Raw genomic sequence first — 144,179 nt, 5'->3', positions numbered from 1 at the left:
GATAAAGGAAATAGTGTCATCCTGACATAGTCCTTGGAAACATTCGCATAATTGTAAGTGTCCGTAATTTCCAAGAAGTTCTGAATATGCCTCTGCGGGTCCTCATGAGATAGACCCACATATTGTCCTGTGGACTGAATCAGCTGTACCATGTACTGTTTGAGTTCAAAATGCCCGGTGATATCAGGCTTCACAATAGCCTGAGTCATATTCTCAAGATTGGGCCTTGCGGCTTCAATCACCGGACGCTCTTCATTGCCTGCCATCTCTATTGGCTGTGGTTGAACTACGATGTCCAACTCTCTTTCTATTCTCGTTCTAGCTTCGAGTTCCCTTCTCACTCTATGTAGTGTTCGTTCGATTTCTGGATCAAGAGGAATGAGTTTGTTTGCACTTCTACTCCTCTGCATCCGAGAGAAGATCCTGGGTTGATACAAACAAGGCAAACTGAAAATTAAAACTTGAACAAATATCTAATAAAAGCTTAACTTAGTCACGTAGCTAATTTCTAAGTCCCCGGCAACGGCGCCAAAAACTTGTCGGTTCCAAACACACTCACGCAAGTATACGTGGTCGTCAAGTAATAAAGTAGTGAATAAAGTATCATTCCCACGAAGACTTATGATTAACTTTTGACTAATTCAAACTCGAATAGCTTATTGATTCAAGATATTTCTAACAAAATATATAATTTTCTAAATTACTACCTAAAGACTATCAAATAATGAATTGCTAAGAATTAAACACAACACTTAAATAGTTTTGAATAACAATCAATAGGATATAATATTCCAGGGTCACGGGTCATCTAACATTCATGTTGCATTCTTAGTTTAAAATAACTAAATGATTTATCTGAATTGTTGATTCACAGGGTTAATTTCACTCGTAAGAATCTGTCGAGTTCTTACTCGCCTATTCAAGTTAACTTAATACCTATATGTCTATGGAATTAAGTTTAACAAGAACGCATTTACAATTCCTGTATTGCAACCGAGTAAGGCAATTAGGTATATGTCTATCCTAATCGCGAATCCGTTCCCCGATGCCCGGGTTTGAGAACTTACTCTATTTACTTCTATATGCAATCTAGGGTTCCCACTTTCGAGTTCAACTCTAGATTCGTAGATAGTATTTCACTGTTAGCTACTCAGCAAAATAATTAAAAACAGAATTAAATAAACAACCCAATATGATAAACCCAACGTCGTCAAATTAAACTTCAAACATCAACATTCATGTATACCCATGACCCTAGAACAATAGGGTTCTTAGCCACTCATATTCAGGCAATCATCCAAAAATTTCATAAAACTGCATAAGAATCAATAAAAGAAAGAGAGAATAAGAACTCAAGACGAATTCCGTGCTTTTTTGAACTTGGCTGTAGCTTCTTTTTCTTCTCCAATCTATCCGCCTCTAAAAAAAGCGTTTTTAAGCTTTATATATTGCGTCCAAAAGTCGTGGGCTAGAGTTCTCCTAACCCTAGTCCAAATCGGCTTCAGGGGTTGATGCTAAGGTGGATACGACGCATCCACCTCGTCCTCCATTTCTTAACTTTGCATGTGAGGGTGGACGCGACGCATCCACCTTCTCTTCTACTTCCCAGTTTTGCATGCGAGGGTGGATGCGATGCATCCACCCTTCTCTTCTACTTCCCAGTCTCGGATGCTATGGCGGACGCTATGGGCCGACTTCACTGCTAAGGGTGCACGAAAGATGATATTTTTCTAGGTTGGATGCGACGCATCCAACCCTTCTTCCTCTAGCTAGACCACCTTTTCTTCATATTTTGCACTCCAAACACCTTAAATCGTCACACATAACTTAATTAGTCATAAAACCAATAATTAAATCATGTTGGGAATTTTAAAGATCAAATAACATCAAAAAGTGGTTAAAACATGGGTAAAGTAACATCAACACATATCGAAATATGCCAAACATCACCAGGTCAAATCGACTCATTGTTTCTGATTTTACAGAGGACTAGAAAATACTTTGAAGATGAGAAAACATGAAGTACAAGTGATTTTATTAAGATTTTTTTCTTTCTTCTTCATGTTTTTTATTTTTAGATTTTAGTTTTGATGTTTAGAAAAGGGATTGTAGGTTTCCAATGGGAAAGATGGTGGTAGTGTTAGCTGTGGTATTGCTGCTGAAATGCCGGATCCGAGTTCTGAAAACAAAGAAGAGAAGCGGCAGGTGGTATATTGTTGCAGTGGAGATGGTAGAACCCGTTGAGGATGGAGTATTTTGAGGAGCATTTGGTAAATTGGTTTATTAAAAAAGGTAAGACCCACCAATTACACATGTCAAACTATAAAAGGTTGATTACGTGACGTGGCGATTATGTCATCGCGACTGAGAAACACGTTTAATTGGAGGTGTCTATTATGTGCAAATAGTTGACTTGGGGTGTTTTAATGGGAAAGCCCAAAGTTTCTGTACCGGGTTGACAAATGGGTTCAAGTTTAAGTGGCTAACATGCTATTTTGCCTTTAATGATAGTATTATGTTCACATCTGCCCAAGTTTTGATGTGCAGAGTTACTCGATATCTCAGTTGTTGAGATATGCGATAAAATAATCGACACATGCACAAGCTATCCCAAACACTACAGTGAAAAACAAGTTGCCGAAAAATATAGCTACAATTGGAACTATGATCAGTGATCACATCTCGTCGAAACATGTTTCATATGTGACCACGTGAAATGGCCAGTCCAGTGTAGTAAGACTGGGTTCTGCTGCAGAAGTGCAGAAGGGGCTTTGGGTGTGCATTTGTATATGGAAACCATCCAAAATCTAACCAAAAATCTGAACACAGAGCTTCATAGAAGCTGTGGGTTCGGGGGCAAATGGCTTGAGAAATACTGACTAGGCCTAACACGAACAAATCCGTAATAAATGTTTTTGGGGGATATTGGGAAAAAAAAAAAAAACAAGTCCATTTCTTAATATCTTTCATAAGCTACATGGCTTTAAATCAATCGGGAGAATAAATTCCATTTCTTTTAGCGCATCTTCCCAGATTAACAAATCTTCTTCTTTGAGCTGTCATGTCTTCGACAAAGCAGAACATAAATTTAATACCTAAATGCAGAAGAATAAGAAAGGCAAAATATGGGAATTAAGAAGCATAAACGATTGAACAGCCAGAGATTTCAATTTCGCTCTTTCCTTCTCCAATTTCCCATTGCTGCTCACACTTTCCCGTTCTTGTTGAGGGCAATTGTGTAGGTGATTATTAAATTCATGTAATATGTTTTGATAGGTTTTATGAGTTTTATATTTGTGCGTGTGTGTGTGTGTTGAAAGTAGGTTTTTGTTGCCAAATCCAATTATTGCTGGTAATTTTAGAATTCGCTGTGTCTCACCAACTTCCTGCTACTCAAATTTAATTTTTGCAGGTAATTTCTTTTATTACAGAGTATAAATTGGAGTGTTTGATTTGTTCATTGTGGTGCTGTTTTTGTAATTTTCTCCACCAAGACCTGTTTTGCTTAGTAAACTGTCAATGTGAAGATGGCTAGTAGTTTGGGAAAATACATTTCATAGTTGAAATAGAAAGGAGAGTTCATTCCATTTCGTAACTGTTATATTCAGCTTTTAGTCCATCCTTGCCTAAGTAGCGGAATTGGATTCTGTTTGATTGGATTCACCATACATAATCTTAATAGGTTTAGAAAGAGAACTTCTTTTTATTATTGGAACGTACCAACTAGTTATGAACTCGGATTTGATTTGATCCATAACCTAATGTTGGATAGAAGAGGTGTAAATGTTATGTGATGTGAGTATTTTGAACTTAAGACTCGTAAAACTGTCTTGCCTCTTCTTCACTCTATCTAAGATTGATCTTTCATTAATTTGACATGATAAGTTAATAAGTACTCAAACCCAGGCTAGCAAGTATCAGGAGCAGCGTTTGATTTATAGGGGAAAATAGCTCATTTTATTGCTCAGTCATCTTTAGATACAAAAAAGAAAAAGAAACAAAGCAAGAGAAAATTGCAAGAATAAGTAATTCCAGAATAACCATGTAAATACATTTTCTGTATTAGGGACAACGACAGTTGACAGTATCACAATTAAGACTCGAAGAGCCTAGAGAGGCATGTTGGATTTTTTTTTTTTTTTTTTTTTAATAATTGTGGTGTCTGTATCCAATAGAATTACAAAGGATATCTACAACATCCCACTAGTACAAATATTAACTCTGTCCACCACAGATTTAGAGCCCGTTTGGATTGGTTTTATTTTAAGTGTTTTTAAGTCAAAATAGCTTTTAAGTCATTTTATAATATTTGGATAAAGCAAAAAAATAATTTTAAGCACTTATTTTTAAGTTAAAATAAAAAAAATAAGTTAAAAGCCAAAAGTTAGAATTCCTAACTTATCGGCTTATGCTTAAATGTCACTTTAAAAAAATTCATCCAAACGGGCTCTTAGACATATAAAGAAATCACCTAGTGGCTTATTTGCCTCAAAGGCAAGTTGGAGGTTTTTGCCCCAGATTAATTTGTTTTCTCCAAAAGCATGGCTCTTCCAAATTTTCCTGCGCAGAAAAATGAGTTAGTTACTCCAGAATACGACAGACTTGTCTCGAACGCCAGAGCAAGTAGAACACGAACAACAATAAATCATTGGAAGATAACAAAGATATAAAGAGAATTGGACTATAATTAATGAATGTCTTAGATCTTTACCTTTATCGCACCAATTTTAACAGAAAATGGAAGGATCAGTAACGTTAGTGCTGCTTAACTATGATTAACGCCATATACAAGTACAAAAAAAAAAGAATGAAACGTAATGAAGAAAAATGCATATCAGTGCCAATCTATTTAATTTCTACACCTTTGAAAGCTACAAAAGGAACTTACTTACATTAGTTTTACCTAATATATTAAGTATGAATATATAAGGAGGAGCTCCCTTCAGTCCAATAAGTGGGGCAAGTTAACGGAAGTAGTTGCTCCCCTGTCATGCAACTGGTTATTCTTAACGATTTTGCTAGTAATTTGTTAAGCTTAACCAATATGCATGACATGGCAGCTCTTGCCATTCCTCGACCCTCGGTCTTGGCCTGAAAGGAGCTCCTTAGCTACATCTACACACTTAGAAACTTTCTCAATTCTCAGTTGTGTTTTTTGTGGGATGGACTAAAATTTAAGCTTCCTCCCTACTATTTATAGCAGTAACTTTTAAATGAGAAAAAAAAAAATCCACATCCAACTCTTAGTTAAAGTGGTGGTAGCTAGGTGTGGAATCTTTCAACTCCCTAATACATGATTCATGGGAGATGCTTCTGTCTATTGCCTGATAGATACTTTGACTGAAGAAACTGCTCAAATCATGCCTTGCCAAATCACTACATGAGACAATTCATCACACATGTGGACAAATATTAAACTATTAACTCTATTTCGTGTGACGTCAGGATTTAAATTTGACGTATTCGACTTTAAAATTTTTAATAATGAATTCATTGCGCCATTAAAATTTTACTCCCTCCATTCCATTCCAGTTTATGTGAGTTTTTTAACTTTTCGAGAGTCAAGTTGAATAATCTTTGAAGCTAAATTGAAATAGATTAGCTCAATATTTTAAAATTAATAATTTATATGTTAAAAAACAATACGAAAAGTTGCAATTCTTCTCATGTCAATATGATAAAAAATATATTTTAAAATGTTAGTCAAAGTGATATAGTTTGAATTTCAAAAAGTGACAATATGTTCACATAAACCGGAACAAAGAGTAGTCATTTTTCACATGTATACATGTTAAAAATACCAGTTCAATTGAACCTGTAATCAGAATACTATTTCTATTGGATATTGGTTGGACTCTAATCTACATGACTCTTTAGGCTGATTGAAAAGCAGGCCCGTGAACGATAAGTTAGAAGCCCAGGGAAGAATCACCAAACAAGCTTCTCATGGAAAGGTAAATTACAAATGGAACAGACAAAAAGGAGACCAATTAGTAAGAAATTAAATTAAACCAAACTTCTGGATGTGACATGATGATATGACTAAAGGGAAAAAAGCTGCTGTAATCTATCTGAGAAATCTTCTACTAAATCTAGCCGTACCAATAGTAATATTGCTCTAGTACTGTTTTGGATGAGCATATGCAACATTCAAACATACCTCGGTGAAATATTTCTATATCAGTTTCATTTGTTCAGAATATTTTTGGATATTATAGCGAATTATTGTTATAGAGAATATATATTATAACAAAACATGATATTTGGTTTCGAAAAGACGTGACTTTTATAGTGAAGTACTGTTATATATATATATTATTAAAAAAGATAGTATCTCATATAAATGAATCGAGAAAGGAATACTACCGTGAAAGGAGTAGGAATGTTTCAGAATCTGTACGATGGTGATATCATCAAAGCAATGCAAGGGACTTTTGTATTTGTCTTGCATCAAACGACTCAGGATTCGGATTCTCCCCTTTTTATGAGATTGTGACTTTAGCTTATATTGGTAAATCTCTTCTCCCTTTATACTTCCCAACGTGACCCGCCTTCTTGGATTTTTTAATCTTTGCTTGATAGGATTCAATCTCCTAAATTACCATGTACCATGATTCTATTATGTTTCTTTGTGGTTGTCTCGTCTCATTTCATAACCCTGCGTACAGAAACAGAAAATTGGTACCTTTTCCTTTGTTTATATTGGTTCAGATAATGAATAGTAGTTATATTTTTATATGGTTTTGAATAATTCTCACGAGTTATAGGTCCGAACGGGCATAAAAAAAGTGTTCAATATTGGTTGATGTGGCAGAGCCATATTGAACCGAGGGGTATCAAGTGACATCCTTTCGCCGGAAAATTACACTATATTGCTAGATAAATTTTTTTATTTTATGTATATTTATTATACGTTGATTCCCTTTGATTTTTCTATATATTTAATTATTTATATTTTGACACCCCTTGATGATATGTTTGAGATTCTTCTTGGTTTACGGTCCATATATATATATATATATATATATATATATATATATATATATAGCTTTAGAGTACGCGTTTTGCGCGTGTACCCTATTTATGTATTCCTTCGAGCTTGTATTTGTCACACCCCTTTTCTACCCCCAAAAGATAAATGTGTTATTGATTGTGGATGGTGGGTTAAAGAGTTTCTCCAATTAAAATGACAAACTTGAATAGAGATTATTTTATTTACAGAGTCGCCACTTGAAATTGATTTTTTGGGTGTTCCAAGTCACATTTTGTTTGAATCCCTAGTCAAAGGAAGATTTGACTCTTTTATTATTGGTCTGCAAAACAAAGTCCGGGTAAGGAATTCCGTTGACCGGGGAGAAGGTGTAAGGCATTCCCCGAGTCCCGTGGTTCTAGCACGGTCGCTTTATTGACTAAAATTGGCTTGAATTAATTTTGAACAAACTGTGATTTATTGATTTTCATGTTTTATCTATGTACGCTTTTATTTCTTGATTAGATTTATGAGCCAACATTTACCCCATTTAAAAACAAATAAGCAGATACTTAAGACTTAAAATTTGAAGATGCCAAAATTTTAAAGCACTACGCATTTCACTTCTTACTCACTTGAATTTCAATTATCACGCTAGCCATCAATTAGTTAATTATATCAAATAGATAATTAATCACACTAAAACGAAGCCAACATGCTAATATTCTTCAAGGAACGATTCAAAGCCAACTAAAATAGGATGCTCAAAACTTAAAATATATAAAGATCATTCATGGTGTATATATTAAAAATAGTGATGCAATTAAGAGATGAACCTTAAGAAGAATCTAACTTTGAGAGGTTTACAGCAGGGGAGTCCAAAAGTAAATAATAACTCCAAACAGGACCTTGACGAACTAGAAATTTCGTCAGACAACGCGCAGACCTCGACCTCACAACAAACTTTGAACCCAACCTCTTCGAACTCAGCCAACAATGAACGGACGAGGTCAACACCTGCCGGGTTTTAAACGGTGGTTCAAGGTGATTCCAATGGAGGTTTCAGAACTGTTTAGTGCTAATTTCGAGGGTCAAAACGGGCAGCAATTTTGGTGGTTTCTCACTACTATTGCTGCTGCGTTTTTGTTGCGGTTTTTTGTGTGAAATAAGAGCTGTTTTGGGGTCATTTTCGCAGCTGTTTTGGGGGTAATTTCGGGCTGGAATTTGAACTGGTTTTACAGCCGAACTGCTCCTGCATTTTTGTACATGTTGCAGCTGATTTTCAATTGATTAAAGGAGCTTTAGGGACTCACTTTCATAGTTAAAATATGGGTTCTTTGGGGGGTGTTGAGGGTGGTTTAATGGAGGTAATGTTTAAGAAGAAGATGAATACGTGATGAGGAAGAAGAAGAAGTGGAAGGTAGCTGATTTTTCTCCTACTCTTATAGCTTTTTGGGTTCCTCCTTTTTTGTGTGTTATGTGTGTGTTTTATAGCTGAAAATGGGGTATGAGATTTGTGATAGGAGACAAGCATGGGGGACAAGGAGTGGGGAACAATTGAGAGAGTAGGGAGCAAAGTGTGGGGGGACAAGCATGGGGGACAAGTATGAAAGTGGAGTGGGAAACAAGCATGTGGGATAAGCATGGGGAACAAAGCATGGGGGACAAGTATGTGGGACAAGCATGGGGGACAAAGAAAAGTTGAGTGGGGACACGTTTAGAAAGCGATAAATATTCAAGCACGGTAAAAAACGAGGTGCTCACAGTATTTTAATCATTTTAACTCCTAATATCATAGTATAAGTGATTTTGCAAAATTTAATAATTTCTTTCACTACAGTGCTATTATTTTAGAAATAAATTTATATATTCTGAATCGTGCTTACTTAAAAATAATTTTACTTATATGATGAATTTAGAAAACTAATAAATTAAATTTTTTGCTAATTAGTTAATTCAAATACTTAATTATTTATTCTCAATATTAAAGAAAATTATTTGTTTTTATTGAATCAAATTCTTAATACTGGGCCATCCCAAATTTTAAGTGTTTACGTAATTATAATTTTATCTAGTAAGAATTCTATTTTTAAAGGATAAGATATCAATGAATATTTCAGTTTCAAATATTTGTATGCGAGACTATTAGTGTAATGACCCAACCATTTTCTCAAATGTAGTAATTTCTTAAAAGTATTACAAATAATTGATTGTTATGATTTCAGATTCGCTAGCGAGGCGCAATTATGATAAGTTAATTAATTTTGTTATTCGATCACGCATTCGCTTGCGTAGCATGGTTATGACAACGTAATATTATCCAAATCATTTTGTTTAATAATTCTAATAATCAAGAGATAAAAGTGGATAAGTAAAATATGAAAATCATATAAATCATAGTTTATCCAAAATTAATTCAAGCCAAGTTTTAAGTCAATAAAGTGACCGTGCTAGAATCACGGGACTCGGAAAATGCACCTTCTCCCCGGTCAACAGAATTCCTTACCTGAACTTTGTTTTCGCAGACCAATAATAATAGGGTCAAACTTTCCTTTGACTAGGGATTCAAATAAAAGGTGACTTGGAACACCCAAAAATCAATTCCAAGTGGCGACTCTAAACAATAAAATAATCCCTACTCAAGTTTGTCACTTTAATTGAAAAAACTCTTTAACCCACAATCAATAACATACATTATCTTTTTGGGGTAAAAAAAGGGTGTGACAGCTCTGGCGACTCTGCTGGGGAATGTCAAGAATTCGAGCTTGTACATTGACTTTATTTGGCTTTATTAATTTTTGTATATATTGTGATTTATTTGGGCTTAATGTGTTACTTGTCGAGTTTTTACTGTTTTGATATTGTTGAACTATACATATAAATTGTATCCTTTGTCGCACCCTTCTAAGTCTTCTTATAGTTATTTATGTTGTGTTTGCCTACCAGCATCACAAAATATCTGTCTTGAGATAAAGCCAGTTAGCCTACCAGCTTCTGGTGAAGGATTTAGTCACACATGCTTAGGCGTGAGAGCCGTTAGCTAGCCAGTGTTGTTCTACTACTGGTGACGCTTGACGCTCCTCGGCTCGGGTTGTCCGCCCGGGTAAGCCAGGTCTAGATACCATCTCCTTTAGGATTTGGAAACTTATAAGAACAAGCCACAAGCAATGAATATCCCTAGTAGGCTACGCTTTATTTGCATCATGTGCATTTGACTTAGCAGCGCTCGACACATGGGTCGAGTTCTATTTTAGGACAGGCACCTTGTTGAGACCATTATGTCATATTATGTGCTATTTGTTGCATTATTTGGGAGGTTTGCATGTCGACCGACTTTAGCATAAATTAGTTGAACGAACATAGAAAAAATGATGTGCTCTATTGTATATGGTTTTTAAAGATTAATTTTCATAAAAATCAAAAAAAAGAAGAAGAACATAGTCGGTTTTATCACCGAACTACGCATGTTTGATTCTCACCGGATGTGAGATACATAGGCAACCTCCATCGGGCTCAGCCCACATTTTTTTTAAAATAAAGCATAAATATTATGCATGTGCATAAAACTTTCAATAAACAATTTTTCTATTTTTGGTCACCTTTTACTATTTGGCCCTCGTGTCTGGCCGTTTTACTGTGACAACCTTAAAACTTTCCACAGAAGTACCGTAGGGCCATTTTTTTTAAAAAATAGTCATTTTCTTTATTTTTGTCTACCTTTTATTGTTTTGTCCCTATGGTCGTCGTATTTGCTGAGATAACCTTTAGGCCTCTCTCGGGAGTATTGAAGGCCTGTTTTCGTAAAAATAGCCATTTTATTTATTTTGTCGACTTTTTTATTATTTTGTCCTTATGTTCGGCTATTTTGCTATGACTGCCCCCAAAAGATTCTTTGGAAGTGCGAAAGGTTCGTTTTCCTAAGAAGGCTTTGTAGTCCAGTTTTGTCTCTTGTACGAACTACGCGCACTCGATTCCTGACCCTATACAAGATACCTAGGCAACCCTTTTATGGTTCGGTGCCCCATCCAAATCGGTCAAGTCTTACCGTTATGGTAACAATTGCCTGATCTTTCGAAATTGTATCATCTCTCAACGAGAGTGTCCGATCAATTTCAGTAAACCCTCACTTCAAAATACGGTTAGGGTCGGTTACTTGAGTCCCACATTGCCATTTCTAACTTTCATGAGCCGAACCCCAAGGTATCAGAGATTTTTATATTATGTAAGCTTGCATCGGTCCTAACCTCATGTTCTACTACTTAGGTGTGGTATGGATGCAATGAAAATAAGATATGACAAAAGACCGAACGATGACGAGCCCCCACAGATTTGGCTTGTGCATAAAACACCCCGGTTGTTGAGACAATGGTGGAAAAATATGGGCATTTGTGATCAGGAAAAGATAAAGGACCATCCGGGTCACTTTATGAACATTATGGAGATCAACCGAATGAGGGACTTAATCGAGGCATTGGTGCATTTCTAGGATCCTAATTACAACATATTCCATTTTAATGGTTTTGAAATGACTCCCACTTTGGAGGACTTAGCTGGATACACAGTGTTAGGTGACGAGCTTCGGAAAAAGAGACCCTTGGCCCCAAGGGATGTCACTGGCAGTGAGTTCCTTGAGCAGATGACAATCAACGAAAATAAAATAGCAAGTGTGGAACGAGGGCACGTTCGATTGGATTTCTTGTACGACAAGTATGAGTGTCCAGGTGGATTTGCAAAGCACGAAAAGGAGCTTGATAATAAAGTTGGATACAAAGCTTGGCAAAGCCATGGGCGGAATGAATTCCTAGTGGCATTTCTAGGGACAATGGTTTTCCTAAGGCATGACAAAAATATTGATATTCGATTATCTGGCATAGTCATCACTTTATTACATGGAACGAACGTCACTATCATTCCTATGGTATTGTCCGATATTTACCGTGCCTTGACCAAGGGTCGGGAAGGAAAGGATTTCTTTGAGGGCTGTAACATCATACTCCAAATATGATTTTTAGAGCACCTTCTCAGTCATCCCACACGGGTAAAGTTTAGTATTCATTGGAGCCACAATGAGCTTGGAGATGAGTTTAAAGATTTGATTGAAGATAGTAGCATCCCCAAGGGAGTCGAAGCATGGAGAGGGCATCTTCAAAAGTTGACCGCTACTGAAATCACATGGAACTACAACTGGTTCTCACCAAAAGAAGTCATATACAGGTCTTACCACCATTCATTTTTTATTTTGATGGGTCTTCGGGGTTTTCAACCGTATGTGCCTATGAGAGCCCTACGTAGTTAGGTCGAAAGCAGGTAGTGCCCACAATGGAGCACATGTAAAGATTCGCGTGGGAGGTAACATCAGAGGATCCTGTTCGTGAGGCTTATGCTCAACAGGTTTTGGATGAAATTAAGGTGCTTGAATTTTACACTATGGTGGAAGATCAGGATCGAGGAGAGTTAGACCCGTCATATTTTGAGTGGTTCTATGACCAAGTTATTGTTGGATCCAGGCAAGAGACAGTTCTGAAGAGCACGACAGAATGGGAGACTAAAATCAGAACAAGAGTAGGGCATGTGAAGGAAGAAATAACAAGAGATTATGAATCCATCATCCGGGCTCTACGTAGGGATATAAGTATCGTCAATGTGAATATAGATTTGTAGTGCATTGAGTTTGAAGAGGAGAAAATCATACTGACACATGAGGTTAAAGCGCTTCAAGCACAACTTCGGCAAGCAAGAATAAGGGTTGCTGCTCAACAATATGCAGCCATTCCAAAGCACGAAGAAATGCATTACAGCCTTATCATCCATGATCTAAGGGCTCGGGCCAGGGATGCAGAATCAGGTAAGAACTAGGTAGAGAATGAGCTAGCAGAGGTCCAAAACCAGCTGAATCTAGCGTTACAACGCGAGGCAGATATATCATACATAGCCAATAACCATGAGTGACAGATCTAGTTTTTAAGTATGAGCCAGGAGCATGTTAGAAGAAGGGTCTATGAAGTGGCTACTTATACCGCTCGAGGGTGTGTGACTTGCCAGGGTTTGACCCGAGAGCAATTTGCTACGGTAGCACCCAACTTTGCATGCCGCATTGCCACAGACTTGAAGCGCATATACCATGATATGGGAGGTCAGCCGCAGGAATAAGCACTTTGACTACAATGGTGTCGGTGGATTCTCCTGCAGAGATTAGAGTATTATTTTAGTTGGAAGTCCACTTTGATTGTTCATTTGTAGTCATTGAAACTGTAAGAGTCTTGTGGTATTTTGAGTCTTGTTGTTTTGCCTTTTATTTATAAAAAAAAAAATTATTTGAGTCAAGTCTGGTCTTATTTAAATATTTGTCTTTTAGGTTGTATCTTTATGTAATTTTTCTTTGTCTTGTATCAAAAAGAAAAAAAAAAGAAAAATTGAAAATCAATGAAAATGATTTTGTTTTAGAAAAATTCGAAAATGAAACAAAAAGATGTTGTTTTTGTACATTAAAAAAAAAGAAAAGGAAAACTTTGTTTTGTAAAAAAAAAACAAATCGTCATGTATCTGAACTACGTAATGATCTGATTCATGCGGCGACATGCTACGTAGGCAACCCCCAAAAGGTTCGATCAAAATATTTCTTAATAATTCCAAAATAAAGGGATGAAGATAAAAAGGTGTAAAAAAAAAAAGAAGAAGAAGAAGAAGAAGAAAAGAGAAGAAAGAGAGAAAACAATATGCAGCAACCTTATTAGTCGGAATGAAACATGAAGCCTTCCAAAAGCATGTTAGAAGTGATGATATTGTTAGGATCATGGCATATTACGTGTGATTCATATCTGTAAAATGCTTAACCCTAACACGTTTGTTGTCTCTTATCTAGTAAGTTTAAGGTGGTTCGTTTGTGGTGAAACTGACAACACATCATTACTTTACCTGATCTAAGAGGAAGGTAGCAATGGCTAACAATGATGAAATCGAGGTGGTCAGTGACAACCCTCAGGGTCAATCAGTTGAGCAAGAGTCGGAGGAAGTAAGAAGATTGAAATGACAACTGTCTGATATGTATCAGGCTTGGGTCTCCGATCAGCCTCCGCCTCAGGGTCCCTTAGAGGAAACTTACACTGTACCCAAGGATACTCAACCACCACTCCCCACAACGAGTGATCACATTCTACCTCCGGGGTATGTGCCAAACTACAATTTCCCTACCGCCCCTGGTACCTCCAATGTGCGACCTTCTGCCGCACCGGTTAGGAACACCCCTCTCGTTATGTCTGGCGTACCAGTATATACAATCCCGCCACCAAATCCTGTGATGAGGCCAAACATCGAGCCATTATATCATGCTTATGATGGCCAGTGTTACTCTCCAGATATGGCTTTTAAGGTTTCGACTACAAACAATCAAACCCTACAGTATGAGTCATCTACAAAAAATGAAAAGGCTCTCAAGACAGGAGAGCCAGATGAGATAGTCAGGAAAATAAAAAGTTTTGAGCAGAAAATAAAGAACATACAAGGACTAGGTGGTCATAAAAGTGTCTCATTTAGTAATTTATGCTTGTTTTCTCACATCCATTTGCCACCAGGGTTCAAGACCCAAAAATTTGAGAAATATGATGGACACGTTAACCTTATCGCCCACTTGAAAGAGTACTGCAACCAGCTGAGGGGCGCAGGAGGAAAAGAAGAGTTGTTGATGGCTTATTTCGAGGAGAGTCTTGTGAGGGTAGCCTCTGAATGGTTCATTGACCAAGATGTCTCTCACTGGCACATTTGGGATGATATGGCCCAAGCCTTCATCAAACAATTTCAGTACAACATTGATATTGTGCTAGATCGCAATTCCCTGTCCAATATAAAGAAAACGTCGACTGAAAGATTTAGGGAGTATGCTGTTAGGTAGAGAGAGAAAGCATCTAGAGTTAAGCCACACATGGATGACCATGAGTTAATCATTGCCTTCCTTCAGGCTCAGGATCCTGATTATTTTCAAAATATGATGTCCTCAATAGGCAGACCTTTTGTTGATGCCATCAAGATAGGAGAAATGGTCGAGAATGGCCTCAATACTGGCCGAAATATAAGTCAAGCAGCTCTTAAATCTGCCACCCATTAAATCCAGAATAGTCCGGACAGCCTTGTTAACCAAAAGAATAAAGATGAGGAGGCCATGATGGCATCACGGGCAAAAAGAGGACAAAGGGGAACATCTCAACCCGCGGATCCACGATACTCAGTTGCTCCACTGTATGCAACATTCAATGCTCAGTCTTATGCCAAGCCATCCAATCGCCAACATATGCAAACCCCAGATTTAACATACCTTCGTCCGCAATAACAGAACTCTCAATCATCCTACAACCCTCGTCCAAAATAATAGTGCGAAAGGGAATATAAGCAGAGGGACAATTTCACGCCAATCGTAGAATCCTAAACAAGTTTGTTTGAAAGGTTAAAACGTTGTGGCATGATTGAGCCGCTTCAAGGGTATGTTCCTGATCCATATGCAAAAGGTTTTTGACCCTGATGTACGGTGCATATACCATTCTAATGTCAAGGGGCATAGCATTGAGGATTGTCGGGATTTGAAAAAGGAAATAGAAATGATGATTCAAGAAAGAATGATCGTGGTCCAAGATAATGGCATCCTAAACGTCATTACCAAGAACGCATTGTTCAGATGATTTACAATGATAAAGAATATAGGGACGGTTTGGTGAAAAATGTCAAGAACTTGTTCGTTGAATGCAAGGCAATCAAAATTGTTGAAGGTCATGTTTGATGCTGATGCGCAAATTCGTAGCTAAGATGTTGATCTTGATAATTGGAAAGCCACTCCCCACCTTGCCGGGAAGGAGTCTTGGTAACTTATTTTGTCATAATTTCTATCATCCGGATTATTTCGAGGTTGTGATCCAGATGTTGTTTGATTGTCCTGTCATCAAACCTCTTTATCCTTTAATCAATAAAATATAACTTTTCGCTTTGTCTCATTTTAATCCATTGTGTATGGTTCTTTTGCATATATAGTTCTTTTCACGCCAATTTTAGTGACATGACATGCATGCAGAGTTTTCGGCTAGATTTTAGAAAGCCTGTCTAATCTTGAATTGAATCGAGAAAAAACACTCAAAGGATAAATAATAGGTTGAAGAACTTTGATGATAAGCCTGTGTCACATGGAACCACTATAGTCATATCCGTAGAGGTTAAAGATGTTTATCTCAAACCTATCATGAATACCGGCTTAAGGATAATTGAATGTTTTGAAGCCTAGTTGGACTAATCGATGAAGGGCTCTTTGGCCACGGCCTGCCATAATCTAATCATATCAAGGAAGATGACCCAAAATCTCCAAAGAAGGTGCATTCCAGGGAATTTAGAATGGATTAGTTGGTACTAAAATGTATCATTTCACATCAAGACAAAGACCAAGAAAATGTGTCTCTAATTTGTCAAAGGATAAGATATTGACTACGGAGCTGTACAACTGGCAAAAGCAAGAAGACAGTCATATCTATCAATGCCAAACCTGAGAAGAGATAGTATGCGTGGCATTCTTGAGGCTGGGAGGCCATTTTTCTGCTACCTAAATACTTTATACCCTTCGTCAACCTGAGAAGAGATAGTATGTGTCCAAAAAAAAAAAAAATGCCACCAGAAAATAGGAGCTAGGTCAATTTTTTTATTTTTTTTTAAAAGAGAAGAGAAGAAAGGGAAAGGAGAAAAGAAAAATAAAAAATGAAAAAAAAAAACAACAAAGAAATCTTTCGTGTTAGTTTGAACTATGTTTGACTTGATTCCTTTAAAGGATACGTAGGCAGCTCTAAACTAGGGGTCAGTCCAACCAAATCAAAAATAAAAATTCCCTAGTATCTGAAACTGGGGCAGGAGTTTTTTTTTTATGTTTTTATGAAGAGTCGATTCCAAGAGTTGTAAGTATACAACCCCATCATCTTGAGTCTATTTTGAGCGTTCATACAACCCATTCTTTCTAACCCTATCCAAAATCCACCCAAATAAAGACCTCCCAATTAATCTCTAAGAATGCTAAGTAAAGCACGTAATAAGCCACAATTGTCACACGACATAGAACAATGTCAAGTTGCTCACACAAGAAAGCAAAAAATAAATAAATAAGAGAGTCTTACTAGTGAAAACCCTCATGGGCATTGTAAGGTGATGGTAACTAAAGATAAATAAATGAGAGAGATCGATTGGTGAAAACCTTCCGGGGCACTCCCGGTCGAAGGTTAGCTATGAGTTTATACAAATGATTGGCACAAAGTGTCACGACCCAAACCGATGCGCTGCGACGGGCATCCAGTACCTTACTCAACTGAGTACCAACATGACATATCTTTTTGTATCATACTATCATAGATAACTGAGCCGGAGAGGCTGCCGTGAGATAAGTAGAATACAACGTGTAATACCAACTTATACATATGACGTACTGGCCTATAAGGCCATACCAGTATCCGTATACATGACATTTTTCTACAAGCCTTTAAGAGTACATAAATATCATAAAGGTCGGGACAGAGCCCTACCATACCAAATTATACATATTCAAATCATACTGACCAAATAGGCAACTCCGGAGCAAGTAGAGTGCACAAACACCTTCTGATGAACTGATAGCCTACTAGGAGAACTCTCAACCTGTCTATCGGGACCTGCGGGCATAAAACGCAATGTCCCCAGGCAAAAGGAACGTCGGTACAAATAAAGTACCGAGTATGTAAGGCATGTCAGTAGTATATAAAAGACATGAAAGAAACACAGAGTAAAAAACTTAACCTGTAATTCTGAATAGCTCTGTGAATCATGAAATTTTATAATGTCATGCATGTGCATATAAATTCCATACCATGCATAGGTATATGCGTACATAACATCATCAGCCTCTGAGGGCATCCCATCATATCATCTCAGCCACTGTGGGCAAAATCATCAACGTATACCAGCTGATCAGGTGGTGGTGCGTATATAACGTCGTAACCTTTTCCCATATCCCATATACATATAATATATGCGTATATAACATCTTTCGGTCATGGGTCAATATATATGTATAAATGCATGAAATGCATAAGAAATACGTTGATAATATTTCTCGAATATCATAAAATCAATATGCCTTTCGGATAAACTTTATCAAATACGTATTTTTCTTAGACCCATTAATAGAGAAAATAATATTAATTCACATGGAGAATCAAAAATATAGAAACCCCTAGTATTTCTTTGAATAGAGTCATTTATGAAAGTTGCGTATTTTGCTCATTTCGTTTGAATAATTTGGATCATGCCAAAAGAAAGAAGGAATAGCCTTAACATACCTTTAGTGACGATTTTATCGAAGGCGATGAACTTGGCCTTCTTCACACATAATCTCAATAAGTGAAAAAGAATCAGATTCTTCAATTAGTTACACTAGTAGATAATTTCACTCTTTAAACAGCAAGGATGCCTTCGTTGTTGCCATTCTTGGTTCATTGAAAAATATATCTTCTAAGGAAACATTTCTAGTTACAGAAGATTATCACTTTCAAGTTGTTTCCCTTCTTAGCATATCTGTACATTATTTGTGTCTTAGTAATAGTGTAAAACACATGTAAGGCCCATTTTTCCACCTAATTTAATAATCTTTGGAGGGATGAGTCATAGAAAGTGATTCCAATATCACACATGTATATAGAACCTTTAACAAATATCTTTTCTTTATCCCAATATTGATAAGAATGTCTCTTTATTAGGTGGGACCTATTTAGAAAGACAAATTAGATTTTCTATCCCCTTAATCCTCTTTAAAAGCATCACGGTAAGTGCAAATAAATAACAAATTCATGTATAGTAATATAATTGAAAACTAAAAGTCTTTGTCTTATACTTTCAAAATTATTTAATAATCAACTCATCATATTTCTATTAAAAAAAATCATAAGTGCTTTATAAATTTAAATTATACTAATATATCATAAACATTATGACATCTAGAAAACATATGTTATAAAATTATAATAATAATTTTTTTTTCATCCAAATATCAAGAGTATAAATTTTTGTACTACTAATTCTCAAAATGGGTAAGGATAACTTTTATTATGAGACAAAAGTTTTCTAAAAAGGATATAAACATAACTTTTCTTATGAAGAAGAAATTTCTTTTCTTATAATATATAAAATATTATTTAAAAATTTCTTTATATCATGTGCTTAACTATAACTTATAAAATAATATTATACTAGTAACTTTTGATAATCATATTTATCCAACATTTACAAAAGAATGTTTCTCTTAAAAGAAAGTACAATATCAAGGCAATATATAACGTTTTCGAATTTCAATAAACTTACGTGGTCTTACATCTATAACTTCATGTACGACCTTAATCTCTTCAAGCTCATATAGATTACTACGACTCATCCTAATATTAAAGTACGGGATGTAACAGACGAAACTCATTTTCTTTGATTTGCTTATCATTTCACCTTCACGAAATTACTTATCACTCGTTTGAAATAGCATAATACTTATAATTCCAAAAAAATCTCATTCCCGAACTTACGTCGATTAACTTACGACGAAACTTTTACGTATAAAAATGCGGGATGTAACATCTCATTTTCGAGTTTTCACCAATTTATTCATGGCGTACTTTCACATACAAAAAAATATGGGGTGTAACATAAAGAGGCCAACTACAAAGACGAAAGGGAACAACAAGTAGAAAGGGTAGATTGACTGGATAGATTTGGCCGCTCAATCCAAAATGCATGTCATGATCATTAAAGTTTGGTTACCATATTAAAAAGAGCCCATTCTATGTTTCTCTCCTCGTAAAGTGGCATTTTCAGTTAAATACTTTTCTTTCTCGTTTTTACATCGCGTCATTTTATTCATTTGCATTATTATTTTGAGTCTGTTTTTGTAAAAACAAAAGAGAAATAATTTCAAAATTTGTTACCAGCTTTCTAATTATACAAAACGATTTCTATCCTAGCACATCAAAGAGGACAATTCCAGAAGGCAACATGCACAATAAGTTGTTGAGATTAAACAAGATCTGAGGTTTCATGCAGACGAAAGTTCCAAAGAGAAAATTTTGCTGGTCTATTTTCTTAGAAGCAACAAAGAAAGGGCCACAAAATTGGTCATTGTTCCCCGGAAGTACAACACAAATAATGTGGGGCATACACGACATTGACAAAGACACAAATCCAAGTCTGATTTCCTCTGATAAACCAAACAAAGTGTTTCGAAGAAATCAAAAAGGTCACTAAGCACGACTTGTTTCATGAGCAAAGCTAATAGCACCACAGACAAACTGATATCGAGTACAAGATAATCAAGTTTGATTTTTAAAGGAAAAAACCTCCAAAGTGAAGATTTGATTTATAGACAAGGTTCAACATCACCTTAGACCCCAAATGCACACCATATAATCTCCACAGCCTCCTCTTTCCATATCTCCAAACCAAATCCTTCAAAAATCCCTCAAATTCCTTGAATTTTAGATCTAGGAAACTTTAGCCGCCATTTTTTTGCCCAAATTCATGAAGCTCCGGCCATTACCACCCCCACAATACCTACATCAACGGATAGAGCTCATCAAGACCTACCTATAGATGTCCATTCTATCCCGAAAATCTGGCAACTAAAAATCCGGCCAAATTTCGGCGACTACCCCGAACGCCCTCGTTTGGTATACCCCTATTCTCGTTTCCTTTGTCTATTTTTACTAATTGTATTATAGTTTGTTTATGTTTAGCATAATTTATGATTTTTGTTTTTATTTTTATTATTATTATTTATATTTTTATTATTAGTTGTGTTTAATCTATGTTAGCTTAGTCGTTCATTGTTATTAATTACTGATAATTAGTTATTCATTAGCTTTAAAATAGCTATTCGCTTAGTCATGTTAGTTGATAATAAAATTTTTAAGCGCTTAGTGAATTTATTTATATTGGATTTGAGTATTTGAATTTTATGTTGATAAAAGATGAAATTAAAGAAGGAATAGTACAAGTTTGGTTGTTTTTGCTGTGCAAAGACTTTGAAGTACAAAACTCAAAAGTCATTATGTGGTGACAAATACAATACTTTTTTTTACAGCTTTTGAATAGTGTTTAGCACACAAAGTTAGACTTTTGGTGAACCAAAATCTGTCCAAAAATCTGACTTTATTTGCCTATTTAAAGGGCTACTCTTCTCCTATAAAAGGACTCACACTCTATCTTACACCAGGACTTTTTTAGAGTTATTTGAACACACATATCTTTAAACAAAAAATCAGCAACTGAATATTTTAGTAAGTTAAAATTTGTGAGCTTTGTGAGTGTCTCCTAGACTGCAAAATCATTAAGAAAATAGAGCAATCGTTTGGCTAAGTTCTGAGATTGTTAGTTACTAGTTTCAAGTGTCTTCGCGGGATTTTCTGGGTTGTTTCTCATACTGATTGGTTGTTGTTTCTGTTGCTGAAATTTCTGTTCATTAATCACTGATCTTTGTTTTTCTGTTATCCAGGTATTCCCTCATATGGTACTGTAATTTTTTGGGGTCAACAATGAATGAAAATGAAGCTATTTGAGTTCTTTTCAATTTATTATAAGCTTAACAATATTTTGTTTCTTGTATAGTTTTGTATGTAAGCATGCGTAATAAATTCACTATAACCTTGTATTAATGAGAAAATGCTTCGCTAATCCAAGGAGGATTTTCATGTTCTTTAAGTGATGTGTTTGTGTTATGTAATATTCTTTAAATAAGGCCAAATATCTGAAGATGGCAATAGTAATGCATTTTAAAGTGTTAAACTTAGTAGAATCAAGTTCATTCTATATGCTATTATATTCTCCAAGTGCCATGCGTTCAAAGTGTATAGTAGTCAGATGAAAGGTTTAACTTACTTCCCCTTTTAGATCTGTTATCTTCTTTAAGATGTCGATAAAATGAATAAAATAATCAGGAACAAGGTTGGTTATTTTTGCAAAAAAAAAAAGACCTAATTTTATTTGTCAATAAGCATAAGCTAGCCAAAGTAAGTTTTTTAGGAATATTTTGCAGCAGGTTAGCCAAAGTAAGCATAAGCTACTCAAGTTTGTCACTTTAATTGGAAAAATTCTTTAACCCACAATCAATAACATACATTATCTTTTGGGGGGTAAAAAAGGGTGTGACATAATTCAAGCAATCTTTTACCATCGTTGGCCAATAATATTCTATCATTTTTATATCGAAGTGGAGCTTTGGTCTAGACTGGTGTGATCCACATACCCGAGAATGTGCCTCTTTCAAAGCTTGGAGTGCTTCTTCATCCCCTAAGCATCGCAAGAGTACTCCCTCGAATGACCTTCTGTATAGAGTATCTTTGTAGTAAAGGAAGCGAGGTGCACGACGATGGATTTCAGTCCTTCTCCTCAGATTTTCTGGAATTATCCCGTAGCTTAAGTAGTCGATAATGGGTTGTCGTCATTCTTCTTTCTCAGCTTCAGAAACAGTGACAAGATGCTTGAGTTCATTTTCTTCACCTTCAGCCTCATTTGGCGGCGGTACTACCTATTTTTGGCAGACAGTAACTTGCGCTTGATTAGGCAGGGTTAACGATGAGGCTATGGCAACTAAATCATCAGCCTTCTTGTTTTCTTTCCTTGACACATGTTGAATAGTCACGTCACTGACCCACCCTATTAAGTTTTAGCATAATCATGATATGGGCGTAGTTCAGGTTTCTTGACTTCGTAACTACCTAAAAGTTGGTTGATCGCCAACTAAGAAGTCACCAAAGACTTGCAATTGCAACCGCTTCATTTCGACAACCATTTCAAGCCCAAGTATTAGTGCTTGATACTCATCAACGTTCTTAGAGCAGAGTTATGTCAACGTAAAAGAGTAGGGCAGAACTTCACCTTGAGAAGTGACAAATACTACAGCAGCACAAACTCCTCCGTGATGTGTAGCACCATCAAAGTACATCTTCCATGGAGGTTGAACTTCAATGACCATTGTGTCCTCATCAGGTAGTTTGTTAGTTAGCTCTCAATCATCAGGTATAGGGTGATCTGCCAAGAAGTTCGCTAACGCTTGTCCTTTTATAGCCTTTTGAGGGATGTACACAATTTCAAATTGTTGAAACTAGAGGTACCACCTTGCTAGTCGATCACTAAGGACATGTTTTAACATTACAAACTTGATGGGATTTGCTCTAGAAACAAGGCGAAGGACATAAGCTTGAAAGTAGTGCTTCAACTTTTGAATTGAGAAGACTAGGGCCAAACATAACGTTTCGATTGGCGAATAATTTAGCTCATTTGGTGTCATCATCCTGCTCAGGTAGTAAAGGGAGTTTTCTTTTCCCTCACTATTTTCTTGGGCGAACAGTGCTCCAACAGACCTTTCTTGTATTGAAATATATAGTATCAATGGCTTTCCAGGTATAGGGGCTGCCAAAACCGGGGGCTTCATCAAGTAAGTTTTGATGCTTTCAAAGGCATTGCTACAAGCTCGGTCCCACTTAAAAGGAACGCCTTTCTTCATGAGGTGACTGAATAGTTGGCACCTCCCAGCTAGGTTTGAGATGAATCTCCTAAGGTATGCTAGCTTTCCTTACAGACTTTTCAATTCATGAATATCGTGAGGCTCAGGCATCTTCAAAATGGCATCCACTTTGGCTTGATCAATTTCGATCCCTCAATGTCGGACAATGAAACCAAGAAACTTTTCAGAAGTAACTCCAAAGGCACATTTCAATGGATTCATCCTAAGTTGGTACCTCTAGAGCAACTCAAACATCATTCTCAAGTTTTTCAAGTGGTCGCTCTTCTATCTTGATTTTATAACTATCAGAAAATACTTTTTTTCCGACTACAAAATGTCAGTCGTAAATTTCCAACTACTGTAGTCGGAAATCTCATATTTATTTTTTTATTTATTTCTAAGAATTATTTCGAGTACGTTTTCGACTAATATAATCGTAAAGCTTCACGGAAAATTCCGCGTATAGAATTTTCCGACTACTATAGTCGGAATATTATATAGGAATGTCAAACAACTTTTGACCAAATGGTCCTGACAGTGGTAGTCGAAATTTTAAAAAACAAATAATTAAATAATATATATTTTCCGTTTACAGTAGTCGAAATATTGTGAGACCTTATTTTATGACTACTGTAGTCGGAAAATTAAGTTATTTTCTACCTAATTCCATTAAATACTTTTTTTCCCACACACGCTCTCTCTTACTCTCTGTCTCTTTCTCTCTTCACGCTCTCTTCGGCTCTCCAAATCAACGGCGCCGACGAAATCAATTCCAATGGTACCGACAATATCAGCGATTGTTCTTCATCAGATAGGCTCTCTCTCTCTCTCTCTCTCTCTCTCCCTGTCTAATCTTCTATGACGACTTAGGATTTTATTTTTAGTGTGAAAAATCAGCGGCGGTACTATTTTAGTGTTAAAAACTTAGTTTGAAAAATAATTGACTGGGTTTGTTCTCTCATGGTCAAACAGCCGATTGTTGTTTACTGGGTTTGTGATATTTTGAATGCTATGTGATTGTTCTTAAAATTTAAGTATATCTTAGAAAGAATATTATGATGGAATAATTAAATGATAATGAGGTTTGCACTTTACATTTGGTGCGAAAATTAAGAGTGCCTAACAAAATATCACAAACCGACCCATTTGATTTATTCATAGTGCGTTGATTTCTGAAAATTTGGTGTTCCTTTCTGTATATCATTCAACATCACATGGTATTTTATATTATAATTTATAAGTTTAGTATAAATTGAGTAGTTTTATCCGTTAATACATTTTTTGAGGAATTGAGAAATTATTTATTATTTTTTAGATTGTCCCCTAAATTTTTGACCAATCGGGTATGTTTACTGGGGCTGATTGCTGAGCTATTTTAGGTTCGCGAATGGAATTCTTGTTTGATTTTGGGATCATTTTGACTGCAGTGGGCAGCCTCCTTGGAATGAAATTAGAAGTTGACTGTATAGGAATTTGTCTCCAACAAGAGAAAGTTGCAGGCTGCAAGGTAGAGGAGAGATAATATTTCGGTTAGCAATTTGTTATAAGGTACAAAATCTTTACCAGTTTGCAATTCTAACTAATCTTGAACTAGAACTACGAATATCCATTATGAAACTTTTTGCCTAGCTTACTTATGATGCGAGGTGTAATTTTTGTAATCTCTTGATGTTAACTCTCTTGATGAAGAAGAATCCGGAACTTCACCTCTTTAAAAGCTCGTTTATTTTTCTAAAAAAAATTATCTGGGTTAAGATAGATCAGTAGTAGTGTAGTACCATAACATAAAAAGAAGAAGATAGATCGGTAAAATATGGTAAAGGAGATGGTAGAGATACACAGATGGATTGGAATTTGAAACCTTTTACTCAAGGAGATCTATTAGTAGTATAATTATAATAATAACACCAATTTTTAGTTTCATCTCTTGAACGTTGCTCTCAGGAGAGACAAAATTCCTCTACTTTAAGTTCTATATTTTCTTTTAGTTAAGTCACATTGAAACTTTGGTGCAAAAGCAATTGCACTATGTTGATCCATACTTTTTCATTATATTGTAGTAATTCATATATAAAGATGCATATTCATATGATGTCTAGAAAAATAAAAGAAAAATATTCATACTTAACTGCTTAGTTGATACCACTACTGTTGCAACTTGTAATTCAAAGGGGAAAAAGAAAATAAAAGTAGAATCAGAAAAACATGGAGGAGAAGAAAAGTCCTAGAAGCTAGCTAATAAACATGCAGACCTATATTTTGTTTTTTCAAAACAATTAAGCATACCTCAAAAACTCTGATGTTGTTAGAAAGATCTTGGAAAAGTAATTAATAGAGAATGCTAGTGTGAGAGAATTCATGTAATCAACCTAACTTTTATTGTGAAATTTTAAATTTATAGAGTCATTCATAGTTAAAATTGTTACACCCCATATTTTCGTACGTGGAAGTACGCCATAAATAAATTGATATAAGCTCAGAAATGAGATGTTACCTTCCTCATTTTCATACGTTAAAGTTTCTTCGTAAACTAATCACATAAGTTCGGGAATGAGATTATTTTGAGATTATAAGCATTATGCTATTTCAAACAAGTGATAAGTAAATTCGTGAAGGTGAAAGGGTAAGCGAATCGAAGAAAACGAGTTTCGTCGAAGTTTGACATGTTGGGATAAAGTATGGCCCGAGCTAAAATACCCGATACTTATGAACTAGTACCATACAAGGTACCACATAACCATGATAGTAGGATGTATAAGGTATGTGAGAAGTGAGTAGTATTTTAAGTAAGTGAAAATAATTCTTAATTATATGGGTAATTAATTAATTATTGGGTAATGGGACATTACCTAATTAATTAATAATTAGTGGTTGATTAATTGAAGTCTTTGGATAAAGATTGGACACAAAACGTGGCAGCCACATAAAACTACATTAAGTGACTCATGTATTATGTAGCAGGGTATCAATTAAGTAATTTGTGACTCGTGTATTATGTAGCAAGGTGTCCATTAAGTGATTCACCCCTCTTTAATCTTATGAATGAGATTTGCATACAAATCTTCACTTTAGCACATGCAAGCTAATGCTTGCTTACCTCCCTTGAGATTAGGAGCTACAAGCATCATTTTAGCACAAAGTTAAGCCAAATTTGACAATGGTTGGAGTTGGTCTATTGTCAAAACCGTGTATAATTTCATACAAATTGTATATGTGATTTTCTACAATCAAATCTCATACAAGACTACTTAATATTTAGCAACGTGAGATTTTGCGATTCTAAGGAAGTACAGTGCAATCGTTTTCAAGAATATCATACAGATTTTTCTCTACTTCGATCCGCAGTTATGTGCTCTTCGCAAAAGACGTGTGTTAGAGATTGTCAAGAGAATCGGCTCAGGTATGTTAAGGCTATCCCTTCTTTCCTTTTGCCATGATCTATACGATACAAACAAAACGAGTAAATGCACAACTTTCATAAATAACTCTATTCATAAAGTATTAGAGGTGTCTATGTTCTTGAATTCCCATATGTCTTATTATTCTATCGTCTATTCATGGGTCTTAGAAAATACATAAGTTGATAAAGTTTATTTCATGATATTAATCAGAGGTATAATGGTCTTATGACGTTCCGAGAGATTTTATTGACGTACTTCTCATGCACTGCATTCATTTATACATATACATTGACCCATGACCAGACGGCGTTATATACGCGTATATATATGTATGTGTGTGTATATATATAGGATATGGGAAAAGGTTACGGTATTATATACGCACCACCACCTGATCAGCTAGTATACGTTGATGATTTGCCCACATTGGCCGAGATGATATGATGGGATGCCCTCAGAGGCTTGATGATATTATGAACACATGTACCTATGCATGACATGCCATTCGTACGCATATGCATGACACTCTAAGTATTTCATGATTTACATAGTTATTCAGACTTATATTTCTTCCATGTATTTTGTATACTTATTTATGTTCTTACATACTCGGTACATTATTCGTACTGACGTCCCTTTACCCGGGGACGCTGCATTTTATGCCTGCAGGTTCCGATAGACAGGTCGAGCGTCCTCCAAGTAGGCTATCAACTCAGCGGAAGATGTTGGTGCACTCCATTTGCTCCGAAGTTGGTTATTTGGTTAGTATCATTTAAACATGTATTGATTAGTATGTCGGGGCCCTGTCTCGGCCTTATGACATTTATGTACTCTTAGAGGCTTGTAGACATATGTCATGTATATGAAAGATTGTATGGCCTTGTCGGCCTATGTTCAATATACGAATGATTATTTTCTCCATATAGGCCCGTACGCCATACGTATAAGTTTGGATTACTTATTGGGTCGTCCAATGTCGAGTATTTCCCCATATTTTATTCTACTTATTTCACGATAGCCTCTCTGGCTCATTTACCTATGATATTATGATACGAAGATACGTTACGTAGGTACTCGATTGAGTAAGGTATCGGGTGCCCGTTGCGGCCCATCGGTTTGGGTCGTGAAAGTGGTATCAGAGCAGTTCTGTCCTAAGGAGTCTACAAGTCGTGTCTAGTAGAGTCTTGTTTATGGGTGTGTCATGCACCACACTTATAAGCAGGAGGCTACAGGGCATTTAGGATTGTCACTCTTTCTTCTTGTTCTAGATCGTGTGGTAGAGCTCACTTATAAGAATTCACATTCCTAAATTATATTCTATTCGTAATACAATAATGCCTACATCTAGAAAGACGGTTGGTAAGTGATTGAATGCGGTTGTGGAAGAGTTGAGTCAAAGGAACTCGATTTTTGCATCATGCTTATGATGAGTAAATATGAGGGCTTCAGCAGATCTTGTGGGTATTAAGACGTGTAAGCTTCTTGATAAGGAGACTTAAGGCAAGAATATCGATCCACCCCTATGGTGAAGGGCAATGAGAGATTTAGAAGATAGATACAAGTTTCAAGAAGTAAAAAAAGCAAGGTGAGGAAGGGTACGAGGCGCCCAGTTAATGAAGATTATCAGTATTTACAATTCAGGCAGAGAAATATAAGCATTTTGAGTTACCTTCAATAGTAACATAGGTATGTACAATTGGTCACACCCATTCCAGTATGCCCTATGGGGGTCAACAAAAGTAGTATAAGAGAAGGACGAGATATCAAGATCTGGCTGGGGTTAGAGTAACCCAAAATGATGAATGAATCCTTTTTGAGTTAGTTGACATTTCTGAAGGGTATTACAAAGGTGCTAACAGATCTCCTTGTGAGACACCCAGATGGTGCACTCTAAAATAGTACAGCTAGATATGAGCACTACAAAGATAGGCACTGGAAGCCTTGAAGGGAAAAATATTACCTTAGTGTGGCTCCCGTCCCTAGTAGAGGGATAACGTTAAGCAACCTGAAGAGCCATTGGATGGAGCAAAGGCGAGCAAAAAGCAAAAGAATATCTTGTTGAAGTTTTTACAATAAAGTGATAGACATAAATGTTAGCGGAAAATAAGAAGAGAGTCAATAAAGTATTATGAGTAAGATATGATACATGGATGACAACGGTAGATAAAAAAAATGACAGTATTACATAGTCTATAATCAAGTGAAGGAAAAGACGGGACGTGACAGGCCTTGAGACAACAAAAGAACATAGTCCATAAAATCATGTCCTCATTTAGAAAAAAATAAGTTTGTGACTCTAACGTGATTACCAAAAGGAAAAGTTAGACCCGGAGTAATAGAAATCAGTATGGACTGGTGAACAAGGTAAACTAAACATGAATTAGGGATTGAGTGATTTGATAATGATTGACATCATGAGAATTTCAGATTTCGTTTCGGCAATAACAGAATAGACAACAAAAGAAGATTCATGAGAAATTCAGAGAATGGTCATTTAGGAAGACGCTTCCCTAAAGCAAGCATTATGAGCAAAGTTAAGCTTAAGGGACTGTATGTGCCAGTTATACTAAGTGTCACACTCGCGGGTAAGAAATTTTATTATCCTTGGTACAGAAGGATTACCGCAAGGCGAGTAAGGGTCATCAACGATGTGAAAAGACGCCAAAAATGAAGAGGTAATCTTAGTACGTAGATCATCGTAGCATTAAATCTTAGTACTCCCCTAAATGAGGGAATATGGAGTGATGTAGCATTAAGTCAGAATTAAGTGGTTCTAGTAACTATGGACTGGTAAAGGAAGAATACGATAAAAATGAGAAAAGGGATGAGATTGCACTTACTCAAATCCTACTGATATGCTACGATTCCATAACATTATGCAAACACGACGTCAAGGAGAGGAAGTAAGGGTTCATGACCGAGATGTGATTGATAGATAAAGAGCCAGTGCAGGACGTAAGTTAAGACAAAGGAAATGACCCAAGAAAGATTATGCAGAATATTGATATGAATGAGTCAACGATTAGTTAGTAATTGATTCAGGAAGAGCCTAGTTATTGTTAGATAAGAGGATACAGAAAAATCAATAGATCGTGCAAGATAAACAAGAGTGACCCCCCCCCAACATGGGGAATTCAATCTCGCAGATATGACATCATGAATCCTTGAGAAATATTCAGATAGGAGTTGGGGTAGTTAAAGGTACCGTATGAGTATTACGAAAATAAAAGAGAATGCCACTAGGAAGACTGTCAAAATATCAAGCAACCCTACAAGCACAAGGGCGTGGAGGTATGTAACTACGAATAATTATAGGCAAAGCAGGATATCAAAAATTCTATCGGGAATGCAATGTAATAAGCTCGCAGCTTTACAAGAGCCAGAAGGTCTCCCTAAGTACTACAACGAAAGACTAGCTGAGGAAATAAGGTAGAAGGCTTCAATCTAAGCACAACGACCTAAGAGGAAATGGTCATGTAACAATAGTCTCACAACAAAATTGTATGCACTCCAAAAGAAAGTGACACCAACTGTGGCTAATGAATGGGGAGAAAATCAAAGGTAATATTCGAGACCATATGAGTTGCACAAAATTCTGATAGGCATGGGAACTAGGATAAGTTAAGTGTGCACGCAACAAGGGGGCGGAAAGACCAGGAAAAGTAATTGCATACGTTTAAAGAAAGCTGAGATGGAACGAAAGGAATTATTCGATCAATGATCCAGAGTTAGTACATTATGAATACACTCAAGATTTTGGAGTATTATCCATGCAAGATATATGTTTACAATCATACAGTCGTAGAAGATTTCGGTATAAGCTAAAAGAAAAGAAAATTGAGTCTCGGTCATAGACAAATGATTGAATTGTTAGAAGGTTGTATCATGAATATTTCATAGCACCCATGAAAGGCTAAAGTAATAACTAATACCATGAGCTGTAAATCGGGAAATAGCTTAAGCCTACATAAAGGCTGATCAGAAGTAGGAGGAAACTAAAGAGCTATATCAACAAAGTAAATCAGGAATCTGATCATTGGACCCAGAAAATTATAGACCTCGTGATTGAGAACATTGCAGGATTACCTCTTAGATATCAGAGGTACAAGAGAGATAGTATAGTATCCATATTCTATAATAGCTCTACGATAAAACTAGTTAGAAGAAGTACCAGCCTCATAAGAAGTCAGCATGAAGCTCCCACCGAATTGTGTATGCCCCAGAGGTGCACGTATTATAATAGAGCTTCAAGTTGTGGACGTGAATTATACCTATGTGGAAGGGAGGTCATGAAAGAGATAGAAGATACGATGCCAGATTTTAAGGTAAGAAAGGTAAAGGTGAACAACGTACGAAATACTCAAATGTAGAAGGTTGTGAGTAGTCCACACTGCGGATAAAAGGCTAAAAATGCATGGATTCAGTATCCAGGAATGATAGCAGCATCGTCAGTGGCATACCTTCCAGCCTATGGTTTCTAAGTACCGAAAGGTCTAATTAAGAGAGTAAAGAAGAGTTAGAGACTATGTAATGTCTCACTTGATGTTCCAAAAAAGCATAAGAAAATCGGTTGCAAGCTAATTATGGTATAGCGACAAAGGTTTACAAGACATGAGCAAGGATAAGGAAAGGCGAGTAAGAAGGTAACGAAAATGAATAAGTCATCAGGATTAAGACCATGAAAACAAGAAGAGCAGATGGTTTCTCTAAGTTATAAAAAGCTCAGTATAGCCTGAATGAAATTAAAGGAGTCTAAGATTAGTAACATTTAGAAGATATGGACTGCTGCCCTGGTAGCAGAATGAGGGCGTAATTGTGATAAATAAAGATGACGTTTGGGCCTCCGCTTGAGTAAGGATTTGAAGAACAAAAATAAAGGAAGGGGATCTCATGAATTGTATAGGATTAAAATACCCATGTAAGATGAATCACATTGGGATGATATGAAATACAGTTATGAAAGCTTGGTATTGCCCTAGGTGGATTAGTCTAATCATTTCAAATATTCCTTGATGCAATGTAAGCCCTAGTGGCAAGGTATGACGTAAGAAGTTTCAAGTTATCAGTGGTATATTGTAGATTAACATTGAGGTGAATCAACAATGGATGGTTAAAAGTTACAAAGTATGAGATGAGATTAGGCAATCATTCTTAAGATGAATGGTAAGGAAGAAGCATTAAAGGACTTGGATTTATTCACAGAACAGTTGCCAAGATGGCAAGAAGAGTACTAAAGTATTCGGAAGGTATAGGTTACAAAAATGATAAGTACATCAGTCAACATTCGAGGACGAATGTTCCAAAGGGGGGAATGATGTTACACCCCATGTTTTCGTACATGGAAGTACGCCATAAGTAAATTGATATAAGCTCGAAAATGAGATGTTACCTTCTGCATTTTCGTACGTTAAAGTTTCGTTGTAAGCTAATCACGTCAGTTCGGGAATAAGATTATTTTGAGATTATAAGCATTATGCTATTTCAAACAAGTGATAAGTAAATTCATGAAGGTGAAAGGGTAAGAGAATCGAAGAAAACGAGTTTCGTCGAAGTTTGACATGTTGGGATAAAATATGGCCCGAGCTAAAATACCCGGTATTTATGGACTAGTGCCATACAAGGTACCACATGACCATGATAGTGGGATGTATAAGGTATGTGAGAAGTGAGTAGTATTTTAAGTAAGTGGAAATAATTATTAATTATGTGGGTAATTGGTTAATTATTGAATAATGGGATATTATCTAGTTAATTAATAATTAGTGGTTGAATAATTGAAGTCTTTGGATAAAGATTGGACACAAAACGTGGCAGACACATAAAACTACAGAAAGTGACTCATGTATTATGTAGCAAGGTGTCCATTAAGTGATTCACCCCTCTATAATCTTCTGAATGAGATTTGCATACAAATCTTCACTTTAGCACATGCAAGCTAATGCTTGCTTTCCCCCCTTGAGATTAGGAGCTACAAGCATCATTTTAGCACAACGTTAAGCCAAATTTGACAATGGTTGGAGTTGGTCTATTGTCAAAACCGTGTATAATTTCATACAAATTGTATATGTGATATGCTACAATCAAATCTCATACAAGACTACTTAATATTTAGCGACGTGGGATTTTGCGATTCTAAGAAAGTACGGTGCAAACTTTTTCAATAATATCATACGAATTTTTCCCTACTTCGATCCACCGTTATGTGTTCTTCGCAAAAGACGTGTGTTAGAGAGACTGTCAAGAGAATCGGCTAAGGTATGTTAAGGCTATCCCCTCTTTCCTTTTGGCATGATCTATACGATACAAACGAAACGAGTAAATGCACAACTTCCATAAATTACTCTATTCATAGAAGTATTAGAGGTGTCTATGTTCTTGAATTCCCATATGTCTTATTATTCTATCGCTTGTTAATGGGTCTCAGAAAATACGTAAGGTTATAAAGTTTGTTTCATGATATTAATCAGAGGTATAATGGTCTTATGACATTTCGAGAGATTTTATTGACGTACTTCTCATGCACTGCATTCATTTATACATGTAGATTGACCTATGACCAAACGGTGTTATATATATATATATATATGGGATATGGGAAAAGGTTACGGCGTTATATATGCACCACACCTGATCAACTGGTATACGTTGATGATTTGCTTACAGTGGCCGAGATGATATGATGGGATGCCCTTAGAGGCTTGATGATGTTATGAACACATGTACCTATGCACGACATGACATTCATACGCATATGCATGACACTATAAGTATTTCATGATTTACAGAGTTATTCAGACTTACAAGTTGAGTCAGTTACTCTATATTTCTTCCATATATTTTGTATACTTATTTATGTGTCTTACATACTCGGTACATTATTCGTACTGGCGTCCCTTTGCCTGGGGACGCTGCGTTTCATGCCCGCAGGTCCCGATAGACAGGTCGAGCGTCCTCCAAGTAGGCTATCAGCTAAGCGAAAGATGTTGGTGCGTTCCATTTGCTCCGGAGTTACTTGTTTGGTTAGTATGATTTAGACATGTATTGATTGGTATGTCGGGGCCCTGTCTCGGCCTTATGACGTGTATGTACTCTTAGAGGTTTGTAGACATATGTCATGTATATGAAAGATTGTATGGCCTTGTCGGCCTATGTTCAGTGTACGAATGATTATTTTAGCCATAAAGGCCCGTACACCATACGTATAAGTTCGGATTACATTTTGGGTCGTCCAATGTCGAGTATTTCCCTATATTTTATTCTACTTATCTCACGATATCCTCTCTGGCTCATTTACCTATGATATTATAATACGAAGATACGTTACGTAGGTGCTCGGTTGAGTAAGGTACCGGGTGCTCGTTGCATCCAATCGATTTGGGTTGTAACAAAAATGTTGAAAGTATTACAATTATTCAAAGTGGGAACCTATAGAAGAATATCTCAATTTGTATTACTTTCTCATATTTGGTGGTGAGGGTAGTAAAAAGAGCAGAGAATAATTTTGAAAATTCTTGACTCAATGAAATGATAAGAGATGCTTTTGAGATATTTCCCAGGGGCTCAATTCGAACCAAATGATGAGGCTAAGCGCTTTTATGGACAACTAGAGGAAGCTAGTCTCCTACTGTATGAAGTCTCAATGCATTCCACCAAAAGTTATTGTCAGAACGGTGTGAAACAGCCGAAGTTCACATTGCTAGAGTGAAAATATTTATGAAAAAGCACATGTCACACTCTTATGATGATGAAGAGACTGAATCTGATGTCTAGTAGTGTGTTTTGGTTGATTAATGTTCTTGGATGTTTAGAATTTATATTTAGACTTTATTTGTAAGTTTAGATGTTGTGGTATACATGTTTAGACTTTATTATATTATAGTCGATGTATATTAGCTACTTAGACTTGATATTGAATATTTATATTTTAATTAATGTTTTAGTTTGATATTATGGGGTTTGAATCTTTGAATTGTTTGGTTAAATTGGTTGAATTGATTGGTTAGATTAGTTGTTTATTGTTGTGGTATGCTAATAAAATGGCAGTATTCTGCCAAAAGGCAACCCAGATTTCCGACTACTGTAGTCGAAAAATGTGCCCAGAAATTATGATTTTCCGACTACCGTAGTCGAAAACCTCACTGAAAATTTCCACAATATTCAAAATTCCGACTACTGTGATCGGAAAATAAAATAAATATAAATAATAAATAATTATTATTTATATAATATTTCGACTACAATAGTCAGAACTATTTTTTAAAAATAAATATTATTTTATTAAGTTTTCGACTACTGTAGTCGGAAAATAGCTCCCTTTTCGAATTTTTGGCGGAACAAACTTTCAGACTACAGTAGTCGGAAAATTCTGACTACTGTAGTCTGAAATTTTTTTCGACTACTGTAAATCAGTCGGAAAGTAGTCGAAATAAGTACTTTTTCGACTATTTTGGTAGTCGAAAATAGCGAATTTCTAGTAGTGTTACCACCAAGTCGTCAACATAGCATTCGACATTCTTGTGGAGAAGATCATAAAAAATATTCTGCATAGCCCTTTGGTAAGTAGCACCAGCGTTCTTCAAGCCAAAAGGCATTACCTTGTAGCAATAAATACCATTAGGGGTACGGAATGTAGTAAGCTCTTCATCTTTTGGCGCCATTCGAATTTGGTTATAGCCCGATGAACCGTCCATAAATGACATTGCCTCCTACCCAGCAGTAGCATCGATCATCAGCTCTGGAATAGGAAGCAAGAATTCATCTTTGGGACACGCATTGTTGAGATCTCTGAAGTCAACGCACACCCAAATCTGGCCATTCTTCTTCCTTACTATGACAATACTTGAGACTCATGTTGGGTATTTAACTTCGCGAATAAAGCCAACTTCAATGAGTTTGTTAACTTCACTTTCGATCAAGGGAACCTAGTCTGGCCTAAAGCGCCTTTGGGCTTGCTTAACAGGACGAGAGCCATTCTTGACTGCAAGGTGATGGACTGCTACTTTAGGGTCGAATCCAGGCATCTCTTTGTAACTCCAAGCAAAGATATCCTTTAACTCCTTAAGTAACTCGATATAAGTTCTTTCTTCATTAATTGCTAGTAAAGCACTTAGATATGTGGGCCTTGGTTCTTCATTTGTTCCAAGGTTAACTTCTTTTAAGGCATCAATCGTTGTCTTTACCCTTCTTTAAGTTCTGGGGGAGCATCTTTCGCATCTTCATATTCTTGAGGGTCCCCATCATTTTGAAGGATATGTGATAACACGGTGAAACATCCTTCAATTTCTCGTTATCCTCCATTAGAGATGAAACTCCGTGCTCTCCTTGTGCAGTGACATGATATGAAGAACCCACACTTTCTTTGTATTCATCACATTCTTTAGTGTAGACCACAATGTATGGCTTCACCTTTAGTACCTCATCACACGAAACCATGACTTTTGGTTGTCGCCTCATTCTGGAAGCAACCAGACTTTGGAAATCCTTAGATATCTTCTGAATTTTGGGTGAAGCGGGTGTTCTTGTATTTCGATAATTTCTCCGGAACTTATTCCTTTTCTTTAATGGACCCAATCTCTCAAACACGGAAGTCCTCGCAGTTGATTTTCCAAGCCGATCAAAGACAAAAGGCTTGTTAGAAGTGGCGGATTCATCTTCTACAGTGACATAATTGATGCTCGCTCTTCTTATGGAGATATGCATTGATGACAGTTGCTTGTATCCCAAACCTTCACGTGGTTGCCTCGCCGCAGCTTCTGATGGGAGCTTCCCTAACTTTGACGGTTCATTGGGATTGTATCCAGCTTTTGCAAATAGCGTATAAGCGTTAGGGTAAAAACCTTCATCTGTTCGCTTTGTAGGGAGTGCCACATTCTACAAACGATTTTGGGCCACAAACTCTACAAGTGGCTTTGAGAGAAACTTTACTTCCTCAATTCATTTTACCGGAAGAGTTAACTCCTTTAGCATGTTAGTTTGGAAATTAGATGATTCACCTTCATCTTTCTTCCTTTTAGGGACATATTGTTACTTTCTTGCCATAAGACGCAATATCCCCTCTATAAGGTTTATTCGAGTTAGGTTGTACCTCCTCAGTAACATCTTTGTCTTTACCAGCAGTCACCTCAGCTCTTTTAGTTGTGGGCTCATCATTCTTGCTTTTCATGACATCATCAGTATTTAGCTCCTTCACAATGCGGTTCTTCAAGTAGAAATTTGCATTGACGAAATGTGACTCAGCCTCGGTGAATGGCTCATCATCAGCAACTATCTTCTTCTCGACTTCACCCTCGTAGTATTTTAAACATTGATGGTAGGTAGATGGAACTACTTTATTTCTCATGTATCCAAGGGCTTCCAAGCAAGACGTTGTATGAAGTCTTTGCATTGATCACATGAAGCCATGCACTTGATTGCATATCTTCGATGGTGATTACCAACTTGATCGCACCTATGGATCTTTGCCCCCCTTGGTTGAATCCTTAGATCATCACACGACTTTCTGAGAGTTCGTTCATGGGTATACCAAGTTCTTTCATAGTGCGAATTGGCAACATGTTCACTGAGGATCCTCCATCAACCAAAATTCGATTTATCCTTTCATCACGCATATAGTCAACCAGGTACAATGGGAGGTTATGAAGAGTGTCACCTAGTAGAAGATCGTCATTTGTGAATGCAACATTTTCCTCGCACGCGTTAACTTCTTGAGAAATAGACTTGATGGGCTTTTTGAATGATGGTGCCAATGGTAGGTCATCACTCTTTTCTTCCCCTTTATCAGCATTGCAATAAGAGGCCTTAATACCGTCGTGGGAAATCTTCATGAGGAACCAACATGGCAAGAAATCCTCCAAGGTCACTCGATGTCGGGGCTTTTGAGGGTGGCGCACCTCCACATTTGCTTTCTTCAAATGCCTAACTGGATTATGTTTCATTGGTCTTTTTACCATCATCTTCCTTGTTGGTTGTTCTATTGATTCTTTTCGTGGGCTCCTTTTGTGGCGCCTATGATGAGTCACCAATGTCCAACCTTCATCATCATCAGGTTGATCGACTTCAACTTTGTTGTTCTCCAGTAATTCTTCATCTTTACTTTCTTTAAAACCACATAATTCATCCGGACTGAATGAGCCAAAGGTGATAGAGACTTGGTTTACGCTTGCTTTCTCATCTTCAAGAATGATCTTCTTTTCACGAGCCAAGTCCATAACTTTATCCTTGAAAATAAAGCACTTCTCCAGAGGGTGGCTCACGAGTCGATGGTATTTGCAGTAATTTGGGTCATTCGTTTTACCAGCTTCATTTGGCCGCTTCATCTCCGGAAGCTCAATGAGATTTAACTCGATGAGTTCTTCAAAATTTGCTGGCACATCAGAATCCAGAAATGGGTACTCCTTCTCTTGCATTTCTTTTAGAGTCAACTTTCCACTTGGTTTATCTTGAAAAGAAGTGGATTTCGTACTCTGCTTCTTACTCACCTTCGTTGTGAACTTCACAACTGATGTGTTGACATTCATAACTTCTTTATTTTCAGACTTGGGTGAAAACTTGATCCATTTCCCGACTTCTTGCTTGTCGTTCCCTTTGTGAGGCTCATAGATAGGCAGCCTTTCGTTTCCAGCGAAGGCCATGCTTAACTCCATGTCATGGGCACAAGTCGCAAGTTCTTCAAATGTGCTAGGCTTGATACCTTGCAAGATGTAGCGGAGTCCCTAATGCATGCCTTGGATGCACATATCAATGCTAGAAGCTTCACTAAGCATGTCTTTGCAGTTGAGGCTTGAATTCCTCCAACGATTGATAAAGTCGATAACCGGTTCACCCTTCCGTTGACGAGTATTTTTAAGTTCCACCATGCTCATAGTGTGCCTTGTGCTATAAAAGCGATCGAGGAACTCTTGATCTAGTTGATCCCAGCTATCAATAGATCTCGCCTCGAGGTCTGTATACCAGTCAAAAGCATTTACTTTTAGCGAGCGGACGAACTACTTGACGAGGTATTCTCCATAACTCCCAGCGTTGTTGCATGTCTCAATGAAGTGTGCCACATGTTTCTTTGGGTTGCCTTTTCTATCAAACTGTTGAAACTTTGGAGGTTGATAGCCAACAAGCATCTTCAACATATCGATCCTCGCAGTATATGGCTTTGCGTATGTGAGAGAGGACGTGGTAACAACTTCATACTTGTTTTTAATTGTTCCTTCAATGAACTCCTTCAGATGATCGATTGTAATCATCCCTTCAGATGAGACAGGGATAGCCTTAGCGGATGCAACTTGTCTCGGGGGAGAATTACTCTCTGGAACCTCTGGGAGTTTTCCATATGCATGGGTGGGTTCTTCTTCCATCAAGATTCCCACTCTATATGTTAACTTATCAATTCTAGCATCTTGATTTTACATTCACCTGGTCAAGCCGGCGATTGCTTCCGTCAATTTTTTCAACTGCTCCTCCACAGATGAATTGTTTGTCACCATGGCTGGCATGATTGTCGTGGACGATTGAGAATAGCATGGATTGTCACACATATTGATCTTCGATTGGATCACGCTATGTGGTGTAAGTGGGGAGGATCCATCACTTGAATCATCACCATCTTCCTTCACAGCAGAGTACTTGGATCTGGAGAGGTCAAGCAGAGCAAGAGTTTTCTTGATCTTTTCAGCAGCATCACTTCCTCCTTCGGGTGCATTTGTGGAAGATCTTGCTCCTTTTGAGGATGAAGATCCGAAAACAGGGGTTGATGCGGACGACACTTGGGGTGCTTGTTGTCCTAACGAACTTGCTTTGCTCCTCGTAACTGGTCTAAAGCTTCCAAAGGTAATATCGAGGATGCTTTCCCCATCAACATAGAACCTGGAATTGGCAGCCTTGGTGGAACCGTGGAAGTTGAACTGGAGTTAATTTTCTTTGAAGCTATTTCAATGTTCTTGAACTTTGGTGATTGAAAAGTTGAGATGAGAGGTAGAGATTGTCCCACTAGGCGTGCCAGAATTTGTAGACAATAAATTTGCGTCGAGAAAATAAAATCAAGATCGAAAAATATTGCAACAATCGTAGTATTTTATTTCAAATATTTGAGTGTTACAATCTCTATGGTTCCTCTTATTCTACTTTTTCAATATAAATTCAAGGGCCTTTGAGCTTGATCTTGATTTGTTCTTCGTCCTTGAGTTTGAACTTGATTTGTTCTTCATTCTTGAGGTTGAACTTGATTGCTTGAAGCTTGAAACTTGTGGAGGAATTTGCAGCGTTTGATCCGCGAGCTCTTTCTTACTTCTTGTTATCACTTATGGTATTTTTTTCTAGGTTATGAAGACCTCTATTTATAGTTGTTGGAGGGAAGAGTTATGATAAGAATAAACTCTTTCTAGCCAATCAAATTGAAGTGTGACAAGGCCGAATTTGATTGGCCAGAACATGTCACTTGCACACGTGGTGCGATTTTATTGGTTTTTTAATGTGACTTGGCATGCCTCGTCATTTTAACACGTGGCACCAAATTGGACCTCTAGGAAGATGACATCTTGGGCCTAATGAATTCGGCGCATTACTTGTAGCCCAATTAAATAGGCTAGCCCAATGGATTAAGACTTATTTATTTAACACATATAAATTGGACATATAGAATTGATCCAATTATATTAGCCCATAATATTTATTTGGACCAAAATGTATTTAATTTAAATTATAGTCCAAATTATTTTATTGAATTTAAATCCAATAAATTTTGTATGCCTACATCGGTTTTTGTCAGTTTTCGAATTTTTCTTAAATATGAGACATGCACTACACAACACATATTCCAGCGACTACATTTTGAATGTAACACTATCAAACTAATTACTCAATGAAAAAATAATTATTTTTAACATGAAATAAAATCTCGTACTTAGCAAAATAAAACTATCAATCAAACTATAATGTAAATACAAAAAGTTAGATTATTATAATAGCAAAGAATTAAACTAAAAATACAAACGACTAATATGTACCATAAAATTTTAGAAACTTTATATAAAACTATACATATATATAGGCGTAATAATAAATTAAAATAGTTACTTTTATAATCGGTTTGGTTCAGATTTTTTCAGTTATTTTTTGATTAAAACCAAAACAAAACTAAATTTGATCGGTTTTTAATTCAAAACCAAACCTAAAAAGTATCGGTTTGTTTGATTTGATTTTTCGGATTTTATATGAACACCCCTAACTACTTCTTTTTGCATGATACAAAAGGTGAAAAGATTGATCAGATAATATTTTGTGAGGTCTTTAATTAATTAATAAACTACTAACCAAGAAAATGGAAGCTAGCTCTTGGTGACGCACCAAAACATTATTCTAATTTCTTATGTATTACGAAGATAAGAAACACCAAAAATATTAAGTATCTATCTATACTATATTAAAAATACGAAACTCTTATCGAAATGTCGTTCGTTTATTTTAACCTTCGTAAATATATTTTATTTTGGATATAATTGTAATTGTAATCGCTACTAATTTTTTTATTTTGTTTTTGGGGATAAAACAAAAACTCTTGTGTATCACCGTTTTTATTGGAGATGAGTTTATTTAAGTTTAGGATTCTTTAGGCTTTATTTGTTTAGGATTAGCATTCTTTAGTCTTTACTAACATGTTACTTTCTTTTAGGTTTAGGCTTCTTTAGGTTTGACTTCGTTGGAATATTTCATCCTATTTTTAGTTCCCATCAACATGAGTTCAAGGTGCAAAACAAGCCAAATCTTTTCTACTTTTTCCCTTACCTAATGTTCTATGGATGCTGGTGTTCTTTTTCTACTTATTTCCTTATCAATATTTGTTATTTTTGTAAAGTTATTAGACTTCTCACTTTCTTCAAACAATATATATTTAACAAATTATGTAAGTCATTCTTGATCTAGTCTTTAATATTATTGTACATATGAAGGAAGATTCATGTGGAACGTGTTATTGAGACTTAGAGCCGACTAAGACGAGATTTTAAAGGCAAGTTTTTTTTTCAAATTTTATTTCATATTTATATTGTTAAAGTTTTATTACATATTTTTACATATTATATGTTCAAATAAACACTTCTTTGCGAGAACCATATTTATAAGGAGAAAATAGAGATTTGTTTGCAAAATTAGCTATTGTACGTTTTGATTTAAATTTTTTCTCTTATCTAATGTTCTATGGATACTGCTATTCTTTTTCTACTTATTTCCTTATCAATATTTGTTATTTTTGTAAAGTTATTAGACTTTTTCTTCAAACAATATATATTTAACAAATTTATGTAAGCAATTCTTGATCGAGTCTTTAATATTATTGTGCAGATGAAGGAAGATTTATGTGGAGCGTGTGATTGAAACTCAGAGCCGACTAGGACGGAATTTTAAAGGCAAGTTTTTTTTTTCAAATTTTTTTCTCATTTATATTGTTAAGGTTTTATTACATGTTTTTACATATTATATGTTCAAATAAATATTTCTTTGCGAGAACCATATTTATAAGGAAAAAAATAGAGATTTGTTTGCAAAATTAGCTATTATACGTTTTGATTTAATTTTTGATAAATATCTATAATAATTTTCAATTATATGGAATGATAGAGTCTACTAATATGATGCGTGGTTACAAAACTACAAAGACGGGCTTCAAAGTCCAAAACTTATAGGAAAAAATGTTTAGGGTTTGAATTTAACTAATACTAAAAGAATTTTCTAAATATAAATCCCACTTGAACAAGCACACTGTAGAGATAATTAGTATATATATCCAATTCGGACTTCAAATCATTCTCTTAGAAAAATAAAATATTCTGACAAAAAATAAGTTACTAAATAATTTGAATTGAGGCTATGAGGACTTATGTGGAATAATATTGTTTACGTTATTGAGTTTGGTCAGTAGAATCAATATCCATTATTTCAAGGAATTTAAATTACTTTTTATAACTCAGTAGGTAATTCTTAATAATTTTTACTTTTATTTTATAACTCAATAGATAATTTTGATGTAATTTTTTAAAATCTATTACCCATCGGACATAAGTTACACGCGCAACACGGACTAGTATATGTGAAAAGATGCTAACCACTTAATAATGGCCCAATTATTTTTCTATTACATACATCTTGGCTTCACATCTACCTGAGTTTATTCGTAATATTATCTTGAATACAAGGTCATCCCTACTTAAATAAACAAGTAATATCACAAGAATAGAAACATCCAAAACCCCAAAATTATGCAACTTAAAACATGTAATTAAAATAAGTAGGTCGAAACATGAAAGGGCAGTTAACTTCGGATATATGTATATTAATTTCTCTATATCTAACATTCACATTCCACATGCCGCACAAAGAATTTTAAAGAAATAGAAACCTACTAATCTAATCATCTTTTTAAAGCAGCCAATCAAAACAAGCTCGAGCTGATCTACCGTTATATTGTATACGTGTCTTAATCCAGACCATTAATTTCTTCATCAACTTCTGGTGGACCCACATTCTGGCGACTTCATCAACGGCTGCAACCCCAGTGTCAGTTCCAATCCAACATCACTCTCATCTAACTTAGCCAACGAGGCTTCAACAGTCTCCACCGAGCCGCTGTCAGCGTCGCCGCTCTCTCCTTCCCGTTGTTGACTCAGACCCGAGTCTCGGCTCGGCGACCCGATTACTTCCTCCTCCTTATGAGACCAACTCCACATGACCCGAGCCGCATAGTCAACCTCAGGCGACTGATTCCTCTGCTGCGGCTTAGCCGACACGCGCTTAAACTTAGTTCGCATCTTCACTTTGTGCAGATCGGGAGTTAAATCGTTTTCCTTGGACACGTGGCGGATGTCACATACTTTGAGCGACGGGCAAACGGTATTTGCAGCCGAGTCGGGAGAAAGTTTTTCAATCGACGCGCCGCTTAGAACGGCATCAACAGCAGCTTGACAAAGTTGCCAGTTACCGGAGGTTAACAAACCAGTGGAACCGTAAATGGGATTTACAATACGGCCACATGCTTCATACAACAAAGAACTGAAAATAGCAGGACGCAAATGGTCAGGCCCAGAATTGATGAGATTGAGTAGACCAGCACGGCCGTAGAACTTAGCGAGAAAAAGGGTAGCGTTGGATTGTGCTTCAGGGGATTTAATCCATTGAAGACAGGGTTTAATGGAGCATTTTTCGTTGCAGCCTTTTCGGAGAACCCGGCATCCATTACAGCTTAAACGCATAGTTTAATATCACTCTCTGTTTATGTCTTTTGCTATAGGATTTGAATGGAGTTGTATTGTGGTTTTTGGGAATTGAAAGAGAAAGAGTTTTTATATGGGAAGGAGAAGAATGAATTGAGTTTTCCATGTAAGAGGGAGTTGTAGTTTATAAGGGGCGCTGCAAGTGGTTTCACAAATAGTGGTATCCTGGGAAATCTCAAGTCTCTTTGGCTGTTTCAAGACTTTGGGAAAAGCTCATTCACCTACTTTTGTAATCTCCGATTTACCCTCATATCCAGACATTACTATTTAAATTATCTTTACGTTGATTGCCCATTTATCATACTCCCCCATCACATTTTATATCTTCCCTTTTTAACCAATAGAAAAGAAAATATTAGCTTTCTATATTTAATAATATTTTAATTTAAAATAATAATTGTATTCTTAATGAAACGATTTACAGTGCATAAATTTATGATTTATTTTAGATTATAAATTTAAAAATTTATTTTTTTAATCTTATACAAAATCCCACCACATATACTGATACGGGGAATACTTCTTTTTTTTTTATTTGAGCTTGAAACTGACTATGCTTTACTTAAATAACAAATTTTAATTTTTTTTTTCATACTGTTCATAATCTTTTTATAAATAGGATACTTATATGTTGTTATGTTGGTTTATTCGGTGATCCATGATTAGAATTGTATTCTATCTTTTTTGAATAGACCAAAAAAAAAAATAGGTTCGTATAAATTGGAACGGGGAGAGAGTATGTAATCTTCTAAAGTTAACTTATATTGAAATCTTGATTTTGTTGTTGTCTAATGCAAAATTTTGTACTCCATATCTATACACAAAGTATTAAAAAAACTAAAAATTAGAAGTTTCAACTTTTAAAAAGAATTTCTTAAAGTTTGTGCAAGACAAATTCGATCATTTAAATTGGGAATGAAGGTATAGAACAACCTAAAAGAAAAACAGACTCGTGAGGGTACTATAGTCATTTCATAACTTATGGCGAACAATATTCTTCCAAAATGAAAAAGGATAAGGCGGGACATGCAAGTTGGTCCAAAACCAGGGATTGTATCAAAGCAACACGTGTAAAGCCTGCTTTCACAGTCCCAGACTCATGGCGGCTCGCCACATACTTCTTCATTATAAGCGTGTTCATTGCACGCGCTCCACAAAGATTACTGCTAGGGGGTGAATGCGTAGTGTATTTCTCTGTATTGTTCACTTGTCACACTAACGATAAAAGAGATTTCCTTTTAACAAAATGTAGAAATTTATGATCCCATATTTACTAATTCAGTCTTTGGGAAAAAGGTGACGGTAAGAAACTAAGTATCCATTATTAAGGTCAAGCATATAATAGTTCAATAATATCTTATTTACCCTAAAAATCGGATAACAATTGAATTTATAAATAGTTTTAATGATACGTGATATAACTTGATACAAAATGATAAATCAGATTGCAATTAAAATAAGTAATGAAAAAGTAAATACAAACCACACAAGTTAAACAGTCTTAGCCTTGGAAGGTTAGCCACCCTCGAGCCAGAAGGGAATTTGTTGATATCAGAACAGAACAACAAGAGAATAATAGGAACTTAAATAGAATAATATATTGCTTTGGGATGCGTGTTACAATGTATCCAATGAATAATCAGACCACCATTTATATAGTAGAGGAGTCCTACTTTAGGTACAATTATATAAAAGGTAAAAGATCTCTTGATTCGCTGATTGCTGGTTCATAATTGTTTCGTGCCGAGATTCCCGCCGTAATATCCGACCGGTCACGGATATTTCGGTCTTATGTTGGTTATGCTGACAATGTTTCTCCGAGCTCGATCGGGGCTAAGGTCGACTCCGAGATTACTAACTTAATGTTCTCGAAGACAGGCGTTCTGGCCTCGGGTGTAGCTCGGTGGGATTCGGAGTCGATCTTTAGTATTTGGTTGTCATGTTCCGAGCCTAACCTGCCATGTCGTAGGCGAGCTCAATTCTGACCATATACAGATAGTTCCCTCGTTTTTCGAATAGTAGACGACGAGAAACGAAGTGACCTTTTGATTCTTTCTTCGGTACCACATGGCAGAAACGACAAAACAGTTGAAACGTCTTGTCGTTTGATTCCTTGGTAGCATATCGGAACCTGAGACTTGGTTCTCCGACTTCGACCAGTACTATATCTTCGGTGCCGTAGATCAGTGAGAACGGGGTGGCCCCGGTATTGGACTTCGAGGTCGCTTAGTATACCCATAAGACTTCGGGTAGGATTTCCTTCCATTTTCCTTTGGCATCAACTAACCTCTTTTTGAGGTTTTGTAGTATTGTTTTGTTGGTCGATTCTGCCTGTCCATTCCCACTAGGGTGGTAGGGTGTCGACAGGATCCTTTTGATCCTATAATCTTCGAGAAACTTACTTACTTTGCTACCGATGAATTATTTTCTGTTGTCACACACGATCACGGCCGGCATTCTGGAGCGGCATATGATATGGTCTTAAATGAAATCGATGACTTCTTTCTCCCAGACCTTCTCGTATGCCTGGGCTTCCACCCACTTAGAAAAATAGTCGGTCATAAACAATATAAATTGAGCCTTACCGGGTGCCCATGGAAGGGCCCCAACAAAATCCATCCCCCACTTCATGAACGACCATGGTGACAAAACCGAATGCAACAGCTCCCCGGGCTGATGAATCCTCAGAGCGTATATTTGACATTCATCACATTTTTGTACGAAAACTCCCTCACGTCCTTTTCTATATCGATCTAGCAATAGCCGACTCTGATTACTTTTTGAACCAATGATTCAGCGCCTGAATGATTTCCAGATGTGCCTTCGTGGATTTTCCGTAAAACGTACTCGGTGTCTCCAGGTCCTAGACATATTTTGAGTGGGCCATCGAATATTTTTCTGAATAGGGTTCCATCTTCGGATATGCTAAACTGGGCTGCCTTTGTACGTTGGGCCCTCGATTACTTTTGATTCGACGGTAGTTTTCAGTCTTCAAGTATTCTATATATTTATTTCTCCAGTCCCAAGTTAGGCTCGTAGAGTTAATCTCAGCATGACCTTCGTCCACTACCGATCTCATAAGTTGCATGATTGCCCCCGAGTTGAACTCGTCGTCCTCGACCGATGACCGTAGGTTAGCGAGGGAATCGTGTCACGTGACCGTTTTCTAAGGGCTCCATGCGGACAGCAAGATAGCCTGATTGTTACTCTAGCTTTTGTCCTAACCAAGAAATAAGCACAATGTCGTGCTTGAACCAAGGCAATCATACAAACTCAAAAGGTTGGGAAGATAATGAACTGAAAGACACACAAGGATCGGGAGGCCAAAGCCATTTTCGGATTTACTTGATATACAAAAGAGAAATACAAGTGTATGAGATATTCCTTCTAACAAGGCATATACATGTCTATATATACAATGAGTGTCCACTACAGATTTGCTGGCAGTGGACCCGTCCAGCTGTGTTGCACAGCTTTCTGCTGGCATCATGTGATCGCCATGATTGTGTTGGCAGCCTTTGTGCCAATGGTTATGTCCACCTGTTGTGCCCCAGTTCTTGCTGGCAAAGTGTTGTCTCCCTGATTGTCCTGGCAGGCTGTGGTCCTACCTAGATGTGCAACACATGCCTTTGCTGGCAGATAATTGCCTCTATGATTGTCCTAGCAAGCTGGGGTCCTACCCAGCTGTGCATCATGTGATATTGCTGGCAGAATGTGGCCTCCATGAGGGCCCTGATAGCTTGTGGGATTGTTGCCTCCATGTGCAAAGACTTTCTAGTCATTGGAAGCCAAGTTTGGCTCGGCTTGCATCCCTTTAGGCCGCAAATTTGGTCAGGAAATTTGCGAGACGATACACTCTCCCCCACTTGAAATGGCGACGACCGTGGCGCCACAAAGGTTCAAGTAATTATGAACTAGATCTTTGAACGGCCATAGCTCCACATATCCTTCCCATGATGCCTTCTCGGGTGGTTGTCCCTTCCAATGGACAAGAAATTGGACGCTTGAATTGCCCCAACCTACGCCTTGTACCAACTGATGGTTGATAATGGCCTCGACTTCCTTGTCGACGACCGAAGGGGTTATAAAAACATTTGGTTGGCTGGATTGCCTCCGTTCCACATCACCTTTGTTTCCAAAGGGTGCCTCTGACTGACTAGCATGCCCCGACTCAAGAAACTCTTTGGGTTTCTTCCTTGAATCATCCAACTTTGGAGGCGCCATGCGATACGGACCCATGACAGGTGGCTTTTCTCCCTGTATGGAGTCCTTATTCTTCTTAAGGACTCGTTGTTCACCTGGAGGCAAGGCTTCGTCAACTTGTCCTCCTTAGTCTCTGTCCCGACTACCAAAACTGTGGCTTCTTTTTCTTAAAGCCTTTCATGATGTGCGTCGCGGACAGCTGACTAACAACTTGCGGCACCTGAACTGTCGGTACCACACATGGACCCTTCGGGTCATAAATCTAAATCTGGTTGAGATTTGGGCAGATGAAGACCTTCACTTTATCCCATAGTCCAGCCCCAATAACAGACCGAACACATCCATGGGAGAGACAAAGAAACTCACGCTTCCCTGCCAATACATGTCTGGGGTTGGCGTTTACCGTTTTTAACACGGAACAGCTAGAACCATCTACAAGGCCAAGTGACTTAGCCTTTGCTTCGGACACAAAGTTGTGTGTCGCGCCGGTGTCCACTATGATACGGACAAACTGTTCGTTCAATCTTGCATCCACGAACATGGATCTTGTCTCCCTCGCTCGGGGCTCCTTGCCTATCACAGTGTTGCCTAACGAGTGAACCAATTTGGCAATGTCATGCTTCCCATGAGCAGTCTGCTTCAAAGCAGGCTCTTTGGCTACTACCACGCCCAGTACCATGTTGCCAAGATAAGTTATGTTCAGCTGTTGTTGAACTGCTTCTTCGGCTTGTTCATCAGCTTGGACTTTCTCCTCGATTTGCTTCCGCTCGGCCACAATTAAGGCGCCAAATTTCTTCAAAGAAGGGCAATCCTTGTAGACATGTCTAGTGTCCTTGCAGATTAACAACCGTTGCGGGGACCAACATCCTTCTTCCTTTGGTTATACCGATCACGCCAATGAGATGTCTTGTTGCCCTCCTCTTTGTAATGACGGTCTGGGGCAGAAACTTGCTTGCCCTTATCCCGATATCCATGGTCTCCACCAGGTTGGAAGTTGGTGTCCTTTGCTTTTGTGGTTTCTATCCTAAAAGGACTCAGCCATCGCGATAGCTTCATCGACGTCTTGGACTTAACACTGTTGTAGTTCCTGTTTGGCCCAGTTTTGAAGGACATATATGAAATAGAATAACAAGTCATCGCCTACTATGTTGGGAATCTACAGAATGAGTTTAGTGAACTCCTACGCGTACTCGTGAATGGAAGTTATTTGCCTGAGCTCTCTTAACTTCCTATGTGCCTCATTGACAACGTTTTGGGGGTAGAACTGGCGCTTCAGTTCGAACTTGAACTGTTCCCAGCTCTTGATGGATCAAGTTCCCTTCTCCATGTCAGCTTTCTTCCTCCTCCACCATAGCATAGCGGTGTCAGCTAGATACATCGTTGCTGCCCGGATTTTGGCAGCCTCATCAACGATGTTGAGGTGCTCAAAGTAGTCCTCCATATTCTAGATGAATTTATCTACATCTTGAGCGTTTCGTTTGCCCCTAAACTTCTTCGGTTTTGGGCCCTCGATTTGGGTTTCGCGCATTGTTACATGACCAGTGCCACCAGCTAACCTTGTTGCCTACAATTGTTTCTTTAGGGCTTCAACTTCCCCGTACAACTATGATATAACCTCGGCCAGTTTAAGCTCAAGGTCGGTCAGTCCAACCCAATACTACTTGAACACTTGATCTAAAGTCTCTTTGACGTCACCTAGCCCTTCTAGGGCAGTAGACTTAAGTGAGCAGAAGTTGTGTTCAACAACTTCAATACGCCGGTTTAAAGCAGCTAAACTAGCTTCGGTGAGATCCATTCTCACGTCTATTAGATTTGAGGCAGAACCCTCACAATCTTTGCCACGTCCAATCTGTTGTGAGGGTAGCTCAAAAAGCTGGCACCTTACATGTTATGGCTATGGTGGGATCTCGCACTTTGCTCGTCTTTCTCTTCTTTGGTTTCTGTTTCCGTGTTGGTGATTCGTCTCTCCCACGAATGTTGCCTAAGATAACACTATCCCCATCTGTTGCCATGATAATAACCTTTTGCTCTGATACCACTTGTCACGGGATCATTTTCTAAGGGCTCCGTGCGGACAGCAAGATAGCTGACTGCTACTCTAGCTTCAGTCCTAACCAAGAAATAAGCACAATGTCGTGCTTGAACCAAGGCAATCACACAAAATCAAAAGGTTAGGAAGATAATGAACTGAAAGACACACGAGGATTGGGAGGCCAGGGGCAATTTTCGAATTTACTTAATATACAAAAGAGAAATATAAGTGTATGATATCTGCCTTCTAACAAGGCATATACATTTTTATATATACAATGAATGTACACTGCAGATTTGCTGGCAGTAAACCCGTCAAGATGTGTTGCATAGCTTTCTGCTGGCATCATGTGATCTCCATGATTGTGTTGGCAGCCTTTCTGCCAATGGTCTTGTCCCGCTGTTGTGCCCCAGTTCTTGCTGGAAAAGTGTTGCCTCCCTGATTGTCCTGGCAGGCTGTGATCCTACCTAGCTGTGCAGCACATGCCTTTGCTGGCAGATAGTTGCCTCCATGATTGTCCTGGAAGGCTGGGGTACTACCCAGCTGTGCAGGATGTGATATTGCTGGCAGAGTGTGGCCTCCATGAGGGCCCTGACAGCCTGTGGGATTGTTGCCTCCATGTGCAAAGACTTTCTGGTCTTTGAAAGCCAAGTTTGGCTCGGCTCGCAGCCCTTTAGGTGAAAATTTTGGTCAGGAAATTTGCGGGGAGGTACAATCGCCCTCACTATTTTGATCCCGAGGTACGTGTTGTAAAGTCCATTCTTTGAATAGATGTAATGTTATCTGCAATTTATCCATGTATCTTTGCATTCGTTCTTCTCGGACCTCGAACGTCTCATTAACTTAGTTTACCACAATGAGGGAATCGCACTTAGCTTCAATTACCTCTTCCCCATGCTTTTGGATAGTTCGATACCTGCAATCATGGCCTCGTTGTTAGTCAATTTCACAGTCCTAATAGATTGTCTGACTACATTGCATGTTGGTGGCTTCAATATGATGCCAAGTCCGGACCCTTTTGCGTTCTAGCCATCGTCCGTAAAGAGTGTCCAAATCCCTGAGGAGGTTCCTAAGTTGATTAATAACTCTCTTGCGACCTCGGGTATTAGGGCTGGCGTACAATCGACCACAAAGTCCGCTAAAATTTGAGACTTAATGGCGGTTCGGGGTCGATATTCAATATCGTACCCACTGATTTCCACGGCATATTTGGCCAACTGGCCCGAGATCTCGGGCTTATGCATAACATTCCTTAATGGGTAAGTAGTCAAGACACATATGGGGTGACACTGGAAGTATGGTTTTTACTTTCTAGAAGTGCTTAGCAAAGCGAGCGCCAGCTTTTCTAGGTGAGGATATCTACTTTCGGCCTCACCTAGGGTCCTCCTAACATAGTAAATTAGAAATTGTGTACCTTGCTTTTCTCGGACCATGAATCCACTTACCGCTATCTATAATACTGCTAAGTACAAATATAGTTGTTCGTTTTCCTTCGGCATGTGGAGCAGCGGTGGGCTCGGTAAATACTGCTTGAGTTCCTCCAAGGCCCGTTGGCACTCCGAGGTCCATGAGAAGTGATTCTTCTTCTTCAATAGTGTGAAGAACCGGTAGCTCTTGTCGGAAGACCTCGAGATGAATCACCCAGGGCGGTTATGCGCTCGGTTAATCTTTGCACGACCTTCACATTGTCCACAACTATGATATCTTCAATGGCTTTGATCTTGTCGGGGTTGATCTCGATTCCCCGTTTGGATACCATGAATTCGAGGAATTTACCTGACCCAACTCCAAATGCATATTTCTCCAGGTTCAGCTTCATATTGTATTTCTTCAATATGTTGAAGGTTTCCTACAAATGTTTTAAATAGTCCTCTGCTCGCAGGGACTTAACCAACATATCGTCAATATAAACCTCCATTGATTTTCCTATTTTTTCATCGAACTTCGATTTACTAGGCATTGATAAGTGGCACAGGCGTTTAGCCCGAATGGTATCACATTATAGCAATTGGTTTTATCCTGGTCACGCGGGTCCATCCGTATATGGTATTACCCGGAGTAGGTATCGAGAAAGCTAAGGATCTCGGGACCGGACGTGGCATCGATCATGCGATCGAGTTGGGTAAAGGGAAAATGTCCTTGGGACATGCCTTATTCACGTCCTTATAGTCTACACATATTCTTAATTTATTCCCTTTTTAAGGGATTACCACTACGTTCGCTAACTAGTACGAGTGCGTAACTTCCCGAATGGAACCTATTTTAAAGAGTTTAGATACCTCGTTCTTGATGAAAATATGTTTGATCTCTGACTGGGGTCTCCTCTTCTGCTTCACCGGATGATACTTCGGGCTCGGGCTTAATTTATGAGTGGTTATTTCTAGCGAGATCCCTGTCATGTCAAGTTGGGACCAAGCGAAATAATCTATGTTAGCCATAAGAAACTAAATAAGTTTTTTTCTAAGCTCGAAATTTAACCCCGTGCCAAGGTATACCTTTCGATCGGGTAGATGTTCGACCAATATGACTTGTTCCAGCTCCTCGATCGTCGATTTAGTGGCGTCGGAATCATCTGGGGTAATAAAAGACCCGGGTACCCCGTAGTCATTATCATCGTCTTCATCAGTCCCCTGTTTCTCCAGTTGGGTCAGAGCTGATGTCGGTAATTTCTATTAAGTTTCTAGCCTTGTGACCGAAATGGGCCCTTTTGTCGTTGCAAGTATGGATATCGGAGTCGCCTATTCGACCGCGAACATCTCATTTGTTGTTGGCTGTTCTCCGTAGATTATTTTAATTATGCCTGGTTTGCATTTACTTTTTCATTACTTATTTCAATTGCAATCTGATTTATCATTTTGTATCAAGTTAGATCAGGTATCCTTAAAACCACTTACAATTCAATTGTTATCCAATTTTGAGGGTAAACACCTCTCTTGTAAATTTTGCATGCAAACAAGCTAGATTGCTATGCAAAAATTAAACTACCCCCCTTTGTTATGAGTATATTTTATACATTTCAACTTATGTGACAATAATTTCTTTCTTTATTATACTTAAAAATAATTTTATTTTAATTTTTATAATTTATATTATCCTTAATGAGATTTTTTATAATCACGCAAATAATTATAAAATAGTTAAGACCACAAGTAAGGAATTAGGTTTCAAATACAGTATATTCACATAAATATTATAGTATATTTTAGATTATAAACTAAAAAAATGAATCAAATTACTTCATATAAACTGTAACAGAAATAATAGATGATTAAAAAAACTGGTGATGCATTTTTGTGAGAAAGAAAGTGTGGAAAAAGTGCGGTAAGAAGAAGCACAGGAGAAAAAAAGGATAAAAAGTTTAGCACACATAATGAAGCGCGTGGGGGAAGCGGAGGAGGTAAAGTCAAAAAGTGGCCCCCAATTCCCAAAGGAGAACTCCCGGTTTTATGGAATACCGTACGCTGGTTTTAATAAGCTGGACTGTGGGCGCCCTTTGAACTACGACTCTGGTTTTCCTCATCCCATTCTTATCCTATTTTCCTGGAGCTGAGCTGACCCTACATTTGCTTTACCTTTTCCCCCTACTCCCCCAAGTATAATAAAGTGAAAGTTTGAGTGACTGTTAATGAAATTGTCTCAATTATATTTTTCTTTGATATTTTGATAACCTTGTATTTTCATTGATTACCGTTTGATTATTTTTTTAGTTTGTACATAAAATAGCTATGTAGCGCTCTCTATGATAATGAACTGTATTATTGTTAGCTCTACAAAAACAAAATATTCTAACACGTCAGTTAAGTATTACTGACAAATACAACAAGAAAAATATGAGGTTGAACTTGCATAAGACAAGCATTACTAATTAATTCGCGTTGCCATTATTACATCAGTAATCCCATATATTTTCAAAACTGCTTGCTTCTATTTCATGTTACTCTCAATACGAATAATATAGTATTTCAATTTGCAGGCAGCTGACATCTAGTGCAAATTCGTTGCAATTTTTTTATTTTGATTTTTTGGAGAAAGAAAGGCTCTTTCTCCGTCTTTAACCATGATATAATATATAAATTGACCCTAAGCATACATAGACTATTAATGATACCCAAAGGCTGCTTACCATTTCAATGCTTTGAAAAGTTGAGACTTCAATCTACCACTAATATATATATATTCTTGCATGGAAGCATTCCTTAATTCATATTGTTGACAATGGAATTCAAAACTGATTTCAATAGCTGTTTCATTATTGATTGCCTTCATCATATTCTTTTCATATGAATTAATCATTATTTGCCTTCATTGAACGAGTTAACAGTAATTTTCTTTGTTTGACCAAAAATATAAATTTTGGTTCAACTAATTAAATTTATACAAATAAGGATTAATCTGAGTTAATAATAATATCCAAAAGATGAAATTCTCGATATGGTGATAAATAACACTATATCCATTCCAAAGGTTATGATATGCACAATAATGACAATCTTCAAAGATCCAAAAAGAAGAAATATAGCATTAAATAGTGATAAATAACAATAAATGATATTTATGTAAATAAAACGTATGGGTCACCCGAGAAAGAATGAAATCAATAGATATTTTTTCTGACAATGATGAATGATAAATCAGCCTTTGAATACTGAGTTATTCTCTGATCCGTGGAGAAGTGTGGATTAGAATCTTAGTAAAAAGATTATTTTTGTATGCATGTAATAAGGTAAGATTCTCTCAATAAAGTCAAAGTGTATTTTACAAATGAATATTTCATGTCCGCTATCATTGTGTCATTTTCTATTTATAGGGAATGTGTTCCTAGAAACCCTAACAGTACAAGTCCAAAAAATATACACTAGAATTTTCTCTTTAATGTCATATCTTGAAACCAGCCGTTATACTTTGTCAAAGGTATTCGACCTCGGCCTCGATCCTTGACGACTCCTCGTCCTCAAACCTTGCAGACTCTTTGACCTCAGTCCTTGCTAACTCTTTGACCACGACCGTCATTGTTCCTTAAGCCACTTCAACACGTGGTGGCCTCAGAGTGTTTCACTAATACCATCTTGACTTAAGTATTCTAGAGACAGATTTTGACCCATACAGTTAGTCTCTCCGCTCATCGAGGTCGTCCCCGAGGACGAGGTCAATGAGTGGACAATGTTATTTGTGATACAATTTCATCGAGCTGGCTATATAGGTTGTGGTCGTGGAAACAGGGCAACATGGCCTTCTGAAGCCCGCATATTTAGAATTCTTTGAATTTCCAGGGAAGTTCGTTAGAGCCATCTGGTCCAAGAGAAAAGGTGACGTCATGACGTCATAATGATGTCGTTTCCCGATGTGTCACATCGATTCAAGTGTGACCCTTGATTAGATCTTCCGGTTTGATCTTCGTGCTAATCATGGCCTACCGTTTCGATTCTGTTGCCCCAAAATCTTATAAATAGGGGATGGTTTGTTGATTTTGAAACTTTTTCCAAACTCCTTCTTAAGCAAGAGCTTCTCCTTCATCTTCTTCGCATAATCCTTGCAACTTTCTATTGTTTTTTAAAGTCGTTTCATTTTGCTTCACAATCTTTTTTTCTTGCAACAATGTACTAGCAATCATCATATATTCATATGGAAGATCACTCCGTTCCTTCAACATTGTTTTTCCAGATAAGGGGGAAGATGGCGAAATTGTCGCTGAGGAGGAAAGTTTACCCACTATAGAGGATATTGTACCCCGATATCCAGATGCCAAACCGAACTTCCATAAGGCACCGAAAGTGGTGACGGAGCGGTTCAAATCTGCAATGATGGCAGAGAAATTAGCCGAGCTCAAGGTTAGACTCGACCTACCTGGTCACGTAGACTTAATCCCAGCGGATGATGATGAGGTTCGTTTTCACCGTCCAGGCTTCTGTGCCCTTTACGCACACCCGTTTATGATTGGGTACTCGTTTCCTTTACCGTCGTTGATAGAAGACTTATGTTGGTACTACAACGTATGCCCGACGCAGCCCGCCCTTATATATTTAAGGTGGCCATGATGTTGACGAAATTCGCCGAATCGGCTGGCGTCGACATTACAGTGCGCCACTTGGTCCATCTCTTCGCCCCTCAGTTTTACCGAGAGACCTTACTGAATATTCGCCACTATAGAGGAAAATGCTTGGTGGTGGGGATGGATGACAAATCTAGTTGGCTTTTCTGGCTCGACTACTTCTATGTCACGACCGAAAATGTAGTGTCCACCGCTGCAAACTTCCTCGAGGCTTGAAACCTTACTCATGAGTGCTCATATCATATTACATACTTTATGTTTCTAATGTTCTCCTTGTTGCTGGTCGGTTAACCGGCTATCTCCTTTTTTCAGCTACTATTCGGCCTATTTAGATGATAACCCACATCGCTAATTGGTCGAGCTTTTCACAGATATTTCAGCCGTCTCCTACCTCGGCATGTACCTTTTTTTCTACCATCAATACCTTGATTTCATTGCCCTTTTTCCTTCACTGATTTCCCCCTTTCCCGATTTTCCTTAACTTCGGCCAGGGGGTCTATAAGGAGGTCGAGAGCTCCTACACCCTCGTTTCGAAAGAGGAAAGCCACTACGCCCTTAGTTTCCACCCCTATTTTAACTGCGACTGATCCTATCTCTGTTCCAACTCCTCTTGTCGCCGCGCCCGACTTTGTTTCCACTTAGGCCGTGGAGATTTCAGCTCCTCCTCTATACACTCTCATCGTCTCATCGACGAGGACAATGAACCTTTCCCTAGTGATGGAGATCTCCAACCTCTAAAGAGGAGGTCCGTGGATGCCCTTGATAGAGTCACCCTGGCCGTTGATGCGATGGAAGGGGACTTGTGGGAGATGATGTCGATTTGAGTCCCGAGGCTTCGAATTCGGTGAGAGCTGATATAGATATATCTCTTCATTCTGCGGTGGTGTAGACTGAAGGGACAACTGCTGACATTCTCTACCGTTCGTGGCAAGAGGAGGCATCGACTTCTTGGACAACCGCATATACCTCCTTGCCTGCCAACGAGAGAGGCAAAAGCATCGCTGAGGAGGGCGATGAGTCAGGTTCTAATGTCGATGTGAACGACCTGAGGATGATCTAAGAAGGGGTTACCCAGCTTGAGGTAAGGTTGGAGGGGTCTGCGAGGACTATCGTGATCCCTATGGATCGTGATATATTGGTAAATACCGAGGAGGTAGTCCCTTTCCTTGGCCCTCTCTGTTCTGAAATAGAGGGTAAGACCCTTAAAGAAATAAATGATGGTGCTTTGTCAAGGAGCATTGCTGGCCTTGCTCTTAGGGTGGGTGTCTGTGCTTCGACCTTTTTCCCCATTTTTCAAGGCATCCTTGGTTCTAACTTCTTTCTTTTCTTTCCTTTTTATGATTGCAGGCAGTGATTTTGGAGATTGGGAATTTAATTACTTAGTATAGGCTAGAGGGGATGGCTCTCATGGGATGTATCCATGGTCGTACTACTATGGCATTGTACACGGTGGCCTGGTCCATGATGTGGAATGTCGTCTCCAGAGTCATGCCGTCAGCCAAGACGGGGAGCATTATTTCCTCTGATGTCCGCTCAATTGCATTATTAAAACCGGTTAGCGTGATGCAGAGTGACACTATCTTGTCCTCAAGTTTCATTTGGATGAGGACTCGGGGATGGATAATACACTCTCCACTTCCATCGTCCACCATGATATGTTTGACATCAGTATCTAAAATATGTAAAGTAATGACGAGGGCATCATTTTGAGGGAAAGTCAAATCGTCGGCATCTGACTCATCGAAGATGATACTTTTTTCGAGTTCGTCGTACCATTCGCATGTGATAGACCGCTTGAGCTTGTGAGTGGTGGCCAACTTCACGTCATTTATAAAGGCATTGTCACCTCTGCTGATGATCATGTTGATAGTACGAACTGGTGATGGCAGGCCTTGGTGTTCACATCCTCTGGCGAAGTTATTTCTCCCCCTGTCGCTTAGCAGCTCTTTGAGGTGTCCCTGCCGCAACATGTTTAAGACTTTTTGCCTGAGGGCAATGCAATCTTCTGTTTTGTGTCCACGTTCTTGATGGAACTCACAGAGGGAGTCAGATTTTCTGATGTTCGGATCGAATCTCATCTTTGGCAGCCATTTTACCTTTGTTCCGAGTTTCTCAAGAGCATAGACTATTTTTGTAGGTGACACACAAATATTGTGAGCAGATAATAAGGGGGAATACCTCTCTCATTCCGGTGAGTCCCTATTCACGGTCTTGATAGGCCTTCTTCATAGCGGAAGGAAGGTGTGGCGGGCGCCCTGACGTATGGCTGGTGTCGTTCTTTGTTGGGTCGCGAGATTGGGTAATCCCTCTTGATGTTGTCTCTTCATTCTTTTCAAGATTCTATATGTACCGAGATTAGTCGATGAGTTGGTCCGTTGAGGTCGTCCTCATCTGCTTGGACTTCGGCACAATAAGCATTATGGATTTCGTTCCAAGTGGTAGGAGGATATTTCATCAATCGGCTAAACAGTTTTCTATTTGCTCTTGAACCATCTCAATTCAACCCATTCTGGAAAGCATCGACCGCCATCCCTTCGGATACATTCGACAGAGTCATCCTTACTCTGTTGAATCAGGTGAGGAAGTCCATCAATCCCTCTCCCAAGGACTGCTTAATAGTGAATATGTTGTTTACTCTTGCTTCGGCCTTTTTGGCTCCAGCATGTGAAGTTACAAACTTATCGGACATTTCCTCGAAAGTTTCTGTGGAATGGGCTGGTAGCTGGGAGTACCATGTTAATGCCCCTCCCGTAAGTTTCGCCAAATTTCTTCATTATAATAGAGGACACATGTTCCTTGGCGAGGTCGTTGCCTTTCATGGCAGTGACGTAATGGGTCACATGATCTTCAGGATCAGTCATTCCGTCGTATATCCTGAGGTAAGGCGGCATTTTGAAGGTCTTAGGTATGGCATGTGGGGCTGCTTCGTTGTTGTACGGTTGCTCTACGAACATGCCGGTGTCCTTTTTTGGCAACAGCTTAGGAGCTCCCGGTATTTTGTCGATTCGTTCTTTGTGTTCTTTCATCTGGTCTCAGAGTGCTTTATTTTCATTCTCCATTTCCTCTATCCTCCTTAGAACAGCAGCGAGGGCGTTTTCACCTACACTGTTAGTAATATTATGAGATTTACCTGTTGTCGGAGGATTTGATTGGTTGCACTATTCGTCTACTCGTTGTATCATGCAATCTCTTGCGGTTTCTGTAGTCGTGCCTGGAGCAGGTTTATTAAGCACGCTCACTAGCGTATAGGTCAGCCATGCTTCGAGGAGCTTTTTCATAGTTGGGGGAATCCCTTCTTCTGCGGACGTGGAGGCCCCCTTTTTCGGTGGGTTTTGTTATGCTACAGTGGGGAGGCGACCTCTCACGCTTAGGGGAACCGGCGGGCGTCACGTCCTCACCTACTGTTTTACAGCTCTCGTTGATAGTGTTCATGAGGTTGCTAGGGAAATCGCATGTTACTTTTGTCCTTTCTCCTTGGTTACCTACCACGTAGGTTTTTATACGTACAAAGAAAGAAGAAGTTCTTGGAGTTTGTGAGGTTAGTGACTTGCGTTAGCTGTAGATCTAAAGGAAACTAAAACATTAACTAAGAAATTCCCACATACGGAGCCAAATTGTTTGACCAAAAATATAAATCTTGGTTTGACTAATTAAATTTATACAAATAGGGGTTAATCTGAGCTAATAATAATATCTAAAAGATAAAATTCTTGGTATGGTGATAAATAACACATATATCTATTCCAAAGGTTATGATGGTGCACAATAATTATAATCTTCAAAGACCCAAAAAGAAGAAATATAGCATTAAATAGTGATGAATAGCAATAAATGGTATTTATGTAAATAAAACGTATGGGTCACCCGAGAAAGGATGAAATTAGTAGATATTCTTTGTGACAATGATGAATGATAGACTAACCTTTGAATATTAGAGTTATTTTCGGATCCAGTGGAGAAGTGTGGATCAGAATCTTAGTAAAAAGGTTATATTTGTATGCATGTAATAAGGCGAGATCCTCTCAATAAAGTCAAAGTATATTTTACAAATGAATATTTCATGTCCCATATCATTTGTGTCTCTAAGGGAATATCCACTAGAATATTCTCTTTAATGTCCTATCTTGAAACTAGTCGTTATAACTACCTCAAGGGTATTCGACCTCGGTCTCGATCTTTGACGACTCCTTGACTCCAATCCTTGACGACTCTTCAACCACGACCTTCATTGTTCCATAAGCCACTTCGACATGTGGCAGCCTAGGAGTGTTTCGCTAATGCCATCGTGACTTAAGTATTCTAGAGATAGATTTTGACCCATACAGACTTCTTTAATTTATTGGCAGTGTTCATAAAACTCGCGCTTTAATATCGTTAATAAACCTAATAATTCCATAAAGTAAAAAAGCTGAACTTAAAACTTCTTTCTTAAATTATAAGTATTTGGAAATAACTTGTCTACCTTCACAAAGTAAGGATAAAGTTTGTATATACATTATTCTCCCCAGACCCCACTTGTGAGACCGCACTCTAGATATGTTGTTAAATTATAAGTATATAATCCCTCTTTGTTGATTGTTGAAGTCTAGGAGGAAATTTAACATTGCAAAGAAACCTAGCAAGGGTTATAGTCTGTTGAACAACAAAAGCAGTATCCCCCCCCCATCTTTTTCTCCCTTGGTGAGTGTTGAACAAAGTGGGAAGGGATGATTATTGTTTACCCGAAAAACAGATAGTGTTGAATTTGTACGTAGTTCTAAGGATATATGGTATAACTTGACACAAGTCATAAGAATAAATAAAAATATCGAGTGGTGACTGTAGAGAATGAAAAATAAACAAGGTTGGAAAGAAGATGATTTATGGATTAAGCAAGATATATCAATCTATGAAGCTAAAAAGGGTAATTCTTCAATATAGGAGTGTATGATATCTCAGTTATAATGTATGCCAAAACATGTCCTTTACAGAAATATAGCCATACTTTTTATAATGGGGGATCCTACTTTAGATATAATAAAAATATATAGTGGGGAACCCATGATAAATCAGTTTTTCCCTAATTCCCGCAGAGATTCTCTCCCTTAGTGCGGCTGCAACGGCTCTTGTCTGTGAGCACAATCTTGATCGGACTCGGTATTGGTCGGTATCGGTTGGTTTCCAGTTTTGGAGCTCGATGCGTATTTGAGGCCTATGCCGACTCGGGGTCCGGTAATGACTGGGGCTCGGTATTGGTTGGCCTCTGGCCCTTAAGCTCAATTCCATCTCATCATCATTTGGTTCGGACCCGATCTCGATAATGATCTATATTCGAGCTCGGTATTTGACTTGTCACCGAAATTTGAAGCTCATTTGTTCCTTCTTCGGATCTCATTTCGATATTATGAAGACTTTCTCCGGTCCATTATGTTTCCATCTCGATCAATCGTACGAAGGTCGAAATCACTTTCGACCGTATATAGATAGTCCCCTCGTTTCTCGGGAAGGATGCGGCGAGAAACGATATGATTTCCCAACGGCTCGATTGGGTATGCAATGACGTTTGCATCGAGCCTGACCATGACGTACGTGATAGTTGTCGCGTCGGTTCAGTTTACCAAGGCATTTAATGCGTGTCAGACGGTGGTCGACCACCGTTGATATTGAACCGCCATTGCTCAATCTATAAATATCCCCTCTTTTTACCATTTATCACTTTTACATTTTCAATCTTCCATATTTTCCAAGTTCATTTTCGTATCTTCTCAGTTTATTCACAAATCTGTGATTCTTCTCTGCAAAATCTTTATTCAAAAATACTAAATCTTTGTTACCTCCTTCTATTCTCGATCTTTAAATCCAAAAATGGTGAAAACATCAAAAACCATTCCTCAGAAAGAAAAATTTTCTTTCTTCATAGCCTGCCGCAGACAAAACACCAGTGGAGCCACGGCCTGAGGAGTACATTCCTGGGACGTGTGTTCTTACCTCTGATTTTAAGGTCGACAAAAGCTCGTCGGTTCCCGACCAATATGATCCAGTATCAAGGTATATGTGTTCGATAACCGAGAGGCACCTCAAACAGCTAAAGAAAGATTGCAATTGGGAGAACAAACAAATAGTAATCTCGTCTTCTTAAGAAGATATCACCACTTGCGTGAAAGGGTTTTTAAGTGTGTATACTTACCCTTTCACATTAGGTCCCCCCGACCCTGTTATTATTGATTTCTGTCATCAATACCAAAATAACCTTAGGCCAGATCCATCCTTCTTTTGGGCGGATCGTTGTTTTGATCCGTTACTTCGTGAAAAAAATCGACGGGATGCCTTTCACCCTCGACCATCTCATTCGATTGTACTGCCCTCGCCTCTTTCGAGGCGGGTTAACAAAACTCCAGTGATGGGCTACCAAGGTTTTGTTCTCGAGCATAGACGAGGACAAGGATCGAGGCTGGATGGGCAGGTTCATTCGAGTAAAGACTTCGGACCTGATTCCGACTGAAAAAATGCCTTTTCTCGAGGAGTGAAACATAAAGCGCAAGTGTAATTCTGTTGTTATCTCCTACTATTTTGCCCTTGCATTTCTTTTCTCACAGATATCCCCTTTTTGTGATGCAGCAGTTCCTTGGATGCCCGGTGTAGTTCCCGACCTCAAGAACTGGGTACGGGATCTAAGTTCGACCTCCACATATGTCGAGCGCTCATGGCATGATTTGTCAAAGGGCCGATGGGAGGCCAAAAATCATGGTAAGCCGCTTTCTCGTATCTTTAGTAGTTCGAACGAGATGCTTTCCATATACTTAAATAAATTTTCATGTATGTAGGTATGGGAAAAGATGCAGTTTTGAGGGCCCCGTCCGTCGAGGAAGAGGCTTCAGCCTCTGTTCCAAAATCGGTGAAAGATAATAAGAGAAAAAGGACCTTCGCTTCCGAAGATCCAAAACCAAAGATGAGGATGGCTCGTAAGCCGAGGAAAAATACCATCATTTTGACCGTACAATCAGTTATGTGTCTAAGGGATGAAGACAAAGAAGAAGAAAACAACGGGTCCATACTGGTGGCCTGAATGAAGAAAACTATCGATGCCCAAAAGGAAGCTGAATCGATGGTGATTTAAAAAGCTCCGCCTCGGACTGAGGAGATATCGAAGGAAGGTTCAGGCAGAGTCCCAGAATCATTAGAGATCGAGGATGCTTCCCACCGAAGTCAACAAACGGTGGGTATATCAAAAGGGGTCGGGCCTAAAGTTTTCTGAACTGAGGAGAACGCCCCAAGCGAGTCGCTTGAGGCAATAGTAATCGGGGACTTGCCCACTCTCCATGCCTTTTTCGAAGGGGCGATTCGGGAAGCCCAAGCTTTGGGGGCCCTCGAGATAAACTAATCTCATGAAGAAAAGGACCCCTTCTGTGATTTGTTTAGTGGTATCGAGGATGTTGCTGGCCTTAGTGATGTGTCATGCCTTTTCTGTGAAGTACAACAAGCTCTAAATCGAGTAAGCTCTAAACTCTCTTCGTTGATACCACTTTCATGTTTGCTATTCTTTTCTAACTTCTTTTCTTCTTTCTTTGTAGGCCGCAACCGTTCATCGAGAAGCATGTTCTCGGTCTCGAGCTGAGTTATGTCGGTATGAAGTCAACCTCTGATGGGTCACGGAGGAGAGGAATGCCCTTAGACTGCTCTTCGGACAAAGGGAAGAAAAAATCAAGGACCTCCGAGCTGAATTGGCTAAGGCTCAACAAGACCAAATCGACCTGACCGAGCAGGTAATGGTAATCTTAAAAACCCATGGGCTCGATTCTGGAATGGTGGCTAATAATTCGATTTCACAGCTGCAGCAAAAGCTCGAGGTTATTAGGAAGCTTCGTGAGGAGGTCGATATGATAAGGGCGGAGGCCTCGGGATGGAAAGATGGCATGGACCGTTTTGCCCCAGAAAAAGAAACTGCTCGAGCCCAATTATCATCGACCGAAAACCAACTTCAAAGCATGAAGGAGAAAAGCTCGGTTCAAGCAAGAAGAATAGAGAAGCTCGAGGCTCGGTTGGCCTCCGAACTTTCCCAAGGCCAAATGTGACGCTGAAAAGGAAAAGGCCGATACAGATGCATATGTGGCCATCTATCAGGCCGATGCTGAAGCTGCTCAGGTACAAGCAAGAGACGCAGCCGGGACTGTCAACACTCGATCATATTAGGTTGCTGAACTTGCTAAATATTGATCTTATAGGGAGACCCTCGAGGAGATCCATGCTCTAAGTTTAGATCTCTCCGGAGAGATAAAAATGGCTAAAGAGCTCGAAGTTGATGCTGAAGCCTTGGCTTCCGATGATGATGATGATGATGATGATGGGAGTAAGAGTGGGTCCGAGAGCGGGGAGGATACTGATGGAGAAGAGACCTCCCCCGAAGATAACCAAGAAACGTAGCCCTTAGTTTCCATTTTGTTTTTTTTGTGTAGGGTCCTGTTCGGATGATGTAAACATTCTTGTATATATATAAAAATCTTTTCTTTCCCCGGCTTGCCTCTGTTTTATTCACTGCCTTGCGAAGATTTCGTTTCATTTATGCCTTATGAAGGTTTTCATAAGGCTTTAGGCATTTTGATCGAATTTGGACCTTGTAGCCTTTATAACCGAGTGAGTGATTGCTCAAACTCGGAATAAGAGTAACCCGTAGGTTTAGTAGTCGAGTGAGTGCTTGCTCAAACTCAAAGTGATGTAGCCCGTAGGCTTATTAGTCGAGTGAATTATTCGAACTCGAAGTAATTCAGCTCGTAGGCTTAATGGCCGAGTGAGTGACTGCTCGAACTCGAAGTAAGAGTAGCCCGTAAGCTTAGTAGTCGAGTGAGTGCTTGCTTGAACTCGAACTGATGTAGCCTGTAGGCTTATTAGTCGAGTGAGTGATTCGAACTCGAAGTAATGTAGCCCATAGGCTTAATGGTCAAGTGAATGATTGCTCGAACTAGAAATAAGAGTAGCCCGTAGGCTTAGTAGTCGAGTGAGTGCTTGCTCGAACTCGAAGTGATGTGGCCCGTAGGCTTATTAATCGAGATTCGAACTCGAAGTAATGTAGCCCGTAGGATTAGTGGTTGAATGAGTGATTTCTCGAACTCTAAATAAGAGTAGCCCGTAGGCTTAGTAGTCGAGTAAGTGTTTGCTCGAACTCGAAGTGATGTAGCCCGTAGGCTTATTAGTTAAGTGAGTGATTCGAACTCGAAGTAATGTAACCCGTAGGCTTAATGGTCGAGTGAGTGATTGCTCGAACTCGAAATAAGAGTATTTTGTAGGCTTAGTAGTGGAGTGAGTGCTTGCTCGAACTCAAAGTGATGTAGCCCGTAGGCTTAATGGTCGAGTGAGTGATTGCTCGAACTCGAAATAAAAGTAGCCCGTAGGCTTAGTAGTCGGGTGAGTGCTTGCTCGAACTCGAAGTGATATAGCCCGTAGGCTTATTAGTCGAGTGAATGATTCGAACTCGAAGTAATATAGCCCGTAGGCTTAATGGTCGAGTGAGTGATTGCTCGAACTCGAAATAAGAGTAGCCCGTAGGCTTAATGGGACTCGATCTCGTTGATTTTTCGGTTTGTAGTCCCCGATTTATAGGGAAATGGTCGGCCCTTAAGCCTGCTTGCGAAATAGATCACAAAATAGAGGATGGATTCTGAGATATCGGTAAGAAATTCTCTTTATGTCATTATACATGTGTTTATGTTCTATACCAGGGATCGAGCAAACTACATGAGCATGGTTCGTTTGGACCATTTGGCTCTTACAATTTTTCCAATCGAAACCCTGTTGTTATAAAGTAACTTTCTTAAATCAAACTTGATATATTTGAGGGTAACCCCCCCCCAGTATTCGAGGTTGATTGTAAGGAAGCCTCGGAAACTATTGAATTGTTCTAAGTTACCACGATCAATGGTTGCCTCATTAAAAACCTTGCCGAAAAAACCCATTTTAGGATAAAACTGGTCTAAGGGAAAAAGAGTGCAACGCATGCTTTCAAGCTTCGTGTTGAATGATCCATCCTTGTTCATGATCGAACTCCTGGAAGGGTTAGTTTCGAATTATAAATGAACATGGGAGGTTTGTACCTTAGTAGTAGTATCGTTTTAGGTGCAACATATTCCAATTGCTTGTTAGTTATTTGTCGTTCATAATACCGAGCTTGTAGGATCCTTTACCGACGTTTTCGAGTACCTGATACGGTCTTTCCCAGTTTGGACCCAGTTTTTCTTCATTCGAATTTCGGGTGCTGAGGGTGACTTTCCTTAGCACTAAGTCCCCAATTTTAAAATGGCGAAGATTGGTTCTTCGATTATTATATCTTTCGATTCGCTACTTTTGGGAGGCAATTAGACGAGAGCGGCTTCTCCTTTTTCATCCAATAATTCGAGGCTAGTATTCATAGCCTCGTGATTTGACTCTTCTGTTGTATATTAAAACTTGGCACTGAGTTCCCCGACTTCGACTAGATTCAAGGCTTCGAAGCCATATACTAAGGAGAATGGGGTTGCCCTCGTACTGGACTTTGATATTGTTCGATACGCCCAAAGAACCTCGGGTAGGATTTCTTTCCATTTCCCCTTAACGTCATTCAAACTTTTCCTAAGATTTTGAATGGTAGTTTTGTTCATCGATTCGGCCTGTCCGTTCCCACTAGGGTGATACGGTGTTGATAATATCTTTTTTATCTTGTGATCTTTGAGGAATTCTGTCACTTTTCTGCTGATAAATTGTTTCCCATTGTCACACACTATTTCGGTGGGTATCCCAAATCGACATATGATGTGATCCGAGACGAAGTCTATAACCTCTTTCTCTCTTACTTTCTCGAACGAATGTGCTTCAACCCATTTAGATAAATAGTCAGTCATAAATAAAATAAACTTAGCTTTACCTGAGGCCGATGACAAAGGGCCGACGATATTCATTTCCCATTTCATGAATGGCTATGGGGATAGGACTGAGTGAGGTTGCTCTCCGGGCTGATGGATCATTGGTGCAAACCTTTGACATTTATCATATTTTCGAACAAATTCCTTTGCATCTTTGTCCATATCGATCCAATAATATCCTGCTCTAATTATTTTTCCGACTAATGAATCAGTACCAGAATGATTTTCACAAGTACCCTCGTGAATCTCACGTAGGATGTAGTCGGTGTCTCCTGGTCCTAAGAATACTGCCAATGGTCCATCGAATGTCCTTCGGTATAATATTTCATCTGCAGTCAATGTGAACCGAGCAGCTTTGGTTCGTAGGGCCCTCAAATATTTAGGATCCAATGGGAGTTTTCCGTTCTACAAGTATTCAATATACTTATTCCTCCAATCCCAGGTTAAGCTTGTAGAATTTATCTCGGCATGACCTTCCTCGATCACGGATCTCGAGAGTTGAACGACTGTCCCGGAGCTAATCGCATCTTCCCCGACCGATGACCCCAAATTTGCAAGTGCATCGGCCTCGCTGTTTTGTTCTCGATGTACATGTTGTAAGGTCCATTCTTTGAAACGGTGCAAAGTTACATGTAGTTTGTCCAAATACCTTTCCATTCTATCCTCTCTAACTTCGAAGGTTTTGTTTACTTGAATTACCACCAGCAAAGAGTCACACTTTGCTTCAATGACTTCCGTTCCCAAGCTTTTAGCTAGCTCGAGACCTGCAATCATGGTCTCATACTCGGCCTCGTTGTTAGTCAACCTAGTAGTTTTGATATATTGATTAATAGTGTTACCCGTGGGCGGCTTTAAAATGATGCCTAGCCCGGACCCCTTCACATTTGAAGCCTCATCCGTGAAAAGGGTCCATACCCTCGATGATGTACTCGATTTCAATAAGAGTTCTATTTCAACTTTGGGTACGAGGGTGGGCGTGAAATCAGCCACGGAGTCCACTAAAATTTGAGACTTGATCGTCGTCCGGGGTTGATATTCGATATCGTACCTACTGAGTTCGATGGCCCATTTGGCCAATCGGTCTGATAGTTCGGGCTTGTGTAAAATATTACGAAGTGGGTAAGTGGTTAATATGCATATGGGGTGACATTGAAAGCATAGTCTTAACTTTCTAGAGGCGCTTATCAGTACTAATGCCAATTTCTCTAAGTGTGGATATCTAGTTTCTGCTTCCCCTAAGGTTCAACTTACATAATAAATAGAACATTGCGTACCTTACACTTTTCGAACAAGGACACCACTTACCGATATTTCCGATACCGCCAAGTACAAGTAAAGCATCTCATCTGCCTTCGGAGTATGAAGCAGCGGTGGGCTCGATAGCTATTGCTTTAATTCCTCTAATGCATGTTGGCATTCTGGGGTCCAGGAGAAATCGTTCTTCTTTTTTAGTAAAGAGAAAAATCTGTGATTTCGATCTGACGACCTTGAAATGAATCGGCCTAAGGTAGTAATCCGTCCTGTTAGCCTTTGCACGGTTTTTACACTGTCCACGATGGAGATGTCTTCGATGGCCTTGATTTTATAGGGGTTGATCTCAATCCCCCGATTCGATACCATAAAGCCAAGGAACTTGCCCGAACCGACCCCGAAAGCACATTTCTCGGGGTTGAGCTTCATGTTGTATTTCCTTAAGATTTCGAATGTTTCCTGTAAATGAGTTAAATGGTCCTCTGCGTACAGGGACTTAACTAGCATGTCATCAATATAAACTTCCATCGATTTACTTATTTGTTCTTCGAACATTTTATTTACTAGGCGTTGGTAAGTAACTCCTGCATTTTTTTTAGCCCCAAGGGCATTACATTATAACAATATGTTCCATACTTGGTGATAAATGAAGTTTTTTCTGGGTCTTCCGGATTCATTTGGATTTGATTATACCCGGAATAGGCATCGAGAAAAGTAAGGGTCTCGTGGTCGGTCGTGGCATCGATCATGCGATCGATGTTGGGCAGCGGAAAAGAATCTTTGGGGCACGCCTTGTTTAAATCCTTATAATCTACACACATTCTAAGCTTGTTCTCTTTTTTAGGGACTACAACTACATTGGCTAACCATTCAGGGTATTTCACCTCCCGAATGGACCCTATTTTGAGAATGCGTGCTTTATCTATGACTGGGATTTCTCTTTTGCTTCACCAGTTTGAACCTAGGATCCAGGCTTAGCCGATGCGTCGATATATCCGGCGGGATCCATGTTATATCTAAATGGGAACAAGCAAAACATTCTATGTTATCGATAAGAAATCGAATAAGCCTTTTCCTGAGTTCGGGGATTAATCCCATTCTCAGATATACCTTTCGTTCGGGCAAATGCTTGATCAGTATGACTTGCTCCAGTTCTTCAATCGTTGATTGGGTAGCGTCGGAATCATCGGGGACTACGAAGGATCGAGGGATCCTTTGATCATCATCTTCATCAATCTTTTGATTTTCTAGTTGGGTTAAAGCTAACGTCTGTGATTGCTATTTGGCATCTCGTTCCCCTTTTCAGTTCGACCCCTTTGTTGACGAAGGTGAGGATATCAGAATTGCTTCTTCGACGGCAAACATTTCTTTTGCGGCCGGTTGTTCTTCGTACACTATTTTGACTCCCTCCGAAGTTGGGAATTTAAGAACCTGGTGGATGGTCGAAGGTACAGCTCTCATATTGTGGATCCATGGCCTTCCAAAGAGGGAATTGCACCTCATGTCGCCTTCGATTACGTGGAACTTTGTTTCCTGGATGGTACCGGCCATGTTTATCGGCAGAATTATCTCGCCTTTGGTAATTTCACATGCCATATTGAATCCGTTTAGAACCAGGGTCACGGGTATGACCTGGTCCATAGACCGAGCTGTTCTACCATCTTCGATCTAATAATGTTGGCCAAGCTACCTGGATCAATTAACACACGCTTAACTTTAGTTTTATTCATAAGTACGGATATTACTAGTGCATCATTGTGAGGTTGCATGACTCCTTCTGCATCTTCATCATTAAAGGACAAGGTTTTTATGGGTGCGTAATCCTGAGTTTGAGGTCGCTTTTCTCTCATAACTGATGTCTTAGTGCGTTTAAGCACCGACCCTGAGGGGTATCGACGCCACCGAAGATCATGTGGATGATGTACTGTGGTTCTTCCTGTTCGTTTTGTTTACCGAAATCCCTGTTTTTGAAATGGTTTTTGGCCCTGTCGCTTAAAAATTCTCGAAGGTGCCCTTTATTGAATAACCGGGCTACCTCCTCTCTTAGTTTCCTGCAATCTTCCGTTCTGTGGCCATGGGTGCCATGATATTCGCACATTTGATTGGGGTTTCTCTAAGAAGGATCGGTCTACATGGGTCGGGGACATTTAGTGTCTTTGATGCGTCCCATAGCCGATACGTTGGCGGATGCATCGATGCTGAAGTTATACTCAGATAACCATGGTGCTTCTTTAGGTCTGGTAGACCTGTCGAACCCATTTCTGTTCATCAGTCCCCGAGACCTTTGACCTCAATCACTCCTTTTATTGCCTTGTCCAGGGTTACGTCTCGATTCATTGATCATGTGGTTTCTACTATATGGTCGGTATCGGTCCCTGATCGGACATTCTTCTCTATTGATGTCCCTTCTAGCAACGGGTTGAGAACCCAACTGACCGTCTTCGACTCTAGTATTTGACTGGTATCGATTATGCACGTCGGCCCAAGTAATAGCTGGATACTCGATCAGGTTATGCTTCAACCGCTATGAAGCCGTCGAATTTTATTCGTTCAAATCTTGAGTGAAAGTCGTAACAGCCCAATCATCTATGATTGGTGGCAGATCCATTCGTTCCATTTGAAAACGAGATACGAACTCCTTAGCATCTCGTTATCCTTTTGTCTTACCTTGAACAAGTCCGACTTCCTGGTCTCGACCTTTATGGCCCCTAATGTGTGCTTTTACGAAGGAATCTGCAAGCATAACAAAAGAATCGATAGAATTAGATGGTAAATTATGATACCATATCATTGCTCCCTTTGATAGGATTTCACCGAATTTCTTCAGTAATACGGATTCGATTTCATCATCTTCTAGGTCGTTCCCTTTAATGGCACATGTGTAAGAGGTGACATGTTCGTTGGGGTCGGTAGTTCCGTTATATTTAGGAATCTAGGGCATGAGGAATTTCTTTGGGATCGGTGTAGGAGCCGCGCTTGGGGGAAAAGGCTTTTGTACGAATTTTTTGGAATCTAAGCCCTTCAATATTAGTGGTGCTCCCGGGATCTGATCAACCTTGAAGTTATATGTTTCCACTTTTTTTGTCGTTTGCTTCGATCCTCCTTTCTCCTGATTCTATTCGTTTGGTTAGTTCTACGAACATCTTAGCAATTTCAAGATTAGTCCCCGACTCTTGCTCATTTGACCTTACTATAGCTGGTTCCGTTCTGCGAGTAATTTCTCGGGGTAGACTAGGCTCCGGCCTGCTCGATATCTGCGTTTGACTCTGCAACTGAACTATTGTTGCATGTTGAGCTTGCAACATTTTGAAAATCATACGCAAGTTGACGCTGTTTTCCTCGACGTTATGGGTATCTCGAGTTGCAGATCGAGTGCCACCGTGAATGTTCTTTTTAGGTTTAGAATGTAGGTTTGCTTCAATGGCCACGTGCGAATTAATGTCTAATGGCACTTCAACTTGAGCTCCAACGGCGTCAACAAGCGTCATTCCGGCCCTGGGCGTCAAGTTGTTGTTCTCACCTTGAAGGCCAGCTTCGTTGTCGATAGGTAATGCCATTTAATTTTAGAGTTCGTCGTTGCTAACCCGAAATCAAAGGCACTTCTGAAAATAAGCGTAAAATGGTGTGTGTTTGCAGATTCGAATCAAATAATCACTATTATCCTTAGCCCCACGATGGGCGCCAAACTGTTTACCCGAAAAATGGATAGAATTGAATTTGTACGTAGTTCTAAGGGTATGTAGTATAACTTAACACAAATCATAAGAATAAATATAAATATCGAGTGATGACTGTAAAGAATGAAAAATAAACAAGGTTGGAAAGAAGATGATTTATGGAGAAGCAAGATAAATTAATCTATGAAGCTAAAAAGGATAATTCTTCAATATATGAGTGTATAATATCTCAGTTACAATGTATGCCAAAATGTGTCCTTTACAGAAATATAGCCATCCTTTTTATAGTGGGGGATCCTACTTTAGATATAACAAAAAATACATAGTGGAGAACCCATGATAAATCAGCTTTTTCCTAATTCCCAGCGAGATTTTCTCCTTTAGTGCGGTTGCAACTGCTCTTGCATGTAAGCTCGATTTTGATCGGACTCGGTATTGGTCGGTATCAGTTGGTTTTCAGTTTTGGAGCTCGATGCGGGTTTGAGGCCGATGCCGACTCGGGGTCCGGTAATGACTGGGGCTCGGTATTGGTTGACCTCTGGCCCTTAAGCTCGATTCCATCTCATCATCATTTAGTTCGGACCCGAGCTCGATAATGATCTGTATTTGAGCTCGGTATTTGACTTGTCCCCAAAATTTGAAGCTCGTTTGTGCCTTCTTCGGATCTCATTTTGATATTATGAAGACTTTCTCCAGTTCATTATGTTCCCATCTCGATCAATCGTACGAAGGGCGAAATCAGTTTCGACCGTATACAATTATGAAGGTGATAAATTTGTGAAGGGATGTAAAAGAGGCTTGCTCTATTTCCTTGAAAATATGGCTGTCAAAGGGAGATATTTTCCTGGACATGGCAAAATACATATGTTTTAAATTTCTTTTCCACATTAAGTTGGTTGTATTTCGAGCTTCTAGTGCTTATAAATAGTCAATTACTCACATAAAAATAATAGAACACTTTCCCACCCTTCTCATCTCTCTTATAAAAAATGACTACAATACAATAAAGAGGTCGGTCTTTCATGATTATCGAGGCGAAATAAACAAAGGGGAAGTTACACATTAGGCTGTTCGATAAAAAATAATTTGACAATCCAGCCAATGTAAATATATCATACGCTAATTATACATAATATATACATTGTCGGCTATTTTGTTTTTTAACTGCCATATGGTGTAGTTTTTCCAAACAAACTATGTATCTTAACTATTCTCATTTACAAAATCGCCCCAACAGTTATGTACACTTTTTTGCTCTATCAGGCTTGGCATTTTAGTAGAGGCCCAGTGAAATATGGCCCAAGCTATTACTATTGAGATAAATCTTGAGGACCGAGAAGAGCACAATTCTGTTCTTCTTTTTATGGTGGTCAGGACATCGAGATTCAGTAACTTATGGTCAGTAATGAAGGATTTCTCCCTTTTACAAACAACTCTTTTTACGTGGTGCAATAACAAGCAAAGCCTGCTAACTCTCTTACTATTTCGAGCCAATAACTCAATATGCTCATTTTCGGTTGGTACAAATGCTTCACTTTTTCCACAGCAAGTCTTGTGGCCCAATAGTATTCCTATCCAGTTTCAAGTATGGCTGTCCAACGGGACGGATTTTAAACGGGATGGCCCCATGTTAAACGGGACACAGGATGAGACGGGATGGCCATTTCGTCCCGTTTATCCCGTCACATTTCGTCCCGTCCCGCCCGTCTCGTCCCGCCCGTCCCGTCCCACCTGTCTCGCGTCCCTTTTTTTAATAATTATAGCCGTTGGGCAACGGCTATAATTGCAAAAATAGTCATTCCCAACGGCCAAAAACGGCCATATTTGGCCCACACTCCCACCAAAACACCCCCCCTACCCCCAAACTTTTAATATAATCCTTAAGTTTATTAAATTACACTTTGGCCCTATTTTCTACTATAAATACCCCAATCCTTCTTCATTTCTTCCCACAAAAATAAATTATTCTCTCTCAAATCTCTTTCATTCTATCTATATTATTCTCTCAATTTTCTCGCAATCAAGTGATAAGTTTCAAGTATTTGGACAAATATTTGGAGTAACTTTCAAGCTTCAAATTAATTTATCAAGTATTTGGAGCAATAGTTTGGGCAATTTCTTCAAGTTTCAATATTTAATCACGGTGCACTCGTTCCATCTCCTAATTTTAATATATATTTTTTGCGCATTATTTTAGTGCTTAATTTTTGTGTTTACTTTACGTGTTCTATTTTCGTATTTCATTTGTGTTTTTAATTTGTGTTAACTTTTTAAATTTAATTTCGTATTTAAATTATGGCACCTAAAAATGTATTTGGCGTATTTAAAAAAAACTAGTAAAAAAAGTAGTAAAGGTGAAAGTAGTAGTAATCCTAATCCTAGTCCTAATCCTAGCCCTTCTCCTATAATTAGAAAACATATAGATGAAATAACTCATGTTGATGAAACTTCATTTTTCCAACCCCCCGCATGTTATAATATTAATTTCGGAGAACAACTAGATCATGAAACTTTACAAAGACAAATTGGCAAGGATATTTTTATTGAGGACGAAGAAAATGAGGATGAAGAAAATGAGCAAGAAGAATTAGATGAAACACCCACTAGTCCCGCAACACAAGCTCCAACTCAGAGTCAATCTCGATCTGGAGCTTTACCCCTTGTACCTCCTGTAAGGGACAAGCCTAAGGGTGAACGTCCCAAAACATCACTTGTATGGAAATTTTTTAAACATGATAAAGTCAATCAACGTGCTACATGTGAAATATGTAAGCAACGATTTGTGCACACCAAAAGTAGTGGGACGGGGGCTTTATCTAGGCATTTAGGTAGGGACCACAAAGCTTTATGGATACAAGCTAAAATAGAAGTCGGACAAATACCGGATCCTAGCACTGGTACTAGCACTCCTGGTATATCTGGCGGGGGTTCTAATATTTTACAACAACAGCTTGACCCTGCTTCTGGTACAATTTTACGCCCATTTAACAAAGATAGAGATCGTGAGAACTTAGCAAAAATGGTAGCTGTATATGGCTTACCTTTTACTTTTCCTTCTCACCTTGCTTTTGTTCATTATATACAAGAAACTTATAATCCTTCTTTTCAAGGTTTTCCTAAGATTACAATTAGAAATGATGTTTTTAAATGTCAAACCGAATATCTTCAGTATATTCATTGTGTATTTTTTCACTTAGATTGTAAAGTGTCTATCACATCTGATATAGGTCGTAGTCCTAATGGTTGTGATTATTTAACTGTTACATGTTATTGGGTTGATCATCACTTGAACATGCAAAAACGTATTATTGGTTATAAATCTATTGATTCAAAATACACTGGAGCATATATTGCAACTACTGTTCTATAAATACTTGATTTTTATGGACTCATTGATAAAGTTTTAACTATCACCTTAGATAATGCTTCTGCTAACACAACTGCAGCAACTAGCTTAAGAACTAGATTTTGTCAAATTAATCCGGTAATTTTTCATGTTAGATGTGCATGCCATATTTTTAACTTGCTTGTAAAAGATGGTATTAATTTATTTTCTGATGCTTGTAGTAAAGTACAACATGCTTGCGGCTATACTTTTCGGGCTAATAAAGCGATTAGAATTCGTGAATTTGCTCAACAATGTGCTAGTGCTAACCTTCCATATAGAAAAGTTCCAAAAGATGTTTGTACTAGGTGGAATTCTACTTATGAAATGCTTAAAGTTGCTTATGATTATCGGGTGCCTATACAAAAGGTATTTAATATGCATAATGGTATCCCCGCTTATCAAATTGTTGATTCTGATTGGGATCAGATCAAAGAGCTTACTAAATATTTAGAAAATTTTTATTATGCTACAAAATAATTTTCTGGTATATATTATCCTACTATTACACAAATATTATGGTATATTTGTGGAATTTCTGTTGTATTTGGTAAGTATAAAACTAATCCAACTTATGCACCGACCATTAATGAAATGATTACAAAATTTAAAAAGTATTTTTTTCCTATTCCCCAAGTTTATTTAATTTCTACTATACGTAACCCATCTTTAAAATTAAGGGTGCAAAGGGACTTGTTCGTAAAATTTATGAGAATTTAGCAATTCAAGAAAATGAACAACCATCTCTCGAAGAATGCCAAGCAAACATATATTCTTATGTTAGATCAATGTTTGATAAATATAAATCTATGGAAACAACAGGTGGTGAAACTGCTCCTTCTACTTCTTAAGTCTAGAGTAGAAGTTCTATGGGAAGATATGGATGATATAACAGGTTTTGATTCCTCTATTGATGATGAACTTGATTCTTATCTTAATCAAGGATTGGAAAGTATTAAAGACGAAGAAGGCAACGAACAACTTTTGGCATGGTGGAGGGAGCGTGGCAAGGCTTTTCCAACACTTTTCATAATGACCCGAGATATCCTTGCTATTCGAGCATCATCAGTAGCATCGGAGAGTGCTTTTAGCGCGACAAGATTTCAAATCGGAGATCATAGACATTCATTAGCGGAGGACAGCCTAGAGATTTCTGTATTATTCAGAGATTGTATTAATTCATAAAGAAGAAATCTTGGTTTTGAAAAATTAAGCACTAGGGAAGAAGAAGAATACAATGAGATACTTAACACTGGGAGTGATGACGGCATGGAACTCATGGAACATCAATCAACATTGCCAATTCCAGAACAATGTCCGAGAGAAATTATAGATAAGTTACAACGAAGTTATATAGAAGCTTACAAATATTAGTATGATAATTTTTTATTGGCTACTAAGAGGCCTAGTTCAAACAGAACCCTTCCTAGAAGGTGGCTGCATAGATTAGGTGCTCTTCAAAAGAATTATATTTGGATATGAGATTTGAAAGTTCTATTAATAAAATAAAAGGCTCTAAGCGTTGAATTTGTTTTATGAATTCTCTTACACTCTTACTTAGTTACTTAATGAATTGAAATTATATTAAATAAATTATAACTCTATTATATATTTATAATTGCTAGAATATTTTATTACAAGTCTTTTGTTTTAATATTTTATAATTCTTTACTTAGTTTCCTAATTTTTGTTTAATTTTTAAATTTATTGAATAAGTCAAAAAACTAGATGTTGTAAACTTTAAAAACTTAGTCATTGCCAAAAGAATATCCGTTGTCAAACTCAATGCTTAAATAATTTTTTAAAAAATGGCACTTAAGGCCCGCGAACTCGTCCCGTCCCGTCCCATCTCGTTTGTTAGCGGGACGGGATGGGCCTACCGTTCGTCCTGTCCCGTTCCGTCTCGTCCCGTTTGTTAGCGGGACGGGATGAGCCTATCGTTTCGTCCCGTTTGTCCCGTCCCATTTCGTCCCGTCCCGCAACCGTCCTGGCTAAATTTTGTCCCGTCCCGTTGGACAGCCATAGTTTCAAGTGCAAGAATCAAAATTTAGCTCTCGAACTCCTCTCCTCCCAGAAAAAAGAAAAAAAAATCGGTAAAAAGTTAAAAAAAAAAAAAAAAAAAAAGGAACCTTCACTTAGGAGACAGTTTTCAATCTAATGGTGTAACAAAGAGGATTCGATTTGCTGCCATAAAAGTGATGCTCCTATCTTAAACTCCACTAGCGTGAAGCATAGTTTGTCCTGAATTCGGGTAAATGAAAAAGTTACGACAGAGAAGTAAAAGTAAAATGGGGTGGGGGAGGGGAATTCGGTGGTTGGCTATGTAGCTGTCGCAAAAGAAAAAGAATAGTAGAAAAGAAAAAGGTAAAACAGCCTGAAATCCGCCAAATCCAGCAAAACATATTCGTGAAAAACACAAGGGGTCTACAGCAAAAGAAGATGAGATATCATTCTCAGTTGGGTTGGTTGTGGAAGTATAAACACTGGCCACAGTGATAAACATAAGACTAGTTATGTTTTCTGCCACTGCAATGGTGCAAGATTCAAAACTCACTAAATAGAGTTCGAAATCGTGAAATGGACTAATAGCCTGATACTTAATCTTGAGAAGTGTTTTTTTAGCAGTTTTTATTTGACTAATTAATTTGAAAAACACTTCTGAACATCAATTAGTGTTTTGCTAAACTTTTAAAAATTACTTCTCAAAAGTGTTTTTCAAAAAAATACTTTTAAAAAAAAATTACTGTTTTCTACTTCTCCAAAATTATTTCTGCTTCTACTCAAAAACACTTTTTTTCTTCTAAAAGTTTGGCCAAACAATTCTAACTTTGAAAAAAAAAATTATTGTTTTTTGATAAAAAGACGCTTTAGACTTTTGGAGAAGCTTAGCCAAACATATGCTATAATTCACACACCACGCCCAATTCTCTAGCTTTGGGAGCCAAGACCTGTCCCTAGTTTCAAGCATCTTTTTATAATACTACACAAAAGCAAACACATAATAACGATAATATCTTTAGTCGAATAGTCGTGACTCACTGTCGGCACAGGACATACTCCAAAGTTTGTTATCTGTATAATATATAACAGTTTGACACACACACCTCTTAGAAATTGCAGGCCGTCATAAACCCCACCAATTTGCCATCCTTTTATTGTGTTTGTCTACCAAAGTGGTGCCCAACCCATGAGCAAACCCAGCCTAGCCTATCACAAACTAGTCAGCAATCTAAAGTCTCCTTTAAAATGACACTAAAATACAACAAAATACTAAACATACTACCCCACGCCTATGCACCTTTTATGCCTTAATACTAGGGAAGGGTCCATAATTCAGCTGACAAATCAATACAACAAAATCAAATTAATTCAAACAATAAAAAGCTAGAAGACAACCAAATCCACGTAGTCTCCAATGTTTCCATCACATAAATCAAGTATTTTCCTCCCCCAACTTGCCTTGTTCAACTTGGCATCTCAATTCTTTATACCAAACAAATCTACTACGATAAGTTTAAAACCCTCGAGCATGAATCACATAGTAGCTGCGATAATTACGCCATTAAATGGACTTTTCATAAAGCTAGCTATGACTAAAACATTATATAATTACATAGTTGATGAAAATCAAAGCTAAACAAAGAACAGTTAGCCACGTGCTTCCTTACATCCATTAAAGAAATTAGCACTAGTAGTAGATTAAATACAATATGAATAGAATTTAGTCTAACAAGACTATCTTCTCGTCTCCTTCGGATTACAATTACAAATGAAGGTACAAGAGTGACAACTTTTTCAGTCACAAAGAAGAAGTCTCTCTTTTGACTCTCTCACACTACATTACATACTGATTACATAACTTAGCCTAATGCTAAAAAGAAGAACCTAATAATCCCAAAGGAAAGAGGACAATCTTTTGGCCTATCTTTCCTCTTTGGGTTACTCAGCTTATTATTTTTCCAATATCAAATGAACACTCATTCATCACCTAATAAACATATTCACAAACAGGATTTGAATGACTGGAAAATTATAACTCATGGTAACTTTCTTTCACTCTATATATACAAGACTAAAACGAATTTGTTTTGGTTTCTCATCTCTCCCTCAAAAATCTCTTCTTTTTAACGTGTTTGGTTGGTTTAACATCGGGATTTACCTAAGCAACAGCAGAGATGCTGCTGCGGCAATTGAAGCCTTCAATCCTCACAGCAGCTTGCTTGTTCCCATACTTCACCGGAACACAGCCACCTCCGTTCTTACGAGCGGAGGCGGAAGCGGCGGTGGAGGTAAAAGAAGGTGGTGGTGATGCAGCAGCTGCTTCTGGAATTGCTAGTATAGGAACAAAATTGTCGTTGCTGAATTGGGAATCCTGAATCAGGGGATTCGAAACCCTGCTAGGTGGAGACCCAAAATAAAAAGGCGGAGATGAAGCCATCTCAAAATTGGTTTTCTCCTCATCATAATTTCCCTGTTTACACAACATAAAAATTCAAAATTTGTCAGCGGAAATTATTGAATTGTTAACAGTTCACATCACAAAACTAGATCTTTTATTTTTATAAAAAAAAATAAAAAAAAAAAGGAAAAACGCAAATAATTTTACCTTGGTGAGGATGATATCCAGAAGTTCAGTTCCGGCTTTCAAATCGCAAGCCTCTGATCTGATGGATTCGTTGGAGTGAACATAGGAAGAATCAAAAAGCCCAATCCGGCGAGGTTTGGGGCAAACAACGGCACCACCACACACAGAGATATCTCCTCGTCTCATATCTCCAACTCCAACACAACCCACAAAGGCAGTTTGCTGATAGGCGAATCTATTCATTTTTTTAGTTTTCACAACAGATCTAAAGCCTGAAGCAACAAAGAAGACAAAGAAAAGATATTATCAAACACTTGAGATCTCTATGACCATATCCACTAATACATATTTGTATATATATGTTTGATATTACTAAATATATATAATATGGTAGAAACATCCATCAAATAGGCTATGTAATTATGGAAAATTAATTGGATTAGAAAGAGAAATACAAAAATGGAAAGAGAGAAGGTACCTAGGTGGGTGAGAACTGGTGGTGCCTATGAAAGGCGAAAATGGAGGAGAGAGATTTTTGGGAAGAAAATAATGGCGGAGGAGAGAGAGAGAGAGAGAGAGAGAGAGAGAGCCAAAGGATTGGGGACACACCATTCATACAGGTGCAGGAGGAGAGAGAGAGAGAGAGACATAAAAATTAAAATAAATAAAAAATAAAAACCAGGGTGTATTAATTAAATTGTTATGGTGTGATTCTGTACGTTTTTCAGTGTGTTGCACGTGGATATATCACCAGCAATTTCTCAAAAACTTAAAATATACTCTATTTTTTAGAGTACGTAATAGATTGTTACAAATTGAACAAAAACAAAATTCCAAACGGTAAAAATAAAAAAACTGAGAGTAATTTATTGTGCAACAGTCACCAATCACCCTCAATCTGATGCAGATAGGTAACAACACAAGACCAGTTCAAATAGCTCTTTGACCTATTAACAAAACATTGAAAATTACGACTGTGGTGTGACTTATTTGCCCTCAAACAGATTTATCAACTACTCTTCTCTAGTTTGCTCTGGTTTGACTGTGCCTTGTATATTATTTATCAACAACAGATTGACAACCTAAAAGAATTAAATAATGATCAGATGCTTAGTGTATAGATATCCATTTACTAAATGAGTAAATTTCATTTTCCACAAGTTATACTACTACTACTACTTTATCTCCTTGGATTAAACCGTCCACATTCTTAAATCCCAAGTCATTAGACTTTTCTTTGTTATCTTTAAACTACATGAAATAGCTCCATGATTTCATTTATAATTAAAGAGGGTGAGATCATGTACCTTTGTTTATGCACTTGATTCATAGATTCATATAACTATAATTTTTTTTATCAAAGTTATATAACTTTATTTTTTAGCATAAAAATCATAAAACTTTCACTAACTCACATGAAAATTATAATGACCAAAAATATAATTTTCCGATAGTATTTTCTTATTTCACATTTTTTTGTTTTTTTATTTTCAGTTTAATAAATAATAAACAAATTTAAATAAGAGAAATATATATTTTTTTAGTCGCTCCAAAAAATAATAACCGATAAACTATGTAGAGTTTTATTTATATATGTGTATTATATAATATACGTATTATATATATTTTTTGTTTAGCGAATGCAATTAGTTTCGACCGACCTGTCATTTTTGTATTTTTTTTCCTTTAAAATAAGAATGACCCAACCAAACCCGACCCAATACTCATATACATATATTAAAATAATTCTAAAAATGAATTTTTCCCCCAGAAAAAACTTATTAGTTTGGAATGCATGAGATTCTGACAAAAAAAGAAAAAAATAAAAGATATAATTAGAGATCACTTGAAACAAAAATGCTATAAAATTGAATGAAAATCTTGAAAAGAAAAATAGAAGATGGAAGTGACGTGTTTTGAAGGAATCACTTTTAGTATTAGTGGGTAGGGTTGGGACATTTCTATTTTAATTGGATTATTATTTATTAGACCTAAATAAAAAACAAAACAAATCATGGAATAAGAAAATAATACTTAAAATTTGTATTTTTCAGTCACTGTGGTTTTTTTGTGAGTTATTAAAAGTTTTTATGATTTTTGTGTGAAAAAATAAAGTTATATGATTTTGATGAAAAAAATTAGTTATATGACCATTTATAAAATTTATCCCGACTTGATACATTCAATTGTATTTTCTGTGATAGGCAGAAATGCGGTTGTACGCACATACCTAAATTTGTTCGATCAATTAAAGAAGGTAATTTCCTAGCCTATCCTCACATAATTGTGTACTACAGTCATTCCACTTACTTTAAGTGGGCGTTTGGACATAAGAATTGTAAAATTTCGAAATAGGGAAAAAAAACTTTTCAAGTGAAAATGGTATTTGAAATTTAGAGTTGTATTTGTACATGAATATTATTTTGTGTTGTTTTTTAAGTTTTGTGAGTGATTTGAGTGAAAATTTTGAAAAACAGTTTTTTGGAGTTTTTCAAATTTTCAAAAATTTTCAAAATGCATCTTCAAGTGAAAATTGAAAATTTTATAAATAAACGTTGATTTCGGAAAAAGTGAATTTTTTTTCAAAAAAAGAAAAACATTTCTGTCCAAACGGGCTCTTAAGACATTCTGACGTGAAAATGAAAAATTGAGACACAAATAGAATAAAATAATAAATCTATAATCTATATATATATATTAAAGGAATAAAATTACCATATATATTTTGGCATTGTGGTTAAGTTAAGTGGCAAGCTAATAAATACCAATAGTATATGGTAATTGTATTCTATATTTGACTACGTTAATCAAATAGAAATACAAGTGTGTGTGTGTGTAAAAATTGAATTTGAATTAAAGGATAATTTTGAATTTATAGATAAAGTTTTTAAATTTGAATTAAAATTAAAAAAAATTATCTTTTATTATCATGTTATCATACTTAATTCGGGTATGATGATATGCAATCATGTTAGAAACTTTTGTTATCTTTTCTAATTATTTAAATACTACTTCGCCTCGACAAAAAAAAAAAAAAAAAACTACTCCATATAACTATAGAATCCTTTCACATTTAAAACCCTATAATTATAGTTCTTTAAAATACTATAACTAGATTTGAATAAAGAGAATTTCTTTTAAAATAAATGTAATATACATGATACACGTCCGGATAACAAAAAATAGTTTAAAAATCGAATAAAAGTTTACTTACATATATAATCTATATATCTATATTAAAGGGATAAAGTTACTATTTATATTTGGCATTATGGTTAAGCCAAGTGGCAAGCTAATATATGCCAATAGTATATGGTAACTTTATTCTATATTTGATTACGTTAATCAAATAGGAATACAAGTGTGTGTGTGTGTGTGTGTGTGTGTGTGTGTGTGTGTGAGTGTATGTGTTTAAAAACTGAATTTGAATTAAAAGATAATTTTGAATTTATAGATAAAATTTTTAAATTTGAATTAAAACAAAAAAGAAATTTATCTTTTGTTATCATGTTATCATACTTAATTTGGGTAATGATCACATGCAATCATGTTAGGAATTTTTGTTATCTTTTCTAATTATTTAAATATTACTTCACCTCTGGCAAAAAAGAAAAAAAAAACTAGTTCATATAGCTATAGAATCCTTTCACATTTAAAACACTATAATTATATTTCTTTAAAACACTATAGTTAGATTTGAATAAAGCGAATTTCTTTTAAACTAAATGTAATATATAGCGTACACGTCTATGTTCATCCAGATAACAAAAAAGAGTTTAAAAATCGAATAAATAAATATATATATATATATATATAAAGAAGTAACCTACATGCTGGAGAAAGAAACAACACAAAAATCAGTCAATATTAAAAAAAAGTTAAATTTTTCCTTTTTGAAGAATATTTGTTTGAAGAGTCAATTTGTATAAATGGACATCAAACAAATAACAAAAATTTGGCTATACAATTGCTATCATTAATTTCAATTTAGCACCTTCTAGGAATTGAAGGGTATAAGCTGAAACCTCTTCAATTAGCTGCAGTCAAGCCAACATTGTAAGGGTATAATATTTTTTTTGTTGAAGAATATTAGTTTTGAATCATTAGATTATGTGAAAGATTTTTTTCCTTGAATTCAGCAAGAGAGATATTGGTTTCTAATTGATAGTTTCTATAGCGATTTTCAAGTGTAACAAAAAGTATATTTTAAAAAAAATTAGTATGACGTGAATTTGTTTTATAAGTGTAAACAAATTATTTTGAAATTGGATTATTTTTTAAAATATAATGTAATTTTAAAAATAAAAAGATAAGATATTTTTGAATTTTAGTAGAGAGTTTTTAAAATTATTATAATAAAAGTCATATAATGGATAAAATCAAGAAACCGAAATCTTATGGAGTATTTACATAAATATCCGGCAAGATTTATTGTTTACTTTTTATAGCTAATATACATAGATGATATACCGATAACACACGATTATACACATATTATATATGAATTATATATAAAATTACACATCCTTTAATTTTTTTAATTTAAGTGGTTGTGTGAGCACCTATTTAGGTTGATTAGATAAAGCCAAACGAAAAACATGAAAGAATTTTAACCAAAGACTAAAACCATAAATAAAATTCTTATGTAGACAATTTCAATAAAAATCATCCTTTTATAGCAAAATAAATAAACTTTTTGTAATAAAAGAAAGAAAGACATAAAAAAAATAAGAGAAAAGAAAATAAATATATAAAAAATATGTATGAAAATCTAAAAACCAGAAATAAGAGATGACAACGAATTTCTTCTTTTGTTTCATCTTTGTTGAGTACAAACAATTTGGAAGCTGATCGTATTGATTTCAAATATTTTTTTCAACTCAAATACATAGATTATAAGACAAGGATATCTTTGATTTTTTTTTTTTAATTTACATTGTGTGTCGTTTTTAAAAAATCACTATTACTAACAAATTGATATGATATTCAAATTTGAATGTAAATGCAATTTGAGTAGTTTGCATTGAGGTTAAACCAAGTATTGTGTCGAGAAAAAACTATTTGATAATTTTAAGACAATATATGCAATGTTATATAATAACAATCAACTAACTTAATATTTAATGATTCAAAGAACAAAAAATATGTATACATAGGGTATTCAAAATTCAAAATTCAAGATCTGTGGCTAGAGATATCGATAAACTCAAAATGGAGTCATACTGAAATAAAGTTTCACCGGCTAAGAATCATTTACATTTTTAGATAGCCGATTAAAGTAAATTTTAAATTAAGGATAATATATTTACTTGCATCATTATAAATATAATCATTATTGAAATATATATAAAGTTCTAGAAATTGGAATTTCAAAATAGAAATATTTTTGAAAGATAACAACATACCAAATAAGAGTTCAAATAGTAGTAAAAGAGTCAAGTCATATCCAAAGAGTCCTTCATAGTCTCAACCTTTGATTGTTTTGCCATAAATATGAATTATTAGTTTGCTTCATGACTATTTTTAAGATCCAATGATACCGACGAGAATTATACCAAAAAAGAAAAATAGAATTATAACTAGGAGATTTGAGAAATATTTAATCTTTTTCATGTAGTGTTGCTTAATTAATACCCGATGATTATCTATATTTATCGAGAAAATTTAAAATTTAAGATTATTTACATATAATCCAAATAACTCAAATATTTGATATGGTTAGTGTCAGCGTATATGCGCGGGTGCTAATACTAGTGTATATTAAACTCAAACAGAACCCTATACAAAGGGATGAGCATATTTGGCTTAAGCTGAAAAACATGACAGAGTGAAAATTTTGCTTTTTTCAGTTCAACTTATTGGTAAATAGAATCGGTTTTGTTCGACTTTGAGTTTGAGAAAAGAATCTATAAAAGTAAAAAATCACATTTACATACGGCCATTTGGGTAGGAAAACTCGGTAAGAGTTTGACTTGAGCTCAATTTAAAAACACAATGTAATAACATGTGTACAGTGTTGTAGCCAAGTGAGAGGTAAACGATGCTGCTATTAACAGTTGCTAACAGCACAAGCAAAAACTAAACGGCAGTGCTAGTCTAGACAGACCTTACTTATGGTACATGTAATTACATATGGTAGTGCTCTAAACAGCATGACTATCCCCCAGCTGATCTTTCATTGGGAACTTGATGCTTTGCTTGGAGTAGTTCGAACTCTACTACAGACAAAAGCCTTGTATTAAGTAGAGAAGGGTAGAGGGGCGGACCCATTATCCACCGAGTTTCGAACCGTGTGCCACTGGCCCTCGGAGATTTCTTGGTTATAAAGAGAAAAAGAGAAGTGCTTTGCTTGGTGCGATTCTTCTAATCATCCAGTACAAAAACAACCTCTTTCTTCTCAATGAAGTCATATGTTGTGTGATCACCAATCTGCACATGATGTACAACAGATCAAAACATCCATAAAAGAATTGATTCATTCATTGCTTATGACTTAAAGAAACAGCTATTCACCAAATAAGGTTTTATAGGCCAGCACCACCTTGGCAATGTTATCAATCCTCAACTTGATGGTGTCCGTTTGCAGATTGCACAGCTTATTTAGTGTTAATTGGCTCTTTATGACTGTTAAAACACAGCATAAGATATCTAAACATATTGCTGCAGCCACAAAATAAATAAATAAATAAATAAAAGTGTCTCCTCACTAAATGTTTAAAGTTTTAACAAAGGTGATTGGATAACATTTTACGTTATACCAGAGCTAACAGAGAGTTCAAGCCTCACAATGATCTCAGCATGCCATAATAATTCAGCTTTATAAACTTTGGACCTGAAAGTCTGAAAGCCTGCAAGTTCATCAACAGCAGGTAGCACATGAAAGTGCCCACAATGTGACTGCGCAATTTCAGCACCCACGGCTCCCTTGATATCAGCCGGATCCACATTAGATGGCTTAGAAACTCCAATATACCAAACAATGCCTCTAATAGAACAAAGATATTGGGTCATGTTGGCATGATGCTTTATCTTGGGAAATCTGAATAACCGATCTTTAAGCTGCATAGTGTAAAACCTTACAGAGAACACCAAGTACACAATACTTAATCTAGCAAACAATATTTGGACAATTTTAACCCAAAAAAACCTATTAGCTAGAATAAAAAACTCGAAAGAGGGGGCAAAAAAGTAGAGGGGAATAATGAAATATAAAATCCTTGAGAAGTTTTAAGTCACAAGATGTAAAATCGTCATATTTAAAAGGTTGCCTATTCAGCAAGATTTAGTTGTTTAAACACATCCTGCATTTAATTTAAACGGGTATCTCTCCTCCACAACTATTAACTAATTTATCTAATGATGCAATCAGGGAAGGAACGAAGAAGAAACCTATAAAGCTTCCTGGTTATTCGCTTACTTCTCATGGAAAGAATTTGAAATTCCGTAGCTTTAGTCAAGCCCTCCGTTGGTCTCTTTGCACCTGCTTGAGTTTTATTTTTTTGGGAGGATCCATTATCAAAAGTTCCCAGTATTAAGTGTTATATTTTGATTTATCTTACTCAATGAAAGAGGCGTTACGGATTACATAACTGCTGAAAATGAACATAAAGAGATATCCATTTCCATTCCTATTCAAAGACTACATAATTTTGTTTTCTAATCTTATTTGCATGAAAATGGGTTCAATTTACACTAATTCCTCAAAGCAACAGCATTTTTATTCAAAAGACATCAAATATATACGAAATAAATGCTATCTGAGCTAAATAAAGAACACTAACCTAGGAATGCCATGGCTCAAGTCATTGTTAGCTATTAGATAAGTTCAGAATCCTCAGCAGAATCACATAGTAGTGGCAATAAGAACGCCATTAAATGGACTTTTCATAAAGCTATATGTAAAACAGTACTACAATTACATTGTTGATATCAAAGCTGGACAAAAGAAGCCCATTGCACGTGCTTCCTAGCAACCATACAGCAGAAGTATAAAGAAATCAGTAGCACTACTGAAAAAGAAATTATCACCAGCCGTAGAATAAACACAATATGAATAAAATTTGTCTAATAAGACTATCTTCTGCTCTACTTCGACCTTCGGATTACAATTACAAATGACTGGGATAGAGTGACAAACTTTTTCAGTAGCAAAGAATAAGTCTCTCTTTTGAGACTCTCACACTACATTACATACTCAACTCATAACTTGGCCTAATTCTAAAAAAGAACCCTAATTAATCCCAATGGAAAGAGGACAATCAATTGGCCTATCTCTCCTCTTTGGGTTACTCAGTTTACTACTTATTTTTCCGATATCAAATGAACACTCATTCATCACCTAATAAACATATTCACAAACAGGATTCGAATGACTGGAAAATATAACTCATTTTCTTTCACTCTATATGTACAAGGCCAAAATTTACCCAAAAATCTCAAATTTTTACGTCTTTTACTTTGTTGTGGTTGTTTTCTCATCATCTCTGCGACAGAATTTACCTAAGCTACAGCAGAGATGCTGCTGCAGCAATTGAAGCCTTCAATCCTCACAGCAGCTTGCTTGTTCCTACGAGCGGCGGCGGAGGGTGGTGGTGAAGGTGCAGCTGCTCCTTCTGGAATTGCTAGTATAGGAACAAAGCTATTGTTATTGTTGCTGAATTGAGCATCCTGAATCAGGGGATTCGAAGGCCTGGTGGGCGGAGACCCGAAAAAGAACGGCGAAGATGAAGCTAGCTCAAAATTGGTTGTCTCCACATCATAGCTCCCCTGTTTATACAAGAAAAATCAAAATTTGCCAGCAGGAGTAACTGAATATAAAAAGTTCACATAAAAAAACTAGCTCATTTGCATATATAAATCTACTATATCAGTAACAAAAGAAACATTTTTTTTTAAATTTTACACTTGAATTGAGAAAATGGAATCATCTAGAAGTTACCTTGGTAAGGATTATATCCAGAAGTTCAGTTCCTCCGATGGGTTCGTCGGCGGGAACATAGGAAGAATTGAAGAACCCAAGCCGGTGAGGCTTAGGGCAAACAACGCCAACAGAACCAACCAAGGTGGTTTGCTGAGAGCCGCACCTATTCATTTTTGGTTTTTGCGACAAGAAGAATATATCAAACACTTGAGATCTTTATGACCATATTAGAATATATAGATGTTTCATAATACTAAATATAAACATCATGCTAGAAACACCCATCAAATTAGGGTATATTATCGTAAAGATATTCGATTAGATCGAGAAAAACATAAATGAAAAAAAAAACGTACCTGGTTGGGAGAATAATAATAATAATAAAAATAAAATATCATTCCCTTCAATTGGTTTAGCTGTGATTCGGTACGGACGTACGGTTTTAGTGTGTCGCAATCACAAACATTTTACTTATTAAAAAAAGGTTATCCGAATATACATTTCTTTTTTAAGGTAATAAATTATTTCAAATAAATATAAAACTCCAACGCTACCTTGTAAGATACAAGAGTAACACACCAGTCAGCGCCACTCTTGTTCTAGTTTAATTGAGTTATAGCTGATAAATAACTCCAAATAGTGTCTAGTTATAGATTGTTTCAAACTTCTACGACAAAGTTTAGTGAATGATTTAAACGCCTAGTTCCTGCGGTAGTCTTTTTTTAACCAAAGTGCTTTATAGTTCAAAATGTACGAATATTTTTCACATAGTTTAACCGTTTTGGGACTCCTAACACTATCCAAAACTACAATCACCAACAACATACTCAATATATTCCCACAAGTGGGGACCGGGGAGTATAGCGTATAGGCAGACTTTACAATCACCCTTGCTAACATTAAATTTTCAAGAGTATACATAATAAGATGTTCAAAAGTACTGTGAAGGGAATCGATTAAAGGAGCCCAAATCCAGTTATAGCAACAAACCAAATACAGCTCCCATCAATTTGAAAATTAATCTTCACATTTGTATCAACAATCTCATGTGTAGTAGATAAATCAAACACCTACTACAATAATTACCAGGGAGAATTTTCCCACTACGTAAAGAAAAGATATCAACTAGCTGCCCCTGCAGAAAAATTTATCTCAATACCATCAAGAATATCTGACATATGTCACAGAATGGATCCGCAATTCAAGAATATTTGTTACTAAATCCCAAGCCGGCATATTGGATTTCTTTTGATGAGACCTATATCCACCTGCAAAAGAACAACAGGAAGGTCAAACATTGGCAGCTGAGAAATCATACCACAATTAAATGAAGTGCCAATTATACCTTAGGACCAAAAAGATCTCTGATATTGTCAATCCCGTAGAGAATCATGGTGGGCCTGGTGCACGAAGACGAGCAAAATAAGCTTCCGCGAAGCATGAACATAATTTTGTTACATGGAATGTGCAATATAAACAGTGCAATTTAAGCATAAATAGAAAAAGATTTTACACCACCCATCAGGTTTTTCAAATAATAGATACATCCTTGTCAACGGATCAACCCACGGGCAAGCAGAAAACTTTCATCTAAACCAACAAAGATACCATCTACCCTACCACATGACTACTCAGCCACAAACAGCTACTCAGGCCACTACAAACTACCAACCCGTAGTTGTTCCTTTTCTCTCTCTCCATTCTCCCTCTGCCCCTTCTCTTTCTAAGACATTACTAAGACCTGCAAACAACTGCAGCAACTATACCAAAGCCAAACGACTTACAATCTCTGCCAACTAGCACGAATTGCGCCAAGAATAGCAATAATCAGTTCAGAAACTATTGCAAGCATTGCATGAGAGCGCCTTAGTCATAGAGGCTTTGAATATTTGCAGCAGAAAACAATTTGAGTACTATTAAAACCAAACTGACACCTTCTTCTCTTTGGGAGCTACTTTCAATATGCCACAAATCTCTCCTATTTGCTATTAAACACGTATATGATCCAACGTTTCGAGACTAGAACATTTCTATTTGATTTGAATTATCACATGTTTGCACAAATAAGATGAATTATAGGTGCAAAATTAAGCTTTTAACACTTTCTTGCTACAGTCAATGCTATCAAATAGTATGGATAAAGAAAACAATGCAGTAAGTGTGGTTTTACTGTGGTTATCAGTTGTTAATAACTAATAAGTTCAAACATGAAAAAAACTCTCAACTCCATCAATATCACCAGCAACATAAGTACACGCAGTTAGTTTTAATTTATAAATAAATAAGAACATGATGCTACTAACAGTTCGTATACCTCTCAAGGGAAAGGCCCCATGCAATAACCCGAACATCTTCTGGCAGCCCCATAGGAAGCAGCATTTCAGGCCTAAACATACCAGAATTCCCAACTTCCACCCATTTCTTTAAGCCTTCATGGTAGCTGACAAAACAAAAGGATATGAAATTAGTGCTGAGCTGAAAATTTGTTCATTCGTGTCAAATATACTACTACAACCTGAAAATTTCCATGCTGGGCTCAGTATAAGGATTATACGCAGGTTTGAACCGAAGCTTGGACATTCCTGTAATTAGAAAAAATAAAAAAATAAAAAAAAAAGTTAACCACTAATTAGCCCTCTAAAAATTACAAGAGTTGGACATGATATCACTGCAAGCTTTATCTTTTGTATGAAACCCAAGACTTGATGCAGAATTTCTGTACCAAAATTTGAACATAAGCAAGAATACAGCATAGTGTTGGTTGGTCACCTAGACGAGCAAAGAAGTCATGAAGAACACCAATCAGGTCACCAAGAGTAAGTCCACGATCACATATTAAGCCTGGAATGAGAAACCATGACAATAAGTTCATGCAATTGTTAACACGAATGGGATGCAGATAAAGAACAAGACAGACATAAACAATTACCAAACACATCATAGTTTCACACAGTATTATGTTTGAACATGAAAAGATACTTTGACATGGCCTATTACTATACAGAATTTACACAGATATAGAAATATGTTTCAGAAGTGTATACTAAAAAACACTCAGGCTTCTTCTAATGCCTGTATCAAACTCAACTTATAAGAGATCAACATGCTTTCAGGTTGATAGAATGCCAAGAAAGTTGGCAGACTTCCAGTTAAGAAATAGGGAAAGGAGTGAGGATGGATGCCAAATGCAATGGCCTTCTGCTTTTTGTATGACACCTATGACATAATTATAGAGGTATTCTCCACTGTACAGTCACTCAGTAACTCAGATAGCATCCAACATGAAATCCTAAAAATAATACAAAAGCGAACTTGATAATTGAAAATAAAAAAATGTTACATACTCATCTACAATACAAAACAAATAGTATCAGAAGTCTTTGAATTATTGGGGAAAAAATATAACACAGAATCCGGAAAATACGGATGAGACACAAAATTGTATAACAATTTGATAACCTTCTATCTGGTGAAATTCAGCAAGATGTGTCCGATCAACTGCTTCATTTCTGAAAACACGATCAATAGAATAGTATTTCTTGGGGGCAAAGGGCTTCTGCAATAAGATGTCATACACTTAATAAAAAATTCACTGTGTAATATATGCATGAAATTATGATAATGAATATGGTGAGCGATTTCGACCTGAGCTAATGCGCACAACATTCTTGACGAAACAGCAGTAGTGTGTGTCCGCAAAAGATTCTTGTTTGCTTCCTCTCTTTTCCAATCATACCCATATCTAAGCAAGAAGCACGATTATATACTCTGTACAGGGATGTGAAACCTTGACAAGAGTGGGTGAGATTGAATTAAGTATTGGCAGTATTATACCATACCCCCTAGACTGGTAACCACCAGATTCATGAACTTGTTTTACCCGCTCAACATACTCTTCTGGCAGCATCTTTGTAGTGGAAGGGACTACAAAAGTCAAACAAATAGTTCATTAAATGAAGCTCAGATGAAGCGGATAAAATGTAAAGTCAAACTAACCTTTCAAAAAGAATGTATCATGGGAATCACGGGCAGGGTGCTGTTGTGGCTGGAAGAGTGCATCGAAGTTCCAAAAACTGCAAATACGACCAGCCACATTGACGTATACTTCTTTGACAAGGATTAAGACAAAAGCAATCCTCGCAACTTTTACTAAAGGAAGAACATGACAGTGCACAAATCACCACTAACTATACATCAGAGAAGAATTACACATAAATGGTATACGATGGCAAGTGAACTTTATGGTTTACCATCATTTGAGCTTGAAAGCTCTTTTTTTAAAAAAAGAAATTTGAGCTTGAAAGCTCATGAATGTTCAATAGATATAGTTTACCATCTATGTTCAATAATTTTGATTGTTTACCATCAGAAGCTCATGAACGTTCAACATGAAAAATAGTATTTAGCAAATTGCTTTACAGCAGAAATAGATAAGGTACTTTGAGACTGTGTTATGTACTCGGAACTTTAGCAAGTAAAATGACAATAGCCAAAACCTATATCTCTAATGGAGGATAAAGTAGGATTTGATTCAAGATATTTACACATCAACCTCGCGATGAAAGTGTTGGTCGACTCCATTTACTTGGACAAAAGGAAAAAAACAAAGAGATGTGCCATTTTCCTAGGTAAGTTATTTTATATAACCTGAAAGCTTTTTCCTTTAGGATTTCCAACTGTTCCATCAATTATGGCTGGCTCACTTGTATTTATGACCAAGGAAAAAGCTAACAAAATACATGATAGCTTACCTGCTTTCGACATAGTTATTTGTTGGCATCTCCTCAAACCTGCATTCAATGAAAACAGTTACAGTCCAATACGGAGAGTTTATATATATATATATATATATAACTGAATATATACATGGACACATTCATCTACACACAATCATGCATATACAGCCTCCATATATAGACACGGGAAAAATGTCAATGAGTCCTACCCCATATTAAGAAAAATCATTTGTATCTGCCGCCTAACCTGCAACAAGATGGTATGATTTCATTAACACATGAGGGAAGGCAATTTGGCTTTGGTTAACAGAATAAATCAATTTAAAGTAACAAGAATAACCAATAATGAGAAACGGGACAAAAGCATGCCTTGAGCAATGGATGAAGATGGCCACCTTCAACTGGCTGACCTTTAGCACTGAAGTTATACTCTTTAAATTCCAATTCCTTCCAGTCACCCCTTCAAAGGAACAAGCAACATATATTGATCAGAAAATAAACTCAATGCTTCATCCATCATGGAATTAGCGGACTCCTACTTGGTGAATTATTGATATATAAATCAATTTGTATGTTGAAACTTGAAACAAACATTAACTACTCAGAAACCATCTGAAAAATGCTACATATTGCATCATTTCCCATTTACCCAGCCCATGAATTTCTTTTTATTTTTATTTTACGATGATGGTGTTCCGGCCAGCTTACGCACACCTCGATTATTTCACAGAATACCTCCACGTAACTCTGCAACCAAGGCTTAGACAGAGGAAGAGATCACCTAATATTTTCTTATGCCTCGCTGCGATTACCCAGCCCATGAACTTTTTTGTAGATTTTTTCTTCAGATCGTATAAAATGCCAAAACTCCTTTCGGCTTAACATAAAATAATAAAACCACGATCATAAACACACCCACATGCATATACTCTACATCCATCCCATTTTAATTGATTAGGTTCAATTCCAGATGGTTTTTTAAGGAAAATTCTGTCTACTATTGGATTAATGTATTGACTCAACAACAATAACACCGCATGTTTTGTGATTTACAACTAAAATTAGAATTAAATTAATTTTTATTTTCTCAAGTGGACTCTTACACTCCTTAAGTAAACTATAATATGTTACATTAGCTTACCTTACATTATAAAAAAATATGTTACATAGCATTGGGGTTTATATAGGTTATGGAACAATTAGTCCATGCCTAGACCTACATACAAAACAAAAATGGCTATAGCTCCAGCCGGGTAATGGGATATGTTATAAGGCAAAGAGTCCGGCTAGGGCTAGAATTGGGCTCAGCTTTAGACCCATCACCCACCCTGTGGAGTGGCCTATCCGATTATAGCAGTACTCATGGTATGTAGTCCAATGCAAATTCAGCAAGTAATATAAGGAGATCCAAAATTTGTACTTGGAAAAGAAAGTGTCCGAGCTTGAAAATTTTCCAAACTGAAAAACATGCTCAAACTGCCTAGCAATTGATACAAATTCCCTATTCAGGCATATTCAAAAGCTTTTGGTATTGCAAACTGTCACATGGCTGAAGAGACCTAGCTATCTTTTAATGAGGTTAATCCTCTTATATTGACACCTGTTCTGAAATAAACAAGAAATGGAAATATTTTTCAGTCCAAGTTCCAAGCCAGACCTTATTTAGCTCGAGCAGCAACAAAAAGTCATCCATCATCAAGGAAAACAGCTCCATCAAATAATTTATTGAGCATTTACTAAAAGTAAATCCCAATATTATTTATTCTTCCCAGAGAAAATAAGTCAGAAAGTTACCTCTGTAGGTTTTCACGAGTTAGATCAGTTGCGGCTCTTTTCCTTTTAGGAGCATAGTTAGGACCTTTTCTCACTGAGTTTCCTTTCCAAACCCTAAATAAGCAGCAATAAAAAATATATTGAAGAACCAGCATTTGACCATGTATATAAGATTACATCTTGTAAACATCAAGTGCTGGAGAAAGGATATCGAAGAGTAGATAATTACTGCTGACTTATTAGCTTTCGGCGCTTAAGAGCATCAATATCCTCCTGATTGACAGCCTGCAGTGCATTGCTTGTTAAAGACAAATCGATTAAGTGCATTGCCATTAAAGACAATTTGATTTAACTATAACAAAGTCAAGTAATGATAAAACCATAACTGGTCTTCTGTGTGGGAGGAGAGCCAACAGTAAAGATGATCGCTGATAACAAATTTATATACCTCGCCATTTTGTATCCTCAAGAGTGAATCTTTAACTTTATCATCAGCATGTTGGACCTGCAGGAAGTCACAAATAGGCTAAACAGTGGATCCCAGCAAGAGGTATTAAAAGAAGCACATGTAGATGTCACCTTCCCTTGCTGCCTCTACGATGTAGTTCACAGAGACCTTATTCAGCAGATAAGGAAAGAAACAGTAACACAAAAGAAGCCCCGTGCTATAAATTGAGCTAGATGGCAAACAATAAAGAGGAATAAAACATAGAAGGAGAAACAGAAAATTCCGAAACCACCACAAGGGAAGCTGGGGGAGAGCTACAAGTAAACAGTGCTGAATGTAGGCTAGCAATGACACTTTTTTCACTAGAGATCTGGTACTAAGCAAGTAATAAGGGCTTTTCAGGCCTTCATAATCATTCTAAGGCATGAGGGGCGAGACTCCTGATTATTTGGCTATCCTAAGCAAGAGCCAGAGAGGACCAAGGAATAGATAAACTGTTATTCATCAATTTGGCAAGATAACAGGATGGAACTAGTCCATTTATCTCCGCTCCTTAACAAAGGAATAAAAAGAATTTACCAAAAAGAAGAAAATTTTGTTTGAGGCAAGGGTTGGAGCAAAGGTACAGTTTTTCATCCAATTAAAAGATGCAGTCATAATGAAGGATGAGATATTAGAAATACAGAGGAGGATGAGCAATACACTCTTATGTGTTTGCCTACTGTACCTTCCTTGAAACTTGAGTCTTTGCCATCTCCACCCACTTGTTCTTTATAGCTTGCTGGCAACCAATTTTATAAACTGCAGGATCCAACTTTTTCTGCATCCAGATTAGCATTCATGAAATGGCACATGAACATCACTTAGTAAAATCACTTAACTCCTTTGATAGACGGAAAACGAACAAGCGACTAAAAACAAGAATAATCTGTAACCTGCAACTCCTCCCGCGCAATTCCTTCCGGTGGTACTGCTGAGAAAAGCTGAAATTCTGGAGAACCTACGGAAGCATAGGTTTTCCCCTCTTCAGTAAGCACCCATCTCTCTCTCTTAATATCCTGCACAATTCAACAAAATCAAACATTGCTTCACATTAATGAAAGGTGTTTCCAGATGTTTTATACATAAAAAAATACTATTAGAAAATAGATTTGTTCACTCTATGCAGAGTGTTTAAACCAGGGGCGGAGCTATAGTGGCCGAATGGTGGTCACTTCAATTGAACACCCTTAGCAAATTTTTTGACTTCGACACTGGAATAAACTACAATATAAAATTTTCCTCAACTTGCCCGTGGTCCAGGACAAGTTAGCTATCTATTTACTTCAAAAAACATGCTTATTCTTTTTCCTATTCAAATTTGAAGATGTCAATGCAAATCTTGAGTAATTGAATGAATCAAGGTCAAATTGGACAGGAATTCGACTAATTTGGCATTTAGGCATAGTTATTGTTACAATAATTGCACACTAAACCAGCAAACGTTAATTATTAAGCAAAAACCTAAATCGGAAAATTGCTTCTTTTTATTCATTTGCACTTCCGAAGAGGATTCATTGCTGCAGGATAAAACTTGGATACTAGTAGTAGTATTTTAATATTCTATAAACAAGAATTGTCAAGAAAATTTGAAAAAAAATGCAAAATAAAAAAAAGACGAAGTAAGCAAGCACCTGAGCATCAACAAATCTAAAACCATTGAGGCTGCGGATAACATTGACAATCTCTTCGTGGAGGAACCCATGTTGTTCCGCAAATTTAAAAGAATCTGAAATCTCGTCGTTCTTTTCAAGAAATCCGAGTATAGCGTCTTCCGCCATCTTCTCCCTAGGTTTTTGCTGTGTAACGATGGGTGTGGGTTCTGCTGTCTACGAATGGGTTTTGGAGAAGATGAAAAATGGGTAAAACACCAAACTAGTCCTTACTGTATACACATGCCAGCACATATGGTCTTTAATGTTTACAAAAGTCGGACACTTTAGTCCAAATTCCTAAAATTGGTTAGAGATATAAGTTATTACTCCATGCAAGAGATGAGATAAGGCGTGAGATTAAATTTATATCATATTTGGTTGACATTATAAATTTATCCTATATGACGATATAAATCTTAGATTTAATACATGATATTCCACTTTATCCCATTAAATTTGGAATTATATTATCACACTTCCCAAGTGGGATAAATTAGTCTACAGATTATAATCCCGAGATAATTTAATCTGCATATCAAACGACCCGTAACGATGTAATTATGAGAGCATATAAGGTACACATAGGTGTATCGTTATTAAGATTGGTGTGAGACATTTAGAAAATTTTGATAAGCTTTGCACAGAGCGATTATTTTCATGTTATATTAAGAGTAATTTAAGTTGTCTTAGTTCAATAAGTAACTTAGTCGATCCTAACATTGGAAGCTGATGAAAATTAAGTAGTTGTTTGGACATAAGAATTGTAAAATTCAAAAAGATGGTGAAAAATTTTTTCAAGTAAAAATGGTATTTGAAATTTAGAGTTGTGTTTTGACATAAATTTTAGTTTGAGTTATTTTTGAAGTTTTGTGAGTGATTTGAGTGAAATTTTTGAAAAATAACTTTTTGGAGTTTTTCAAAAAATTTCAAAATGCATTTTCAAGTAAAAATTGAAAATTTTATGAACAAAAGCTCATTTCGAAAAAAATAAAAAAAAATTAGAAAAAACTTCTATCAAATTTTATGTCCAAACGGGCCTTAAATAGAACTACTATAAATATTGTGAATCGCGCAGACCCTTCGGCTTTGGGTATAAATGGGTAAAGCAAATAACATCATCGTGGTGAATTTTATCAGTTGTTCCTTCTTGTATCATCTGCTAGTAAGGGTAACCCATGTTGCGCATGGGCCCAATAACACCATATTTAACGGATGTTTATGTAAATAGTCATTCATATTCATGGTTTACTTTTTATAGTCATATACATAATTTATACATTGAGTATACATAATTATACACATATAATATATAAATTATGCATGTATTATATTTTCATCGGATATTTTTAGTTTAATCAGTTGGGTGGATGGCTATTTGGATTAATTTTTCTATATTTAAGTTGTGTTAATTAGCGTGAGTGAATTATTTTCTTAATTTATATCCATTGATAATCTAAAATTATAAGATTTTAGAAATAAATATGCTACAGTTAGATATTCAATTTATATTGAGTGAAAGAATATTAGTTTTAGTTTAGAAAAAGGAAAATACAAAAAGATTCATTTTTTGGTATGATATAAATTTCACGTGTAAGAAGAAAATATTTGATAGTACATGTGCCCAAGAAATAAGCTAGACATGACACTTGCGAATTTGTGAGAAAACAAAAATTAATTTTATGTAACTCTAACTTTAAATAATTTTTCCCTTATTTTCCAAAGCTGTCTAAATGGAATTTGCATGAATTAATCATTCTCCCTAAACAACTGTAAAAGAATAAAAGTTACTAATAACATAATCTAACCTTGAGATATTTATGTTAAACTCGTAAATATTGCTAAATGTTCTACTATTGTTTTTCCTCATCCAAGTACTCTCTTTATCTCATTGTATAAGACCTAACTACGGGTTAGAGAAAATAATAGTAATTTTTTCCCATAACAATTTAGTTTTTCCATAGTAAAATAGTTCTAATTATATTTTTATTTTTATAGTTTAAATTCTCAGGACATGATGTGAATTCTACTTTTGAAAAGATTACAGTGTTCTTCTCATAAAATATTTGAAAAGATTACTTTGTTTCTCTCGACAAAGCTTTTACAGTGAAAACGTTTTGCCAGTATTTTTCAAAGAATTTAGTTGGAGTTCAGCGTATGCTATAAAACACACATTTTCCCTTAAAAGCGGTCAAATGAAGACTGCAGAAACTTAGCAAACAAATAAACATGCTAACTTTTAAGTTATCTGAAGTTATTTGGTACTTTTTATTAGATATAGAGCAAGCAAAAACATATAATACCAATGGTTCTATAAATGAGATTCAAAGGTATGAGAGAAATAAATGTAGGGACCAACCTAAACTTTCTAAATGGTCCAAGAAGATCAAGTTGATATAATGTCCAATCTCTTCAAGATACATAGTATTGAAATATGATTTAGGTGGTAAAAAATAATTTGAGATTAATCTATGCCAGGCGGGAAGTGGGAGGTGAAGTAGCTTTGGATGCCATTTGGCATTTGAAGATGTTTCATTAAAAGCTACCCCGGATATATTAATCTACATAATCTTCTTAATTTGAAATATGAGTTATAGATAACAAGTCTATCAGTTAAGATTGTGGCAATGATTTTCTACGATTAATTGTATGTGTAACGAATTGATGAAGACATAGCCGGAGGATTTCTAGAGTTTTTCGAAGTTACACTTTAGTCCTAAAATTAGTTGTAATTTTTACTTTTAACCCCGTAGTTAGCTTTTGCATATTTTCTTTTTTTCCCTTTAAATATCTATTGTACTGCACTTACGAGAGATATATGATCAATGAAAATCTAATAATTTTCTCTGCATTTTCCTTTCTTTCTTCTTTTGTATTTCTTGTTTCTCTTCCATGGCCTTTCCCATTTGGGAATCGCAACAATCGGTATCAGAGCCGACGATTCTCGGTTGTTCATCGGCGTTAATGTCAGAGTCCGGCGGAGGTTCAAATAAGTTGGAGCAACAGATTCAAGCTTTTATGGAAAGATCGAACGAAAAACTGCAGTATATGAAAAAATGGTATCAAAATCGTTTCAGGACTTTCCATAGTTTAGAAAATCAGTATAACCTTCAAAAGTCGGAGTATGAGCAGTGGGTTTCCGACGACCCGTATGCATATCATCAGTATCCTGGTGCAAATCCATGTTTTTATTGAGATTCCTGTAATAATTTCACTGGTGGATTCGCTAACCCAACGAATGGAGGATGGAATTATCTCGATTCACCCACAAATGCTTACACTTACCAGATTCCATATGCTTACCATTTTGACGGTAACTATCCAGGTTTCTATTTGGTTCGGTTGGGTGATGGTTCTGTAGTGGCAGTGACAGCCGTTGGGGCTGCCCCTACACATAGAGACCAGCATACAATGACGAGTAGGTTCAGGAAAAATAGGAAGACGAGAGCATACGTCAGTGCCTGCCATGGCAGTATTAGAAAACACAAGAAACATGCCATAGGTCGAGGAATTGCTGGTGGAATGCACCATCACAGAATGCTCTTTGACAAATGCCATTCCGGTAACTTAGGGAAAATGGGTATGAGGTATTTTCACTATCACAGGGGCTTGTATGTGCAAGAAAGGATAGGAAACTCAGTGGAGGACCAACTGTTTGATAAAAGTCCCAACATAAATGAGATTGTGGAAGTTAGCCCTGATGAGATGACCAATATTCAGTTTCAATTGTGTGCAACTCCAATGACTCTAAATTATGTGAGTGAACTTAATGATAAACTGATTTCTGGTGACTATGAAATTGCTTTGATCCAAAATGATGGAGAAGATGATGTAGTAAAAAGTGAGATTCAGAAAAATTCAGAAAGTGAGGTGGATCAAGCGTGTGATAAAATCCCTCAAAAGGATGACACCAATGTGTCAGATAAGCAATACGATAACAGTGTTGGGGATGTGCCTTTGGAGATCGAAGATGAATATGTTAATGTTGTAAACTCCAGTAATCTTGTGGACATGATGTTCTATGAAAGTCTTCAAAAGGATGAAGAATCTCTCCCTAAACGAACAACTCTTCATGAAGGACAAGAAGTCACTTCCAAGCATTCTATCACCGACATTAGTCAGCAAAGAATGCATTCCAACCCTCGCATAGTAGCTATTCCAAATGGTTTCAACCTCTATTCTAACGAGATAGATTTGGATGTTAATAATCTCTCATTGTTGTCCGAGGTGCATGGAAATTATATTGTACTTGAGCTAAGTCAGCCACTACATGCTTTGTGCGTGAACGCCAGTCATGATTCATCCACATTTGTGAAAAAGTCCTTTATGGTTTTGTATTCCAAGTTTGGTATGGTTGAAGACGTTTATCGTCCTTTTAGAAATCTAGGAATGTCGAATACACCATCGATTGTTTGCACTCAACACTATCGAGAATCACTATTTTTTGATATTTCAAGCAATCATGTGCTTATTTTCTTTGGTGACATATCGTGTTTCTGGTCCGAAGGTTTTGGGATCATTTTTGGCTGGATAAAAGGTGGTAGAACATCACACGCTGATTCCCTACGCAGAGAAGGCCAATTAAATTTTCCGGCAAGTCATTCTAAGAAGAGTCATTTAGTTAGATGTTTTCTGGCTTTACATGATGATATCAAGTTTGGACTTTCTGATGTTGGCTCCTCTACTTTGGGAGGTTCAGGAGCTGGTGTAATAGCTCCTTGGATGTCGAGCTGGCTGTGGGATTATCTAAGAAGAAGTGGTGCGTATGATTTTCTATTTTCTCTTTCTAGTGGTGTTGATAATTTCTCAACTGCTGCAATAGTTGGTTCAATGTGCCAGCTTGTAGTAAAAGAAATTGCAAATGGCGATGAGCAGGCTACAACTGATGTCTTTCGAATTGGCCATCACGCTGATGGTCAGTTTTCAATGGATAGCAAAGAGTTAGTTAAACACATCGTTACCATTATGTTTTTGGAAGCCACAATAGCTCAAGCAAAGGTGTTAGCCGATAAGATTGCACTTGTTGGTTTTCTTGTGGATTGCAGTCAGAAAGGTTGGATAGAAAAGGATCAGTACTTGTTTGAACTCATGGATAAACAATATGGAAAACATGAGCATTCATCGACAAATGAGGAAATCTATGTTGTTTTGTCATTAGTCTTTTGCGCAGTAACTTTTTATCCTCTTCTGAAGTATAAGATATTGATGCTTATAACGAATGATAGTGGAGTAACATGTACTTGGCGAAGTAGAATATCTGCATAGACATGGGAGTTGGAAATTCTCTTTATGTGTAAACAATTTGAAAGCTCAAATGCTCTTAGCTTCTTCTGGCAAATTTCTCAGTATGCTTTAATAGGAGCTACAAATATGTTCTTGTGTGTCTCTTTATTGTGGTCCATCTCACAAATGTTTGCTTGGATTAAGGGCATTGAAAATGCATTATCCGTATCTCTGTTAAGCTATTTGAGGGGTGAGACTTTATTATCAGTGGAGGAAGTAAGAGGTTCCATGATTGAACAATGGAGTAAGAAGGTGGTGGGCGGACTTTTTCATTTTCCTAATTCATTTACTATTTTGGAGTTATTCTCCATTGAAAATGTATGGAGCGATATGATATTTCCATTATTGTCATGGGAATCACTTTATTCAAGGTTATGGTACAAACCAGAGATATGGTGGTGCGATCCAGGTATTGTATTATTAGTGCCAAGGAGCTACTATATACTAGATAATGTGGGTCGTGGATATGACAGAATGCAAGTCTGTGATGGCATTATCGATGTATTAGCTTGCAAGTGTATTTCACCTCTATTCTGGAGCCAAGGTGATGTTGTATCACCTGCTCATCTTTGTCAAGATTACTGGTGCAAAATATGTGGGTCCCTGTAGCATTCAAGATCACTAATCCATTGTCTACACTTTTTGCTATCTATTATGACACCTGTCAAGTGGGCCGGTCCAGGCCCGGGACCGCGGGCCAAACGAGCCAGGACCGTTTGGTCCGGTTTTAGTGGGCCTGGTCCGGTCTCGTGGGCCAGTCCTATGATTTGGACCCGTCAGGCCCGGAACCGGCCCGGTCCCTTAGCGGGCCAAATGGTCCCAAAAAAATAAATAAATAAATAGCCGTTGGGCTGTCAAAAATAGCCGTTGGCTATTTATAAAATAGTCATTTAACCCCCCAACAATATTTTTGTCTTTTTATATATCTTAAGCTATACATATAGTATAATATAGTATAGTATAGTGTGTGTGTATATATATATATATATATATAGTATAGTATAGTATATAATATATTATATATACATCTCATAAGATATATAAGCTATATTCGATATACATATATATATAAGCTTATATATATACTATACTATACTATATATACATCTTAAGATATACTAAGTATACTAGATATACTAGATATATATATAGTATAGTATAGTAGATATAGTATATCTTAAGATGTATACTATCGAATATGGCTTATATACTATGTATATATAGTATATATATACCATATATACAACTTAAGATATATATATATATATATATATATATATAAGCTTATATTTATACTATACTATAGTCTATACTATATATACATCTCATAAGATATATAAGCTATATTCGATATACATATATATATATCTTAAGATATACTATATATACATAGTATGCTAGATATATATATATACATAGTTTATAAGTCATATTCGATAGTATACATCTTAAGATATACTATATATACATTTTACTATATATATATATATATATATATATAGCTTATATATCTTAAGATGTATATATATCTTAAGATCTACTATACTATACTATATATATATCTAGTATATCTAGTATACTATGTATATATAGTATATCTTAAGATGTATACTATGTATATATAATATAGTATATAAATCGAATATAGCTTATATATTTTTATTACTATTTTTTTTCTCTAACTTCTATAAAAAAAAACTTAAAAATAGAAAGTTTCTGTTGGGCCCGTTTGGGCCCGGGACCGGCCCACTTAATTCGGGACCGTTAGTTCGTGGTTCCGGTCCCGAGCCGGTTCCAGCAATAATCCCTCGAAGCCCGGAACCGTTTAGGACCGGCCCACTTATGACCGGGCCCGTGAAGCCCACTTAGGACCGGGCCCGACCCACTTGACACCCTTACCTTATTCATTTCTTATTAGTAGTGCCTTGATATCTTTAAGTGGTGTTGCAATTGTTGTTCTTAGGATGGGGATTTTCTTGGCTTCCACATTGGTGCTAGAAGGTGTTGAATGGCTTGTGTTCGGACTAGCATTATTCTTAAGGTTGCTGCCTCATTTTGTTAGTGAAAAGACTCTTTGCTTGAGGCATTAGTATACAAGAAGTTGAAAGTGTCAGTTGCAGTATATTTTATTTTTTCCATTGTGGAGTTGTTCAGCAGTGTTCACATCAACCTTGAGGACAAGGTTGTTCTAAGGGAGGTGGAATGTAACGAATTGATGAAGACATGGCTGGAGGATTTATAGAGTTTTTCGAAGTTACACTTTAGTCCTAAAATTAGTTGTAATTTTTACTTTTAACCCCGTAGTTAGCTTTTGCATATTTTCTTTTTTTGTTTCCTTTAAATACCTATTGTACTGCACTTACGAGAGATATATGATCAATGAAAATCTAATAATTTTCTCTGCATTTTCCTTTCCTTCTTTTGCATTTCTTGTTTCTCTTCCATGGCCTTTCCCATTTGGGAATCGCAACAGTATGGCTAGCCAGTATAGGCTTTCAGTGAGAAAAGCTGAGGGTCTAATTGTAGAAATTGGTAGGAAATTTTGGAAGACTATGTTGTAGGAAATTTCGGAGGACATGCCACAACTGATAAAACCTAATTATCCTTAAATATAATATTATTCTGTAAATAGACTTATATTAAAATATTAATATAACAGGAACAAACTATTAGGGAGACATTCAGGACATATGTGTCAGCTATGATAACAACGATTAAATTATAAATTTTATGTACTAGTTCTTTGAATTAATAGTTCTCAAGTTTTAAATCAAGAATTTAATACATAGATTTAAAAAGAAAAAGAAACACATAAAGCGTAAGAAGAGCAAGTAAGGTGCGAGGGTGTCCAGTGCGGTCCCAACATAGACAAACAATGAGCATAGGCCCTCAAAGTACAGTCGTCCAGGAATATTTCAACGTGGCACAAGGTTTGCACAAAAGGATGGCCAACGTGGCACAAGTTGTTGTTAACGTCCAAATACTGAAGCACTGAGTGCAACTCTCTTATGTTGACGGGCTGGTGCCTGCTATTCCCTCTTCTAAGAAGTACTAGTAGGGATAGCCCGCGATTTGCCCGGGCCTAACGTGAATAAAGTTATGCTTTTGTAAATAGAGGTACAATGGCAATATTTATAAGAATGAGCTTCTGCCCAACATAAATAAAGTTATGCTGCTAAAAATAAAGGTACAATGATAATATCTATAAGAATGATCTCCTGCCCCACGTAAATAAAGTTATGCTATTGTAAATAGAGGTACAATGATAATATACCAACGGTGATAATATTTACAAGGATGAGCTTCCACCCAGAGGAGAAATAGAAGATTACAGAGTTACTATAGAAGCCATAATGTTAAAGTAATATGACTTTCCAACAGCAACATGTGATAGCAGTTACAATTGTTGTCAACAAGATGATAAACTATATGTAAAATAAACTATAACAGTGAAATAAATTAGCCATTGACATAACTTTAAGAATCAATCTTTTTGTGAGAATACTTCTCACGAATCACATTTGGTGTAGGCATGACTTTGTTACTTTAATGTGTAGTTAAACATTATGCCTAAGAAGGAATTGACTAACCAGTGTACGCTATACTTTGAAAACAAAGTAAGTATCACGTATGTAAAATAGGAAAAACTAAGGATGAAGGAAGCAACAAGATAAATATTGACTACTGAGCAAAACTGAATTTTATCACGCTAATAAATGAGTTTGAACTGAATACGAGCATCGGAAAAAATATAATTGTTTAATGACTGGAATTCTAGAAAGAATATCACACAAGTCCTGCTGGCAACAGAAAATCACATGTAGTACTATCACATGCTCCTAAGTTTTTTTGAATAAGAGCAGATGTCTGTTACAATCATTCAACAACAGTAGTTCATTTATATTACAAATATGCAAGATGTAAGGTTATGAAGGCATTTTCAATAGCTAGTCGCGTAGCTCATCCTTGAATACTCCAGCATGGCATTTGCCTTAAGCCAGAGGGACACAAAATTCTAATTCTAAATTGATGAGGTCTGAATCATATGGCCATTCCACAAGATATCTATCAATTTTATCTAAGTAGATATTGGTAGAATAAGGTGATTTATAAAGTCAATGACATCTCCATGAATTTGGAATGACAAATCGAAAAAATGGATTCTTTTTGTCTATCTTAGCCTTTCACGTTCTCATTTTTCTCGTTGGTTGATCACGCCCAACTATGCCTTATAAAAAGGACTTAGCGGTCGTTGCAAATACATTCCGACTAATAAGTCCGGAGTCGAATCCCACAGGGAATTAACCTATCAAACACAGCTACTAGACTCGCACAAATTCACGCAATCAATCTTCAGAAATATTTAAGTAACAATTTGGGTTTTTATTAACTAAATATTACGTAATGAAAATGCAATAATTAATAACTAACTACGAACGAGTGATTCTAACTCCCAACGGGTGATTCCACAAGCTATTCTTGCCTCCGGTTGCAAAAGTCCCTTCAAGTGGCGTTTTTAGGTCTATTTATAGGTGTAGGAAAAGAGCTAAATGTGTAGGCCAAGTCCTAGTCAAACCCGAAAACGAATTAAGTCTTCAAAACTCGGATTTGACCTGGCCCCAGGCTTGGCGTCGCCAGCCTAACGCCTGATGAACCTAGCTCCAGGCCTGGCGTCGCCAGCCTAACGCCTGGTTCTGCTTGGCCTTTACCTTGCGTCGCCAGCCTATCGCCAGCTTCAAGCCTGGCGTCGCCAGCTTCTCTCATTCACTGCTCCCGCGCACGCTTTTGACTTGTAGGTCTCCTTTTTCTTCTACTTTCATCTCAAATTCACCTACACATAAAATGGACCATATTACACACAAATAAGGTATACTTGATCATTAAAGCGTATAAAATTGCAAGGCGAATAATGTGCTAAACCATAAATTATAGCCAGATATCAATACCCCACACTTAAATATTGCTCGTCCTCGAGCAATCAAACTATACTCATAGACACAACCTATTAAGCAATTCCCTTAACTCGCACCAAGAATATTTAAAATAGTCTAAGCACCACGGTGTAATATCATCGCCTCAAAGATTTGACTCTCATACCATGACTTATTCACAAATTACTTACTTACTCTAACACGGAGGTCAATGACATTACCTTTCCTTTATGAATCACGTGCCCTCACCCAACAAAGAGCTCAGTTCCACACACGATGAATTTTAAGAACGCAGGAACTCAAGATAGGAAAAATTCACTCGCTCTCAGAAATAACATTCATATGCCACAAATGATGTACCATAGGCTTGCCCGTAGTGTAATACTCTACTAATCGAGTTCATTCAATCTAAGATCAAGTAGGACTTTCATTGGTTGTAATGTAGGCTGCGGGTCGGGTAGAATACATTTGGATATGAGTGACTACACCTCCCTTAAGCACTTTGATACATATACTTTAATACACATCCCATACTTATGTCAAACCCAACATTCCACATTTTCTTCAATTTATATTACCCCATATTTCTTTAAGTACACGTATATTAAGAGTCGCCACTTATCAAAGAATATTCTTTTTCATAGCAATACAACTATTTTTTTCTTTCTTTCTTTCTTTTTTAATTCAAGCGGCTCTTACTTTTTCAAAACAGTGCACCTTTCTCCTTATTTCATCAGTTCCACTCAAAAACCAAACCAACCACCCCACACTTTAACTTTTACAAAGTTCATAACAATTCAAGTGCTAATTAGAGGTGAAAAGGTTCAAATAAATGGTTAATTCAAACAATTGGGTAAGGCTTGTAGTGTGGTTGCCAGAGAAATAGTATTACAAGCTCAAAGGGGTTAACGACGTTACATAACTTTTAGGTGGATAAACTATATATATCTGGCTTAACAAAGAAACACCTGTATCACTTCTCAGACTGAACAAGACTACTATTTCGCTTTGCACACACATAGGGCGAGTTCTAGACATCAAATGCAATGCACAGAATACATACAAAACTCACACACACATGGCACATAACTCAGGATTGATTTCATCGCGACACTCCAGTCAAAGCAGTTAAGCAAAATTAGGAATCTACGAATTAAGGTATTTATGCTAGAGTAAAAAACCGAGCCTAAGCGTCACGACCATAGTACTAACTATTCTCAAGGCATAACAAAGCTAAGAGATATTGCTACACTTAAAGGCATAGCTTTGTAATTCCTACTCCTAAAAATTAAAACTAACTATACCCGGTTCAACTAAAAACCCTTGGAAAAGAACCGCGACCCAAAGAAAAATCAAGGGAGAATTACTACACTACCTACACAAAAAAAATCTTTTTGGTATTTTCTTTAGATTTACTTCCCTCAAGAAAACTGTCTAGGAGATCCATCATTGGGAAGAATCCAATTTTTTTGTTTTTTTTCTAAAATACATAGCCAAATCAATTACTAAACTAATACTAAAACAAAGCAAACAATTACTAAATAACTGCAATTAACATGTACAAGTCCCCACCCCACACTTATATCATACATTGTCCTCAGTGCATGCACAAAATGACAAAATACGAAAAATGAGTAGGGTGTAAAGAAACTCCATGATAAAGCAACGTCTTCATCCTCTGACGCTCTCCACTCTTCATCATGTTCGTCCTCATCCTCATCATCATCTCCCTCACCATATGATTGCTCTGGCTCAGCCTCAGACTGCTCTGGTGTGTTGATATCCTCATCATCGGGGGGTATGTATCCATATCCTAACCCAACCAGCTGCTGGGCACGAGCATTGAGCGGGTACCGGTGCTCCAATTCAGTCCTCTCCTCAGATGTGGCCGGGCGACCTCCTATCCTTAGCTGCAAATCCATCATCCCATAGAGATGGGCCATAAAACTATCATCCCGAGCATTGCGCTCGGTACTTGTCAAAGATGTCATAACAGTCTTTTCTTTCAGTCGGAGACTAGTGATGTCCGTTTGTCGTAGGGGTTGATCGATGGTGTGGTCAAACTCTGGCTCCTCCTCAACCTCCTCGTGTCTTAAGTACTGAGTTAGAAAATTGGCAAATGGCATTCGATCAACCTTTTTACTCGTTCTGACTACAGACATCTGGTAGCGGATCAGATGACCCACATTTACACTTTGACCCGTCATGAGGAAGTAGAGCGCACTGGTCCTCTCACGGCTAATGAGCGTGTCATGATTGCACGGTAGGAGCTGTGTATTTATCAGTTTAAGCCACACTTGAGCCTCCGCCCTCATCTTCTTCTTGGGGAACCTCTTGTGCCGATTAGTTTTCTTATCCTGGACCCATGCTGCCGTAGAATCGACACCACAAAGCGTGTGTCTCAACTCTCTATATGTAGGCCGGCGAATAAAGTGGTCCAATGGCTCCACAGGAACATCTGGAGCACCTAAAAAGTTACATATGGCCGCGGCTGAAAAATCTATCAATCGCCCACGAATCGGCACCAGCTGTTCAGTACTCTGCGGATCAAACCCTGCATAGAATTCTCGGACTAAGTTGAGATTAATGTCCCATGTGTTCTTGAATACATAGCTCAACCCCATATCCTGAATGCCCCTCTAAATTGCATGATACTTTGCTTTCAAGCTGCGTTCGTGGATAGCTGCTTCTGGGTATACATGTTTAGGCCTACAACGCCTATACCAATCCTTAGTATGCGGTGGTATGCTATTGATGCCAAACTCTCATTGGCATTGGTTGTTGACGCATGGCTGCTATAGCTGCCACAACTTGTACTCCACTTAGATTGGAGGTAGCTTCTCCCCCTTTTCTCTTCTTTAAGGGAGGTGCGGAGGTCGCCTTTGCTTTAGCCGGCGCAGTGGAAGTATCCTTTCCTTTGCCTATGTTTTTTCTGGAAGGCATTTTCGTTCCTATACAAATAAGCATTAGTCAGATAAAATTGCATTACACACTACACACATAATCTTGCCCAACTTTCCGAGGTTACTCAGACTTCACCTCGTATTTTCTTAATATTAGAATCAAAGAACAACATATGGGCTACCCGTTATCCATCCCACACTTAAGATTTTAATGTGGTGCACGACTTCATAACACTAGTCTATTAATCCCGGAGACTCAGGATCCAATGGGGACAAGGAATGTCATTGAGGTACCCAATGCCAACTTTGCCTGGCTTTATCCTGCCGTCGCCTGCCCCAGTGCCTGGTGTACGTCAGGTGATGGTGAAACCCTGCTCGACTTGCCCAAACTCACCTGCAAACTTGTTAGTACCTAAAAACAAAAAGACAAATTCTAACTATACTAAAAATCAACTACGAATTAGGTTGCCTCCCAATGAGAGCCTTAGTTAAATTCGTGGCACGAAAAATACAACAGTCCAATGGGTTGCCTCCCATGAAGCACCTGATTTAATGTCGCGACACGACACAGATAATTACACTTAAGGTTTGCTTAACCTTGGTGGCTTGAGCAAATGAGTCACTGACACTACTTTTGCATCTTCCATGCCCAAATAATGTTTCAACCTGTGCCCATTGACTTAAACGTGCGAGAGTCATTTGATGCAGCAATCTCTATGGCTCCGGTTGGGTGAATCTCTACCACACTAAATGGTCCCGACCATCGTGACTTTAACTTACCCGGAAATAACCTTAACCTTGAGTTGTATAGCAATACCTTATCTCCGGGTTTAAAACTCCGCTCAAGAATATTTTTATTGTGCATTATTTTCATTCTCTCCTTGTATAATCTTGTGCTCTCAAAAGTGTGGTAACGAAATTCATCAAGCTCGTGCATCTCTGTGACTCTACTTATGCCCGCATCTTCTATATCGAGATTCAACTGCCACAGTGCCCATAAAGCTCTATGCTCCAACTCCACTGATAGGTGACATGCCTTCCCAAATACCAATTTATACGGCGACATACCAATCGGAGTTTTGAAAGCGGTACAATAGGCCCAGAGTGCATCATCTAACTTTCTTGCCCAATCCGTTCTTGTAGTATTCACAGTCTTTGTCAAAACACTCTTTATCTCTCTGTTCGACACTTCTACTTGCCCACTCGTTTGTGGATGATATGGGGTGGCAACTTTGTGACGTACACCATACTTTTCTAACAGCTTTGCGAAGGCTCGATTACAGAAGTGAGTGCCTCCGTCACTGATTATCGCCCTTGGAGTGCCAAATCGGGTGAATATGTTGTTTCTCAAAAAGCCAATTACCCCCTTAGCATCATTTGTCGGGAGCGCTGCAGCCTCCAACAAACACTTCTACCTCTTGAATTGGGTTCATAGGCATCTCATGTCGGCGGGAAATATTCCCAGTTCGTTGGCATTCGTCACAACCTTTCACCCATAAGTGTGCATCCTTGAACACTGTCGACCAGTAGAGCCCGATTCCAGCACTTTCGCAGCGGTCCTTACTCCCCGGAAGTGGATACCATATAGTGATGCATGACAAGCCTGCAAAATAGAAGATTGGTCTATCTCGGGGATACATCTCCGGATCATGTTATCAGCACAAATTCTGAACATGCAAGGCTCATCCCAATAATAAATATGACAGTTACGAAAGAACTTTTTCTTTTGAACAGAGGAAAGATCATAGGGGACAATACCGCTTGCTAGGTAGTTTGCAATGTCTTCATACCATGGCGCCTCCTCCAATGTCACTGCTAGAAATTGTTCATCTGGGAATGTCTCAGTTATATCTTCTACCTCGACTTTCTTTTCAACTCCCTCCAACCTTGAAAGGTGGTCTGCCACTTGGTTCTCTGCCCCTTTTCTATCGCGGATCTCCAAATCAAATTCTTGTAGCAAAAGAACCCAACGGATCAAGCATGGCTTTGACTCCTTCTTGCTATCAGGTACCTAAGTGCTGCATGGTCAGTATAAACAATCACTTTTGAACCAATCAAATAAGACCTGAATTTGTCGAATGTAAACACTACAACCAACATCTCTTTCTCAGTCACGGTATAATTAAGTTGTGCACTGCTTAGTATTTTGCTTGCATAGTAAATTGGGTGCATCGGTTTGTCCTTTCGCTGCCCCAGGACTGCTCCTATAGCATAGTCACTAGCATCACACATGAGCTCAAACGGTTGCTCCTAGTTGGGTGCAACGATGATTGGTGCAGTCACCAGTCTCTTCTTCAGCTCCTCAAATGCTAACCTGCAGTCATCAGAAAACACAAAAGAATGATCATTTTCAAGGAGTTTACATAAGGGGTTAGCAATTTTAGAGAAATCCTTTATAAATCGCTTATAGAACCCGGCGTGCCCAAGGAAACTTCTTACTGCCTTGACTGAAATGGGCAGTGGCAACCGCTCAATCATGTCAACCTTAGCATGGCCAACCTCAATACCCTCACTGGACACTCGATGACCCAGCATTATACCTTCTTGTACCATAAAATGACACTTCTCCCAGTTTAGCACTAAATTTATCTCCACACACCTTTTCAGCACTCTTCTTAAATTGTGAAGACAGTCTTCAAACGAATCCCCTACCACAGAGAAATCATCCATAAGGACTTCCATAATATCTTCAACCATATCAGTGAAAATGGCTAACATACACCTTTGAAAGGTGGCCGGTGCACTGCATAAGCCAAACGACATTCTCCGAAAGGCAAAGATGCCATATGGACAAGTGAATGATATCTTCTCTCTATCTTCAGGGGCTATGGAAATCTGATTGTACCCCGAATACCCATCCAACAAGCAGAAGTGAGACCTCCCTGCCAATCTATCCAACATTTGGTCAATGAATGGTAAAGGAAAATGATCTTTCCGGGTGGCTATGTTCAGTTTTCTATAATCCATACAAATTCTCCAATCTGTAATTGTACGGGTCGAGATCAACTCATTATTCTCATTGGGCACTACAGTCATTCCACCCTTCTTTGGCACACACTGAACTGGGCTGACCCAGTTACTGTCAGAGATTGAGAAGATGATTCCCGCACCTAACCACTTGATCACTTCTTTCTTCACCACTTCTTTCATGTTAGGGTTCAACCTTCTTTGATGTTCTTTGGAAAGTTTGTGCCCATCTTCCAGTAGAATCTTATGCATACAAAATGTCGGGCTGATCCCCTTAATATCTGCAATGGTCCAGCCAATTGCAGTCTTGCATTCCATTAACACATGCAAAAGATGTTCTGCCTGCACATCTAACAAACTGGATGAGATAATAACATATAAAGTGGATTTAGGTCCCAAGAAAGTATACCTGAGGTGAGACGGTAAAGGTTTTAGCTCCAACTATGGTGGCTCTTCAATTGATAACTTAGCTGGAGGTGTTTTTCTTTCTTCTAAGTGTAAGGGCTCGAATTTGAGCTCTCTTTTCCAGTACCCTCGCCCTTCAAGGGCCAAAACCCACTATGCCAAGTTTTCACCATCCATTTCTTCTAAGTTCACGAGGCATGCTGCTAGAGGGTCTTTTGCGTTCAGAGTCTCATCTTCCTCCTCCAAGATTACATCCACAGCTTCTATCAGAGAGCAGTTAGCAAACTCACTGGGTCGCCGCATAGATTTCTGCACATTAAACGTTATCTCTTCATCGTTCAGTCTCATCTTTAGCTCCCCAGTTTCACAATCAATTAGGGCTCTCCCAGTGGCCAAGAATGGCCTTCCCAAAATTATGGGAATCTCCTCGTCAACCCGGCAGTCTAGAATGACAAAATCTGCTGGGAAAACAAATTTCCCCACTTGTACTAATACATCATCAAGGATACCAGAGGGCCTCTTCACTGTCCGATCAGCCAGCTGTAATAACATAGACGTGGGTCTAGCTCTTCCAATGCCTAACCTTTTGTGGATAGCCAATGGCATCAAGTTTATGCTTGCCCCCAAATCACAAAGTGCCTTAGCAAACGCATAGTTGCCTATTGTGCACGGGATTGTGAAACTCCCTAGATCAGATAACTTCTCAGCTATGGGTCTTGTCACAACAACACTACATGTCTGAGTCAGTGTAACCGTGGCCAAGTCTTGAAAGTCGAACTTATGAGACATCAAGTCCTTCATCATTTTTGCATAACCAGGCATTTCCTTTAAGGCGTCAATCAATGGAATGTTCACCTGAATTTGCTTCAACATCTCCAAGAATTTCTTATATTGCTCATCTTTTTGATATTTGGCCAATCTCTAGGGGAAGGGTGCTGGAGGCCACTTCTTTCCTGTGATTTGATTTTGAACCTGCTTTGGCACTGTTTCTACTGCCTTCTCTTGCTCTGACTCAGTTTCCTTCGCGACTTCTTTTTCTTTGCTTGTTTCAGCTGGCGCATGTTGTACCGTCACCTCTGTTAACCCTGTTGAGTCATCTATCTTGATGGGTACTGACACAAGTGTTTCAGTAGGCCAGCTTTCACGAGCCATCTCTTGCTCCAGATCTAGGTCTCTACCATTTCGTAGACTCACTGCCATAAGCTATTTTGGGCCATGTTCTCTTGGATTGACTTGTGTATCTGCAGGTAACGTCCCTTGGGGACGATTGTTTAGGTCCATAGACATCTGTCCTAATTGAATCTCAATACCCTTTATCGCTGATTCATGCGACTCTACCCTCTGTTGCATTTTTCCCATAGACCCAATCAATTGTTGCAGCATTCTGTTGTTGCTGTGCAGCATTCCCTCAAGTTTAGTAAACCCATCATCTGGTCTCATAATCTGTTGTTGTTGAGGTTGTTGATAAGTCAGCTGTTGATTTTGCTGGATGTAGCCCTGTTGCCTTTGGTAAGGCGCAACTTGACCCAGTGGTCGCATAGCTCCAGGATTGTTGTTGTTATTGTACTGCTGCTGCGCTGGTCTATATTGTTGATTATGTTGACCCCAATTCTGATCACCTTGCCTCTGTCCCCCCTAGTTGGCTACATAATTCATATCTTCCTGATATTGCTGGTTGTCACCTTCCGCACTCCACGAGCAAACATATGGTTGGTTAATGCATGGTGTACATAAGCCTCCATTGGTTGTGTCAACTATGTGAACCTGCTGCTTCTGGCCTGATTCATCAATCTTATTGGTGAGGATACTCATTTGTGTCATTAGAGTAGACACATTCTCAGCTATGGAGTTGTTTGGGTCCAAAGCCACTGAGTGAACTACCAGAGTGATCGTAGAGGCTCTTGTCATCCATCCTGAGTTTGGGGCCATCTTATCAAGTAGGATCTTGCATTCTGCGAACGTTTTACTCAGAAATGCTCCACCTGCTGAAGCATCAACATTGGCCTTTAAACTGTTAGCCAGTCCCATGTAGAATCTCTGCCCCAACATCTGATCTGGAATACCATGATGTGGACACTTAACCAACATGCCCTTGAACCTCTCCCACGTTTCTTGTAGTGATTCTGTTGGTCTCTACCTGTAGCTCAATATATCATCAATATGTTGGGCAGTTTTATTTGGTGGGTAGAATTTGTTCAAATATTGCTTGACTAATTCCTCCCAAGTAGTGATGGAATTTATGGGGAGTGAATTAAGCCAAGTTTGAGCTTCTCCTGTCACCGAGAATGGGAACAACAAAAGCTTTATTGCGTCCGGTTTCACGTTAGGTTGCCTTTGCGTTAAACATATCGACATAAAATTCTTCAGGTGCTGATGAGGATCTTTAATGTGTGACCCTGAGAACAGTCCCTTGTTCTGCAACAAATGTAGCATGTTGTTTGTGATTTGGAATGATTCTGCTTATATTTGAGGGACTACAATTGCGGTTGCCAGATTGCTGACGGTGGGTTGTGCCCAATCATATAATGCTGTTTCTGGTACAAGAGGCACCATACCCCGATTATTTGGTTCATTCTCATTGTTTCTGTTGTTGATTGGATTTTCTATTCCGTCAGCCATGTCTGGTTCGATTTGTTCTGTCGAGTTTCGTTGCTGTTTACTTTTCTTGTTTGCACGATTTAGTGCCTTGAAAACTTTCTCAGGATCTGATAACGCTTCGAGCAATTCACCAGTTCTTGAGGAGTTCCTAGGCATGAACCAGTAACACCCAGGAGACGTTAAAATTTCAATGTATTTGGTTTAGAATGAAGAAAATTGACTACACTAAGAATTCTAGCACTTCTTTTAGCTGCAATTAATAACACCGTTAATTCTCCGGCAACGACGCCAAAATTTGATCACGCCCAATTATGCCTTATAAAAAGGACTTAGCAGTCATTGCAAATATATTCCGGCTAATAAGTTCGGAGTCGAATCCTATAGGGAATTAACCTATCAAACACAGCTACTAGACTCGCACCAATTCACGCAATCAATCTTCAGAAATATTTAAGTAACAATTTGGGTTTTTATTAACTAAATATTATGTAATGAAAATGCAATAATTAATAACTAACTACGAATGGGTTGTAAACAAGAATTGGAATGATCTAAGGTTGTGATTTCCCTTATTGTCAGAATCTTTTCTGCTATGTTTTCTACAAATTTGCCTAAGTCTTCTCTATCGACCATGAGCACTCTAACTATCGCAACTCTCTCCCGAGTAATTACCACAATTTACTGGACATATTCTCCTGAATTACGCTAGATGGCATTAAGAATAGCTCACTCAGATCGTTCCAAGGTTTCGTTATCCATAATCCCACCTTTAAACCTCTGTATTGATCCCTCATATACGTTTAGGCGTAGTGATATTGTTCAACAACTACCTAACTATGAACTCTCTCCCGAGTAATATATACTAAATAGGCATAGCTAATTGAGGGCCCTTCAATCAACCACAAGAATAATATAGTTGAACAAATTGAGAAAATACTACGACAAATTTATATTAACGTAACAAGAAAATCATCCTTCAATAGGTTCCATCAAAACCTTAGACTATGAATTTAGATACTCATGATCAAAGTAACAATATCCAAAGTATGTTGCATAATTAAAGTACAAAGTAAAAATGAAAGGATGTAGAAATCGATGATTCTAACTCCCAACGGGTGATTCCACAAGCTATTCTTGCCTCCGGTTGCAAAAGTCCCTTCAAGTGGCATTTTTAGGTCTATTTATAGGTGTAGGAAAAGACCTAAACGTGTAGGCCAAGTCCTAGTCAAACCCGGAAACGAATTAAGTATTCAAAACTCGGATTGGACCTGGCCCCAGGCCTGGCGTCGCCAGCCTAACGCCTGATGAACCTGGCTCCAAGCCTAGCGTCGCCAGCCTAACGCATGGTTCTGCTTGGCCTTTGCCTTGCGTCACCAGCCTATCGCCAGCTTCTCTCATTCACTGCTCCCGCGCACGCTTTCGACTTGTAGGTCTCCTTTTTCTTCTACTTTCATCTCCAATTCACCTACACATAAAATGGACCCTATTACACGCAAATAAGGTATACTTTATCATTAAAGCATATAGAATGCAAGACGAATAATGTGCTAAACCATGAATTATAGCCACACATCACTGACACTTCTTATTTTGTTGTGCCCCTCATTGAATCATCCACATTCCATACTCAATGGGAAAAGAAGCGAACATGCACATTCGTATATATAGTTTTGGAACAAAAGCACTTCGAGAAAATTAAATTTAGTACGCATGAATAGACTTGGTGAGACCTATCGCTAGCATTGTCAAAAGATTAGACTAAGACAAACCTCTTTTCGTAATAACTGACGTATATGGATCATGTGGATCACTTTGTTGTATTGATGTTGTACTTAATATGCAAATCATTCTAATTAATACATGAAAAAGGTTGTGACTTACAAAATTTGAATACAGAGTAGTGACCAGTTATGTTTCCGTTGACAAAGCCAACTATTGTGCCATATGCAGAAGATGTATTAGCTACTGCAGAACATAGGTTACTTCAATTTACTTCAATGCAGTCTAAACTTCGAGTGTGGTAGCATTAGTCAAATGTGGAACACAAACTTCAGCTCAAAGATGTTTAAGACCAAATTAAACTTGAAAATTATAGACCAATACAACAAATAAAACTAATAATTAACTAAAGATTAAAGCTTTTTGTAAACCCATTATTTAATGTGCAATTTATGCCCAAAAAGTTGGATTGAAGAGCCAATTTTTCACTATTTTTCTAGCCTTTAGATAATTGGAATGTTGTGCGATTCATTAAAATTTTTACTGCATGAACATCTTTGCTGGCAACCCTGCCAAGATTTTGAAGTTGTAATATGACTATTTTACTTCCCTTTGAACTTTTCATTCGTATTCAAACAAACACATGCAAGAAAATTATTATTTTTCTTGTGTTTCCTTTATTAATCTTTCTTAAAACTCAGTCGCTCATTACTCTTTTAAGACATGTTTGAGATTGTACTGTAGACAATTCCCAGCACAGTGCATCGTCATCATCTTAAATTAATTTTTTCAGTGTCAATAAACAATTGATACTGAAGAACGCAAAACTTTGTTATTCCAATTTACAAAAGCTAACTCAACTGATAGGTTTGGTCGTTCAAGAATTTTTTCAAACACATAAACAATAGAAAATTAATCTACTGTGTTAATAATTGCTTATTATTAGGACTTGGTATTTTAACCTATTTCGTTTACTGTATGAACATGTGCTAATCAAGTAGTATTAACTCTTTTGCTTCTCTTAGGATGAGAACCCACAAATAAAAAACTTAAGATATACAAAATTCACATATAATTTAAAATATTCAAAAGCCACAAATGTAAAACCCACAAAAAATATAAAAATTCAATTTTTAGAACATATAAATTGGATTTGCAAACTCAAAAAAATAAAACTTTGAGAAATCCAAAGGTCACAACGTAGAAAAGAAACCCAGAGATAAAAGTTCATATAAAAGAATCAATATGTTGAAGTGGGTATAAATATATAATAAAGCCAACTAATTCAATAACCAAAGAAAAGCAGTAAAATTTTCAAAGCATATGATAACTATAAATTCAAACTCTAAAAACAAAAATTAAAATCCATACTTTTACAGCAAAGAGACGAAACCCATGCGGAAGATGAAAGTCATGATAGAAGAATTACAAGAGACAAAGATGAGTAATTACCAGAGTAATCCGCCAAAGTACAAAGATCAGAAGAAGATGAGCATGGGAAGGGCGACGTCTGTTTGCAGACAAGAGTTTTTGGTAAAGTGTAGGTTAATTACTTCGCAACTGTCAAAAAATGAATCCAGGTGTTGATATATTAATACAAGGAGTCAGCTAGTAAATGACCAAAATATCCAGTAAATCCTAAGCAGGCATGTTTACCTTTAGGTGCTTGCTATTCCCTCTTTTTAATAGTAGTAAATAATATAAATTTAGTAATTGATTCTTCTTTTATTTATCTTGCAACTTATGGACTTGTTAGGCCATATTATAAAGATCCTTTTTGAATTTACTGAAAATTTTATAAGAAAATATTAAATAATAGTTTAAAATTTTACAAGTTATTACAATAGATCAAAGTCTAATATTATGGGGAAGGGGTAAATTTTCAAGAGCTATATCTGTATCACTTTTTAAAATAGGGACAAAATTTAAGTAATAGCCTAAAAATGAAAATTTGTGTAAATCATCCCATTATAGTACAATGTTAAGGGTGACGTATATAAATAGCCCTCAAAGTGAATGATCTGAAAATTTTATTTCTGCTAGCCCCATAGACAAGTAAATCAAGTGTAGTCCCTTTGCTTGCCTCATGGTCAATAACTTTTGAATTTAAAGTTCTGTCCATGGGATAAGTGAGGGTCAAAAATTAAATATTACCCGAAAAAGTGTCATATTTGTGTAATCTATTGCAATGTTAAGGGATGAAAAAATAACTAGGTTCACTTTTTTGACTAGCTATTAGAGTTTAGCTATATTTTGAATTGTAATGATAAAGTAGTCACTCTTCCCCTGCTAAATACAAAATACATTTTGAAGACCCATGAACATTTTTTGATTTTTGAGCATTTACTAGTGTAAAATTCAGAAACGATTCTCGGAGGTCAAAATACTTGCATTTAAACCTTCAATGTGAAACAATGTGAAAAAGATTCAAACTCGAGTAATCGTTGCTAAGGTTTGAATATATAAAGGTTTAAAACCCAGTAATTGTTGCATGGGTTTGAACCTAAAATGATTGTTTCATCTATGCTGCCTTTTTTGAACTCAAGAATAATGTCATGTAGTTTCAGCTTGTGTAAATTAGAACTCCATGATCGTGTCATAGATTTCAAAATAAAGTATTTTTGAGTGAAACAATGTGAATATAATTTAAATATCAGTAACCGTTATTGAGGTTTGAACCTATAAATGTTATGATGGAGTTTGAACCTATAAAGGTTTGAACCCTAGTAATTATTGCTAGTCTTTGAACCTATGATGGCTTGAACTCCAGTACAACATGCTGAAATTTTACCTTTAAAAGCTCTGAAGTCAAGCACCGTATATTTTGAGATTATAGTTATAGAGAGTTTTTGGAACTCCACCGATCCAAAAAGTGACCATTTACCAATTTTACGCTTAAGGGACGATCTAGGGTTAGCTTAGCCCAAAAGTCACCTCATAATAATGACGGCCCATATATGCAACATGTTATCAGTGAAAAAATAAAATAAAAATAAGAACGTCTTTTTTACAAGAGACTTTCTTTGACGTATGTCTACAAGTGTCTATAGCTTACATTACATTTCCTAATCATAGCATAGAACTGAGATGATACAAATCGAGACATCTATTAGCTCTCCAGATGCTTCTCTTATTGTTGATCATTTTTGTTTATTAAAAGAAATTGGACCAAATTTAAATTTAGATCCTAAACGTGCCATGTGCTGCAACATTTTTCTTTTATTTAACGCACATGGATCTGCAGCTTTGCCTTTTAATTCAACTCGGATAAACCCCTAATATTCAAAAGAAGTAAAGCTACATCCCTTGTCACTACATCCTCATCCATCTTTTTCTTTTAGCCTTTGCTTATTCACTACATAAAATCGAAACAAAATTGTTTCTTGAAAATACAATCAGTCATCCAAATTCCATCAATTATTCTTGTCCTCCCCACATGCATTCAATTTACTTTTGAACCTTATTTCTCCTTTCTAGTAAATGCAGAGTTATTTAACAAAGAATTACGGAGTACTATTTAACTAGTGTGGGGTGGGAAGAAAAGAGGTGAAGAATCTCTGTATAATTTGGCATCAGAAACTCTAACTTTGCTCATCTTGTCTTCGCACCAATGCAACTGTTCATCATTCAGTTCACTCATTCTCAATACCCTCGACACCACTTTTAAGTCTATTAATCCCATCAATATCTCCATCTCTTCCTCTTCTTTTAATCTTCTTTTCCCCAAGCTGCATTTTCCTGACCGACGTAGATCTTTCACCCTTGACTTTTTCTGCACATCAAAATTATTTTAATTTTCAATTTGTTTTAACAAAAGAGAACAGATAATTAATATAGACAGATTTATACTTGCCTTTTTGTTTACTTTCTTGAGCAAGAGGAGAAGAGTTGGGTCAGCAGAACCTCTTTTGTTTTTCCTAAACAAAGCTGCTACTAATACTTGGCAACGATTCTTCTTGTCCGCCTTAAGGAAATTCATAAATGTTCTGATTGCTTCTTCCATTATCCGAAGAAATGATTTTGAAGATATTCTCGAGCAAAAATCTTCCTGTCCTTTTTCCTCATCCGAATCTACTCAAAATAAAGTAACAAGCATAACTAAAGATCATTAATTGTCAGTTTGTCACAAAAGTATATTGATAAGAAGAATATGTATTCGTAGAAATTCAAAATTTTAAGTGTATTCTTTACACTGCCAAAATTTAAACTCAGAACAAAAAACGGCTTACCTTGATATTCAGGGACTTGAAGCAACTTAGGAGCTAAGCTTCTCATTCTAGCATAAATCTCAGGTCTCTTACCATGTTCGTATGGCTCATTCTCAACATATCTTTGTAAAAGCACTTGAAACTGTTGAAATTGCTGAGCTATATATGCAGGACAGCCTAGGTCCTCTTCACTCCGCGAAGCTCTTAGGCTTTTGAAATATTTATAATTCCAGCTCAGCGCTTCCCATGCTAAGCATACCTATATGAGTCGTGTGTATTCATGATTTAAATTTGTCGGATTAATTAAGTATTTAATACTCGATTCAGTTGAACCTGTTTGACTACATATAGCATCCGCATTTGCTTACTTGTGCTACATAAGCGGCCTCCAATTCGTGATACGGGTTTTGTCGAAAATCGGATGATTTCCTGTTCTTTGTTGCCAGTTTATAGACAATCCTGTCTGATATTGATCTTGGACATGATTGAATGGATCTTAGTGATTCTGAAATTTTGAGTTATGAGCTTCATTAGTCTAAAATAAGAAAACACATGGAAGAAATTAGATATTAATTGGAAAATGACAGTAAAAGATTAATGTGGGTAAATCCAGGGTGTTGCCTAGTGTATGATGAGTGCAAATCTTGGATTCCAGAGTTTAAATCCAAGCAAAAACAAGTCTAAGCCTTGTCGGCGGCGAGAGTTACTTAATATTTGTACTGATGTAAAGTAAATATGGAATAGTCCAAGTGTATGCATGGCCCGACACCATTGTTTTTCTTAAAAAAGAGAAAGGATAAAGCGGTTAAAGTAAAATATTATGTACCTGTTTCGTGGAGTTTTTGTACGCTGATTCTATCTAAAAATAGCATTTCTTCATCATATTTTTGGAAGATAGTGTAAGACTCCCATTTGGGGCAGCTTCTCCTTGAAGAAGAAGAAAATGGATCTTCAGAGTCTTTAATGGAGTTTCTCCATTCAGAGGAGCTCTTAGAAGTGGAGTCAACAGTATAAGAATCCCCATATATTTCATCAATATCATCCTTTTCTTGGAATTGGAATATTTTCTTGCTTTCTAATTTGGATGGTGCATAAACCAAGAAATTTTCCTCTCGACAAAGTAATTTATTACTCTTCTTAACTTTCTTCTCTTTCTTGATTTCCCTGCAACACTTTCCTGTATCACATAAGCAAGAAATTAAATATTTGGAAAATTTGCACGAAAATTATTCTTCGGGTAACCTGCTTATTGTACACTAGCTAGCAAATCACATAGAAGATATTATCTGCACTAGACAAATCCAATGAGACGAGCTCTGACTGAGGAGGTTGCTGGCGAGGATAATCGATCTCAGGTCTCTCACTTGGAAAACCAATCACCCAACCCTTGCCGGCAATTAAAGCTTTGAACGCCAAGAAATAACCATTTTGTTCTTTAATATGATGAACAAATTAAACATAATACGTACCATGATTAATGTCGTTTGTTTGAGAATCACAATTATAAGAATCCGAATTGAGAACCTTTTCTTCATCATTATCACTATGAACAGATTTTGAAGCTGGTGATCCATAAATTGAGTCTCCTTCATCAGTTTCACAACTTTCTTTTGTACTCTGTTTCGCATAGCTAAATATCCGGTTTTCTTGAGCAATTCCATTAGGCATGAACACCAATGTTTCACTCTCCTTAAATGTGTCTGCTACAAAGTGATTTTCCTCTCCTTTCTCAGCATCATTATGATAATATTCATCTTCTTCGTCCGAAAACTCAGCAAATTCATATCCATTATCTCGATTCCTACAAAAATCCACAAATTTTCGTCACCATATATGAAAATTGAAAAATTCAAATTAAACGAAAAGGAGGGGGAAATTTGAAGTAGTAATAAATATATACCTCCAGAAAAACGGATTTCCACCGAGAAAGTAGAAAAGCTTGGCAAGTAAAATGGAAGTGAAGTAGGAGAAGATAAGGAAGAGTTGAAACGAACTCGAGACATTGTAAAACAACTTTGCAATAATTTCTTCATAACATTGCATTGTTTTCTGGATGAGAAGCGGCAAAGTTTTTTGAGTTTATTAGCGATCTCTCTTCTTTACTTAGTTAAAGCAAAACAAAGTAGCACTAAGTTTAAAAAGCTAAGGTCCGTCCTTTAATTGCTTTCCCGTATTTCCTTGTTTGTCAAGATGGTCCTTTGCTTTTCCTGTCGAGATTTACTTATATATTCCTTGCGCTTGATTATTTTCTTACCATACTTTAAGCAACGTAGTATCATTTTTTTTTTTGGATTCACTGATAACATAAATATTTTCTAATTAGTGGTGTTTAACCTATTACTGATGTTAGAACCCGCGTGATGCGTGGATAATTTGACAGAATATTAATCTTATAATATTATGATCTAATATATTATATTATTTTAAGAATTATTAGTTGTTATTTTATTATTTATCGTAGTGTCCAGAAATATAACAAATCTATACAAAATCAAATGATACACATTATATAGTAATCAAATAAATTTATCAATAATATTTTTGAGTATTATTTATTTACTTAATTTTATGAAATAAATTTAAAGTGTGGATAGAATCACATTATATCTATTATATGTCATAAATCTACTAATAATTGTAATAATTATTATTTTTATATTATTTTCAAAAATAAAGTAAATTGAATTTTTCTTCCTGTTTGTATTTAATATGCATAAAACATAATAAGTCTAATTATATCTATACTCTATAGTTTGAGCATTCATATCATAATTTTATGAACTTTCTAATCTCGAATTCAAATAGTCTTTCCCTTTCATTTCTAATAGTAAATTCTTAATAATTTTCTTTAATTTTGTTATTTTTTTATCTAATATATAGTCTTATTACATTTTATGTGGCTCATTAACTTGTAACTTTATTTAATATCATTATCAACTACTATTCTTTAATATAATATAGATAAATATATAATTTTTTAATCATAAAATAAAAATTATGTTATGAAAATATTGCTCGAAAATTTTAAATTATTTAATTTTGTTAATAATATTTTAAGTATTGTATATTTACTTTATTTTCTGAACTTATGATTTATAAACATCCTCATATTATCTCTAATTTATTTTTATTATTCAATATTTTTAGTTTTTGATTTTATCTATTAGACTTGAGTTACGTGGACTTAGCCATATTATGACCTTTCTTGTCATAATATAAAAAACAAATTTCATCCCAATTTTAAATAAGTTTTACCCTTTTTCTATGATAAAAAATCTGAATTTTTATTTTTTTCTCTATTTATTCTTTAATTTTGCTATTATTTTATTCAATACCCAATATTATTACATTGTCATGTGACTTTTCATTAGCTTATTTGAATTTAATATTTATTTCTACCATACTCATTCTAATATAATATAGATAAAAATTAAAAAGTATGTTAGTAGTAACTTTGAATTTATTGTTCATATTCCAAAATATGAGTTTTACCCTTTTTTTCTATGATAAAAAATCTGAATTTTTATTTTTTCTCTATTTATTCTTTAGTTTTGCTATTATATTATTCAATACCTAATATTATTACATTGTCATGTGGCTTTTCATTAGCATGTTTGAATTTAATATTTAAATCATTCTAATATAATATAGATAAAAATTAAAAAGTATTTCAGTAGTAACTTTGACTTTATTGTTCATATTCCAAAATATGATTTTTCTTATCATATTTCAAAAAACAATCTCATCTCAAATTCAAATAATTCTTATTATTCTATTTTCTAAAAACTATTAGTTATTATTTTATTGTAGTGTACATAAATATAATAAATCTATACAAAATCAAATGATACACATCATATAATAATCAAATAAATTTATAAATAATATTTTTGAGTATTATTTATTTACTTAATTTTATCAAATAAAATTTAAAGCGTGGATAGATTCACATTATATCTATTATATGTCATAAATATACTAATAATTATAATAATAATTATTTTTATATTATTTTCAAAACTAAAGTAAATTGAATTCTTATTCCCGTTTGTATTTAATATGAAAGTTTAATTTTTTTTATTAAAATTACTGTCACGACCCATTTTCTGAAGAAGCCGTGACGGACACCCGGTCGCTAAATTTAACCGAGCGAACCATCTGCACTTATTAAAACTATTATAACCTCATACTTTATATGCAACAAGGCAATATTTTAACCAAACACATTTAATTAATTTGAATATCTAAAATAACCAACTCCCAAACTTTGTTCGTAATAACTACTGAAATACTTCTAAGTTATTATAAAAAATATCTGAATCTTAACCCACCGACTGTGTCTATGAAGCCTCTACTGATAAGCTGACGCATTGCTCAGGACATGAGATTGCATGGCTAGTTCTCCAACTAAACAAAGAAATAACTAAATAAAGATGACTCAAAGGAATACTCCACGAATAAAAGTGGAGCTCACCAATAGCACTAGAAGAGAGGGAAGTCCTAACCTGTAGCCTTCTCACCTGCAAAATCGATTCCTACATTGTATCGCAGACCAACGTAGGTTCTCAAAAGAGAACGTCAGTACCATCCATTGTACTCAGTGAGTCTCGACGACAGGGGACAAAACTTTAATAAAATATACATTACCAATAAAGATTCTGAATGCATGGAAAACATAAAGCTTCTAAGAAAAATTCTAAAATAATTGCATAGTAGCAGTTTATGAATATTCTAAAAGAAATTCCTTTCTTTTTCTTTCTTATAAAAAAATAATACTTCACTTTATACTTCGGGAGTTCCAACTATCCTGACTTATTTCTGTCTTAGTCACCGTATGATCGGCACGGGTTCGATCCCAACCTGATCGAATAGGCCCAATCCACGAGGTGCCACTCGCTTCATGGTTCTCAACGCTCATGTATCATACCTTCGCCTGGCTAAGTAAATTCTCAGCAACGAGACCCTCGGCTCGTGTGCTCCCTACTTTGGCACAAGTAGTTTCAGGAAGTCAATGCCTTCGTCGGGACCCTGGCTTGGATGATGACCCCTTCTCAGAATAGAGGATACTCCCAAAATCTTTTCTTTCTAAAACTTCTTCTTGTGACTATTCAAGTTTAAATCTTTTTTGGAACATCCTATACATACTCATACTGGTATCTTTACATGTAAAGCATGGCATAAGAACGAAATAAACTATAATGACCTAACCGGTCATTTTGACTTTTAGAACCCCGTTTCCCTAAATAAAACTCTCTGTATATGCTTTTATTAATTTATGACTTGCGGGGATGGTTGGTTCGGGATTTGAAAGTGTTCGGGTTGAAATAAGAACACTTATTTCTTTAATTTGGCTTTAAAAGGCCAAGTTTGACTTCGGTCAATATTTTGAGAAAACGATCCCAGAATCGGGATTTGACGGTTCCAATAGGTTCGTATGATAATTTTGGACTTGGGCGTATGTTCGAATCGGATTTTGGACACTCCGGGAGCGTTTCGACGCTTAATAGTGAAAATTAACTATTTAAAGGTTTAAGGTTCTTTAAATTTGGTTTGGAGTAGGTTTTGGAGTAATTGAGGTTCGTTTGGAATTCCGAGCCTGAGAATAGTTCTGTATGGTGATTTAAGACTTGCACGCAAAATTTAGTGTCATTCCGGGTAGTATAAGTATGATTCAGCACGTTCGGAGGAATTTAGAAACTTGAAGTTCATATTTTGATCCAATTCGGTTTTGGGGTGCGATTCTTAGTTTCGTTGTTGATTTATGTGTTTTGAGAGTTTGAACAAGTCCGTGTTATATTTACAGACTTGTTGGTGTATTTGAACCGGTCCCGGGAGACTCGGGTGAGTTTTGAACCACCCAGAGCTAAGTTGGAAAAACCAGAATTTCCAGTTCTGGTTTCCTTCTTCGCGAACGCGGAAGGACCCTCGCGTTCGCGAAAAAGGAAAAATAGAAGGTGTGCATTTGCCCTTTGTGTTCTCATGGAGGGTGACGCGTTCGCGAAGCCTAGGAGTTTTGGCCTACACGTTCGTGATGGTCGACGCGCGTTCGCGAAAGAGGACTTGGATAGACGTGGATTTTCCCTAAGCGTTCGCGAAGGGCAGTCAAGTAAGCCTTCGCGTTCGCGAGACCCCTGTTGCGTTCGCGAAGGGTAATTTTAAGGCTGTGAAATTTTGCCTTCGCAAACGCGAGGCACTGACCGCGTTCGCGAAGAAGGGATTCACTGTACCGAATAGAATGTCTGAAAAACGGGATTTCACCACTTTTTAACCCCATTTCTTCCATTCTTGGGCGATTTTGGAGCTTTTTGAGAGGGGATTTCAACTAGCAAATTGAAGGTAAGTTAATTATACACACTTTGAGTTAAATACATAGATTATGGGTAGATTATAACCTGTAAATTTTGGAAATCAAGGTTTTAGATAAAAAACTTAGATTTTTATAAAAATGAGATTTTAACCACGAAAATGGTTATGAAATTGGATGAAAATTATATATTTGAATTCTTGAGATTATGGGTAACGATTTCCTCAGAAAATTTTTGGAATCCGGGCACGTGGGTTCGGGTAAATTTTAGGAATTTTACCATTTTGGGTTGGGTAATTAATTTAATAGTCTAATTTCGAACCAGATTTTTCGGCACCTAATTGGAATTTTTACACGACATTTTGATTGGGAAGTGAACCTTGAGACAAGGTAAGTCTCTTGTCTAACCTTGTAAGAGGAAAATTTACCCCATAGGTAATTTTAATTAATAATTGTTGTTAATTGTGTGTGTGTGTGTGTGTGTGGGGGGGGGGGGTTACGTACTCACGAGGTGATGAGAGTCCGTGCGTAGCTACTAATTATGCTATGTCCGAGTAGTTTAGGACTCAAATCATGAATTACTTGTGATAATTGCATCTTTTATTTAATTAAATTACTGGGATTATATTGTGAATTGTTAGACGAAACAGTAAAAGACTGAAGTTACATATACTTAAATTTTTGTATAAATTATTTGACTGTTAATAGAAATTATACATCCTTATATGTTAGCCTTATAATAATGACTTCTCATTCCGGAGGTTCATAAGAAAATGTCCTATTTTCTTGTGGAGCGGGCCGAACGCCTCAACAGTATAGATGCATCTATGGATTGTGCCGCACGTCCCTCGGTAGTGTACACGATACTCTGGATCGGACCGTACGACCTCGACAGAAATCGTGCTTAATAATAATAATTACAGGATACTTTGACATATATTGCAGCTTGTAAAGCTAATTGATAAATTGGAAATTTATTGAAATTGAAGGAATTAATTATTTCTGCTTGTTAAGGAAATTATGGTTGTTTACATAAATCATGTTTATTTAAAAATTCTATTTTAATATTATTGACCCATAGTGAGCGTCAAAGTCGATCTCTCGTCACTACTTCTTCGAGATTAGACTTGATACTTACCGGGTACACATTGTTTACGTACTCATGCTACGCTTGCTGCACTTTTTGTGCAGGACCTGAGACAAGTGCTATAGGAGGACCTACCGGTGCGCACCCACATTATCCAGAGGCTTAGTAGTAAGTTGCATTTCTGAGCCGTTCTGCATCAACTAGTGCCTCTTCTTGTATTTGTATTCTGTCTATTTTATTTTAGACAGTATTTAGAATTTTTGTATATTCTACTAGATGCTCATACACTTATTATCACGCCCCAAAATCGAGGAGCGCGACTGACGCTCAACCGAGTGAACCCGACCGAGCAAGCCTGTTAGATTTTATTCTATCCAAACTCATCCACGAATGGAGATAATACATATTTTCATTAATTAGACAAACAAGTATTCATGTCTACAATACCCATTCATTATCAAAAGTTCATCATTTTTAAAGTCTCAAATGGACAAATAATATAACCACAACATAACATATTTTGACTTTCCCAATACCAATACACAACCCACACTATGTCTACAGAGCCTCTATAGATAAAGAAGAGTACAATGATAATGCCGGAAATAAGGCCCCGACTATACCTCAAACAGAATACATAAAGTATAAAAGATTCATGACCCCGGAATGAAGTGGGGTTCACCAAGTTATATGGGAAGAAGGTGCACTGCTATCACTGATCAATATCTCCTACTGTGGAACCACCTGCATCCATTTAAAGATGCAGCGCCTACGGCAAAAGGGACGTTAGTACCGTCAAATAGTACTAGTATAAAAACTAAACACTAATTTTAGAATTCAGAAATACAAGATGAATATGATGAACCAATGCAGCAGTAGAATAATATAGATAACCCTTTAAACCATAGAAAGCTTATTAAAAGCTATCAATAACATTTATAGGGTTTAAGATGAGATCCTCTATAACCATATTCACACAAAGCGGCCCCCGCCTAACCCGATATATGCAGGTGGAGGTATACGTACAATACCACAACTCTAATCAAGCGGACCTACCGCCTCACCCAAATATATGCGGGTGGATGTATAACCACAGTACAAAGAACCTACACAAAGCGGCTATGCCGCCTCACCCCAATGTATGCGGGTGGTGGTGCCACAACAATACCAAAACTATACACAAATCGATCGTACTGCCTCACCCCAATGTAAGCGGGTGGAAGTGCAGTCCCACAATACCATAATCCCTACACAAATCGGTCATGCCGCCTCACCCCAATATATACGCGGGTGGAGGTGTATCACAATCACAATATCTATACCATAATCCCTACACAAAGCGGTCATGCCGCCTCACCCAATATATACGCGGGTGGAGGTGTATCACAATCACAATATCTATACCATAATCCCTACACAAAGCGGTCATGCCGCCTCACCCCAATATATACGCGGGTGGAGGTGTATCACAATCTCTATACAACTTGGCATAATAACTTTCATATAAATCACGACTAGAAATTATAACATGTGAATACATAATTCATAGTTTGGGACACATCCTCAATTTATAATGCAATATGATAAGAGCATTTGAAACACGAATTGAACATATATCTTCATCACAAAACTTATCGAAATACTCCATTTATAATCAACATCTCGGAACTTACAAGGATATTGGGAATTCCAATTCTTAAAGAAGAGTTTAGCCAACATACCTCACTTGAGCTTCCTTACACTTTAAATTTCCAGAATTCTTAGCAACTTCAATCTATTTTAGAAATATAACAAATTGAACCAAAATTAGGAAGGTGATCATGGTTCTAGCTCATTTGAGCATTTTATCAAACACAAGGTGTGCATAAGGTTTCAAGGTCCTTTTTATGAAGGATTCCATCATCCCACAACCCAATCTTTACCATTTTTAGTTCAACAATCTTCCTACACTCTTTGATAACACATGCATAAACAACTCTTATACCCAAGAATTGTCTTGCTAATTACCCATTTTCAGAAAATTTTGAAATTAAGGGTTAGGGTGTAGAATCTTACCTCTAGGATAAAGACCTAGTGTGTTTCCCTTCTTAATCTTCCAAAACTTGAGCAAGAATTGAAGAACAATTATTGAAGAACACCTTCTCACTCTAGGACTCTCTCTCTCACTCTAAATATATCAAAATTTTGGCCAAAATGACTTAACCCCTCTCTGTTCCCAGCCTTGGGGTTATTTAATGAGTTCCCACGTCCGCGGCCACGGATTTCGCCGCGGATTGGTCGCGAAAACTCTCAAATATGAGCGGCCGTAGATTTGGCCGCGCATCTAACCGCACATATGATACAGGTCCAGTAAAATGGCCATAATATTCTGTATACATATCCAAATGACAAATGGTTTGAAGCGTTGGAAACTACATTCAATGGGATTTAATTTGGTAGGTTATACACCATATAAATCTGCATAACTTGAGAGTTATGCTCGTTTGAAGTTAGATCTTGTGCAAACTCACTTGAAATTTATCCCATCATAAAATTTTCAACTTGACTTAGCCTTAGGGCTATTCTTAGACTATAAAACATTATTAATGCACCTCATACATATATTATCATCATCAATTGATATCACTCAAATTATCAGTCTTGTTCATACCCGAATTAATATAATTAGCACCCGCCAATCTTCTTAATGGTCTTAAAACACTTCGAAATTTTTCCGGGGTGTTGCACTTATGACACCAGGTCTTGGCACACACACTAGTAGAATTTTGGATTTAATTATTTTCTTGGGTTTTAATTTATCAGATCTTTTATATTTTCTTAATTGTTTTTCAAGTACGAAGAGTTTTATTACTCGGATAATTTTTAAAGAAATGAATATATATTTAAATTACTAGTTGGCTTGCCTAGCTGTGATGTTGGGCGCCATCACGACCTATTGGTGAAATTGGGTCGTGACAACATGGTATTATAGCACTAGATTCGCATAGGTCTCACAAGTTATGAGCAGGCCAATAGAATCTAGCGGATCGGTATGAAGACGTCTGTACTTATCTTCAAGAGGCTATAGGGTGTTAGGAAACTATCTTTCTTCATCTCCCATCGTGCAATTGATGTAGTACTAAATAACTTTCTCTTATTCTCTCACATATGGTGAGAACGCACTCTAATGAGGCTCCAAACCAGGGAAGATCTACTCCCCCCGTTGTTAGAGGCTGAGGCAAAGGCCGAGGGAGGGCTCCAGCCCGTGGTAGGGGACGTGGATGTCCCAAAGTTGTTCCAGTTATGCCACCAGTGGGTCCAATAAATGATCCTATTATTGAGGAACATGGCGAGGTGCCCGTAGCGGAGCCAGTTCCGGTAGATTTCACGTCTGCACCGGGATTCCAGGAGGTTATGGACTGTATGCTATAGTTTATGGACACTATGACTCATGCCGATTTATTTCCGGCAGACCCAGCCATATCTCAGGCAGGCGGGGGAGCACAGACCCCTACCGCACATGCTCATGGGCAGGCATCTACTGTATATCAGACTCAGGGTGTACTACCCGTGGGTGGAGCCGAACTAGTGGCAGTAGCTACACCTGAGCCCAGATCAATTGCGGTCGGCGATCCGCAAAAGCTATTGGATAGACGGACCAGGCGACATCCTCCTATATTTGGGGGTGAGTGACATGAGGATCCCCAGGACTTCGTTGATCGGTGTAAGGACAGACTGCACAACATGAGGATATTGGAGTCCAATAGGGTAGACTTTGCTACCTTTCAGCTGGAGGGCAGGGCCCGTAGATGATGGCAGTCTTATCTTCTTGGTAACCAGTAGATTCTCCTCCCATGACTTGGGATAGGTTCACCCGTATTTTCCTAGACATGTATATTCCACCCTCCCAGAGGGAAGAGTTACGATTTCAGTTTGAGCAGCTCCAGCAGGGTCAGATGTTAGTGATCGATTATGAGGCGAGGTTCTCTGAGTTATCTCGCCATACACTTATGATACTCCCTACTGATGCAGAGAGAGTACAGAGGTTTGTTGTGGGTTTACATACTGGAATTCAGGCCACTATGGCCCGAGAGATTGAGATGAGGACTTCTTATGAGTTGGTTGTAGAGATAGCCTGAAGGATTGAGGGTGTGCATCAGCGTAGCCAAGAGCAGGTTATGAGGGATAAGCGGTTTAGATATTCTGGAGAGTTCAGGGGTGCTCCGTCTAGGGGTAGAGGTCAATTCGGGAGAGGGCAGTCCAGCAGGCCCCAATATCCCTCACCACCGCTTCCTCGGGGTGCCCCAGTGTGACCTTATTTCAGTGCTATGCCAGAGAGTTCTTATCGCCCACCAGCTATTCAGGGTTCCTCCAATGGGTATTCAGGTCACCAGGGCCAGACTTCCAGTTAGCAGCCCATCGCACCAAGAGGTTATTTCGAGTGCTGGGATTTCAGTCACGTGCGGAGACTCTGCCCCAGGCTTTGGGGTAGACCAGTGTAGCAGGGTTAGCAGCCCATGATTACCGTACCAATTGCTCCACCAGCCGTCCGGCCACCCAGAGGTGGAGGGTAGGTGGGTAGGGGACGTCGTAGAGGAGGAGGACGCCTCAGATGCCGTGATCACAGGTATTATTTCTGTTTGCGGCAAAGATGCCTCCGTATTATTTGATCCTGGGTCTACGTATTCCTATGTGTCATATCTATTTTCTCATTTCCTGGGTGTTTCTTATGAGTCCTTAAGTACTCGTGTTTATGTGTCCACTCCTGTGGGCGATACTATTGTTGTGGATCGGATCTATCGATCCTGTATTGTTACATTCTGTGGTTATGAAACTAGAGCAGATATTCTGCTACTTGATATGACCAACTTTGAGATCATCCTAGGCATGGACTGGCTATTCCCATATCATGCCATCCTAAATTGCCATGCTAAGACTGTTACTTTGGCAATGCCAGAATTTCCTAGGTTGGAGTGGAAGGGTTCGTCTCTCAGCATATATAATCAGGTTATTTCCTTTCTAAAAGCTCGACACATGGATGATAAGGGTTGTTTGACTTATCTAGCCTATGTTCGGGATACTACTGCAGAGACTCCGACTATTGATTCAGTGCCTGTTGTTCGGGAGTTCTTCGATGTATTTCCTTAAGATCTTCCAGGCATGCCACCAGATCGTGATATTGATTTTTGTATTGGCTTGGCTCCAGATACCCAACCTATATCTATCCCACCGTATTGCATGGCTCCAAAAGAATTGAAGGAATTGAAAGAACAACTTGAGGAGTTACTAGCCAAAGGGTTTATCAGACCGAGTGTATCTCCTTGGGGTGCACTGGTATTATTCGTGAAGAAGAAGGATGGAACGATGCGAATGTGTATTGATTATCACCAATTGAACAAAGTCACTATTAAGAACAAGTACCCATTGTCACGTATTGATGATCTATTTGACCAGTTGCAGGGTGCTAGGGTATTCTCTAAGATCGACTTGAGGTCGGGGTACCATCAGTTAAAGATTCGGGATTCGAATGTTTTGAAGACTACTTTCCGAACTAGATATGGTCATTATGTATTTCTGGTGATGTCTTTTGGTTTGACTAACACCCCGACGACATTTATGGATTTGATGAACAAGTATTTAGGCCATATATTGATTTGTTTGTCATTGTCTTCATTGATGACATTTTGATTTACTTGCGCAGTAAGAAAGAGCACAAGCAACATATGAGAGTGGTGCTTCAGACGTTGCAGGAACAAAAACTTTATGCTAAGTTCTCCAAAAGTGAGTTTTGGCTAGATTCTGTAGCATTTTTGGGGCATATTGTATCGGGTGAGGGCATTAAAGTTGATCTCAAAAAGATTGAGACAGTTCAGAATTGGCATCGTCCCACTTCGGTGACTGAGATCAGGAGTTTCCTAGGCTTAGCAAGTTATTATCGTCGGTTCATGGATGAGGTAAAATTGGGTCGTGACATAAACATTCAAAAGTATGTCTAAAGATTCTTGCTTCTTCATGAATTTTCAACATGAAAATGGCATATAAGAATAACACAAAATCTGAAAATTTATGCACATGTATCATAATAAATCATCTAAACTTTAACTAGAACAATTCTAAGTTAATAAGTAATCACTCGCTTTGATTAAGTATTTATTAACTCTTTTAAGCAATTCATAAAACACCTTGTGTGCGTGATTTTGTGAGTTAAACCACTTTAGTAAAGGGTTATATCAACTCACCTCAAAACTCCTCGAGCCAATACGTAGACCCAGTCCAATTTATACCCGTCAAACAATCGATTCTACAACAACCAGTACATTTGAATCAATTTTAAAGTTTCACACCTAAACATGGAATTTACTGTTGATAGAGAGAAAGAAGGAATTAACTATTCAATTCTTACCTACTACTACTGTAGGATAATTGACAATAGAGAATTTATATACCTGAGTTCAAAAATTAGTGATTCGTAAAGAACCCTAGAATTCTTTTCGTTGCCTGCGTGTGTAAGTTTTGTAGCCTTGTGTTTGCTGCGTGAACAGAACAACGTTCCGTTTCTTTGCATAAGACCTTTGTTTAATCCTTTTGTCTTCCACACCCCTTTATGGGCTAAGGCTTGTCACTTGCTTTCTTATTTATTTTTTCCCCCTTTTTTGGTTTTGACTTAACTAGTATTTAATTATACCCACATTTAATAATTAATAATATTAAAATTATTATATATCCAATTATTTATAAATAGAGAATTAACTCAAAAGTCAATCACAAGGGTTTAAATCCGTAATATAAGTATAATTTCTATGCACTTAAGGCAAGATTAAAAAAAAAGAAATTAAATTCTATATTTAGCGTGTCTTGAAACTTTTATAGATTTGAGGAGTGTTACAATCTTCCCTCCTTAAAAACATTCGTCCTCGAACGTTGCTAGGGCCTTATTCTTAAGCTAACAATCATTCCTTAAGTCCTTGAACTTCTTAAGTTTTCTTAGCACTACTCACTTTCCCAAAGGGACTCTAAATTTTGGCTAACTCCCTAAATTTTCAAAATTTTCGGCAGAGTCTCCCCTGTAAATTGGACTATCCAAAAAACTATCCCTGTCACCAATACCACAACTACACCAACAACAACCAAATATACCATAACAGGCCATTCATAGGCACCATACACAACTCATAAACTAATTACTCACACTCCGGCAAGGAGGTACCACAATAACCAACCAAAATCTAAAGCACAACACTTCAGCAAAAGTAAATCATTTTAATGAATTAAATGTACTATTCCATGGTACTAAATTATTTAATAACTAAATATACTCTGACAGAAACTAAATTACTTTAACAACTAAGTATAATCTAGTAAGGACATAAGCACTTGCTAACTTGTATTTAATAAATGAAATATAAATGTCATGCCAAACCTAGGTTCACATACCTTGTTCCTCAAATAAATAAGGATACTTCTTCCTCATATCTTCCTCGACCTCCCACGCAGCCTCTTTTGAATCATGATTACTCTACAAAACTTTTACCGATGCTATATCGTTTGTTCTCAACTTTCTTACTTGCCTAACAAGAATTTCTATAGGTACCTCTTCCTAAGTCAAGTATTCTCTAATTTCTATGACGTCGGCAGGTATTATATGCGATTCATCATGAATGTATTTTCTAAGCATAGACACATGAAAGACAGGATGAACATGGGACAACTCAACAGGTAACACAAGCTCATAAGCCACGCTTCCCTTCTTTTCTATAATTTCATAAGGTCCGATAAATCTAGGACTAAGTTTCCCTTTATTACCAAACCTCATAACTCCTTTTATTGGTGAAACTTTCAAAAATACCTTAACACCAATCATGATCTCTAAGTTACGATGCCTCTTATCAGAATAAGACTTTTGACGACTCTGAGCCACTTTTAGTCTTTCTCTAATTAGCTGGACTTTCTCTAAGGCCTCACAAAAAAACTTTGGACCAATCAATGACATATCTGCTGGTTCAAACCAACCCACTGGAGACCTACATCTTCATCCATACAATGCTTCATAAGGAGCCATACCAATGGTGGCCTGATAGCTATTATTGCAAGCAAATTTTATCAATGGCAAGTGATTATCCCAATTACCTCAAAAATCTATAACACATGCTCGCAACATATCTTCGAGAGTCTGGATAGTCCTTTCTGCCTGACCATCAGTATGTGGATGGAAAGCGGTGCTCAAATTGACCTTGGTACCTAATCTTTTCTGAAATGCCTGCCAAAAATGTGTCGTGAACTGAGGGTCTCTGTCAGATATAATTGAAACTAGAGTACCATGCAATCAGACTATTTCTTTGATGTACAACTATGCATACTGCTCTGCAGAATCTGCCATCTTTACTGGTAGGAAATGTGCAGACTTTGTCAGTCGGTCTACAATAACCCAAATTGAATCATGCTTACGGTATGTGCGAGGTACTTCTACTACGAAATCCATATTAATCATCTCCCATTTCAACTGTGGTATCTCTATATCTTGGGCTAGGCCACCAGGCCTCTGATGCTCGATTTTGACTTCCTGGCAATTCAAACATTTGGCCACATGATCTGCTACTTGCTTCTTCATGCCTTTCCACCAATACAACTCTTTCAAGTCCAGATACATTTTGGTAGCACCTGGGTGGATAAAGTACCTCGAATTGTGAGCTTCTTCCATTTTGTCCTTCTTAAGCCCATCAACATCGGGCACACATAACCGATCATTTAACTTCAAAACTCCATCACTTCCTAGAGTGAAAGTAGTGATTTCTTTGTTTCTGACTCCTTCTTTTAACTTCACTAAGTACGGATCTTGGTCTTGCTTAGCCTTAACATGCGCAACAAGAGAGGATTGCTCTACGACATAAGTAGTTATACCTTTTTCTTCAGTCTCATCCAATCTAATTTCATCATTTGCAAGTTGTTGAATTTCTCGACCCAAAGTTCGCCTTTGTACTGCAAGATGGGCCAGGACACCCATTGACTTCCTACTAAGTGTATCTGCTACCACATTAGCTTTTCCCAGGTGATAAAGGATATTGATGTCATAATCCTTCAATAGCTCGAGCCACCTTCTCTATCTCAAATATAACTCTTTCTGCTTGAAAATGTACTAGAGGCTTTTGTGATAAGTAAATGCTTCACAATGCTCGCCATATAGGTAGTGTCACCATATCTTTAATGCAAACACCATTGATGCAAGCTCCAAGTCATGTGTAGGGTAGTTCTTCTCATGATTCTTTAACTGCCTGGAAGCATAAGCAATAACTTTTCCATCTTGCATGAGAACACACCCAAGACCAAGTCTGGAGGCATCACAATACACTGTGAACCCACCCGAAACTGTCAGCAAGGTTAACACAGGTGCAGTGGTCAACCTCTTCTTTAACTCTTGAAAACTCTACTCACAAGTGATAGTAGGCTATAATCCTGTATTTTAGTTGCTTATTGCATTCTAATCCACTATACTTTACTTATGTTGAGCTTTAATTAGAGTGCTTTGCACTTATTATATGTTTTATGCCGTGTAGGAGTGATTCCGAGTTATTTAGATGTTGTGGAGCAAATTCGAGCTAATTGGAGCTTTAAAGTTTGAGTAGAAGTCTAGAGGATTAAACCGGGATTGCGTTCGTGGGTCGAGTACCAAGTCCGGATGTCAAAAACTGAAAAAATAAATTACTCTACAAAAAATACACTGCCATGCCGCGCAGGGCACCGCGGCTGTGTAAAATATGCTCAGAAACTGATTTGCAACTCGTTCGGGAATTCCTCACAAGCGCGTCGCATGGTGCGGCGCGGCATGTGGCGTGGTAGTGCAAAATTCTTAGAGTATCTTCCTATTTCAGCTAAAAAGGGAATTTTTGTCTAGGGTTATTTGGGGGATAGTTAAATACACGGGAAAAACTCCATTTCTGGGATTTTAACATACTTTAGACCTAGGGAAGATAAGGAGAAGGGGGAGAAGCAATAACACAAGGATTTCATCCTTCCTTCCTCACTCAAGATCCAATTTTGGATTGTATTTATGTTTTCCTCTACTTTTATTTCATTTGTGAAGAACTTCTCCATGTCTATGGAGTAGATCCTTTTGGATTTTGATGGATTTGGTGTATTCATGGTTGTTTGTGGATTATAACTCTATTTTTATGTATTTGAATCGGTTTGGAAGATTTAATTGTTGTATCTATGTTCACTTGTTCTTGTAATCGAGAGAGGCATAACTAGTGATATATTTGCACTATATTGTTGGTTAAGTTCATAGATTCTTCTAAGTAATCGAAAGAGGCTAGTTGAATCATTAATTAAACCTAGTTAGGAGGATAATCGAAAGAGGTTCTCCTAAAGACCAATTCATTATGAATTCTTGCATATCTTCACCGAACTTAAATTGGTTCATATTGTGAGGTTGAGACTTAATTGAGAGAGGAGTTTCTACTAAACAATTGTACTGATAATTAAGTGAATTCGAGAGAATCACTTGAATATTAGAAGTGAGTTATCTAGAGTTAGACCCCAAACAATTATCTTGCACCTATCCTATCAACCCATATTTACTCCCATTGATAATTCCCTTGCTTACCTTTGTTGCGATTGTCATTAGTCAGTAGCTATAAATTTTAGTTTATTAATTATATAAACCCCAACTGTTGATCCTCCTGAATAGCAATCTAGCTACAAACTATAATAATACTATTTAAATCCAATCCCTGTGGAGACGATATCATACTATACTATCTTTGACTAGCGAGCACAATTTAAGTGTGTGTTTTGCGACTACTCAAAAAGTGTCTGACCACTGGAACTTAACATCTTTCTGAGTCAACTTAGTTAATGGAGCTTCCAGTGAGGAAAATCCCTCTACAAACCTTTTATAGTAGCCAACTAATCCCAAGAAACTCCTGATTTCGATTGGCGTTGTCGGCCTTGGCCAGTTCTTGACTGCTTCTGTCTTCTGAGGGTCTACTTTTATGCCTTCACTAGATACCACGTGGCCTAATAATGCCACTGACTAAAACCAGAACTCACATTTTGAAAACTTGGCATAAAGCTGGTCTCATTCAAGGTCTACAAGGCTATCATGAGGTGTTCTCCATGCTCATCCTTGCTCTTAGAGTATACCAAAATATCGTCTATAAACACGATAATAAAGGTATCAAGGAATGGATTGAAAACTTTGTTCATGAGGTCCATGAATGCAGTTGGAGCATTTGTCAACCCGAAGGACATTACTAGAAATTCATAGTGCCCATAGCGAGTTCTAAAGGCTGTTTTAGATATATCCTCTTCTCTGATTCTCAACTGATGGTACCCGACCTCAAGTCTATCTTTGAAAAGTACTTTGCACCCTGAAGTTGATCAAATAAATCATCAATTCTTGGCAGTGGGTACTTGTTCTTAATGGTAACTTTATTCAACTGCTGATAGTCGACGAATATTCTGAGAGACCCATCTTTCTTCTTGACAAACAGGACCGTGGCACCCCACGGTGAAACACTCGGTTTGATGAAGCCCTTGTCAAGAAGGTCTTTTAACTGTTCTCTCAACTCATTAAGTTCTACTGGAGCCATCCTATAAGGAGGTATAGATATGGATTAAGTGCATGGCATGAAATCGATGCCAAAGTCTATGATTCTTTCAGGAGGAAGTCCGGGAAGGTTATCTTGGAAAATTTCTGGAAATTCTCTAATAACTGGCACTGACTGAAGAGCTGGTGGTTCTGATTCTGCATTAATGATGAGAGCCAAATAGACAAGACACCTTGCTGATCATTCGTTGTGCCTTAAGGTAAGAAATAAACTTACCTACAAGCGATGCTGAACTACCCTTCCACTCTAAGACTTCTTCATTTGGAAATTGGAACCTGACTATCTTAGTACGACAATCTAACATGGCATAGAAGGAACACAACCAATCCATACCCATGATCACATCGAAATCCACCATTTCTAACTCTATGAGATTGGCCTCGGTGCTGCGACCTTGGACTGAAACTATATAACCTCTCTAGACTATTGTGGCTACCACTGACTCACTAAGTTATTGAGGTTCTAGCCCGAGGTTAATTGCAAAGTATGGAGTCACGTACAAAAACGTTGAACCTAGATCAATTATGGGAATAAACATTATGTGAGTAGACTAGAAGTATACCTGTAATAACTTCTCCAGATGCCTCTATACTCTGACAATCAAGTGTAGCAAACAAACGGGGTTATCCCCCCCCCCCCTTGAGTAACTCGATCTGCACCTCTGCCTGCTCTATGCCCGGCCTGATTATGAGAACCACGAGCCTGAGGTGGTGCAACTATAGTAGATGAGGAACTAGAAGGCTGAGCTGATCCCCCACTAAAATTATGTCGTGACTTTAGGTAGTTTGCCTTTATATGACCACTGTCACTGCAATGATAGCAACCGTGAAACCCGAGCTTGCAGTGACCTGAATGTTGCCGCTTACATGTTTCACAAAGACCTTGTTGTTGTGAATGTTGCTCATCATGACTCTGGCTATGTGAGGATGATGTCCTAAACTTCTGATTCTGGCGAGATTGGTTTCCATAACTCTGAGTACGTCTGAAGGAAGACCCACCACCTGACTGATGACTGGACTGAGCTGGTGCTAATAACTCCTTATTGGAGGAACCCCTTCCACCTCTGCTGGATGTACCATTAAACCCGCCCGCTGTCCTGGCTTTCTTGATATGCTCTTTTTCTTTTCTCCTTTGTTGTCTTTTTTTTTCTAAGTGCTTAGCGAATCCTACAACAGATGAGAAAGTTGTCATTCCTACCACTGCAACTGATGTTGTATCCTTAATGTGTTAAGCCAAACCACCAACAAACCTGCGAATCTTTATTTTTTCCATCTTAACCATGTGAGGAGCATGCTTAGCCAAACTTATAAATTTCATGTAGTACTCTTGCACACTTTTATTCCCTTGCTTGAGCTGCTCGAACTCTGTAGCCTTAGCTTCCCTATCCTCTTCTGGTATAACATTAGCCATGATGGCCTCTTCAAATTCTTCCCAAGTAGGAGGACCATCATCTTCATCTCTTTCCTTTTCCCACATCTCAAACCAAGCACCGGCCACATCTCAAAGCTAGTAAGCAGCCAGCTCCACAACTTCATCATGAAATGCCTTCATCGCTAGGAGGGATTTCTTGACACCCTCCAGCCACAACATTGGATCTTCATCCACTAGAATACCACAGAACAATGGAGAACTCATCTTTAAAAATTCATTCACTCTTGAGGACTCATAATTGTTTTGTCTATTTGATTGAGGTGGAATCTCATCTCTTCTCTCATTCTGATTGGCCATGAAGGCTTTAAACATCTCCATAGCACCGTTGACAGCATTAAACATCTGACCCAACTATGGAGACATAGCTGTCTGAGTTGGAGCTGCTGTTGGGGGTGGCACTGGATCCTGAGGTACTAGCTCATCATGCTCCACCCCTTTTTCATGTTCAACCCGGGGTACTTGAACCCCCTTTCTGGATTTACCATTCCTTTTCTGAGTTAAAACCTTCTTAGTTCTACCTTGAGCCACAATAGTAGCAATAGTTTCTTGAGTAGAATCCTGAGTGTCGGTGCCAGAGTTGCGAGTACGAGCCATTTCTGCGAGTTTTGGAGAAACGAATACATTAGATAATTTCTAAGAGGTAGGCTATACTGCACGATCTAAAGTAGGAAAAAAAAAGAGATTTTCCTAAATGTTGGTAGCCTCCTATTTATAAGTATATCACGCTTCATATCCATAAATAAGACTTTACTGACACGGCTTCATAGACCCCTAAGACTCTATAAACCTGATGCTCTCATACCAAGTTTGTCACGACCCATTTTCAGAGCAAGCCGTGACCGGCCCCCGGTCGCTAAATTTAACCGAGCTAACCATCTGCACTTATTAAAACTATTATACCCTCAAACTTTATATGCAACAAAGAAATATTTTAACCAAATACTTTTAATTAATTTGAATATCTAAAATAACCAACTCTCAAACTT

At 37.3% G+C, this 144,179-nt stretch overlaps 8 protein-coding genes and 3 long non-coding RNA genes across 14 annotated transcripts; 2 read left to right on the top strand and 9 right to left on the bottom strand.

Annotated features, from left to right (window-relative positions):
* Positions 1-2,037: 2,037 nt before the first annotated feature.
* On the top strand, positions 2,038-3,587 carry LOC117281170 (uncharacterized). The gene is made up of 2 exons (XR_004511788.1): positions 2,038-2,292; positions 3,413-3,587. It is a non-coding gene; the product is annotated as an uncharacterized lncRNA (long non-coding RNA).
* Positions 3,588-24,222: 20,635 nt separating this feature from the next.
* Positions 24,223-27,859, top strand: LOC138907238 (uncharacterized). The gene is made up of 2 exons (XR_011415035.1): positions 24,223-26,901; positions 27,572-27,859. It is a non-coding gene; the product is annotated as an uncharacterized lncRNA (long non-coding RNA).
* Positions 27,860-43,190: 15,331 nt separating this feature from the next.
* On the bottom strand, positions 43,191-44,428 carry LOC104120429 (LOB domain-containing protein 40-like). Its single transcript, XM_009632189.4, has one exon. The coding sequence runs from the start codon at positions 44,131-44,133 to the stop codon at positions 43,387-43,389; it is 747 nt and encodes a 248-aa protein (XP_009630484.1). The 5' UTR covers positions 44,134-44,428; the 3' UTR covers positions 43,191-43,386.
* A 13,389-nt stretch (positions 44,429-57,817) lies between these two features.
* On the bottom strand, positions 57,818-58,516 carry LOC104120430 (uncharacterized). The gene has a single exon (XM_009632190.1). The coding sequence runs from the start codon at positions 58,514-58,516 to the stop codon at positions 57,818-57,820; it is 699 nt and encodes a 232-aa protein (XP_009630485.1).
* Positions 58,517-79,314: 20,798 nt separating this feature from the next.
* On the bottom strand, positions 79,315-80,862 carry LOC104120428 (uncharacterized). 2 transcript variants are annotated; one of them, XM_009632188.4, is made up of 3 exons: positions 80,683-80,862; positions 80,226-80,476; positions 79,315-80,090 (listed from the first exon to the last, which is right to left on the bottom strand). In XM_009632188.4, the coding sequence occupies exons 2-3, from the start codon at positions 80,445-80,447 to the stop codon at positions 79,779-79,781; spliced, it is 534 nt and encodes a 177-aa protein (XP_009630483.1). In that variant the 5' UTR covers positions 80,448-80,476; positions 80,683-80,862; the 3' UTR covers positions 79,315-79,778. The 2 variants fall into 2 exon arrangements, with proteins under 2 accessions (XP_009630483.1, XP_070053829.1); XM_070197728.1 differs by lacking the exon at positions 80,683-80,862 and having other exon boundaries at positions 80,226-80,615.
* Positions 79,315-89,494, bottom strand: LOC117272966 (uncharacterized). Of its 2 annotated transcripts, none has more exons than XM_033652614.2 (3): positions 89,143-89,494; positions 88,631-88,970; positions 79,315-79,725 (listed from the first exon to the last, which is right to left on the bottom strand). In XM_033652614.2, the coding sequence occupies exons 1-2, from the start codon at positions 89,293-89,295 to the stop codon at positions 88,704-88,706; spliced, it is 420 nt and encodes a 139-aa protein (XP_033508505.1). In that variant the 5' UTR covers positions 89,296-89,494; the 3' UTR covers positions 79,315-79,725; positions 88,631-88,703. The 2 variants fall into 2 exon arrangements, with proteins under 2 accessions (XP_033508505.1, XP_070053831.1); XM_070197730.1 differs by lacking the exon at positions 79,315-79,725 and adding an exon at positions 86,146-87,189.
* On the bottom strand, positions 86,146-88,624 carry LOC104120425 (uncharacterized). 2 transcript variants are annotated; one of them, XM_009632185.3, is made up of 3 exons: positions 86,963-88,624; positions 86,718-86,864; positions 86,146-86,633 (listed from the first exon to the last, which is right to left on the bottom strand). In XM_009632185.3, exons 1-3 carry the CDS (start codon positions 87,267-87,269, stop codon positions 86,626-86,628), a joined length of 462 nt encoding a protein of 153 aa, XP_009630480.1. In that variant the 5' UTR covers positions 87,270-88,624; the 3' UTR covers positions 86,146-86,625. The 2 variants fall into 2 exon arrangements, with proteins under 2 accessions (XP_009630480.1, XP_009630479.1); XM_009632184.3 differs by having other exon boundaries at positions 86,746-86,864.
* Positions 89,495-90,001: 507 nt separating the features above from the next.
* LOC104120424 (phenylalanine--tRNA ligase alpha subunit, cytoplasmic-like) lies at positions 90,002-98,017 on the bottom strand. Its single transcript, XM_009632183.4, has 18 exons — positions 97,755-98,017; positions 97,017-97,139; positions 96,809-96,901; positions 96,082-96,138; positions 95,863-95,918; positions 95,655-95,747; positions 94,230-94,320; positions 94,070-94,107; positions 93,876-93,914; positions 93,121-93,197; positions 92,964-93,048; positions 92,770-92,866; positions 92,584-92,680; positions 91,894-91,965; positions 91,640-91,706; positions 91,439-91,564; positions 90,470-90,524; positions 90,002-90,392 (listed from the first exon to the last, which is right to left on the bottom strand). The coding sequence occupies exons 1-18, from the start codon at positions 97,899-97,901 to the stop codon at positions 90,342-90,344; spliced, it is 1,464 nt and encodes a 487-aa protein (XP_009630478.1). The 5' UTR covers positions 97,902-98,017; the 3' UTR covers positions 90,002-90,341.
* Positions 98,018-117,784: 19,767 nt separating this feature from the next.
* LOC108947596 (uncharacterized) lies at positions 117,785-120,152 on the bottom strand. Its single transcript, XR_001972101.3, has 2 exons — positions 120,031-120,152; positions 117,785-118,324 (listed from the first exon to the last, which is right to left on the bottom strand). It is a non-coding gene; the product is annotated as an uncharacterized lncRNA (long non-coding RNA).
* Positions 120,153-121,859: 1,707 nt separating this feature from the next.
* On the bottom strand, positions 121,860-124,896 carry LOC104110858 (uncharacterized). The gene is made up of 7 exons (XM_009620417.4): positions 124,687-124,896; positions 124,256-124,587; positions 123,613-123,963; positions 123,155-123,291; positions 122,808-123,045; positions 122,432-122,649; positions 121,860-122,350 (listed from the first exon to the last, which is right to left on the bottom strand). The coding sequence occupies exons 1-7, from the start codon at positions 124,827-124,829 to the stop codon at positions 122,096-122,098; spliced, it is 1,674 nt and encodes a 557-aa protein (XP_009618712.1). The 5' UTR covers positions 124,830-124,896; the 3' UTR covers positions 121,860-122,095.
* A 16,872-nt stretch (positions 124,897-141,768) lies between these two features.
* On the bottom strand, positions 141,769-142,953 carry LOC117280236 (uncharacterized). The gene is made up of 2 exons (XM_033659922.2): positions 142,422-142,953; positions 141,769-141,899 (listed from the first exon to the last, which is right to left on the bottom strand). The coding sequence occupies exons 1-2, from the start codon at positions 142,951-142,953 to the stop codon at positions 141,769-141,771; spliced, it is 663 nt and encodes a 220-aa protein (XP_033515813.2).
* Positions 142,954-144,179: the final 1,226 nt, after the last annotated feature.

Source organism: Nicotiana tomentosiformis, chromosome 3, assembly GCF_000390325.3.
Source record: "Nicotiana tomentosiformis chromosome 3, ASM39032v3, whole genome shotgun sequence".
NCBI classification, from domain to species: Eukaryota; Viridiplantae; Streptophyta; class Magnoliopsida; order Solanales; family Solanaceae; genus Nicotiana; species Nicotiana tomentosiformis.
This window is presented reverse-complemented; position numbering and strand designations above follow the sequence as displayed.

Excerpts from the sequence above, each read along its gene's own strand:
- LOC104120429 (XM_009632189.4), bottom strand. The coding sequence starts at position 44,133 with ATGCGTTTAAGCTGTAATGGATGCCGGGTTCTCCGAAAAGGCTGCAAC.
- LOC104120430 (XM_009632190.1), bottom strand. The coding sequence starts at position 58,516 with ATGAGATTCGATCCGAACATCAGAAAATCTGACTCCCTCTGTGAGTTC.
- LOC104120428 (XM_009632188.4), bottom strand. The coding sequence starts at position 80,447 with ATGAATAGATTCGCCTATCAGCAAACTGCCTTTGTGGGTTGTGTTGGA. Across the intron at positions 80,091-80,225 it reads TGGATATCATCCTCACCAAG|GGAAATTATGATGAGGAGAA; the intron begins GTAAAATTATTT and ends TTGTGTAAACAG.
- LOC104120425 (XM_009632184.3), bottom strand. The coding sequence starts at position 87,269 with ATGCAGCTTAAAGATCGGTTATTCAGATTTCCCAAGATAAAGCATCAT. Across the intron at positions 86,865-86,962 it reads TGAACTCTCTGTTAGCTCTG|CAATATGTTTAGATATCTTA; the intron begins GTATAACGTAAA and ends TTGTGGCTGCAG. Across the intron at positions 86,634-86,745 it reads GGATTGATAACATTGCCAAG|ATTGGTGATCACACAACATA; the intron begins GTGGTGCTGGCC and ends CATCATGTGCAG.
- LOC117272966 (XM_033652614.2), bottom strand. The coding sequence starts at position 89,295 with ATGAATAGGTGCGGCTCTCAGCAAACCACCTTGGTTGGTTCTGTTGGC. Across the intron at positions 88,971-89,142 it reads TGGATATAATCCTTACCAAG|GGGAGCTATGATGTGGAGAC; the intron begins GTAACTTCTAGA and ends TTGTATAAACAG.
- LOC104120424 (XM_009632183.4), bottom strand. The coding sequence starts at position 97,901 with ATGGCGGAAGACGCTATACTCGGATTTCTTGAAAAGAACGACGAGATT. Across the intron at positions 97,140-97,754 it reads TTAGATTTGTTGATGCTCAG|GATATTAAGAGAGAGAGATG; the intron begins GTGCTTGCTTAC and ends TGAATTGTGCAG. Across the intron at positions 91,707-91,893 it reads TGACTTCTTTGCTCGTCTAG|GAATGTCCAAGCTTCGGTTC; the intron begins GTGACCAACCAA and ends TTCTAATTACAG.
- LOC104110858 (XM_009620417.4), bottom strand. The coding sequence starts at position 124,829 with ATGCAATGTTATGAAGAAATTATTGCAAAGTTGTTTTACAATGTCTCG. Across the intron at positions 123,964-124,255 it reads AACAAACGACATTAATCATG|GAAAGTGTTGCAGGGAAATC; the intron begins GTACGTATTATG and ends TATGTGATACAG. Across the intron at positions 123,046-123,154 it reads AGGCCGCTTATGTAGCACAA|GTATGCTTAGCATGGGAAGC; the intron begins GTAAGCAAATGC and ends CGACTCATATAG.
- LOC117280236 (XM_033659922.2), bottom strand. The coding sequence starts at position 142,953 with ATGACAACTTTCTCATCTGTTGTAGGATTCGCTAAGCACTTAGAAAAA. Across the intron at positions 141,900-142,421 it reads CGGGCATAGAGCAGGCAGAG|AATCAGAACCACCAGCTCTT; the intron begins GTGCAGATCGAG and ends TCATTAATGCAG.